A 127,587-nucleotide genomic window follows, 5' to 3' on the forward strand; every position below is an offset into this window, starting at 1 on the left:
TTTAAATTACGCATAATCTTAATATTTAAGTTAGTTCTGTATATCATATTATATACTATGGATATGTACTGTTACGTCAATGGTTGTAAAATAGCCAAGGAATGTAATGATAACCGGTAATATACCGGTAATAAAATACTCACCTTATTTATCATCAGCATATCACCGAAGAGGAAAAAAATCAATAAATAAATAAAATCCAATTTAAATTGATAAAATGATTTAATGAGTCAGCAATTTGGTTCTAAAGTTACAACAATCCAAACAGACTAACACTAATGGCAGTTTTGGTAAACGCTAATTCCAAGTGATTTATTTACAATTACAAATATTAAATTGTTATTAATAAATTGTTTGTATTCTTAGTAATGCCTATTGTATAATTGGACAAGAGGACAAGAAGCTATTTATTAGGTATATGAATGTATTCAATTATTTCTTAATAGGGCTCTTTTAAAAAATCTGTATTTACAACAATTTTAATAATATAAATATTAATATGACCTTTTTCAATGGTTGTTTTGTGCATTTTGAATTAATTAAAGCGATCCTAACTACTTGCAAAAATTGAATATCTCTAAGGTAAGACCCTTGGAAGAAAATGTTAATTCTCTTGGAAGGCACTGGTGATGTCTGGTATAAATATCATTTAATCTCTAAGTGGTCCTATATATAATGGCTTTAAAAAAAATGACAAATATCGATACTGGGGGGCAGTGAAGATGATTTTAAACGCCACAAATTATGTCAAAAACTGGTTTAGGAACCATCAAAAGTTTCTCTTCTCCTCAAAAATGCAAATTCAAGACTTCGAAAGTCGCGCTGTCCATGTCGGAATTGTAAAAGTCTTCCACCTCCTCGTCGAAACTATCGCGGTAATTTGAGGCTTGTTCCCATCTGTTTACGTACGCTCTGTTCGCCAAAACCGGAAGGTATACCGGAGCTCTATGCTGAAAATTAAAAAGAAGCTATTTTACCACAAGCCCTAGGATTAGTTTTGATTTTATTAAAGATACACCCTTTCCGAATGTTATTAGTCATACAGGTGTTTTCGTATAATAATCATATAACAACACAAAAAATAGCTACAGTAAAGTAGCAAACTCATTAAAAGATACCGCCAAATCATCAAAAATACGTTTCTAGTCAGAGCTATCATCTTTATGCTCATTGGCAATAAAATCTTTATTGGAATCTTCTTCTCGATCATATGCTTCCTAATCAATACTCGATGAATACAAAGCCTAAAGCCTGAAAACACTTAACTGTTTCAATATCCGGATGGTTTAGCTACAGTTTTTATTCCTGGCATTGCATATTAATCAACCAAAATAACAATAAAAAAATTTAGCAACAATAAAGGGGTGAAATTGATAGTAGATACTGCCAAATCATCAACACTACGTCCATAGTCTTTATTAGTACATTTTTCAACGTCATATTCTTCCTTATAACCACATACAACAATGGCCACTAGTATTGCTTACCTTTATCTGAAACTTGAATCCACTTACCTGTTTCAACATTTGGATGGTTTAGCTAGAGTTTTTATTCCTAACTTATCCATATTTAAAAAGCCTTTAATAATCAAATATTTAAATCCAGTAGATTTCTAAATAAACTATTGAATTAGAGATATTATCTTTCTCATTAGCAACAGATTCTTTATTGGAATATTTATCTTGGTCATATGCTTCCTGATCAACACTCTCATCATAATAAGAATGATCAGAAGTGTAGCTCATCTGCATCTAAAGCCTAAATTGACTTAACTGTTTTAATATCCAGATAACTGAGCTACATTTTTTATTTCTGAGATACATGAGAATTAAGTCATATAAAAATAAAAAATAGATACAGTAAAGTAGCAAACTTATTAATAGATACTCCCAAACTAATAGTCGGAAATATTATCATCATGTTCATTGGCACCTGCTTCTCCATCATGTGCTTCCTTATCAACACTCATCACTTTAAGATCGCAAATGTGGTTTATCTTCATCTTAAATCTGAATCCACTTAACTGTTTCAATATCTGGATGGTTTAGTAAAGTCTTTATTCCTGACATATCCATATTCAGAGGGCCTTTTACATGTATACAGGCATTTATACATACATAAAGTTTTAGATTTGGGATATGATCACCTTTATTGACAACAGAAACTTCATTGAAACATTCTTCTTGATCATATCAATAGTCTCAATGAACGCTAGCGTGACTCATCTTCATATAAAGCCTGAATTCTCTTAACATCCGGATGGTTTAGCCAAAGTTTTTATTCCTGACATATCCACATTCAGAAGGCCTTTGACATGATCAAATATTTGTATCCGGTGCCAGGCTATACTAGTAGAGTTTAATTTTCCAGTTTTAGAAGTTAAATAACCTCTTTTCTCAGGCTCAACTATCCCAAATATCCATCATTATTGTCTGAATATTAATCTATTTTGTAATAGGTTGGGCATATCAAGCCGTTCAAAAATTTATTAGTCATATAAGGTTCTCTAGGTAGGGTTGAGTAAAAACTTGCAAAGGTTGGATTTTCAACAGTGAAAGTGTAGAGTTAAGTTCAGAGTAGAAAACCACGTTTAATTTTTTTTGCTATTACTCAAAATATAGGAGCTTATTGGCTTAAGAATAAAACATTAAGTAGGAGCAGCTATTCAAAAAAATACCAAATGTTTTTCGTGAGTATAGAAAATGATTTAAAATAAGTTATTCTACAAAATTATATTCCAAAACTGTCCTCAAGAAGTTATAACAAATATCATGGGATGTCGAAGAGTAGCAGAACACATATTAACTTATACTATCTTCTATTGGCAAAATTTAAGCAATATTGCAATATATTATGGTCTTTGTTTAAAAAAAAATACCTACTTTTTTCCTTGGCATTCCTTTTAAAATAAATCAATGTTTCTATTTCTCACACTATGTTTTTCTAAAGCAAAACATCTTTTTTTTGCAAATTTGTAACTACGGATCTAATGTACGATTTAAATTTCCAAAGTACTTCAGCATAAGTAGGTATCAAGGTCCAACAAGTATCATCAGGAGAATCATCAGTAATCAGGAAGTTCTGCGATGAGGCTTTTTTATATCGTTAGTTCTGCTTATCTGCATTAATATTCCTCATTCTCTAATACTACTTTATGAGCATCTTCTTTAAGCAAGCTTCTTGCTTCTCCTAGTGATAGTGCTCTTCCTTATCCTGAAAGCAGAATCACAATTCACTTCACTGATCTTCGATGCTCTTCTTCTCTTAGCCTTTTAGAGAATTTCCCTTGTTTTATTACATAAGTGGGTTTCTGCAAAGGGTCAATATTACTGCTAATATACCAAACAATTTCCCAAAACACTTTTAAAAAAATGTCGATGAAAGTTAAGGATCAAGAAAGTAGATCCCCACCTGACCGCGCACCTTTTATAGACAAAAAGTGTTAATAGCATATTCTTACAGTAAAATCACAAGTCTCTTTTTTGATCGCCGATGTTCTTCTTTTTTTTTTGAAACTTCAGTACATTAGCTTTTCTATTCTTTTGTCCTTGTCATTCTTAACTTTAGACGCAGATTGTGGGCCACACTAAGCTCAGATATACTTTCCCTTGACTAATATAAAAAATATCTCTTTTAGAAGGGATTTTTATATTCTTATGGAAGAATTAAATTTCTCTTTGCTTAACTTCTTCTCCTTACTGTTCGTCATCAACACAAAAGTTTTCAGTGATTTTAGTCCCTTTGAACCCTTACTTGAATATATTCATTTTTCTATCTATCCTTCACTTAGCTGATAAATGGTAAATTTAGAGCTAATAAATAAGACAATTTCTTAAAGTACTTCACACTTATTTTTAATATAGTATAGTATGTATTTGCTGGTCTCTAATAGAAAAGATGCATCTCACGATCTACATCTCTTGAAACTGGGACCTCTTTTTCTATTCTTACCTTATTCTTTTCTACTCTAAGCCATAGAATATGTAGCTAATGAGAAAAATTTCAAAAGATAAGTAAGGAGCTAGTACATGAAAATTCTTAGAGAAAAATAATAACTAACGCTAAAGTCCTTCATATGGCAGACCTCCAAGAAAGATGACTCTTGCCTTATTCTCTTTTGTCGCTTCTGATTTTCTTCTTCTCCTAAGTCTTCTTTGCTCTTTATTTTTTCCCAGCTTCTTCCTATATGTAATAGAACTATAACCAATTATAGTGGCTATTACAGTTTAACATACCATAGCTTCTCTTATTTTCAGAGTATTTGATCATCTCTGTGTTTTCTTTTTGTCTTGTTTTGTTTAATTTCTGTTTCAGAGCTCTTCCTTTGTCTGTCTTTTGAAGCCCGAGATGTTGCTAATATAGAAGCCATAAATGCTATGGTGCAAAAAATGGCAATCAACGTCAAAAATATTAAGGTTTTGTATTTAGTAATTGGATAGAAGATAAAGATGACCTAATCTTTAGAGACTCAGACTTTGCTGGAAATTTTTCTTCTAGATAGGTACTCCCAAAGCTCTATTTATTCTATAGTTTAGCAGTATCTGATATTTGAATGAAGGAGATTGAGAGCTTCAATGAGATCACACTTATACCGAAAGGAGGAAACTATTACTTAGCAGTAGTACCTAGTACCTAGTAGCTGATTTATTTATTCCCTGATCAGCCCGCTTAATTTGATAACTTTCAGGAGCATCCAGGATATTAAAAATCTCATTTTGGTATGAAAACAGATGAGCAAAAAGACTTAAGATTTTTTCTGGATATTCCAAGTATTAATATACCTTTCTGGTTAAAAAAAATTGTTACAAACTTTATCATTAAACCAACTTTTGTAGAAATTAAAAAAAAAAGAACAAAATAAAAAAATTTCTTACCTATTCTTCTGTTAACTGCCATAGCATTAAAGCGGCATCAGTACCACCAACCGTAACAATATTTCTATCATTAAACAGGAACCTGGTACAGGCTACGGTGCCGCTGTAGACTTTTTCTTCATTATATTCTGCTTTGGGGCTCAGGCAAGGATATCTATAAAACATAACCCATGTTTATGTTTACGGTCTTATGCATCGTTCACAACATAATCGATTTACATACTTAGAGTAAAATAATAACTAATAAAATACCTAAAAAGTCTTAGATATCCATCGGTGTCACCTGTGATCAGCAAATCATGAGCTGCTGAGCGACAGACTGTACTTATAAGGGATGTCATAGGATAAAATCGGTTGTTCCATATACCTAAAAGTTAAAAGGCTTTTTTAATACCGCACCCAAATAAGTAAATATTTACCCCTTTAGGGATTTTATTTTGTAACTTTAACCATTTTCTGGCTTCGAATAAACATTAAATAGGATTTATTTGACATTTGACGCGTAATCGAAAATAGATATTCGAGCTATGTTAATGGTATCAATCAAATTTGGAATTATCGACATTCAGAAATGCGCTATTTGGAACAGGAAATTGGTATTGTGTAGTCGTCGCTCATAAATTTGATATTTTGGCCTATATTTAGGTGTGTGTAATTGGATGCTTTTTGAAGGATATATTGGAAATATTATTTTTAGACGTTGACTGTAAAATAATACAATAGATTGACAATAGGTAACTAAAAAATGCTTCCACTTAATTTAGTGGAGGATGACCGAAGCATTTTTAGTTACCCATTGACATATTGAGTTATTCTTCATTGATTATTATTGACAATATTACGAAGTTCATTTAATTAATGTTGTATAGAAGAATAAACAGGTTTAAAAATAACCGAATAAAATCTCATATTATCATTAAAAAATTCCGCAATATTAATATTTTTTGTTTCTGTTTTTGTTTTTAAGTTGGCCTTGCATCTATCCTTTTCTATATTGGTTAGATTTTGTGTTTTTAAGTTCTTATTTTACATTTGTCTAGGCTTGGCTATTTGTTGCTATTCGACCAACTTTTCCGGCTCTTTTTTATTATTTGTCTTCTTATTCTTTCTCTTTGTGTTTCCTATTTATTTTTTCTTAGTACTGTCCAACATTTCATCATTTTTATAGTAATAATCCATATTTAAAAAGAATGTAAAAAATACGATTATACGTACCTGATACCATAAATCCTACGGTAGAATTGTGCGTATACCATTTAACATCTTTCATAGCAATAGGACTTTTCTCCGGAGAAAGAGTTTTTACATCCCCTAAAATTTATATTCCCATAAATTTATTAAATCTGATTCAATAAATTATCAAGCCTTACAGAACGCTAAATCATAGTCCGCAGTCACAGTTTGCAAATAACTGCTATCAGAACTCCAATCCATTTGCATCAAGGGCTGAGACCCCCTGATTTTATTCGATTTTTTGTATGAAAATCCGTCTCTGCTTACTCTAAAGAGGTAGATGCTGCCGTTTTGGGATGCTATAGAAATCAGGTCACCACCTAAAAAAATATGATTTTTTTTTACCTAAAAAAAGGCTATTTATGTGCAACTTTTCCAAAAAAATAAGGGCCAGACAGCTATAAAGTTCGAGACTTATCCCAGTGGATTTCACCCCGAATATAAAAAGGGGATTTTGATTGATTGACGTGTTTTCTCGTTCGCTTTCTTATTCCATTGTCACAAGCAATTTGCTGGAATCTTTGCTGGAGGCAAAGGCAGTCATGAGAGAATTTTAATAAATGGGAAAAAAATATTTTGAATTGCCGTTTCTTGAACTGTCCAATGAGTTAATAGATTAGGCAAAATTAAACTACAGACTTAAATTATCAAAATAATTCCAAATTAATGTTACAGTAGTATTTTAATGGGGTTTATAGTTTGGTGGTCTTGTATAGATAAATTAAAAATATGAGTGTAACTGGATTGAGTCTAACGACTCGCATGACTCAGCATTACAAAAACTGTGCGATTTAGACCTCTTGAAGCTCTGTTGAACCATCTGCCCCTGGACCTTACATTACTATTCGACCATGATAAATGGGGTACACATTAACATATAATCTTTGATGATCCTTGATCTTTAGGCCGTACAAGAAGGTCCTCTTCTTCTGATGGAGAGCTACTATATGGTAATTGTGACAGTTTACTAGTCAAGGGCTTTGTGACCTTAGAAAGGAGTTGCAGGGCACCAATTGGCCTGCATTATTAAGTGAAAGGGCCATTTTGTTCACAGCTTTAAAATGAACGATAAAGTTAGTGCAGGTTTTTGTGGTGGCATCCCAGCAGGGCCTGCTCACTGGGGGAGCATGATAATATCTTCCAAGTTAAGTATTTGCTATACTAAAATGCGGACACTGCAACACAGTCCTCTGAATCTAACAGCTGGAGTGTATAAAGGCTCTGTAAGAACTGGTGAAGAAATGCTGTAGGATTCAGCTTGTTTGGGTAACTATCAACTTATTACAATTATTACATTACAACGGTAATGCTTTTAAAGAAGCTGGCTTTTAATTCCCTAGACTGGGATATTGCGAACCTATCATTGTCATATGTGCCATCACTAAAGAGTCTGTTTCTTCAGAAAGACAATCTCGAAATATGAAACCCACGTAACACTATGTCTAAAGTGCGAAATCCGGGTAGTGACGCATTTTCTAGTAGGGCACTGCCACTTGAGGTTCCTATCCACACGCCAAATAATCCGAACAATCCGTCAAGTAATTTTGGTGTTATAAGGAGGAAGAAGCTGCCAACCACTGTTATTGAAAAATGCTCAGCACTTAGTTAAATTAAGTTCAAATATTTGGGAAATACTGATAGTTTGTCCAACGACACAAAATCTCTCAGACCAGATATTCCCAAGGATATGTTCGTCTGGAAACTCTCATAGGGGCATGATGGATTTATCATGTAAACCTTATACATAACAGCCTTAGCCCTGTCCTCTACATTAAGTTGAATTTTATTCATTCTGCGAAATTAGAAAATAACTGCATTATATAGATCGATTGGGAATGCGAGTGAAACTAAGTGAGAACTAACTTTGCATGTATATCGATTAATTTGGATTAACCGATCAGAATACATTCAATTGCGGATTCAAGAGAAATGCCGGATGTTTTAAAAACTGTTATATACAACACTTAGGGACATTCGTCTAAATTTAAATCTTCATATTTCAAAATATTCGAGACGGCAAGTTTTGAAATTAATAAAGGGTATTAGTTACAGGGTAACCTACAGGATAACAAACGAAAACTTAACATAGCTAAATATTCTGCTATGTCTCTTGATTTCTGTTATCGCTCTTAACCACCTAGCAATGATTATAATAGCATTTGAGGATATTCAACCCTATTAATATCTAGTCTAGAGAAACACTCTATATACAAATGACTTTTCATCAGCGCCTCAGCTGCTTACTTCTACCAACTCAGCTTGTTTAGGTAAATCGAATTTTCTACGAGCAAAGTAACCCATTGAGATAAGAGCTGATTTCGTTATTGGAGCATCTGGCTTCTCAAGTTGCCAGGATTCTGGACCAATTCAGTTTAAAGACAATGTCTCTAAGGTGTGCTTACTCAAAGGGTGAAATATAAGTAAGGCAAAAGTAACACAAAGACTAGCTTCCTTACAAAATCTACAACTGCCATCAATGACTTTTCCATTAAAGATCTCCTCATACCATACAGGACCATAATATTATATGAAAAAAGACAGTCAAGCACATGGCATCTACAATAATAAAAATGATGTTGAAATAAAGGATCCATCCCAAAGGAGATCTCTGTTATCTCCTTTCTACTTTATTTGAAGAGATCATCTTTTGTTTTTATCTCTTTGAAAGAAATCAAACACTTCATTAGTTTTAATACTTAAAAATGCAAATGAGTTTTATATATACTGTTGATGGTTAAACATGGTGTAAGAAATGGTCAAAAATATTATGAGAAATCCCAGGAGATACAAATAGCAGTTTGGCTTCAAATTCTATAGTTTTGGATCTACGCTTACACATTGCAGGATAAAAGCTATTTTACACCTACCACATCTCAGTACTTAGTAATTGTTGAAGATATTCCATTCTAATCTGTAGCTTCAGATTGGGATGGAATCCTATGAAAAAATAGCACTTATCCTGTATAAAACTGATGTTGAATCATGGGATATTAATTAAATCCTTAACTTCAAATTCGGGAAAAGAGATCCTCTGGGAATTCTGGGATCTAACAGTCTATTCGAATCGTAGTGTTCAAAACTGATGGTCCAAAAATGCTCTATGGAGCAAAAGTATTTGGAAATGAAAACTTTTTTCAGCTCATAATACTCATCTTAATGAAGAAAAAGTGATAATAATAAGAATGGTGAAGTGATGATTTATATTACTAGAAAAAAAGAACTGCTTTTAAAATATGATGCTGTTCCAATATTATATGGTGATTATCGTTATGTAATATGCTTACTAGGATTGAACGCCACGCAATTCAAAGGTGATCCACATACACGAATTGTATTGACAATCTGTCCAGTCTCGGAGTTTAATATAAGCAAGTGCCCCTCGGTACTTCCAGCTGCTATTGCAACTCCAAACGGATGGAATGTCAAGGAGACACATTCAAACGACACCTAAAATATTCATAATTGTAAGTTTCATATATTCAAATATTTAAAATAAGATATTACTTGTGTTGTCCATATTAGTTTATTTTTCCTCCACAGGGCGATATTCTTATCATGTCCGGCGGTAGCAAATATTTCATCGTCAGGATGTACTGCAAGTCCCCACAGTTGTCTGCCGTGTCCAAACACGACCTAAAAAAAGATAACTCTATTAAACTACACGTTATTGCAAGGAATTAAATATTTTTTAAGAATATATCCGGTGACGTAGCTGAATGGTGTCGAAGGCTTGCGGCAATTCATGCGGCATATTATTACAACATGAGCCACTGGTGGTAACAAATGGAGGTGATTTGCGGGCACATTGGCAGTGAATCTAACCTGTCTAAAATGAGGTCTTTCGTACTCTTTAACGCGGGATATGAATTTGCTAGTTTCACGGGCTAAGCCGCCCCTTAACACCTCTTGCCTCACGAAAGTTTCACACGGCTAGACCAAAGAGAAAATTTTTATAAATATACACCCGTTTTATTCGAATATATGAAGGAGTTTCTATACCTGGTTAAATCTCCGTTGTAATGAACCTTCTAAGATGTTGTTCTTGGTTGTGCCCACGTAAATATTTCCATCGTTTCTGCCTGGTCTTTGAGGATAAATTGATCGGACACCTCCAAAAAGATCCGGTAACTAAAAACAAGCATTGAGGATCTTTAAAATTTTTATTAAGTCATCTTACTTTTGCATCGGTAATTTTTTTATAGTTCTGCAAAGAATCCCATGCTGCTATTCTTCGGTCTTTCTCACCACCTGAGAGAAGAGTACCTTCAGAGAGCATAACTAATGCACCGACTCCTTTGTTGTGAGCTTCGTATTCTGTTCGTACAAAGTAGGCACCATCGGCATCAACACTAAAAATATTTAGTTATAAAATAATAGTTATTACTAAGTACGTGCCAAAATAGTACAAGGAAAGTCTATAGTTTCTTTTTGTGATTTAGTGTCAGACCAATGACGGATCCACTGAACCTAGTAACAGTAAATCCCTTCATTCAGCCTCTCTAAAAAGCATTATCTGACATTTGAAAATTCTTGGACATCTCAGCATTCAAAAAATTAGCTCAAAAAGACATACAAATTGCATATTTAGACACGTTGAGTGAAGAGATGTGGTAACCATCTGGCTTTGGGAGGTGGTATCCATTAGATCACTATATTAACTTTTACCAACTTCTAGAATCAGTGCAGCAAAGTAGTTATTATAGGTTAATATAAGTAGCTTTTTGGATACTGTAGACTAAGAGTTGATCTCTTCACTAAGATATGCAAGAATGAAAATTTACGTCGGTTTCCAACCTTAAAATGACCACAATATTTTAAGCTTGCTTAACTAAATGGATTTCAGCAAAGGAATCAGCTCATATATCAATGGATTACTTTACTTATAGAAAATCTCCTGTTTCTAATTAGGTTGCTGTGGTACCTCAACTAATTCAGCGACCAGAGCTTTGTTGATTGACAAGCTAAGCTATTGACAAGTACCTCTAGATGCTGGCACACTGATAACAATGTCATTAGTAGATTCGAAGCGTCCAAGGCATCGCCAGTCTTAACAGTGTGAAGTAAACAGCCCTGAATAAGTTGTTAGTAAATGTTATTCTAGATCACTAGAACAACATTTACTAACATCCAGAATTAGAGTTCCAAAGAGTCGGTGTTGTAATAGCTATTTATGTGTGTAGGTTTTTTGGATACTGTGTGAATCAGATGTCTTCATCTAAATGTCTAAGAATGCGACTTTTTGTCGGTTTCCAACCCCAAAATGATCAAAAGACTTTAAATGTTTCAATTCATCAACGAAATGAGCTTTTACATCAATGGGTTATTCTGCTTGTAGAAAATCTCCTGTGCCTAATTAGGTTGCTTGGTATCTCAGCAACAAAACTAAGTTAGGCTAAATTGTTGGTGTGTCATAGGTGAATTCAAAAGATCCAAGATTTCCATCATAGAAGTCTTAAGTGAAGAGGCTAGTGTAGATTGTCGGATACTGAAAGGATCAGATGTTTTGATCATAGGATCAGATAATGTAAAAATTTATATATTTATATATAAATATATAAATATATAGTAGCTGAGGCACTTTCTGTATACTGTGGCGATCAGATGATGGTCAGGAATACAGCTTTTTTTTAGTTTCTACCACTCATATGACCAGAATACTGGAAACTTGCATGGTCAGATTTTCAAGAATAAAATAAGATCCTGTCTTAATGGATTACCTGGATCTGCTCGTTTTCTCTATATTTTTCTTAGACTCCATATAAACCCTACTTTATCCTGTTTTTTTAAATCCAAGCAGGCTAGAGTTTTGCAAACTTATGCAATCGAGCGAAGTATTCTACTCGTAGAAAGTCTCGCGTATAATTCATGCTCAACAAGCAGATATTCTAGTCTGATCAAGTTACTATGATAATACAAGAGAATCTATTCAATTTGTAGTGCCAGATGCACTTTCTGCATACTGCGGGGATCAGACGCTGGTCTCTTCACCAATATGTCTATAGCTGCTAGTTTTTTCTCAGTTGCCAGCCCCTGGGTGACTATAGTACTGGATATTCCTGCAGTCAGAGGATCCAAGAGTGGATGCGTGCATGGTGAATGTGTGATGTGGTTTTTGAGATAATTGAATAAATTATTCTTTCTTCATAAAAGGAATTGATAATTACTGGCCTCAGTGGATTGCATGATAAATAGAACAGAAGTACTGTAGCATTACTGACCTTAATGCCTAATAAAACTGACAAAGTTTAAGAAAACTTTTCAGCTCCTAGTTGCCCAAAAGACTAGTAAATCCTATCACAATAGACCTCTGCTGCAGCAGAGTCCCCACCCCTTGCAGGAGGCAGTTAATTTTCAATTGAGTCAACTATCTGCTTAAATTAGTGGTGATGAGATCACCTCTGACTATTATGTGGTTTATATATTTAAATCATAGATATCATATCGAATTCCTAGTTTATTCCTACCTGTATATAGTAATAAATCCATCACTATCTCCAGTGATCACATCGCCATCTTGTTCAAACTGGAGTGAGGTGACTAAAGTTCTAGATGGCTAAAATAAAAATGAAACTAACTTATATGCAATATAACGAAAATCAATTTACGATACAAGCTCCACCTATAATATTTAAGAATACATATAAAGTGAAATGAATATAGCACAAGCTTCTCTTGCTATAATAAAAATCAATAATGGAAGCGTTTCTTTTTAATTCAATAGATGGCTCTCTTTGTAGCACATTGAGAATTTTTTTAAACAAAATTACACTTACTGGCTTAATAATATCAGTCCTTTCAAAAAATCCATCCTTTCTCCTGTTCCAAAAAGTCAAATGTCCCTTTCCATGGGTAATCATCAAATTATCATCCAAAGGATGAAATGCTGCCCCAGTGAGTTCTTCTTGAAGCGTCTATTATTTCGAGAAATATATTAAATAATAAACCATCCCCTGTTAAGTTCCTTATTACTTACAGCAACTTTTCCCAAAAGATGTCCCCATTGCCATTGCCAAACTGATAAAATACTTTCTCTTCCAGCATCCACACCAAGCACATAACTGCCGCCATTCTAAAAGGAACAATGCTACAATCTGATTGAAATTTTCATTAAGAGAACTTACAAGTTGTGAAAAAGCAACAGCAGCAACCCCAATATCAAACTCCCCCATACCAAAGACATAAAGGGTCTGTAAAGTTTCCGTGCTCCAGATGCGAATGTGTGCCTGAGTTTTCCTGTTTCTTCCAGCTCTTTGTCCTGAGGCAACCATCTCTCTCGATGGATGCAAGTCCATACTAGAATCAGATATTTAGTTAGTTTGAAGATAAATATAAAATACATCTCTTACCATTGAATATCTTCGGTATGTCCAATATAGTGCCTTTGAGTTTCTTCATCTCTGTCAAACATTACTGCTACAGCTGCTACAAAATAAAGAAGCTCCCCTGTGGGTAATACCCATAAGTTCCTTCTGGAATCTGTACCTCTATAGCCATATCTACAGGAATAGTTAAGGAAATTATTAATAATATGACAATAGTGTCTTTAAGTTGATAGATGTGACAAAGGATACACCCATTCAAGCATCATCTTTTTCTCTGGAGGTGAATTATCCATAGGAGCATGATGAATTGGGGGATAAAATGTTCTTCTTAGGCCCTTAATAGTTACCCTAACAGGTTCTTCTTTTAGCACTTCCAATAAGGTATAATCTGAAGTAGAAAGCATGTGCATTGCTAACAAAGAAGTCAGCCAAACGACTGTTAAATTCAAATTTCTCACCGTTAGTTCTAACAATTTCACTCTCAGGGGCGTAAAGGGCTCTGGGTCTACTCTTACTTCTAGCCCTTCGTTGTTTACTGAGATCTTCTACCACCGCAGTCTGAACCACTCTGGAACGACCTCTTCTGACTGGAGACAGCATCACGCCTGGATTTGCTACTGGCCCTACGGACCCTATTCCTAGTAATGTAATATTTTAGTAAATAAAATAGATATTTTAATGTAATATTGCACCCAAATAGAAGGTATCCACATCAGCGAATTCATTTCGCAATTGGGAAAAGCTTCTAACTTCTTGTCCGGAAACGGTGTACATCCTTTTTGCTCCGTTCATTTTTAATACTTGTCCTAAGTCTTCTAGAACCTCTTCGAAAGGTTGTGAGGTACGAAGGTTAAGCAGTACCCTACACTAAAAGAAGAAGTTTTTATTAGACGAGATTTGTTTTGAATAGTTTTATTAGTTAAGAGAGGGTAATGAGTCTTGTATGACCTTAAAAGAACGATGAGATCTTCCAGGATTATTAAAATATATTGGTGGCAATAGAATCAAAGAAGAATAATTTAGGTTTATCTAAGATGATTTGGGATTACTATATTCTATAATTACTTCTTCAGGGGTCACCTGCTTGATTAAGTCCGAATGTGGTTACAGCAGTATAACTTTTGAACTCGCAATTACTCAGGAAGGATAATAAGAATTCAAAAAAACGTCTTACTAGAATCGACCGAGTTACAGTGATCTAGTGTTCAACTAAAAAGTTGCTCTAGATAAAGACAATAAGCCATTGCAATCACTGAACTGATTCAATGAGCTGAGGTGCTGAAAAAGAATTCATTTCTGTAGTTCATAGAATGAGAAGTGAACAATAAAGAAGTTAATGACGATGAGGATATTCATGATAAAATTAAATAATACTCTATGGAGGAAATATTAGCTACAAAATTAGGCCTTATCAAATATAGTATATATAAGTCCTGTTCTACCTGATATCACCCAAATGAAATTCGTATGCATAGGGAGACTCCACGATGTACCATGTAGACTTTTTTCCTCCTGCGATTTGCCATATAATCTTCCTCCAAAATGGAGATCTAATTCCTCTTAGAGCTTAACAGGTTATGAAGAATATATCGAAAATGGAGATTTGAACTTAAAGAGCAAGAACTATGTAAAGAGCAACAATGATCGAATTGCAAAACTTGGAGCATAACTGATGTGATCTTAATCAAAATGTAGATTCAATACTAAAAAGAACTGACTTGGGTAACTCAATGGATCTCACAAATACAACACTAAACATAAAACGTTTGAGAAACGAGGCACATTTTCATATATGTATTAGGTTTGGATTGAAGGTATCGCAGAAGAAAGCAACGAATAGCAGATACACCGCTAAAAAGCTAAATGTTGAAAATAAACGTGATACTTGTCACACAATGTGAGATATTTGTAATGGATTTCTATAACCTTATAGAGGTCACATGTCCTGGGTGGTTCGACTAATGAAAGATACCCACACTATTACCTATTTCATTGAATGTTAGAAGCTATTAATGAGTCAAAACGTTGAGAAAACTGAAATAATGTATCTCGTTCCACATACTTGACAAATTACATTTTTAGAGATAACACTGGCTGATTGGTATCATATTAAAAGTTAAATGAAGTTCTTAAGTGGTACAAAGTAATTGTCTTGCATTTGTCAGGCATAAAATCTATGTCGTTTGTTAAACATTCGCGAACGTGATCTTATATTTTACTCTTTATTTTATATGATTCTTATGGCAGTTTTAGCTTACCCATGAAATTCAAACCCACACACACAATGTAGACAAAGTATCAACGCTTTCGGTAGTATATGGAATTTACCTAATTTATACATTATTTATTCTAACAAAGACAGTTAATAAATCATCGAAGAAACATCATTCGGATCATTCATAACATCCAAGAATTTCGTCCTTTATATAAACTCTCTCAGCTATTACAAGTCATTATTACAGTTATTATCAGTCACTACTACAAGTCAGCTTTTGTGACCTGTTAAAGGCTTTTGACTGTGTCAACCATGAGATATTATTACGGCCGCTTTAGCATCATGGTTTTAGACAAGTTTCATCGGATTGGTTTTGCTCTGGGTTGACATCAACTATAAGTTTGCATAGTATTCTTTACTTAGACAAATTGAAGAATACTATGCAAACGGAATGGAAATTGATGCCAAAAACGCGTAAAGGCCGATTTACATGATGCCAGTCTCACTGGCTCACTGGCAAGCCAGTAGAATTGAACTTTTCAAGAAAAGAACAATAAGAACCGTGATTATGTTACTAAAAGATGAATTGAGTAATATGTTAGATGAAGAATTGAAAAAAAAGAAGCGACTATGGGTGAGAAAATGGATCAGTGAGAGATCAATAACAGGAGGTTCGACTTTGCTGTTAAAACAGCTTAGATTGGAAGATCCCTCTGAGTACAGATTGGCGTTACGACTTTCAGCCGAAAATTTTGACAAGTTACTTTCTCTCATAGAACACTTTATTCAGCGTCAAGACACCATAATGAGAGATGCACTACCCGCAAAAATAAAGTTAGAAATAACGTTGAAATATTTAGCTACAGGAATGTCTTACCGAAGCATAAGTCACTTTTATCGTGTTTCCAATTCTGCTATATCACAGTTAATACCAGAAGTGTGTCGGACAATTTTTAGAGCATTAAAACAATTTATTAAGGTAAAGTATGTTTAATATATTCGGAATAATTTACATTACATATTTCTCAAAGCAGTCGCTATTATATCACTGGCTTGTGTGCTTTCGTCCAGGCTATCATTGTGATATGAAATTGGGGAAAAATCATCGTTGTAGCGAGAAGCCGAAGAAGAACTTGTAGTGCCTGTTGTACTGATTTCTGGTGAGGGACAGTATAATGCTGGCTGGTAGCTTGACTGCTGATATTGGACGCTGGTATACGCTTGAGAGGGCATGTTTGATTGCACCGGTTGCTGAATATTAAAATATGCGGAATTAGGTTTCTTGGCTTTTATATCAGCAAGTCTGCATTGAGTTAATATGCTCTGTATTTTTTCTTGAGTAATTATTGCTTGTTCTTCGGATAATTTCTTTAATTGAGCTGATACACTCTTTCCAAATACGTCATGTTCTATTTCTTCCATGTTTTTTAAATCGTCACTTAATGAAGACATTTTTGAGAGTTTGCTGCGCTTAGATTTTAGAGATGCTGTAGTAAGTGGCCGTTTTTCTGCGCATGATTCATTCTCCGCGGATGATGTTACTGCCGGAGCAACCTGACACCTATTTTCCGAGCTTGGTAAAACTGAACGTTTCATGTCGTTGATAGGGTTTTCTTCGACATTTTCTATGTTATCCTGCAAATAAAAGAACAAAATATATTAACAAAACTGTAATTTCAATAGGTTACAAAAAGAAAAAATATCTAATCATGTTATTTCATTTTTTAGATGCCAAATACAGAAGAGGAATGGAAAACCATTAAGGCGGGCTTTAATACAAAATGGAATTTTCCAACGTGTTATGGCTCAATAGATGGAAAACATGTAGAAATCAGAGCTCCCTCTAATAGTGGAAGTGAATTTTTTAACTATAAAAAGCAAGCAGCATCATATTGTTAGCTATTGTTGATCACAACTACTGTTTTTCATACATAAACGTTGGCGCAAGTGGCAATGCATCAGATGTTGGTGTTTTCAAAAACTGTTCAATTCACGAGCAACAAGAAAATGGCCTGTTACCTGAAGATGGAGTTATTGTTGGAGATGCAGCATTTCCGCTTAAGACATATTTATTAAAACCATATCCAGGCGTTAACCTTAGTGCAGAAGAAAAAATATTTAATTACAGGCTATCACGTGCCAGACGTATAGTCGTCGGTTTCGTATTTTTGAAAAGGCAAAACCAACTAACTTGAATACGGTAGATGCAATCATTTTTACAACTTGCACTACATAACTCGCTAAGAAAAAAATCAAAATACTATATCACTGCAACTTGTATAGATAGGGAAGATCAAGATGAAAATATTATACCAGGCTTATGGAGGCATGAAATAACTCCCTTAAAAAGTATCTCGAATCAAGGAAATAATCATTCAGCAAATATTGCTAGAGAAAAAAGAGATAAATATAAGATTTTTTTTATGGACGACGATAGTGTTCCGTGGCAATTTGGTCACATATAGTATTATAAAAATAGTAAATAATGTTAAACTAAACTTATAAATATATATATTATTTTTCTTACCGTTGTTCTTCGTCTTACTGCCACATTTTTGATAAAGGAATTTAATTCCTCAAACCATGTTACTCTCGGTATATAGACATTTCCCCCAGGGCCAGATCTAGTAGATTTCTCGATTTTATCGACTTCTAAATAGTAAGTATTTCTAATACTTTTTATCTTATTTTTTATGTCCTCAATCGTAATACCTTCGATACCAATTTCGGTCCGAATTTGTTGAAGAGCCGATGTTCAGTTTTGTTTGTTTTTATATTCCTGGCATCGAATATTCCATAGACATTCATGCTCTCTATACAATTGAACAAGCTTTAAAGTTTCATCTGCACTAAACTTACGGGCCATTTTTTCAAAAACACCCAGAAATAATTACAAAAAATAAACTAAATAATTCAACTTTCAAGACAGCCTTCCTAAGTATGCTACTGACTGGTGGCAACGTGTTTAGACGCTGCCTAAGCACTGGCGCGGGTGTTGCGGGACATGGAGGTGAAATCGACTGGCATGAATAATAGGCGAACCCTCTATTCTCGCCAGTGCAGTTGGCCAGCACTGGACTGGCACAGAATAGTGTCTATACGATACCAGCGCTGGCGTGCCAGTGAGACTGGCGCCAGTTACTGGCATCGTGTAAATCACAGTAACACAGTAATGCCAGTTCGAATTTGAGATCACAAACACAAATATATACCAATAATTTGTTTGAGTTAGTATCTTTTCTAGGGAAAACAAAAAGAAACAAACGAAAAGCGTAAGTGGAAATATATGTTAAGTTTATAACGTAAAATGAAAGCCTAAAAACTGACAAAATATACTTTTAAGAACAACAAATAATACTTAAAGTTATACAAATATTTACTTTATTATTTACTTATACAAATTAAGTTCTTTTGACAGATTCCCCACTTGCTGGATGACCCAATGGCCTTTTCTTGCTTCCCCTTGACATGCCAATTTACCTTCGGTTTAATAAACGTTTTAAAAACTAGTTTCGTGTTCACTATATAAAAATAGATATATATGACAGTAAAATAAATTATGCGCGAACTAATATAAAAAAAGCAACTAAACCCTTTCTTTTTTTAAGAAAAAATTGATAATCAAAAAGAAAATATTAATGTTTTGGAAACATCGATGTATTTTGCGCATTGCTACAAGGTAGAACAACAAACAAAAACATAACTAAATACTTACTTGCAAATGTAATAAGTAATGTTCTTTTTGGCACTAACCACTCTCCAGTTAAAATTTGTCAAAAAACGTATTCTTTCATCCACTCTTTTGCATCAGTCTCATTTAATAAATTTGCTCTATATTTTCCTGCTGATATTTTGAAATATTTAAATTGAGATGGCAAATTTATTGTATCATCCATGGCGTCGAGAAATCAGTCACCTCGTGATTACAGGTAATGCACTTACACAATTAATACGATTATTACATTGTGTACGCGGATTTCGCACGTCTCACCTGATTTGCTTAAAATTTAAAATTGACCAATGGCGTGGGCCTAGGTGCCAAATACATGTACGGAATGTTTAAATGCATACAGTTTGAACCAACATCAAAACGACTTAACACAGGGTATAACTTAAAGCGCACTTTTAGCAAAGACAATTTCCAGAATATCTTATTACAATTAGCAAACTTTCCCGGAAACATAAAATGTTGGTAGCATTTCATGAATAAACTCTATCGTGTGATGTATTAAATTTACATTGTATTGGTAAGTAATTAAGTTTGACCTTTTCAAATATTCATTATTTAGAATGAAAATTTTGGCCATAAAATTTCAATAAATCCTTCAGTTTTCAACAGAACAATCCAGACATCACTTTAAACTGGTTAATTATAAACCGATAAGAGGCTCGTTTAAAGTCTTTACGGGCCAAGATATAAAGATAAAGGTAAGTTTAACAACATAATTTCCCTATATTTACCTAGACCTACTTAAGCCCTTCGATTTCGAGGCGAAATCACTTATTTAAGGATATGGAACACCCGGTAAACGTTGCGGCCATACCGGTACGTGTCGGGTTACATTCTTGCATGATGTTAATATGCAAAGGGCCAGGGCATGCGGTCATACTTCGTTACAAAATTGGCTCGATTTTCTGAAAAATAATGCAAATATCCAACGCGTGTGTTGATTTTCGTGTTATTTTAATAGAAGTGGAAGTTTTTTATTTAACAATTGCTTTATGACGTTCAAAATTTGTAGGTCTATTTATATTTTCTCGGTATGATTGTAACGACTTACGTCAAAGTCATTTATATGTATAGTTGCCGTCAAGGTTAATTTATTTTCTTTGATCTGAGCGGCAATTAGTCCGGACGTTTAAGAGTTTTTATGTGTTAAAGGTATACTTAACCGGTACCAATATTTGCAAGTAGCATTATTTTTGATTGAATACGACTCAGGTATCTATTAATCTAAGTATGAAGCACAAAAATTGTCTTTGCTTTAAAAATTTGATTGTAAAATATCCGTCTAATTAGACTAATGTTCAGACTTTATTTAGTTTCAAAACTGTAAACTTCACTGTATACTTCCATTTTGGTTGTGATTATAACCTTCTTTTCCTTGGGAGATTCTTGAGATCTCTTTTTTGGGTGCCATCTCCTATCGGAGGTTGAATATCATTTTTGTTATTTTTACTTTTTTTGCCGCTATTCTAAAGGGGACTATTGAGCTGACGGTAATCCCTTAACTTTCTCAACCATAAAACTCTTCTTCTACCAATGCTTCTTTTCCCTTTATCTTTCCTTGCATAATTAGTTTAAACTCATATCTCCGTCTTCTCATTATATGTCAGAGATATTGTAAATTTCTTGCTTTTATGGTGCTAATTACTTCATATTCTTTCCCAAATTCTATGTCATCCGCAAATCTTATGCGATTTATTACTGTTCCATGTATTATTATTCCTTCATCTTCAGATAGTAGTGTTTCTTCAAAAATTAATTTATTGTGTACATTAAAGATCAGGGATGACATACTACATCCCTATCTTAATGCATGCACTATTTTCCATTATGTCCATTTTGTACGAACTTTGTCCACTTTTATTTGGGCGGGTTGATTCCAGTAAAAATTTGTTATTATTCTTAAGCCTTTGTTAATGTTTTTTTGTTCTACGAATTTTGACTAGTCTTAAGCTTATAGAAGACCTTTTCGAACTCATCGTAACAGACATGCATAACATTCATGTCTGTGCTAATGCATTTAGTGCACACTATGCCTCTTTGATACTTAGTCAGTTTCTGAACCCATCCTGACTCTCATCAGTTCCTTCTTCTAGTTTCTTATTAATGCGTCCATGTATTACTTTTAAAAATACCTTGAGTCTGTGAGTTATTAAGGATATTGTTCTGGAATCTGATCCGGGCCTACTGCTTTCCTATATTAAAACTGTCATATTTTTTCTAATACTTCTCTATCTCTTCAGATAGTTTTTTTAACCGTTTTCCCTTTGGCTGTTTAATTTTATTTTTTATTTGCTTTTATATCTCTATATTTCATATCATTTCTGTTTTTGAACTATCCAAGAAATTCCAAGATTTCCTCTATCATCCATTGTTTTTTTGTTTGTTTTTGGTGTTAACCTTTTGACTTTTACTTATTGTTTTATATATCAGGGTTTCGGAGAATTCTTTCTTTTATATTTTTTAGTTCTTTGTTGATTTCCTCCGTCAAACGTTGTTTTGTTTTTGTGTCTCTTGGTCTGAGTTGAGTATATTCTGATTTTTTTTATTTGTTTTATTCTAATCCTAATTTTAGTTACTGCGCCATTATGGTCTGACTCTTTAGTGGCACTTGGGTATGTGCGTTTTTATATCTTTGTCTAATCAAGATAAAGTCAATTTGGTTTCCTGCGATCTCTCCCTCTTTATCTGCTGGCGATCTCCATGTCTGCGTTTAGGTAATTTGAACAATGTGTTTGGTATTACTAAATCGTTGTTTCGTAGAATTCAGTAGGCTTATCTCTCCTTTCATTCTTAACTTCCAGTTCATAACTACCTGTGCATTCTGTATCCCCCCTGTATATTTGCATTAAAGTCTCCCATTATAGTTGTCATAGTCATAGCAGATCTTGTGTATTAGCAGATTTTAGGGCATTATCTAAATCTTCATAAAAGCTTTCTATGTCCTTATGTGGTTTGTCAGTGGTTGGAGCATAAACTTGTATGATATTCACCTCTTTATTACCTGTGTTTAACTGGTTAATTATTTAAATTCTATATTAATTATTTAAATTCTATTTGAATATGGAGCCAAATTTATTACCGATTGGTTGATATCTTTGTTAAAAAATATGCCCATTCTATATCGGTGTGAATCGTGTTAAATTCCTGAATGGTATATGGTTTTATTGCCTGCCATTATCTTTCCGGCATCGGACCATTGTACGTCGCCAATGCCTGGTATATCTATATTTAGTCGATCCATTTCTTTGATTGCATTATGTATTTTTTCAAATTGATATAAACTCCTAACATTCCAAGTAGCTATATTGCAAGACTTTCGCAGATTTACGACCGAGGAGCCTTGAGAAGGCTGGATCTTAGTATCCTATTTCCATGATCACCAGAGTTTGTATTTAGATTCCTTGTGGCTATGATCATTAAATCTCTAATTAATTTTTGAGATAGAGGGTGACAAATGTTTATTTTTTTAAGTGTAATGTATGTTTGCCCCTTAAAAGTAAAAACAGCAATGCTCATTACTAGCTACTACTAGATATTAGAGCGATCTTAGTAATGCGACGTCTCTGGGCATGCATAAGGCCTTTTTAGTACAATTTTAATAAGTGACAAACAGTATATATTAATGAAAGTATATTTTGCAGCTCTTAAAAATTTGTACTAAAAACGTCTTGTGTGTGGTCAGAGGTTTCTCAACCAATATTCAATTTTCCCCATTATCAGAACTTTTGGAATAAAATTGAAACCTCTTCTTAGTTCTTAGTGATGCGAGACCTATTTATTTACTTATTTATTTTAATATACGGCAGAGCCAATTTACAAAAATAATATTAGAATTGCAAGAAAAGATATATCAAAATAAAATTTCATAAACCTAAATCAGAGCGAATAATCATTTCTAAAGCTACACCCAAATATAACAGAATATAAGGAAAGTAGATTAAAGTATACCATTAACTACGAAATATGTAATAATTACGAAAAATATTATTTAAATCCAATTGAAGTAGCTTAGCATGAAGATATCACCCAATGGGTTTTTACAGTTTAAAGTCACCAATAAACTTTGAATGTACAATTACATCACTTAAATTTCTTATGAACAAGTTATTAAAATGATGCGAACCCTGAAGATACTTCAATACCATTAGGAACTTGATTGTTTATCTCCAACTGGGTACGACCAAAGTCTCACCAAGGCCCATATCCCCAAACTTCCTAATCAGATGATCGTCACCAAACTTATCAAAGGCCTTTAGGAAGTCTGTATACACGCAGTATATCAACCTGTACAGACCCCTCAAAAGCACCAATAAAATCATACTGGTAAGTCAACAAGTTAGTCATCGTAGATCTGAAAAAATCACCCTGAGAAAAACCGTGCTGATGATCACTAAGCAATCGCTTAGAGTGCCATAAAAAATGTGTAGAAAACAACTTGTCAAACAGCTTAGGAATTACAGGTTTAATAACACACACCTCGATAGTTATAAATATCAATTGAATCACTATTTTTCTGAATTACTGTTAAAATATCTGCCTGTTGCCAAGCAAAGATTAAAAAGGTGATCCAAACCCTTACTGGTGGAATACCATCAGGGCCAAAAGAGTTTTGTGTTAGGCCCTAAAATTTCGTCAAATATATTTATCAAACAAAAAAGAATTGCAATTTAAATCTAGTGTAATAAGGGACCCTAAAATTCCATTAAAGGATAAAATGGTAAAAGAACTTTTAATCATTTGATAAATTCTACTGAAAACTTCTGCTACGTAACTCCTCTGATGATACATGAGGTCTTATTATTCAATTTTCATATAGAAATAAACGACACATATTTGGAGAACTTATTTTGTACTTTTTAAAAGTTTCTACTAAGGCCAGAGATCTCGCACCACCATTCAATTTTTTCAATTGAAATTGAAACGTTTTACTAATTCTTAGTGAAGCAAGGCTTTTCAAGGTCATGAATAAGCCGATTTTAGAAATTAAAAAATAAAGAAAAAACGTTTGTTTACCAAAAAAAAGGGTAACGGATATTTGACATAATCTAATTTGATAAAATAGGCAAATAGGAGGGCATCTCGCTTGTAGGAAAACCGTTCCAGAGTAAAACCTTAGCAAGGAATTACGCGTGATGCATTCTTGAAATACGGAATTTTACCTGATTTATTATATTGTACAATACAATAATTCACAGAATAAAAGAAAAAATTATAATTTTGAAAAAAAAATTGAAATATATCAGGGTAAGCAATACAAGCACAGGCTGGCAGCAAAACGTAAGGGGAAGAGGGGAAAAAGTAACAATATTAGAACTGTATAAAAATAGTGCATAAGTTAGTAATAGACATAAGTTTTTTTTAATAGCAAGATTTATTAGGTACTTAATTTGTATATTCCAAATCTTTATACTATAAATTTAAGAAATGACTGTAAAATTATATAAAAGCAGAAAATGATTAAAGAACTCTGAAAACTTCATTTTATGGAAAACTCCTGGTGCATAGCTCTTCTAGCCTAGCACATAACATAAGTTGAATACAATTTTAATAAATAACTGAGTGACAAATAGTACAAAATATTATTTATAGAGCTTATTTTGTACTTTTTAAAAAATATTATTAAATACGTCTTTGTGCGTGGCTAGAGGCCTTACTATACAATAGCACCCATTTTAAGAATTTCTGCATTTAAATTGAAGTCTAGTTAATTTAAGGTCTGTTGTCTTATTTATGCAATTTATTTTTTCAAATATTTCTAGTTTTATTTAAATTAGTTTGGATTCAAAACAAGATTTGTAACGAATATTCTTGAGCATATTTTGATTTTTGTTTGAACGGAATATTGCTATTACTTTTTTATATTTGGGACCTTTAAGTCAATCGACACCATTACTGGTTAATAAAATCCTTAATATAGATTTTTGTATGCATACACCTAAAGATTTTTTTTTGCGGCAGTTTAATAATATTAGGCCTATTTTAAATATTACTTAGCTCGTGAGTAATTATTTTGATTCATTGCTCACGGGTTTGGTTGTAATGGAAATTTTGTATTTTCTAAAAAAGAACAAGCCGAAAAGCCAAAAATTAATATAAATTGAGTAATAAAATTTAAAAAGATTTGTGTGTCCTGGAGTATGTTATGTAAGTGATTTTAGTGTCGGTATAAACGTTGTGGAAAAAGTATAGCAAAGTATAGTAAGCCTCCTGTCGCATCGTTGTGAGCTGTCCTTACAAGCTCATTGAATTATATGTTATTATTTTATATTTATAATTATATAATACCTGAACTGTATGGTCCATATTGTTAATGATTCTAATGACTCGTCCTGAGCTGGGTTTGATCGCGCCGCCTCCTGGTGGAGGCGCGTCGTTTTCAACTATGGAGGCTTTTCGACTGGTAGCTTTGCTCCAGCCCTGTCCCCCTGGAGCTGCGTACCAGATTCCGTTTTTCTTTCCATAACTTGCCGCCTGGAACAATTTTTAAATATTTATTGGATATTACTGAGAAATATGAAAATATTAAATGTTTGTTTTTTTTACGGTCTAGGATTTATAATTTGGTTTGTGGTTGGGTTGGATATGGAGGAAAGTGAAACTAAAATAATTATTAAAATAAGAATTTAATTATCATCTTTGCTCAAACTGATAAGATTGACTTTAATCAAACCTAAAATGTAAAAAAAGTTAAAATTTGTATTTTGAAATTATAATGGTTAATTTCTATAAATTTTTTATAGCATTTCTTGCATTTTTTTTAGTTTGTATTAAATGTTTCTCTTTGACCGGCCTATTATAATTTAGGTCGCAAATTTGTGGTGTTTTGTTTTGCGGAAATATCAAAATTCGTCATCGTTGAGAAATGTGTACAATTTTGAACAAAGTATATTTGAGCTGTCCAGTAGTGACATCTTCTGTAGCTCCCCCTGTACAAATCTTTGCTGGAGAAAAGTGTATTTTTTCATAAGGTCATTTTTATCTATTTCAGGCCGTTAAAGTATTTTTTTTTATGATTTTTTCCGGTACTAAACACAACTAGTTTCTGGTAATTCCCATGCAGTTGCAAGCTAGTTCAGGCACAGATGTAAATAGCTCCGCAGTGCGGATTTGCATCTGTGGTTCAGGTCTAGTCGGGTAGTTAAAATAACTTTTCTTCCCACCTAAGTTAATTTTTATGATTTTCCGGGAACAGAAATTATTGCTAATTTGTTCCAGTTACTTAAATTAATTTTCAGGTGCTCAAAGTCGCTTAAATTATTCCAAACATATAAAATAATTTCTGTGATGTTCCCAAATTTTCCCTTCTATGCTGGAAGAAGATCTGATATGTTCCAGAGACTTGAGTTAATTTTTTTTTTTCGTCATTTCTGATTTATTCCAGGCAGTTTGGTTTGAAACAGGGGCGCAATTTTTTTTTTAAACTTGAAATTATAATTGCAAATAGCTTTAACTACCTGAAAGACATTAACAAATTAATATAACTATTTTAAGAATAGAATAATACGTAAACTTTACTAAACTACCAAAATTCAAATAAAAAATTAATTTGTATTATTTTTAGTGTGATTTATAAATATTTAGTATAATTTATTTTATTTTACAAAAATATTTTTAAAAAATATAATACGTTTATAAACATATGTAGTTGTCCAATAAAAATATCAAAATCTTTTTTAACATATATAAAAGAATATATATTTTTTGATAGGTTTGTCAAAATAAACAAAATAAATAGAAAAAGTAAAGTAAAGTTATTTTTAATATTTTTTGTTCATATTCTATATAATTTAAGAAGATGTAAGTATATACTTTATAATTATTTAAAAGAAAGTAATTATAATTTTTAACCTTTATTATTTATGAAATTACTTATAATTAAGATCCTCAAAATAAACCATTTACTGCTTAAACATTTTCCTATAAATAATTTTATAAATTGAATTTATGAAATTATTTCCAATGTATTTTAGACTCCTTTTTTTTATTGTTTTTTAGACATTTGAAGTATGTAAAAATATATTTTTGTTTTAATTCAAGAATTTGCAATTATTTAATATTTTGTATTTTATGAAAAAAAACGTTCTCGTGTGTTTTTGTGCAACTTGATATTTATGCACAAATTATTATTGAGTTGCTATTGTTCAATTGTGAGGTACTTTATTAAAAAATATACCTAATACCCAAGACGGGTTTTCGCCTTTGTCTCTCTCTTTACACCTTTAGCGACCAAGTTTAGGTCCATAATCCCTAATAACCCAAAAACGGGTCTCTATCTTTACACTCTTAGTGATCTAGTGAAGATCCGTAAATGCTCTTATACTCAGAACCCAATTGAAGCCTATCTTTATGAGTATAAATGTTTCTAGTTATGACTTCGGTCGTCGGGTGTTGATACAATTAAGTTACTGAATCCATTGTGATTAGAATTTAAGTAATTAGCTAGTAAGAAGTGAGTGAAGTTACCTGCTAAGAAGTAAGCATTAGTGTAAATAAGGTTAAGTATACGTAAAGACAGCAAAAGTAATCTATTGTTTACAGCTGTCCTACTGAACAACTGTTCCATTCTCCCATGTTTTGATCTAATAAATGAGCATATTTTATATTATACAAGTTTGTTTCATTTATTGAGTTAAAGGGTTCAGCGCCATATAAGCTATAATCCTTCGATGATAAAAACCAAGTAAATACAATCCACTAGTACTCTCCAGTGAAATGAGAAAATAGCCATAGGGCAGTTTTCTTCCGACTAACAAACTAACTTCAAAATCCGCGTAGAAATCATAAAAAAAGATTTAGAAACAATAAAGAAAAGGTTAGTTTTAGTCACAGTTATAAAAATATCTTCTACAATTGAAGGAAAACAGATAATTTTTGCATATAGTTGAAACAACCTGTAGTTAAATCAAAAGTTTAACTACAGGAGAGGATTAGGACAGAATCTAAACTTTTTTCCTTAAATTCACCTATGGATTCGAACCTTCAACATCGGGCCGACAAATATAATGAGGGCCATGAACTTTCCTGACCATGACCAACATATTAACATGCCTTAGACTGGCGCGCACAATTTTCTAATTTCGAAATTGTACTTTAACACCAAAAACAATTGTTTCAACGGTGCTTTTTGTAGAGTTTTCGTGAATTTATAATACACAGAATTCAGTTTTCAAAGAAATCACTTAGTCTAATATTCTAAGTATTTTACCTATTATTTAAACGTAAAATAAAAATAATTACAATGTATAGAAATAGTAATAAATAAGTCAAAGGATTACACGTGTTTCGCCGATACTAGGCATCATCATATCCACTGTAAAAAGAAACAGAAACAGTAAGCTTCTTATACACTGCTTCTTCTTTAGTTTATTTCATTACTATTTAATGTAAGCCGGTCTCTTTGAGAAAAGATGGACTATTTCTTGGAATGTATAGAAATATTTTTATATTCCTAGATTTTGGGCATGTGCGTTGACGTATTTTGTTAATTGTATTTTCTCTCTTCTTTATTTAATTTTATTCAATTTATGATTTAAAACACATTTAGCAGATTAAAAAAAATACATTAAGCATAATTTCTACTTATTTAAATTATGGCTTATAGCTGTCCTTACTATATTTGGAACTGTCACTTAAAATGTTATAAATTAACGTCAAAGAACTTATTTCATTTCCTGAAAGCAGTAAACATTAAGCTGTTTAGTAAGGTGTCATTTATACCCATTTAAGTTATGCATAATATAACTGACAATTTCTTACCATATTAGGTACTGTCACAACAGCAAAAGGAGTGTCTTCACCAAACTCAAAATCCAACATTTGACTATAAAATGTTTAAATCACAACACTTGGGAATCTATAGAGTATATAGCTATTAGTAGTTAAAAAAATATATTAAATTAAAGCTATAATATCTTTTTAAATTAAATTAAGGCCTAAAAATAAAACTATAGTTCTAAAGAAAATTAAAAGTTAAAAAGAAAATCTTATAGGCAAATTTAAAAACCCTAAATTATAGTATATTATTAAAATAAAAATTGCAAAAAAACATTATAACTAATTATTAGGTTTATTTAAAAATATTATTAATATTGTTTGACACTTAACTAGAAAGTAGCGCGAAAACACTCAAAAATTGTCTTGGAATTCACAACACAGCTACGAAAGCTGACGGGCCGCGTCGTCGCGACCTGTGAAGCTAAGAACAGCTTCGGATTGCGGTTTCCCCCCACGTTGTGATATGGGGTGGGGAGGGGGCCAATAAATGACCCCAAAACGGAAAGTGGGGGGAGGTACAGCCGTCGAAATGATTTGTGCTAATGAGAGGCCGGCTTTGGCGGTGGTTGGGGGGGCAGCGTCAAGGTCAAATATGAAGGGCCGCCGACGGCATGCGGCACGCGCTTCTGCCGGACTTTGATTGCATGATTGTCCGGTTTCTCTAGACGACAGTGGTGTAGTAGGTATAGAGGTATTTTATTTATTAGTTTATTTGGAAAATACAGCATAACTGTACCGTATCCCTACCATATTTATTAAATCTATGTATCTTTTACAAAAAAAATATATTAATCAATTAATCTGGTAAATTTCGGTACATTGGATTTAAAATAAATATAAATAGCAGTGGCTTAATACCTTTGCAAATACCTTGCTGCTGTTTAAATAAAAAGTATTAATTATAAAAATTACCAAATACACTCAACTAATCACCTGATCACCAGAATATGATGCTGTAAAAAAACCTCATATTCTGGTGATCTATATTGTCTACTGAATTCTATATTGTCTACCAATGTGAATGTAAACACCTCATTCTCAGTTTTTAATTATTTTTTAAATATGTATACTAGTTTTCCGTTTTTTCTGTTATTTTAAACCTCGATTTGAAGATGCTCTAACAGACCGAAAGCGCTTAGCAGATTATAATAATTAAAAATTACAAAATAAAAATAGTACAAAATAAATACAGCACATAGATGACTAAATACCCGCATATGCAATAATTAAGGAATTTTTAATAATAATTTTTAACTAATAATGACCTAAATATGGTTTTTCCGCATATAATGCATTCTAAAATTTCAGACCATTATCCTACTATATTATCCATGCAACTTTACAAACTAAATCGACTAAGCGGTATTCAAAAAGAATTTATCTCATACGAAAAATTTTATTAGAAACTATATATTTTCAACCTATATACTGCAATAGATATAAAATGTATAAACGAAATTAATATTCTCGTTAAGAAAGCAAAAGAAAAATATTAATAAGAAAAGGTTACAAAAATTAAAAATAACAGCAAACATTATCATCACCCGCTTTTGACAAGACTGGAAGAAATAGGTATTTGGGGTCCAGTACTGCCTCTCTTGGAGAGTTACCTTTATCAAAGAAAGCAAAAAGTACACATTGATAATAAAACCAGTTCATTATTGTAATTAAATTTGGAGTACCTCAGGGAACAGTGTTTTTTTGTTGTGAAATAGAACAAAAAATTCATTTTAATCTCAGAAAAATTGTACACCGGTTTGATCTGAATCTAGTTACAGTGAATTTAAAAACGACAGTTTACGTTCCATTCGCAAATAATGTTTCCACTTTATCTGAGAATACAACAAGAATTTAAGAATCATTGAAGACAGACAGACACCTACGGTGAAACATATATATTCAAATCTTAATAAAAAATTAAGTTCACTTTTCTACTTTTTTCTTATATATTGTCTAAAATTACAGATGTGCATACTCTAAGATCAGTGTACTTTGCTCTCGTAGAGTCAGATCTTTTATACGGAATGGAGAGGCACTTATCACAACTCCACAAAATCACTTATTATTGCGCAAAAAAGAATAATTAAACTAATTTACCATCTTGATATTCGTTCTGACATATGACCACTCAAATCCTTCAAAAAAGAGATGTCTTACAAGGCCTCATTCTTACAACTTACAAAAAAAAAAGAATTCCTAAATCTACCAAATAATAAAGGAAATACAAGAGCAAATAGTATTAACTAAATTAAAATTCACCATACATACAAAAGAATAGTGTTATAATTACGTAAAAAAACTTTTAAGAGAGTTTAAGTAATCTAGTTTCGAAGTAGTTAAGGGCTAAGAAATTGGATGTACTTGCTCGATTCTTGTTTTTCTATTTACGCAGCTTTTATTTGTTTTGTTTGTCGTCAAAGTTTTAGCGAATAGCTTAGATAGGTTATTTAGTATATATCTATTTTAACGTATTTTTTATGTCTTTTTTTTAATTAGGATTTTTTTTGGATAGATTGTAACTTTTTGTAAATATGTTATGATTGTGTATTAGTTTTATAATAAGTTATAATAAGTCGAATAAAGCATGATATGTATGTAATGTCACACATGGGAGACTAAAACATGAGCCTTTATGCCTTAAATACTTACCTTTACTACCTCACCTTTACTATTGTTGCGCAAAATTATGTTAAAATTAATTACTTTATTTTCTGCCGTATATTCATACAGCAATTTTAAGTATTGTGCTTTATTTATATGTATGTTGAATAAGCGGTTATTGAATTGAATTAAATTGAGTTACATTTTTTTATTGAGCAAGGCATATAGTATTAGTTCTATATACCGATAGTCAAAATATTTCTTAATATATAAAATGTATACACTAATTACCGAATCATTGATGCCAATCTTAGAGCTTGTGACTCAGAATTGATGACAATGACAACACATAAATATCGAAATTGTATAGCTTTTTTGACCATTTTATTTGAATCTTTGACTTGTATGGGATAAAAAGAATGACAATTTGCCATGATAATTAAAAACGCAATATAACTAGCTTTATTAAAATTTACGTAAATGTGTTTAACCATATTTAGATATGATGGAGACCAGCAATAATATGTTGCCTTACTTCATACTCCATGACTACTGAGAAAATTATGCTGGTGTCATCTGTTGAAGATATAATAGTTCAGTTTTCTAGTTTTAAAGTAGCTAAACTATTTATATAAATCAAAAACGATATTGGACCGAAATTATGATGTTTAATGCATTACTTAATGTATCTTATACTTTTGTATATTGTACTTTTCCATGAAAATAGCTTTTAAAGACATCCAACACAGGACCCCTAACCCCATTTCTCTTCAGAATATCCAAAAGTAGGAAGTGGAGCACGCTATTAAATGCCTTCACCAGGTCCAGAGTCCTATACATTTTTCATTATTATCAAATTTATTAATGATTTGCTTTATCAAGCGATGGAGGGCATTTGATGTATTCAATTAAGAATCCATACTGATTTGTTGACAAGACTGAGTTTGATTGTGAAAAGTCCAAAAGTCTGCACGCTAATTTTATTTGAATTGGTAACCTTGGTTCGATCGCTTGACTTATATAAGAGTATAGGGGTAGTTACCGATATTTAAATTAATCTGGAAATGGCCTACATTTAAAAATTAGGATTATTATTTTATGAACCAGACTGTTAACTAACTGTAAGTGTTTATTTTTTGCCATCTTTACAGTAATTCTGTGAATACCAAGGCTGTCTTGCCTTTAAAACTACAAATTTTTTGAAGTATTTCGATATAATGACGTTACCTGATTACTAGCTAGTTTGTGCTTATTATTAGGTTCCGGTATTTGAACTAACATATTTACCCTAACATTGATCAAGAAATTATTGCAAAAATTTGTTAACGATTTTAAGCCTGTAAATGAACTCGATTTACTTACTTAAAATGGGTGCCGATGTGTTATACTTTTCGTGTTGAATGTTGTTTGCGGTGTCTGATATGAGTTTATATATATATTTTGAAGATTGTGCCCCGCTGTGTCAATCTTATTTTTATCATAGTTATTTTTATATTTTTCAATTAGTCTTATAAGATTATTTTTATATGTTTTATACCTTTCGTTGTGTTTCTTAATAAAGTTTTGTAGTAATTTTGCGCTCATTTTATCTCTATTTTTTATACTCAAAATTAAACCATTTGTATGTAATTCAGCGTTGATGCTTTTTGTTTTTCGACACATTATTTACCAGTCAGTGATCAATCACTTTTATAACAGTCTAGTTTTGCAAATAATTTTTTTACTATGACAAACGTCTAATAATTTGAGACATACGGATATTTGCTTCGACTTTAGTCTCTACAAATATACTACGTATAAATTTAATGTTTTGTTAACTGTCTTAATTTTTTTTGTACTTCTATATTGTTTCTTGAATCAATTAATTAATTTTTTCGAAAAAGTTTTATTTTTTCTGAAATTAAATCACTAAAGGATTCCCTTTTAAAAATAGACATTGGCGTGTTTTTTCTTTTGTTTTAACGTCTTTCCTTTTGTATTAAAACACATAATGACTGGCAGATTGTTTTTTAAATAATCTGCAAGACGGTCAGCTTTTATATTATTGATTCACCTTGGCGTTTTGATACTTAATTACTTGAGGGTTCATGGGAAATGAAAATATATGCTTTAATGTCTCATTTGTCCTTTTATTGAAAAATTAGTTTTTATGGGGTGTCTATGCCACAATTCTGGCTCTAATAAAAGATTCTAGAACATTTATATCAATTGCTAAGACAGTCAACCCTGAAATTTTTATTAAAGTGTAATTTATGTTCAATTATGTTATACGTATATAGAATTGTGTAAATAATATTTGCAATAACAAAAATTACAATGACAAAACTATCAACAAGATCACATTGGAGTCCGGCACAGTCTTAAGAGGCAGTAAAAATATATCAGGACATTTTAATGAGTGAAAAATTGGCAAACTTCAACTTCTTTACCTTATAATACATAAGAGTCAAATATTATTCAAAATACTGCGTGTGACGGTATAAGATCCGAAATTTTGCAATTTCGAAAAAATTAAATATCAAAACCTTTTGCGTATATATTAAATATTGGTTTTAAAAGAGAATTTTTTCTAGATTGCCTTAAAATAGCAACAGTTAGACCTAAACATCAAAACGACTTAAAAGAAAATGTAAGTAACTTTATATTTATTGCACTTTTAATTAATATTGTCAAGGTTTTTAGAACAAAGTATTCAGCCTTGTCCAATAAAGATCCACTGCTACTTTAAAATTAACATCTGATTTGCAAGATGCTTTGCACAATTCAAGCCTTCGCTTTATTCATCATTCTCTAGAAGGCATTTGTTGACCATAGGATCTTACTGGAAAAACTTAAAAATTATGGCATTCAAGAACCTGTTTATAGATTAATTACGAGCTACCTAAGTAATAGAAAACACTCGGTTCAGATTAACAATGTACAAAGTTCGTTTTTAACTATTACTTGTGGCTCAGGAAATGGTTTTGAGCGCACTCGTGTTTATTTTATGTGGATGGTCTTCTAAAACTCATCCTACAAAGACAAATTGTTAGCTGTGCTGACGACACTGACATTCTCTACTCGAGCGACTCGTGGGCAACATTAAAACAGTAAGTTTGAAAAGAATAAAATCTCTAAATTCCTCAAAAACCAAATATCTGCCATTTTCTTCCTATACTTCAGGATCACTAAAAATTGGATCTTATATTAATTATGATAACAAAGCTATTGCAGAGACTAAGTCAATACGTATTCCACAGAGATTTAAACTGGAATTTATATACAGCAGAAGTAACTCAAAAACTAAGAACTTTGATTTCAAATATTTAAGAAACTCAAGAAATTTTTAGACTATAAGTACTTGATATATTTAATTTTCCATAACACAGTCTGATTTATTTATCCGATTATGGATTTCGAAAAAATATTTTTTGTCTTTCTGGAATTTATGTGTAGCAGATATAAGAAAAAAATTAAAAAGGCGTCATTTTACGTATTTTTTTGCATTGCAAGGCGTATTTTTTAAGATTATTAATATTTCTGGAGTAATTTGATATTGATTTCAGGAATTTGACACCCTTTTTTCATTCAAACACTGTAAATGTTATTTCTCGATTGATGTAAAAAACCTTCGAATTAATTTTTAATTTTATTTTAGGATTTTTAAGTCTTTTTTCATTAGACTTCATTTCTTAGGTTTTCCAGGTTTCAAGACAAGTGTTTTCACGTTTTCGAAATGATATTTTTTATTTTTACGAATTGGACGTAATTTCTAGAGTAATTTTATATATCTTACAGGAATCAGGGATAATTTTTTTATATATGCCAGGCACTGCAAATATAGTTTTTGCGCTATTTTTTGTTTTAATCGATATTCCTGATATTTGACACACATATAGTTTTTATTTTTTGCAGAGATTTTATTCAATTTTTAAATTTTCCAGGGGTTTGAAGTTGTTCATTCCAAACCATTGTATTTAACGTAACTTTTTATGACTTCAATAGTTTTTGTTGGACAAATTTCTTTATAAGGAAAAGTCCCTATTGTTTAACTCTTCCTTACATCAATTGTCAATAGTTTAAGTTAGATGAAAATAAACGTATAACGACAACTATATATGTAGGACAGAGAGTGATATATGTAATATGTATATTTCTTAAAAGAATCCCAAAATAAGCAGCTGGAATATTTTTTGGTTTATAGGTGAGACTCACTTTTTTTTTAACAAAACAGAGTTAAGTGGCCCTCACACGATCAGTATTACTAACAGTATTTCGAAATACTGACAATAGTACTGATCGTATGAGGGCAAATACTGATGGACTTTCAGTATACTGATAATACTTTCGTGGTCCTAAAAGTATTTAGGCGGAGTCAAAATACTGATGAAAATATTGATCGTCCGAGCGCAGTAAAGTAAAGTAATTCAGTATTTCAAGTGAAGTCATCGAGGCATCATGGAATCGATGCAGTCTCCAGTAGGGTCACCTTCATCCAGCATATCTTCTGAAGAAGAAGAAACAAGAAAATCAACATTAAAGAGGTTTATTGCAGCTTATAAATCAATGCCAGAGTTGTGGTATATCACATTGAAAGAGTATTCCGATCGAGACAAAAAAGACGCGGATACGAAGCTTTGCTTCAAATTTATGTACGTTTAAAGGCACAAGCCACTACTGAAGATGTGAAAAAGCAAATTAATACACTACGTATTAACTACAGGAAGGAATTGAAGAAAATAAAAGACTCTAAGCGCACTGGTAGTAGTGCTGAAAGTGTGTATGAATCCAGTTCGTGGATATTTTTTGAACTCAGTTTTTAGCAGATGTTGAAATTCCGGAGAAAGGAAGAAGCTCAATAAAATAAAATGAGGTAAGTAAATAGTGTTTTATTGGAACAGGAAAGTTACATTTTACATTTTTTAAACAAACCAAAATACCTATTTCGATTAAATTAAATTCAATATTTTTCTTTGCCAATCCACTTGCACCTCTTTATTTAAGTAGTTCCTAAAGCGTTCCCTAACTTGCTTAGCGTTTTTTGATGCATTTCGATATGATCCTAAACAAAGCCCATTCAATGTATGTTCGGATCTGTCTGTGCCAATAACGACGTCCCCTGTTTCCTTGTTTTCTACATTTAATATGTTATTATAATAATTATTTGTATTTGCTGTTTTCATTAAAAAATTGTGTAGATACAGCCAGGCTAAAACAACAACGGTGGCCTTTTCAGGTGATTATAGCTTTAAGGAAATATTTCGTCGGTATTTGGCAGTTTTCAGGCATCAGGAATATTCAACCGATTGTTTTGGAACATTTCCCAAAAATCGGTATTGTAAAGAACTCCTCCATCCGATACCCGTCCATTAGTGCCAACATCAACCATTATAAAATTATAATTAGCATCTACAATCGCCATCAAAACGATGCTGTGGGTGCCCTTGTAATTATAGTTCCTTGATCCGGAATTCACTGGTTTAATAATGTGAACGTGTTTTCCGTCTATTGCCCCAAGGCAGTTCCAAAATTGCCACTTTGCCCCAAAGTCCTTTGCTATTTTCTCCCATTCGTCTTCGGTTAATGGTATCTAAAAAAACAAAGCATTTAATTCATTGATCTGTTTCCTATTGTTTCAGCGTTCTGAAGGCATGCAACAAAAAGAAGGCACTGATTGAACTGAGAAAGCAACAAAAGGAAAGCTACTGGAAACCAGGATAAGCAGCTATTATCCATGGCGCGTGAAGATCTAACTAAAGACGATGAATATCCCATTGGAAAAATTTGGAAAGCAAAGTTGAAAAGTCTCATTGACCCACAACAACGAAGGTTGGCGGAGAAATACATAAATGATATTCTTTTTGAGGCGGAACAGGGCACCTTAACCAAAAGCTCCGTCAAAATAAATTGTGACGAAGCAAATTTTGTTGATGTATATTCAAGAGCACCATCAGTTCAAAGTTTATCATCCGCAAGTTGCAACTATAGTTACACTTCAACGCCCATGTTCTCTCCACCAATGCCATTGGATGAAGCACACAACGTTAGTCAAAATCGACAATATTTAGAGCTTCAAAATGTATCCCAAAATCATCAACAAGCCCTTCAAACAGAACACACACCACAATCACCAACAGACCTTCCTACTATACAGACATATTTAAGTTCATTTAAATAAATTGTAATAACTTCTAATGTAAAATAAAATAATAAAAAAACATATTTGTTTTATGTAAAAATAATGTTTACTTACTTTGATGTAGTCTGCCAATAATTCAATGATGGCGTTGCAAACCTCCATCACAATTTCACTTATGGTTGTAGGAGAAATGATAGTGGAAAATTTTAGATCCTCAAACGATCTCCCAGTAGCTAAAAATCGTAGCGTCCACGCTAGCCTTTCGTTTGCTGATATTGCTTGCCTCATGTTTGTGTCCTGTTTGGTAATAGAAGGCCTTAGGAGATTGAGGAGTTCATTGTACACATCACTACTCATTTGGAAATAGTTTCGATAATCATCTGGATCCGTGTTATTTATAAAATTTAACAAATTTAAATGAGTGTATTTTTGACGCTGACCTATCCATTGTTTTATCCAACGTCTGTTTTGCTTCTTACGTTTAAAACTTGTACAGTACAATATAATGGCAACATAAGCTTTTTGTTTATTGCCCATTTTTTTGAAGAAGAGGAATACGAGAAAGAACGATCACAACAAAACTAAATATTGTATAGGTTACTGATTGTATAGGTTACTTATTATTCATTCTACTAGTATTTGGCCTTTTCAATTTTTATTCAAAACGTGTTTGATTTTTTTAACTATTTCTCCTTTCTCCTATATTTTTTCCTATTTAAAGAATTTACAAAAAAATAGTAAAACAAGAAGAAAAATTAAAAAAAAACAAAATGCAAATGAATAAAAACTTCGGTTAGCTTATAATAAGGAAAATAATAAATAAGAAGAAAAGGATGAACAAGGATAAGGAAAGAAGAGAATGAAAAATAGCTATTTTTATCGTCGAAATAGGCGGCAAGAGAGAAAACGCATAAGTAAAACATAAAGGTGCAGATCTGTGAGAAAAATTAGTTCCTGAGTGCGGGTAAATTACATTCAAACCCTTTTATTTCGGAAAAAGTAGGTTAAGAGTATCTGCAATAGTAAAAAATAAAAATATCATAAATATTCATTACGCATAAACCAGCATATCCTATATACATAAAATTACGCCTATACTCTCGCAACTTTTGCCCTAGATTAAACTTTCGGCTTCGTAAATATATCCTACGATTACAACAAAAATCCATCATAGAAAAATTAACAGAAATTTGCATATACGTCGCTCGATCACCGGGCTATTAGCAAATGGGTCACCCAGTCATCAGAGAAGTCCAAAAATGAAAATTTTAGGTCAGGCCTTGGTGAGGGCGGCCCAGATAAATTTATATTAAGGCGTAATAACAACGAAATTAATATTTTCACTTAATGTATGCAAACACGGGATATAACCGGCCCCAGTAATGGACTCGCATGAGAACATTTTCTGAGAAAAACGGGGCGATAAGAAACACTTTACAGTCACGGAATAAAGTCCAGGGGCGATGGATAAAAATTAGCAAGAAAGAATTATTATTATTACTAATATTACTTTTAATTAACATGTGTACGAATGAATAAATTTATTAGGTGGGAATATTTTAGTGACGTTTTAGGTCACAGACGGGTTATGTATGCAAATTTAAAAAATTCACCGTCAGGATCTCAAACATTTTAGCATAAATTAAAACATGCATATGTTCTTACACGTGTGAAGTTGCCCTAAAACCTATTTCCTTTTACGCTTGTCCTCGTACCCGATGTTCAAGATATACTTAGTCTGCATTTACACGAAGACGTAGATCATGGATCCGTTGTAACCACGTGACTGCTAACAGCCTATCAGAATCCTAAGTGGATATTTTCCATGAAGAAAAGTCATGATATTATTATGCATTTGAATGCAACAGTTTCTAGGACTACCTACAGTACATTATAATATGTAGTTTAATGAGTTCCTAATTAACATCTAGTGAGAAATGAATTATCAAAACAATAATAAAGGAATATGAACCCAATTGGAATCTAGAAGACAAAATTCTGAGGAGAGTCTCCAGCAGTTTGAGGCCGATGTTGCTCGATTATTAAACTAGTAAACTAGTGACTAGGTTTGAGATCCAGAAGTAATGGTTAGTAAACCATGTTCTGAGGATGGAAACTTTGGCCTATAAGCTGGAGTATGAGGCAGCTTTTTCAGAAGTCAAACCCGGACAAGACAAATCGGAACTTTAGAGTGTAACCTTGAAGACTACCTGAAGATGATTGAGTCATTTTTGGCGAGAAAAGCTAAAAGGAAAAGTCTTCTTCCTGTTGGAATTTTAATGAGGAAGAGCACCTTAAACGGCAATGTCCGCCCCAATGTCAGCTTTATGGAACGTAAAAGCTCACTGACGTCCTGGAGAATGCTTGGTAGTACCGGGAAAAATATGCGGCCGTCATTTTTGAAACATCAAATTTCCCTATAGACGCAAGATATACACCGGAATTTTCGTTCTTTTTATAGATATTTCTTCTTAAAATTTAGTCAAATAAACATGTAAACTTTTCAAATTAAATCAAGATGGATGTAATACAAATGTAATAACACCCCCGCCTACTTAAGATTTCTTTATGGTAATAACTGATTTTAACATAATTGTACCATAAATTATGTACATAAATTAGACTAGCAATTCGGAGCATTCTCTAACATTATTATGTTTAATGCAGAGAAAAACATTTGAATATGAGAAAATCCAGACACGAAACCCTTAATGGCATGATACCTGTGTGTTTGTGTTTACTGGGAAACTAAAGACAATTTTATGCAAATATTATGGTTAAGGCTATTGAAAATTAATATTAAAACGATTTGCCCTATAACAATATTTGCAATTTTAATCTATGAACAAGGACAAGCCAAATGACTAAGTTAAATTGGATTCGATACTACCATGAGTAGACATTAGTGACATATTTTAGTAAAACACTTGACAGTTGAAATCTCTTTTTCTTTAATTGATTTTAGGAACCCTTGGTAATGATTGATTTTAAGAGCTGCCAAGCTGCTAACTTGGTTTATATACCCCAGATTATTTAGTTTTTATTAAATATAAAATAAAATTGTATATATAATATTGACAGATGAGTGATGCCTTTTCTTTTGTGAAGATCCGTGCGACGTACTGCTTTTGATTTTAAAATTCAATTTAAGCAAATAATTACATCAATTTAAAGTAATTAATTTATTTAGTTAATCAAATGATTATTTTTACAAATAAAAAGCCAACCCTTCCATAGTTATAAATTAAACTTTAGAACTACGTTCCTCGGAACAGAACATGACCATGGTACTCTTTCAACCCAAACAGTTTTCTAAATTCGAGTATTCCTCAAGCTACCAAAGGTTTACTAACGCAACAAGAAACTGAATATAAAATTTATTCCTCGAAAAGGAAGATCTTCCACGGAGGCAGCCAGAACAAAAAAAGGATCTACAGTTCAGAAGGGTATTGGAAAAGAAGACGAAGCAACTACAAGCAGAAATCTCCCAGACAATATCCACAGTACAGTCGAACATATCAGATGCCATCTGATGGCACCCCTGCCTTCTACAAATTATGGCTTATTTGACAAAGATGATTAAGTTTAGTAAATTAAATTATTATTGACGTTGTGGTCGTACAGAGATTTTATAATATAGACTTTAGAGATTGTATTAAGAATCACTCCTGGCTCCTTTTTTTATAGTATCACATTGCTTAAAGGTCAAAATTTAGATATACCGAACAAAATTTAGATAAGATTATAGAGTAAGATTAAAAATATTACTAAGAGGATTTATTAACATATCATTGCGGCCCTTAATAATTTTACAAATGAATAGTAGCTTGTTAGTAAAACTGAAATTTCTAATTTATTAAAATGGCTGACAGATACAGTTTTGCAGAAATTACAGATATGGTTATCAATTTTTGGGTATTGTAAAGAAATTGGGCGGAAAAATGTTAAGGTATATAATATGATGCAGTGTATACTAAATCATGAAACATTTGCTGCTATTGAGAGACGCCTTCGCGAAACCGGTAGTAATTACGTCTGTAATCGTCAATTATGTACGACACCGTATGATAAGGACTTCTGAGATGGAGAAACAAATTTTGGGAAGAATTCCTGAAGATCCTACATTAAGCACCAAAGGCTTAGGCTAAGAAGTAGGAGCATCTAAGGATGTAGTTCAAAGAACGTTGAAAGAACAGCAGTTTTATCCATACCACATCCAAAAGGTACAATACCTTTTGTCTATGGATTTTGAACAACGTTTGAGCTTCTGTCAATTTGTACAGATGAAGCATGCTTTGCGAGAAGTGGTGTAACTAATTTTCATAATGAACATGTTTACACTGATGCGAATCCCAATGCCATTAAAGTAACTAATTTTGAAGATGAGTTTAGGGTCAATGTGTGGGCGGGAATCATTAACAATTTTATAATCGGTCATGTACTACCAAGGCTAACTGGTGTGAATTATTTAAAACATTTACAAAGTACGCTGTCAGATTTATTAGAAGAATTGCCATTACAACTTCGGCAAGATATGTGGTTCTCACACAACGCTCACCGGACTTGACTCCATTAGATTATTTTTTGTGGGGCGGGTCTTTAAAAATGATAGTGAACTCTAGAGCAATTACAGAAAAAGAGTTATGGGCAAGGATTCAAAATGCACCCAACATACTGAAGAACGATGAGGAGTTGATGCAATGATGTTGCTGGAGTACTTTTTAACTTTTTACGCCGTGGTAATATGTGTATTCATGTTGACGGAGATCACTTTGAACAATTGTTAAGAGTTTATACTAATTAGAATTACTTAAGTAAGTTATTATTTCTCATTAAATTTAAAAAATCTTCCTGCAAACTACGTTAAGAGTAACAACACCGAAAATTTTATTTCAATTTTTTATTATTCCGGTGCGGCATCAAAGACTAAAACACGAAATATCTTTATAACGGTTAATCTTAGCGGGTTCTAATAAGAAAACCTTTTCTACACAAAAGCGTTAGGGAAATTGTTTCCTCTACAAGAAAAAAAATAAAAACCACACTTACAAAAAAGTTATGGCCATTTTACACTATCAACCGTGCAGTATGGAGCGCCCTTTATCAGTCACAGTAAAAAAGGTACCCGTTTTCGAGTTTCTCATATCAAAAAACCCGTAGGTATCAATTTTCAAAGTGGTATGTCACAAAATGTTAAAAAAATTAATTAAAAACGATGTTAATTTTTTAAATTTAAAACTTCATAACTAAAAAACGAAGCAAATTTGGACTAAGGTAAGTTGCTTTAAATCGGCTTATTTTGACCTTAAGAATACGTCCTAGAATTTTGTACAGACCTTTTAAAGGCACCCTGTATAATACATGCTTTAAAGAGTAAAGTAATTAAATGAATTAGTCAATAAGCGTTTTTAAAGTTATAATTTTTTGAATGTAGGCCACAATTTTAAGACTAGAATTCTGAAATTGTCGGCCTCTTATTTGCATACTTTTGGTTACTACTGTTTCGTTTTTGTAAACTTGTATTTTTTTGTGGCAAATTAAGAATATTTATTATTATTATTACTATTATTATTATTCATTTCACTATTTTAACAAACTAGCAATTCCTTCCCAATTTCGGTGCACATAGAGAGGCACTGTATAAAAATATCAATAACAATATTGTTTTAAATAGTTGTTTGGTTTAAATACATAAAATATACACATACCCTACTAATAAAGGGTGTCCCAATAGGAACGCACGTTTTGAATTGCGAGCATTCTTTTTTTATTGCAGTATGTCAAAAAAAAACTAAAAAGAATAATGTAAACAGTTTGCGATTAGTAGCCATGGAACGATATATGGTCGAACAACGAATTATTATTGTTAAAATACACTACAAATATGGAGAATGTTTTGCGGAAACAGTTCGTAAATTGCGGGGCATTTTTGGTCGACACGATGCTTCAAATCACACGACCTTCCAAAGACTAATTGATAAATTTGAACAAAATGGTTCTGTCGTGGATGTAAAAACACCAGTGCGTCACCGTACTAGCCGTTCTGTTGAAAATATTGCCGCAGTGCCTGTGAAAGTGTTGGCACATTTCAAAGAGCACTACCCACCGAATTCTAACAAAAGATCTTCATTTACATGCCTATATAAGATTCAATTGACCCAAGAATTAAAGCCAGTGGACCATGCGACGCGCCGTACATTTTCTTCTTGGGTATTGCAAAAACAACAAATGGATGTCGATTTTTCGAAAAAAATTTTGTTTACCGATGAGGCACACTCAGGGGCGCCTTTAGAGGGGGGGCGAGGGGGGGCAGCGCCCCCCCCAATAATTGGCCGAGTTGGTTTACCTCTGGTAAAAAACGTATATTTTTTAAATAACATATTCGAATATTTTTTAATTTCCACCGGATTAAGTAAACACAATAAAATGTATAATTGCATATACTTACTTAATCATTAATTTCATAGTAGGTACTATTACGAATTTTCATGTTACCTTACCATTAGATACATTTAAACAAATATGCTAGGCAACCAGCAATACAGGGTAGCAGTTTCATTAACGACCTGTAAAAGCAACTGACATTGTTATGATGATTACTCGGGGAATCCCCCGTTCCAAACCTTGACTTACATATTAATGAAACAAAGCAGGAAAACGGCTTATTTTCTTACAGTGTTTTAAAGACAATTTTTGGCTATTTGTATTTGTTTAATTTCTGTATTTGTATTTCGCCTTTTTGTTATACCTACAGTTGGTTTTTATTGAAATTAGCTTTAAATATTAATTGAACAATGGACAAAAAAATACGCCCCGGTCGGGTACAGGTGAAATGTGTGAGATGTGGAGCAACTTTTAACAGGGACTATAAAAAGACCCATGAACAAAAAATTCATAATGGGGATATAGTGCAAATTAAAAATGTCGGAGCGCTGGACAATCCTTTTGTGATTGCAGCAAAAAAAACAAAAACTTGCTTAAGAGAGAAAGACTCGGACAAAGATGTTGGTTTGGAATCGCTCAAAGAAGGTAAAAAAGTATTGTATTGATGTATTGTTTTTATATTTAATTATCTTCTTGACTAAAGGAATTTTAAAATTAAAAATGTTGGCTTATTTAATAATTTTTAGGTTGTTCAGTTAAAGAACCTAATTCGACAACTATTGACGAATGCTGCTAATCAAATGCCAAGTCCATAACTTTAACTCCAACATCCATACAACATCCTGTAAATTTACATATATAATTTTTTGTAGAGGTTCAAGGCGATATGCCAGAAACCAAAGTCACACTTGAAGAAGATGATATTTTAACTGTCAAACTTTCATTGGCTTCTTGGCAGAAAATCTTAACGAAGCAGCAAAAATTTTAGATAAAACCAAAAATAAGGAAATTGTTGAAGAATACTTTTCCGTCATAGAAATGATTGAAGCGGCTGATCAAATACTGGAGGGCACCAAAAACTTAAGAAATCACTGCTAAACATATTTCCAAAATTTTAAAGAATCCAATTCTAGCCTAAAAATTGACGATAAAATAAAAGAAAATGTACGTTTAGAGCATGATCCTGGACTAGTAAAATTTACGGAAGAAAGAAATTACCTTATTCAACTAGGACCACACCAACCGCATTTACATTTTTTCCCTAGTGATGGCCACAACAGATTTAATCCACATTGGTATAGTGATTTTGAATATCTTGAGTATAGTATTGCAAACGATTCGGCTTATTGCTTTATTTGTTCCCTTTTCCCCAATGGTCCTGGACGGGATAAGTCAGAATCTTCATGGGTAAAAGGTGGCGTTCGAAACTGGAGAAAAATTAAAAGTGCTGGAGCAAATAAAGCCGGCAATCTTCAGCAGCATTTTAATTCGATAGCTCACAAGTCGGCTTTATTGGATTATTGTACTTTTTTAAAAACATATCAGCATGTTAATGTTTTGCTTGATCGTAAAAAAAGGAATCTCATTATCAAGGAACAACGCATACTCAACCAGAATTCAAAGGTCATCGAAATTATGCTGGATACTTGCAGGACTATGGCAAAGCAAGGGATAGCTTTCCGCGGACATGATAATAAAAGTGGAAACTTTGTACAAATCATTAAACTTATATCTCGCCATAATCCACTACTTAAAAAGTGGTTAGATAAGTCAAAATTGCGGCTGTTAGGAAAGGAAATTCAAAAACAAATTGTACAGGAAGTTGATAATGCCCCATTTTTTACTGTTATGGCAGATCACACTCCAGGCTCATCTAATAAAGATATATTATCTGTAGTCATAAGGTACGTTGACAATAATGGTAGCCCTCAAGAGCGTTTGCTGTCGATTCTAGAAGCAAAAGATAAAAGTGGTGAAGGTACGGCAAATGATATTTTCAGGTGCTTGAGAAGTTGTAGTATAGATGAATAGAAATTATCTTTTCAATCCTATGATTTTGCGTCTTCGATGTCAGGTAAATTTAAAGGCACTCAGCAGAAACTATCTGATTTAATTGGCTACAATATACCGTATATTCCTTGTCAAGCCCATCGTACCAATCCCGCCCTTGAACACTGTGTTGAAGCTAGTTCCATTATCGCTGAAACTTTTAACGTTTTACAAGAATTGTATGTTTTTTTCTCTTCTAGTACCAATCGATTCCAGCGTCTTAAAGAAGGGCTAGATCAAATTGAAAACTCACTTCTACTAAAAAATTTGTCAAAAACCCGTTGGACAGCTAGAGCGGAAAGCATCAAAGCTGTAATTATCTCATTTGAATCGATTATTAACGTGCTGCAAATTATTAGTATTGACATAACTTTGGATGCTAAAAGTAGGGCAACTGCAATAGGCTTATATAAGCGATTACTCTCTTTTGATTTTATTCTCACTTTACATTTCTTAAAAATAATATTTTACAAAATGAAAATTGTAGCGGTAACTTTAGAAAAAGAGGACTTAACTATTTTGGATGTAGTGGAAACAGTTTCCTCAACTACAGCTGTGCTTAGAAAAATACGAAATGATGATATGGAAATCGACAACCTTATTGAAAGTTCAAAAGTGTTTTCCGAAAAATTAGGTGTATCGCCGTTAGAATATTTCAATCGTCACCATCGACCACGATTGAAACCAAAAAAAATTGACGATAATAGAGACACCGAATGCGTTTTTACTTTAAACAGTTTTTTTAGAAAAGAATTTAATTTAGTCCTGGATACCTTAATCAACTTTCTTCAAAATAATTTGGCAACCGTTCTGAAAAATATTGAAGGGTTTTCTAAATTGTTTTCTTTTTCACTTTCAACAAATAATATTAAAATGTGTAATGTATTGCTAGTTCTTAATCTATTTCCTCCACAACACAGGCCCGATGAATTTGCCTTGTTATCCGAGTTGGAAGTGTTGCTTGGACCTATGCTGCCTATGCATTAAAAACGAGGTAGATACTATGCAAAAAGTAATGGAAATAGCTTAAAAATATAAACCTGCTTTGAAAGTTGCATACCGTTTATGTCAACTAATTTTAACAGCTGGATATTCAGTGGCCACTAAAGAACGAAAATTTAGTCTCTTAAAACCACAGTAAACAGCTTCTCAGAGAAGCTGTTTACTGTGCTTAAAACATATTAAAAGTGTTGGTCGTACAACTATGGGTAACGAGCGTCTTGACTACTTAATGAGTTTGTCTAGTGAGAAAGACATTTGTGACCTAATTAATATTAAAGATCTTGCTGTGCAATGGAGCAAATTAAAAAACAGAAAAATTAAAATAATTAAATCAGAAATAGATAATTTTAGTTTTATTTACTTGTGGGGTTCCTACTTTTTAATTAACTTTTAGTTATAATACCTCGATTATCATTAAATAATTATTTATTATACATCACATATGTATAATTTTTATTCGAGTATTAAAAATTTCCCAATAGAAATAAAGTATCCGCATAAAACAAAATGTTTTTTTAATTTAGTTGGGTTTTTTAACTGAACTGCCCCCCCCAATCACAAGTGCTTAGAGACGCCCCTAGGCACACTTTCACCTTAATGGCTTTGTTAATAAACAAAATTGTCGAATTTGGGGCGAAGAAAATCCTAGAGTCATTCATGAGAAGAAAATGCATCCATTAAGAGTCACTGTTTGGTGCGGACTTTGGACAGGTGGAGTAATTGGACCGTACTTCTTAGAGGACGAGGCTGAAAATACAGTTACCGTGAACAGCGACCGCTATCGTAATAAGCTCACTGAGTTTTTATGGCCTCAATTGGATGGTATGGATATGGGCGGTATGTGGTACCAACAGGATGGTGCGACATGTCACACTACACGTGAAGCAATTTAATTATTGCAAAGAAAGTTTCCCGGTCGTGTCATTTCACGGAATGGAGACCAGAACTGGCCCGCAAGATCATGCGATTTAACGCCTTGTGACTTTTTTCTTTGGGGTTTTTTAAAATCCCTCGTATACGCTAATAACCCAACAACAATTCCACAGTTGAAAACGAAATTAGACGTATTATTAGCGAAATTGGGCCGCAATTATGTGAAAATGTAATTGTCACGAAAGTCGAGGCGGCCATTTGCCAGATATTATTTTTCACATTTAATTGCAGTGTATTAGCTTTACATTAAAATATAAATAACACTCAGTTTAAAATAAATGATGACTTTTTTTTACTAATTAAAACGTGCGCTCTTATTGGGACGCCCTTTATTTTGTTATAAACGCAAACTACGTAAAATATACTGCAAACGTTGGTTGTAAATCCGGCTTCAGGTCGGTGGTATCGCATTAATATTGTCAAAATAGACATATTTGACAAGTGAAATGACGTTAACAGGCGACATTTCTTTCTCTTTTCCCGCGTCAATTTTGGGGAGGCCGGCGTTCTTTTTTTGTTGGCTTATATTTATTTGCAATATAATTGTAATACCAGCAATACAATTTCAATAAAATGCCCCGTAAGAAGGAACCTAAAACGACCGACAATGGAGAAGTAACCACAAGAACGTTAAGACCTAGGCCTGCACCCCAACCGATCGCAGAACCCAAGAAAACTGCAAAATCCAAGGAAATTGAAAAAAAGCCACCGGCACCCAGCAAAGGAAAAAAAAGGGAGACCTCTTCCAACCAAAAAGACGAACCAAAGAAAAAAATTCCCTTGGTTGATAATAATCAGAAACAAGATGAGGAAAATGAAGAAATTGCTCCAGAAGACTCAGAAGCATTCCACAACTTTAAAGCTGATAATATTGAAGGAAAGGAAGTCCCATTAAGCCAATACAAGGGCCATGTATGTCTTGTGGTTAATGTGGCCTCAAAATGTGGGCACACATCATCAAACTATAAAGAACTGGTCGAACTTCATAATAAATATGCTGATAAAAAAGGACTCAGGATCCTCGCTTTCCCTTGTAACCAATTTGGCAAGCAGGAACCTGGGGACAATGAAAAGATCTGTGAGTTTGCCAAGAAGAAAAATGTTGCATTCGACATGTTTGCAAAGATTAATGTGAATGGCAAAAATGCTCATCCGTTGTGGAAATGGTTGACTAGTCAAAAAGATGGACCAAAGGGAAGCAAAATAGACTGGAACTTTACCAAATTCTTAATTGATAAGGAAGGACATGTTGTGGAGAGATTTCAATCTGCGGTTAAGCCTCTGGCATTGGTAGATGAACTTGAGAAGTTGTGGTAATTTATTTATTTATGTAACTATTTGAGTTATGGTATGATTTGTTTTTTATGTCTTACTTTACTTAAAATCTATTACAAGTGTAATACTAGTTTAGTATAAGTGTTTTCTGTTCGTTAAGAGAGTAAATAAAAAAGTTTTTAGTTTCATGTGAAATATTGTTGTTATTTCTCAAAGAACAGAGGGTTTCAATCTGTATATTACAAACTCAAAATTATATTAAACAATGTAAAGAGTATCTCATTTTATAATTGAGATAATAAACTGCTATAAAAAAGGTAGGTTCAAGAATCATAAATAATCTTGTGTTAATTATTTAACTGTTAAAGTAGTTGGCGGGTATATGTTCTATAATTGATCCTGTTTGCTTTTTGTTATTTTTTAAACATATTTATGTAAAATTGGGATCGTGCTCATCATATAATTACTATTTTAAATAATTTTATGAGAGCTAAAGCTCTATAGGAATATTGCTTATAATCTTTCTTTATATATAATATTTTGCCCCTACTAAATTTTGAACTATTCATGTTAAACCATATTTAGAGAGTATTTGGAATATTGTTATATAAAATCATTTGCTACCTTGACTTTGTGTGCTGTTTTCATGTTAATTTGGGCACATGTTACATTGCTCTGTAGAACTTTTAAGTTTTATTACATTAAATTTGTTATAAAACTTATTGAAATAATATTCTCTGTATTATCTTAATGAGTCTTGCATTGTCGGGAGGTTTGTATTAAAAACTATTTTTTTCTAAGTTATTACATGAAAAATGTAGCACACCTATGCACCTTATTGTCACATTGATGGTATAGGACAGTTTATTAAATAAAATCTATTTTATAATTTTGTCAAGATTTGTTGTGAAACTAATCGTTTTAGCCTACCGAAATATTGCAAACTACAATGAGCATTTCAGTTAAAAGATTCACTACATGATATCTTTATAATATTTTTTTAAAACTAAAAACATGCACAAGCAAAAATAAAAAAGGTCCTAGATATTTTGTTCTTAAATACAGGGATATCTAACCCTTGAGATACAATTAAGGGTCTATTATAAATAGCATCATTGGTACTTTTTCTTGGGTGATTAGTGCCACCATCAATACAGTCCAGTATTTTTAATTTTATTTATTTATTTCAACGGCACAACGAGTTTACAAGAAAATAATAAATGGCAAAGAATATAATAATAATCAATATAAAAATGAACATAAATATAACAAAAATGTAAAACATAACCCTATAGACAATTTCAGCACTAGTCTTTTAAGCCTTGGGACATGAATATTTTCGGTTATACCCTTCTTTGTTTAGCTAAATATTATTGTGAAAAGAGATAAAAAATAAAAAAAAGATTGAGGGAGTCTATTAACAGGACCAAAGGTTGCTTAGGCAAACTCAATGATTTAAAGATTTTAAAGGTACCAAATATGAAGTAGAAAGTAGAGCTCCATATTTTCAAAATATAAAATTGATGGATGGTCAAAATAAATAATAAGGCAGCCGAACTGAATTAGAAACAGTTAATCCCACAGAAATAAAAAATAAAATATATAGCCCAGGAAATCTATAGCTGATATATAATCTGAGCAATTAAACCCTAGTAAAAATGGAAGACCACTACTTACAAAAATACAAATATGTATACAAGCTTAAAGGTATTAAATTCAAAATTTCCCAGCACCGACATCTTTGCTGGTTAGAAGATCTGGTGTAAGCTGAGTTAATGATTTGAATTCTGTAAATTTTAACAGTATAATTTATTGCACAGTGTGCGTATAGATATTTCATATTTAAAACATTTCAATTTCTATACAGGTCTTCATAGGGATACCTAAAATATTTTTTTATATATAAGTTTTTAAATTAAATTTTGAGATACTATTTTTTAAATGCTCTATGGTACGCACCGGCATTAGACTCACCCAAGGAACAGTAAAGAATAGTAAACCGTTTCAGGATATTTTTTTATTTAAGAAGGTTACATGCTTATCCCACTTAAAATTTTAATTTAATAAAATTGCCAGATATTTCATTTTATTAACTGAACAATTACATTGAGTTTTATTTAAGGTGTGGCTGTTAAAAGGATGGATTTTTAAATTAGTTTGACTTGGTTGATCTGCCGATGGTGCACTAAAACTCATAAATTCAGTTTTAATGCGGTTTACAACTAGCAAACTGTTACTAAGACAACCATAGCATTCACTGCACTGAGACTAATCTCCGCCTGTTGGTAGTTGGTATACTTCATCTTTATTTCAGGAATCCCCAGAAAGATGAACAGTATCATTAATTAATGATATAATATTGCTCCCCTGAAAAATATTTCCAATACTATTTATATAGGTACATTACAATAAAGAGAACACAAGCACAATGTTTGATCCTTGGAACACTTGCAACACATTGTACCCCATTAAGTGGCATTTGTTAACTCCATAAACACAGCGAAATTTTTATTTTCGTTTTGCAAAATTTAGCTCAATATGATTTTACCAGTTTAAAAATGGCATCTTCAGTGTTTTTGGTTTCAGTAAATCCACATTTTTTAGAGTAAAGTAACGTAAGTTGTTGAATGATAAAAATTTCATAATTTTTACTTTTAACATTTTTTTAAATTGATTTCGCAAAATTTTTTATAATAGATATGTTTATAAAGAATTAATATTTGGGTCAATATTGTCTTGAATGGTTTTCCTGCGTGAATAAAAAAAATATTAAACGCTTCACTCAGTTCATTATCACCAGTAATAAATGAATTGTTTATTTCTAATTAATATATCTGCATTATTTCTTAACAGTATTATCCTTATTATTATCAACGGGGACAAACGTTACAACCTGAAGATCATTCTATAAAAGTTGTATTTTGCCAGTGGCTTTTAGTACGGTTAGGCAAAAATGAAGATTCTACGAAATTAATTTTGTGTACAGCAGCCTGTTTCACATGGTGTCCCACAGGATCAGTGTTGGGTCCCATTTTGTTTCTGATATATATAAATGATATGGCAAACCTTGATATACAAGGTATATTTAGTCAATTTGCAGATGATGCATCGGTACTTTGGCATGATGTTAGTGTTGAAACCCTAAATAATACAGTAAATAGGGATTTAGCCAAAATTAAAAAATGGCGTGACAGCAACAAGCTAACTTTAAATGTTCTTAAAATAAATTTCATGAACTTTAAATGCAGTTTGAGCAGAGTTTGCCTTGTAAATATTCATTTAAATAATTTAAATGAGAATAAGTTCTTTGGAATAAGTCTTGACAACAAATTGGAGTTTGAAAGTCATATCAGATTATTGTGCAACAAGTTGGCGTCTAATTGTTATTCCCTTAAAATCATAACAAGAGAAGTAGAGTTTGGTATGGCCAGGAATGCCTATTTTGCACTGATTGAGTCACATCTGAGGTATGGTTTGTGTTTTTGGGGTGCGTGTACCAATCAATTATTTATGAGTATTTTTATCTTGCAAAAGAGGGCTATCAGATATATTTGCAAAGTAGGTATAAAAGATTCATGTAGAGAACTTTATATTACTCACAAGATCCTTATATTGCCTTCTTTATTTATACTGGAAACGGTGTGCTTAATTCACAAAAAGTACAGAGATCTCAATGTTGGACATAGGCACCATTATAGCAGCAGAAGGGCCAATGATGTGATTTTGCCTGTATTTCTATATATATATATATTTCTTTGTGTTTTTGTTTATTTATTTAGCCTTGTTTATAAAGTTCCAAATTTGTTTATAAGCGGTTTTTGATTCGTTTATTTTCGTCTTATAATAAAAAATAAATCTTTTCACGGGAAGCCCTAAGAAACTTCCACAATAATCATTTTTGAGTCCACGAAAATCCCCATGCCATTGGAGAAACTGGATTCTAACAGCAGTTTTCGTTGAATGTTTGGACAGGAATTCTACTTGGTGATCAACTTATTGGACCGCATTTTCTCCCTCCTCGGCTAAATGGTGACACTTACAGACATTTTTCTAGGTCATCAAACATCAAACAATGATGTCAGAAGAAGCACCACTAGCAACAAGAAATACAATATGGTTTATACACGACGGTGCACCTGCTCAGTTTAGGATTGTCGCTGGAAACAATCTCAATAACACTTTTCCTCAGCAATGGTCGGGGGGAGTCAGCTATGACCATCACGATCTCTAGACCTGAATCCTCTGGACTATTTCATTTGGGGATATCTAGAATCGCTTGTTTATGCGACGCCAGTTGTGGATGAAGTGATATAAAAAACAGAATTGTAGATTCTTCCAATATTCCAATGGGTGTGAAAATCGATGGGAAGAAGACATATTGACAGTCGTGGTTCTCATTTCGAACATTTGTGGGGTATAAATGCAAAACGCGACATGTCCATCAGATTACAATTTGAGAAAACTAAAAAAAACCTTTTTCGAGGTTTTCATTGCTTTATTGAAATAAGTGTTAATTATTGTTTAAAACTGAATTGTTAAATATGTCTACCCTACCATTTTGATGAATGCATAATCATTAGGCTTCTTTTAATTTAGAGCTATATTTTGGACATGTCGCATTCTGAAACTAAGGCTTGGACATGTCTTATTTTGCACACAACAATCGAGCAGAGCAATGATAAACCCAACTTACTAAAATTATTAGCTCCCGTTTTTTATTAGGAAAAAAAACCAAGTCACTTAGAAAAACTTTATTAAAATAAAAAAAACTTTTACAAAAACTTATTTTTAGATATTAATTTCTTCGTCACTTATTATTTCATTTTCATCGGCATCAACCTGCCTTTCAAAATTATTTTCTACATTGCTGTCGAAAATATTTTTGAAATAACCTAATGCTTCGTTTGATTTCCATTCATCCCCGTAGTGAGTCTTTAATAAGTTTGAAATGCTTTTAATTTTATCTTCTTTTATTCTCAGTCCAACTTGGAGTGTTTTAGGCCTTACTGCTTCAATTCGCTTCCCTTTTCTACAAATACCTTTTGCTTGTCCTAAATCACTCCTGTATAATGCTTCGCCTCTGACTAAAACCGTGCCTAATTTATTTTTGGTTAGAACGAATCTTTTTGCTGGTTTAAATTTGAAGTGCCATTGTGTAGTAGGTTTTAAAGTTTTTTTTATTTCAGTTTTCCAGTCGAAAACCTGAAAATCTACACCCATTTTAAAAACTGTTGCCCGATTTTTTATCATGTTCACGAAATGAGAAGGTTCTAGGATCTCCGCAGTTCTTCGGACTACTTTTTCGATATTGCCGAAAACTCTGTCAGGTGCCATAAAAGAATGACCTACTACAGGGAAAAATACTTGTATCTCTTCAATGTTCGGAGGCGCATTGGAATTAAACCAGTTGCAAAGCATTCCGATAAAAATCGAATTCTTATTCTGCCCCCCACAACCATCGCAGAAAAGTCGAATGATTTTGTTAGTAGCTTTAAACTCATACGTACTTAGAGTATGATGAATAGCAGATGCAATCTCATTGGAGCTCTTGGGTCTTTCGACTTCTGTCCATGTATAACACCTTACGTTTTCTTTTGTTAATGGTGATTTTGAACTTCCTATGACAACTCCAAAATTAAAAAAGTTAATTTGCATTGAAAAATAGGCCTGCTGATCGGGTAATTTCGGTAGGGGTAAATTTTTTTGACAGTCAAAAGAAATATTTACTACTTCATCGGAGTTTTGTTTGAGAAAAGCAAAGAAGCTTTTGGCTTGAAGAGTATGGACTCTGTGATTTGTAATAAATGACTGCTTTTCCTTAGGATCCGTGCATCTCCTAATTTTTTCTTTATATTGAAGGCAGGTTGAACAAAGATCTGTTTGAGGTGTTCCGAATCCAACGTTGTATTTCCTATTAAAATATTTTCGAAAGTAGCACTGCTTCACTTTTTGATCAGGCTCAGCTTGTTCGTTGTAGACATTCCATAGTTTTTTTATGTTTAAGTCACAAGGCAAATAAACAGGATGTGGACTATCAGAGCGGCAATAGTGACTTTCGGTGCACCTTAATGATTCAATGAATGTCTTCATGCAAACCTTTTTGTCATCGTTTTTCCCCATAACACGATCACCACCACGATTCTCCTTTGGCGCTTTCTGTGTTTATAAACTTTTTCACCAGGCGCAATATTCTGTCCTTTTTCACTCCTAAGATACCCAGAAATGCCTCCCTACATACTTGAACTGCTTTACCGTCTTGCTGTCGTACCTTATAGGTTAAAGACACTGCTTTTGGCTTACTAGCAGCACGCCCTCTACTTCTTTTTCTTGCAGGCGTGGATCCTGAGCAATAACTTAAAAGAAATGCATCTTGGTCAGCTTTCTTCTTGCTTGAATAAAAACTTCTATGAAACTCCTTCATATCGTTCATGGTAAGATGCCAGCATAGAAATGGTCCATTACTTTCCCTATGTCCACATTTGGGAAATTCTGGTAAAGATTTAGGTGAATATCTGAAACAAAAAAAAAATAAGCTCAGCTTGAAATAGCTTTGCCGATTGCTCGATTTTTTTTATGAATTTGTTTCTATAGGTTGGAATAGTCGTAGAAAATATGCATAACATTATTAATAATTTAAGCAATTTTAATTATTTCTCAAACAATAAAAACTCGGCAAAGAATTAAACAAAAACTTCAGCAACATTTTTAAATATTATTAAAAGGGCAAATATTTATGAGAAAAATATTAATATCACAGTCATTTAACGTATTGTAAACATTTATTACGTTTCTTAGTTAACTATTTATTTATTTTTATACTTGGTCTTAACTTACCTTGCTACTTTAGCTTTTTCCCTTTTCCATTCTTGTGGTTGAAAAGATCTTTTTCGAGCTCTATTTTGGGTATCCGGCAAGAGTTTCTTGTTGTTATCGGCCATTATATTTATAATAATTATGAAAACACACGCACAGAATATCAACAAATTTCACCCTCGTGCTTGCATGCTTGTAAAGAAAAAAATAATAATACGTTTATACCAAAACATACGATTTATCAGGTGTTAGTAAGCTGCTCGCTGATTGGTCGTGTGGACAACGTCGCATTTTGAATCTCAAATGCAGGTTGCGATGTCGCATTTTGCGTTTAACCGAAATTTTTAACGAGCGTTTATAAGCGTAAATGTCGTGGTTTGCAGGCAAATATATTAGTGGCAGATAGAGAAATTTATACACTTTCTGGGTGCACATGAAGGTCATTTTCGTTGAAAAATGGACATGTCGCGTTTTGCGTTTATACCCCACATTTGATTTAATCAAAATTTAAAGATATTTAAAATTCAAGTTTTTATTATTTTTCACAAAAATTAAGCGGCATATAAATAAGCCAAAGGATCCCTTATAAAGTTACTGATAAACTGTAAAAATTTCAACAAATTCGGTAAACATGTTTTCTAGATATTAATGAAAAATCGATTTAACAAAAAAAGTTTAACACCCTGTATCTCGAAAACGAAGCGTCTCCGGACTTATGTTTATATAAAGTTTTTTAACCCCTTAAAATTAAAGTCATCACTTATGTTACACCCGGTATATGGCGAACCTTTTCATTTTGAATATTTGATCGATACTGGGATGATAACAGGCGCCATCTAGAGGCAGCGCGTACATTTCAATCAATTTATCATTATTGAGGCGAGCTAACATATCACCGCGGGTCTCCCGTCGGCGTAACAATAAAAGCCGATATACGAATTGTATTGTTGGAGGTGTGTGTCAGTGATGGCACAGCTGAACATTGATCGCTTTAACGTTCTTAGCTGATCTGCTCAGTACAAGTGCAGTCACGTGGTCGATCCAGCAACCAAAAGACACGCTGACGCCATGTCGCTCTGCGCGCTCGTTTGGTTTCTTGAACGTCCGCCATTTCCAAATTTTGGGGGCTCGGGTGGTTTAAATTTAAGGCACCTCCACATACTGGCACTGCAGTTGTTACGCAGTTCGCCATTTTTTTGCGTATTTCATCAATCTACATATAAAAGGACTTGTCCTGACTGGTAATCAATGTACAGGGTCTTTTCCCATATATTGACCCCCCTACAGGGGTAATGCGAAAAGTAAAAAAAAAAAAAATTATACAAAACTTTTGGGGTTTTGACTTTAAATTTTTGAATCCAATGTCAACATTTTTTTTCGTTTAGAAACGTCAAATTTTGACAGATGATCAGTTTTTTCTTATGGAACACCCTGTATATGACTTCATAGATGAAAAGAGCCGAATTTTCTGATTTCAAATATATATATGTAGTTTAACCATGTTTTATTAAACCGTTTCGGAAATATCGGGCTCCAAACTTTAAAAAAATAATATATTGAAGATCTTGGTAGGCGCTGCATTATTATCAGAAAATTCGGCTCTTTTTAACTATGAAGTCATATACAGGGTGTTCCATAAGAAAAAACTGATAATCTGTCAAAATTTGACGTTTCTAAACGAAAAAAAACAATTTTGACATCGGATTCAAAAATTTAAAGTAAAACCCCAAAAGTTTTGTATTAAATTTTTTTTTTACTTCTCGCATTACCCCTGTAGGGGGGGGGGGTCAATATATGGGGAAAGACCCTGTACAGCCCAAACGCTAAAACCTAGAAATATGACATTTGGGGACAACATTGGGTTATTATGTAGACGACCACAAAAGAAGGGATTTTTTGAAATTCCAGCGGGAAGGGGTTGAAACCACCCCTTATGGATCATAGCTTCAAAACTATGTACTTTTTGAAAAAAAAAACGGTGAAACACGTCATTTTTATTTCATTTTTTTACTCAATTTCCATTTTTTTGTTTTTTTTTTAAAGGGGTTAAAACCACCCTTTAAGATTTTAACATCTTTTTTTATCCTTAAATTGATTGCTTTTCGGAAAAAAAACTGCAAAACACTTCAATTTAATTTCATTTTAATGAAAACAACAGATTCTCGATAATTCCGCCACCCTGAAGGGGTTGAAATGGGGTGAAAATTTCTTCTACGAAAATGCTTTCTTTTTAAACTTATAGCGTTGAAAATTGATATTTTTGCATATTAGTAAGTATACCTAAGTAGAATTGTTATTTAAATTTTGTTTATGCCAGGGGTGTATTAAGGTAAACGGGGTTAAAATATACAATATTATTTAAAAAATAATTAATTTCAAAAACGATTTCTTATTTTAAAAAACGAAGAAATAACACCACTGGTATTTCATAATATTATTTCTATGTTACATACATATTACTTACCATACTTTTTATGTTGGCCAGAAAGAGGCAAGGTGAAAAAAAGGGGGGAGGGGGCAATTATTATTAAGGAAACTTTCTATATTTATTTTTAACTTTGAAAATTGGTATTAAAATATCCTTTTTGCATAAAAGTACTAAAAAATTAAAGAAAATAACACGACGTAGTGTTTCCTCCAAGCGGTCACCCACCGAACGAGAACCGGGTATTCAGTGGGGTCTGTCCGTTGCATGTAAACAATTTTATTCTGCTGCATAGGCACAGTCTAACAATCTATATACTTTGGCATAGGTAACTTTCACGTTTTTTTTCAAACATTCATTTCTTTAATTTACGTTGTAAACTCTTAATGATATTGATGATAAATAAAAAAAAAATATTTGGATTATAATATTTTTTATGATGGCAAGGTACACATTTTATCCTGAGGCTGCGTTCACGAAATAAAAGGTGGCACACGGAAGGAAGCTTCTCATCTCTTCCTTTGAAGAATTTTTTGGTTTGTTTATTACAAGTCGCAGAGCTAGATTCAAAGATAGCAGGGATTGATTTAAGATAGGATTGCTTTAGGCATGGACAATTCTATGTAGCCTGTTCTAGAACAAGATCACCAAAAAAATTAATAATTCTGACACAAAAAGGCAAAACAAAGAATGTTGTTTACAAAGAAGTCCTTCAGTAAAACTTTTCTTTTATTTTCAAATTCCCGCGAGCAACGCCGCGGGCATTCAGCTAGTATATCATAATTAAGATATATTGTTACTAGCAGATAATAATTGCTTAGAAATGGACATATAGGAAGTTTGAAAATTTAACTGAAGGAAGTGAACGGCTGAAGAACTCGGCGGACAAATATATTATCACGATTGGAAAGCCCAAAAGGCTCCCAAAGTTTTTTTTTGATTTTCACCTAAATCTAAGATTCCCACCTGTAAATTTGAACTGTTTTGAAATGTCTTCATTGCATAAGAATTTTCGTAATTCAAAGCTAGCGGTGGCTAATACAGCTACCAACTTGCTTTAAATACTTCAATAACTAACAATTCGTTTTTATCGTTTGTCCCTCTGGAAACATCGTCAATATACAATGCATCCGTAAAGTAGCGGATAAATTCAATATAAATGAAATTTTATGAAAAAAATGCCCGTCGATTTTAATATATGGTTTAGGATTTTTCTGCGTGGAAATTAAATATACAGGATGACTCAAAAAAAGATATGACGTCATCAATATGTTTTTGGAAACCACCATTTTTTAATGCAGATTCAGAAAGAACGCATTTTTTTACAAAGGATATGGTACAGATGAATAGTGGTTACATAAGCAATTTTGAACGAAAAATGATGATAAAATGTAAAATTAAAGAGATACTTATCTGGCTTTTTAGTTGTTGTCGTTGTTGTTATCAGTGTCAAAAAGTGAATGTATTTTGGTGCAACTATTTGAAGTATTTTTACATTTGCAAGTGATGTTTATTCTTTTTGAGAGGCGAAAGCAGTGTCATCCTGCGTTTCATTAGTAAACTACACTTAATTACTTCCTGCTATTGTATGAAATATGATAAAATACAAAAATATCTTCAAAGAAGTATGCAAGTGCGATAGTTCATTGAAATGGCAATTAAAGCGACTATTTAATCCAGTATAATTCAATATGGCACCAATAAAAAAAAGAAATTAGTTGATGAGATACTAAAGCCGAAACGTCGTATCATCAATTTTGTTTTAAATTAACGTTATTATTAACGTAATTGCTTGAAATAACGTTAAAAAACAATAAATGGGTTTTTTGCTTGTTGAATAGTCAAAAAACAGTTAAAATATATATAATCGCACTTTGTGTGGTTCGGGTTGGATTGACCATCATCGAATTTATATTTTCAAAAATACGACCCTGTACATTTTATTTTAAGACACTACATCAAATGTCATTTAAAATAACTTCTGTTTAGTTACTTTTCAAAAATTTTCTACCACAATTTTTAAAAATATCACTTGTCAAGATATTACTCAAGTGTCATTTTTTAAAAAGGTTATATAACAATTAATGGGAAATGCGCACATTGGATTAGAGAAATAGGTAAAGTATCATTAGAGAAGGATAAGAAATATTCTTTGGAAGTAAAAAAATTATAATTATGAGCCCGCCAGCATTTAGACATTCCGCTATAGAATTCAGCACCCGTCTTTGTTCTGATTGATTGATTTGAATAAATCTTGACGCCTACAAGCAATACGCTTCCGAATCATACTTATAGGCTGAATGGTGCTAAATCCTATGGTGGAAAGCCTAATTGCATCCCGGCATGTTGTTTTCTGCATTAAAACTCGGATATTCCTTTCTTGATTTTACACATTGTTATGGACATAGTCTATCTTTCTGCAACTCGAAGTACTGGGCCGAATGGAAAAATTTCAATAAAGGCAAGAAATTTTTTTCTTATAAATTTCTTATTTGAATCACTATTAATGATCCTGAAAAATAGTTTTCTTCATTTAATATAAATTATTTTTAACGTACTATATCCTCTATAATTAATTTTTAATAACACTAGGTAAAACAGAGAAAAGAATATTTGAAATTTTTCCAGAGGCATTCCCAATTTTTTAATTTAAAAAGAATATTTTTAATCCTTCCCCTTCTTCCTAAAAACTACATCGGTTTCAATTATCCGGTCTTCCGCATTTAAAAAATAGGAACAAGTATTCATCTCATTGATAGCTAGGACGTGTTGCGTTAACAAGTGACAGCGTTATTAACAGATGACATTTAACTTATGCGTTGACAAATGACAGCATAAGTATTGACGTTATTAATGAAGCAGACATTGCATATGTATCAGTATGGCTCTGTCCAATTATGTGCACATTCATTAAGAACATTCATGTGTATGGGACTAAATTGTTTAAAGCGCCCGATAAAGTTTCAAAACCCCAGTAATAAAAGGTGAATTATTATCGGAAACGCCAACCGTTTGATGTTCATTCTTAATACCATTAAGGGCCGCACCTTGCCGCTTTACTTTACATTACGGTAATCCTTTTAATGTTCTTAATCATACGAAAATATCGTGTTCAAGCAAATCTAAACCTTCGCCTAGTTCTAAAAATACAATTTAAAATGATGTTTTCGTAAATTAAAAAATGGTTTATTGGAGGATTTTCATATAAGATGATGCAAACTAATTAATTGGCTATGCTGTAGCAAGAGAAGGATAGCAAACTCACAAAAGCGCAATTATCTCCTTTGCATCTAAGTCTGACTTAATAATGGACGTTACTTTTGGTTGGCGATTTATTTTTTCCGTTAATGTTTAATTGTCTTTGACGTCCCTTAGATATCTCTCAAGACTATATAATAGACGTCTTTCCAAGACGTCATTTTTACCTGCACATCAATCAATATCGAAGGAAACGACGTCGTTTTTAGGATACCTTATTACCTGGAATGGACGCAAATTTGTTTCGAAATAAATTATAACTAAGTCGTCTTTCTTTCTAGATTACGCAAATTCTCTAAAATATAACATCATCTTGTCGTTTTCTAATCGTTGAGCCATGACCATGCAGACTTAACAGCCTTGAATTAACATCAATTAGCAAAAAATCCAGGTGGAGTTAACGACCAGGATTAGATTTACTATTTATCTTACTACTTACTAACAACTTACTGATAGTATAAACTCATCTTACGAACTTTTATGCTACATTGTAAAGCTAACTTAAATGGCACTACCTCAAACACATACTTAAACAAGTCTGTCTCGCTCAATTTCAACTTCTCATTTAGTGCAAATCATGTTCTTAACTTGTGTCGCTGTACGTTGATCTGAGATACCTGTAATACAAAATAATCATCCATTACTCTCAAAGAGACTTAAGTATATGAACAAAGGAGGGAGAAAGTAAACTCAAAGTCTAAGTCTCATAAATCAAGCGTCTATTTTAGGTTACGCGTTGCGTATTAGGGCATCATCAGACCTAAATAAAATTATTAAAATTAAATGATACAGGACAACGCCAATTAACAGAAAAGACATACCTTTCTAAATACAAAACCACACACTAATTTAAAATCTTATTGCAGATTATTGAAAATAAGATTAGGTTCGAAATTAAAGATATCATTGACACAATTTAATACTGGGCTTCTCTTAGCTCTTGTAATCTGCAGCTTTTCAAGGAGATCTATTTTTTTACCTTTTCCACACTCATGTAATATCGTCATCCGACACCGAAAAGTTATGACCAGTCGATAAAAGATGATTTGCAAAGGCTAACTTTGTTTCTTTAATATCGGTGTCCTTATAATTGTTGAAAAGACTTATATATTCCTTCACCCTAGTGGAAATTCTTCTACCAGACTGACCAACATACACAGCGGAACATTCACCACAATTCAAAGAATACACCCCAGATTTTAAAGTTTGTTCCATTTTATCCGTTGTGTTTATCAAGTGTTTTTTCAAAGTGTATGCAGTTTTAAAAGTTATTGAAAGATTAAGATTATTTTTAAAAAGTTTTGCAAGTTGAAGAGATATTGAACCAAAAAATGTTAAAGATCTGAATTTGTTAAGATTTAAAGAATTGGAGTGTAAGATGCGGTAGGAGAATTTATATTTATTCATGTATGCGAAAAAAAGTTTATTTATGGTAGAAAGTGGAAATCCGTTATTAACTGCAAGCTGCTTTATTATGTTAAATTCTTTATAAAAATATTCCTTGAATAGAGGAAGGGTGAACATCCTATATAACAAAGAGTTAAATGAAGCAAACTTGTGGGTATGTGGTGAGTTAGAAGTGAATTGTATGATGTTGTCAGTTGTGGATGGTTTCCTGTATATATCGAATTCGATTTTATTATTATTCCTGATTAACAAAAGGTCTAAGAAAGGCAAACTTTTGTTGTGTTCCTTTTCTAAGGTAAATGAAATTCTACTATGTAGACTGTTTGTAGAATTTAAGAAGGTGGCTAATTGATCGTCATTGCCTCCCCAAACAATACAAATGTCATCCACATATCGTTTATACGCTATTATATGATCGGCGAAAGAACTGTTCATAATTTTGCACTCCAAGTTGTGCATAAAAACTTTACTTAAGAAAGGGGAAAGGCATAATCCCATGGCTAAGCCAGCCTTCTGTGTATACATTTTGCCATTGAATTTAAAAAAGTTTTGATCTAAAACAGTTTTTAGTAGCCAAATTAAGTCTGAAGAAATCAGCCTGGGTAGATTAGAATTTGCTAGTAAAGATTCCATTAGTTCAATGCAATCAGTGGGCGGTATACTGGAAAAAAGATTTTTTACATCTAAGGAAATTAACATTGCATTGATAATTGTCAGATAAATTCAAAAATCTTTTGCGAAAATCAAAATATAAATTACCACCCAAGTTTTGTCCAAATTCAGGTAAATTACGTTGTTTTAATTGTGTCAAATTGGACGATTTAAGGTTGGAAATTTTCTTACTTAATCTCCCAAAAATTAAATTTATTTAGGTCTGATGATGCCCTAATACGACGAAACGCGTAACCTAAAATAGACGCTTGATTTATGAAACTTAGACTTTGAGTTTACTTTCTCTCTCCTTTGTTCATACCTGTAATAGTTTTAGACCTTTTATTTAATAATCTTATCTTTAGTAGATCGAAAGCCATTAACCAAATCTTGCTGCACGCATACTCGTATACCTAACTGGTCTTTATAGATAATGTCTCATTTGCTAGCTTTTGTCATGAAACCGTAAACTCTTGATCAACAACCAAAGAATATGTAAGCGATTACTTTTTAATAAGTTTTTTTGAAGAGAAAATAGAACATGTTGTAATATTACACTGATTCTAGATTTTATAAATATAATTTATTACCTATTTTATTATTCTAAATTCATTTTAATCACTAGAAGTTTTCAATAGTCGTATTTCAAAAGCCAATAAAGATAATTATGATAGATCTTTGTAGAAAATACCGTTTCCTCCAATACTGTTCTCTCCCCTGTTAGTGATTTCTCACATATTTTTTCTTTGGTTTTCTGGTTGCTTTCTCCTGAGGAAGTCAATCAGCAGAAACACTTGTCGGCAAGAACCTCATCCACTTTTTCTTCTTCTGTACTTACGAAATAACACAAAGATTCATATTAGTTTATTCGCTATAAAGTGTTGTCTTAGTCTATAGATCATATATACTAAAAACTGCTTCATCTGCAGATGAAGAATAAAAGTCTTATGGTCATATCTTTCAAACAACTAATTAAAAAAAGGTTCTTGCAGATAATAACTTAATAATTTGCTAAGTGATTTTTGAGCTTTGACATCTCTGGAAGTGACATTTTTCAACCCTTCGCAATAGCTGCTTTTTCTAATATACTGATTCCCATGGTTGCAGATGTTGAACTTTGAAGTGACTCGATACCTTGAAGATCATTATCCTTTACCGTAACCTTCAACAACTATTTATTTTTCTTGCAAGCAGTGGTATTACCCTCTAATGTTCTCAGTTCTACTTTTGAAGTCTATTTTAGGGGTCGTAACCACACTAGTATTAAATTTAGAATTTATTAAGTGCTTTAAGAAATTAACTGAATGGGTCAGTTTAGTAAGTAAATAGTCTGGCCTATTTTCCTTGCAAGATATGCTTTTTTGATAAACGAAAAAAGAACGATCAACTGCTTTTTCACATGTTAGCGGAGCGAAGGTAAGGGCGACACGCACTTCTATAACCTCTATTACTTTATGTGAGTCCCTGTTTTAAATAAATCATTTAGCATATTTATTATTAGTTAACCTATTTGCTTTGACACTTGAGTATACTTGAGTAGGTTGAGTAGAAAATTAATAATTAAGAAAAATTGACCAAGTGAACAATGGAAAGTATTTTTAAACTAACAGCTTAGTCAGTACACTCGATCTCTTTTTAAAGTAATATATGTCTACGTAGCATGACGTCGACAACTAAAATAATATCAGAAACCACCGTCGCTACAATACCATTGCAAATATGATTATTGAAATTGTTAGCAACATTGCATGACGTTGCTAAAAAATTGGAATTGAATTTGTCAGTAAAATTTTAAAAGTGGCCATAATTTAAGATATTTGAATATATTGTAACGAAATTCGGGAACACACTTTTATTGTCAACGTCAAAAACACTAACCTAACTCGCCTTGACTGTCGTTTAATTGTTTCCAAGATAAAGAAACTGGCTAAAAAATTAAAACTGAATGAATTGTCACGAAGAGCATCCTTTTTAAAACCCGATGGAACAGTTTCGAAATATTTAGAATTATCTTTATTGTTTTTGCCGAAAGAGACCAATAATTTTAGGAGAATACTGACAGTCAAAGCAAGCAAGTATACAAATTCTAGAAAATTAGAACTACAGGGATTTACAATAATATAACCTAAATAACCTAAATTGGGGCTAAAATGGGGCTCTCGAACAAGATGAACTACTTAAAAACTAAACACTATAGATAAAAATAATAAACTAAATGTAAGTAGAACCCTAAAGAAACCCTACGAATCAACTTTAACTACAGAATACTAATAAAAGTAGTACAAAAACTAGGAGAATAATTAACGTATTTACATTTTCATAATAATATTATCTCAATTCAATAGATTTTGATGGATAATATTTCTATTGCTTACCTTCTAGGTACTAGAATAGCTACTTTGGTCCCATGGTAACTACTAAACTCTAAAGGGTGTCTTCCATATTTAATAATTTTGTTCCAATCGCTCTATAAAGCGTGTTATTCAAAGCGAGCTGAGTACTTGGTTCAGATTTTCATATTATGAAACCCTGATATCCAGTTTTTTTTATCATTAGGACCGCCAGTCTTTCCTGGTCTGACAAGATCCTTAACAGTTCCGTCCTCTCTTCACTTGTAGCCTCAATTCTACTGATTGTAGACTGACTTAGAAGTACTCTGTTTGGACATTTATTTTGTGAAGATTATTCGAACTTCGTTGTTTGTTGTAGTTTTTCCACCACAACATTTATTTGAATATTTGTCAAGACTATGTCAAATATTTATAAACAGAGTGGTAAGTAATTAAAATGACTGGTTATAAATCATATTATTGGCAGCCCCTTCCAACATTTGATTAAATAAATTTTACGAATGTGGAATGTTATCTACCGCCCTTTTTATTGATTTTTTACCGTTAATTAATCACAACTAAATCACCCTCTACAACGCATAAATTTGGCACTCATTATAAAGACACGTCGAACTAAAAAGGTATTTTTTGTTTGCTTAAGTTATATAGAGAGCAGTTACCAGCAACCAGCCACATCTGCAGCTAATTATACAATTTTGGAAATAATACCTTTGCGGTAAAATTCGCCGTTTGTTCTCTAATGCTTTTAGTTAAATTAGGGTTAAATTGACTTCGGTGGGTAAGCTCTAATTAGGGAATGACGATGATATGACCCAAATCTGACGTTAGTAGGATTGGGGTCATTTACTTAAATGCCATACGCTGACATGACGTAGTGGGGATTTGGTATGACTTTCTTTTCGTATTTCTTTTTCGACGGGTTACTTTACTTCAAGATATTAATAACTAACTTAAGAAATAGCGAGTACTGCGTGATTTATTCTATAACGTAAATAATTTCCAACATGAACTGTTCTATCTAAGTTTTAGTTGTATTTGGATTGCCACTAGGTCGTTTTAACCTTATTTCAGTCAAATTTAAGAAATGAATTCGACCTTGCATGCTATTAAGTCAGATATAGTAGGCATAATAATGACATGAAACTGGTACTTCGATATATATTTGTATCTTAAACTGCCTTATTTGTTTGAAATTTTAAACATTTTATATTAAACGGTGGTTTCATTTCATAAGGAATTGTACTAACCAAAATATTCAGGGAGCAGTTAAATTTTATTGCCTCCAGTTAGTTGCCCTTCAGGCCACTAACCTCATTTTAAATAGGCTAATTTAAATGCGCATTATCTATAAACCTTTAGAAAAATATTATAACCCATTCCTTTGAGGATCTGAAAAAAATATATAAAATTGCTAAAAAAGTTAATTTAAATCCCTGCAATTAAATGGCTTTAACTGCCTGGAAGAAAAACAAAGCAGTTATAATAGATAATGCCTGTAAAAGATGTCTTCAATTGCCTGGAAACCTGCTTGAAAAAGGAGAAAATCTGTTGTGTTTAACGTGTTTAAAATGTCTTTAGGGCATTTTTAAGTAAATATTTAGCTCATGAATCATCCACGTTTGGATTGTCCCCAAATTATGTTGTCCTGGTATAAATGTCATTATTACAAGTACGAGAGAAATATTGAGAACAGGTATAAATACAAAAAATAAAACTTCACCCTTTTTTCTAGATCATACCTGGATCTTCTGAAAATTGCATTTTTTTGGATCAGTTTGCATTATTTCGTAAAAAAAACATTACATTAATTTCTTGCCATTTCTTAAAATATTCTAGACCCAGTTGGGGATATAAATATAAAAATTGAATTTGTACCGTATTTTTCATATCACGGTTTTATTTCTGTTTTAATATTTAGATCTGGAAATTGTTGTTTCTATTATATAGGTTGCATAATTATATATGAAAAACATTGATTTATTGCCATTCCGTAAACACTTCAGACTAAGATGGGTATAGACAAATAAAAATTAAATTTTTACACTACATTCTATTTAATCTTTATTGTCTGGATCATCTGAAAATTGAGTTTTAATCCTATAGTTTCTATTATTACGTAAGAAGATTATTTTATTACCATTCCTTAATAAACCTTGGACTAAGCCTATTCTAGAGGAACATACTTACTTCATTAATTGACATTGTATTTAAATATGGTTGGTAAGTTCTATTGAAACGTTCACAGAATAATAATATTTGCAGCTGGCAGATTTTGATTGTACATTCTGGATTTTGTTCAAGCAACTGAAAAATTTAAAACTTTTTACAGATTTTTTCTCGCTATCATATTAGTTGTCCTTATGTTATACTTTTCCTGATTCCTTGAAATATGAAATCTTTTCACTGTTCTTCCAGGCACTCCTCTTCCTCTTTATTTTTTTTATTTCGTTATTTCAATTTATTTTATAACAGAAGTTTGTCAGTTTCTTTAACAGAAGGTCTGACATTGTGATAATTTATTGTCATGTCAAACATTATTTACTTTTTCTAATAATTTGTGTTTGATGAATATCAAACTTATGAAGTAAAGTTATTAGTTGACATATGAGCATTACAGGAAGGTTTTCAATATTTTAAAGTTAATCTTCCTTTATTAATATTCTAGCTATATGGTAAAGGGTTCTGCTGCTAATTTAAAAGAGAAAAATAATGCTAATTTTTTCGCACCACTTTTATTCAGAAAACTAATATAACATTCCTTGTCTATAAAGAGAAAAATTTGTTAGAAACATCCTTCATTAGTACTTCATAATGACATTGGAAACGTCGAGAATACCAGCTCATTTTGACACCGCACGCGACATCTCTGGAGACTCGTAGAAGGTCAGCGAACCTTTCGGAATCATGGTCAGCCGAGTATATAAGGAACCGCGTTGCCGCTGAGAGCCAGTTGTCAATTCAGTGCAGTGATTGGCGCGATATTTAAATCGGACATAAATAATAGTAAATAACTAATAATAATAGTTTTAAGAGGTGTGCCGCAAGGTTCAATATTGGGCCCGCTGCTCTTTGTAATCTATACGATGGACATGCACCGGTGTATAACCAACAAGTGTAAATGAAAGCAATTTGCTGATGATAGTCAGATTCAGTTTTCTTTTGAGGAGGAAGGCTATTTTGAAGCTGAAAGACAAATTAACCAATGCTTAGATCAAATTCATGCTTATTCAAATAAAAATGGTCTAAAATTGAATCCAAAGAAGTCAGTGGTGCTGTTTTTTGGTAACAAGAGGGATTATGTATTGTCCAACGTAAACGTAAAAATGATGGGCGAGGGAGTACCGGTGGTTACTGAGTACAAAAACTTGGGCATCATTCTAGATAGCAATTTGCGATTTAAATCGCATGTTGCTAAAATATGCCAAAAAGCGTACTATGCGCTGAGAAATCTTTATAAAAGCAAACATTTTATCAATTTTGCACTTAAAAAGATACTTTGTGAATCACTGGTGCTCTCTCATACCAATTATGGCAACTATGTTTACGGACCTTTCATTGATTGTGGGACAAAGTTTAAATTGCAAAAGATACAGAATTCTTGTGCACGATTAATTTTCAATTTAAGAATCAGGGATCACATAAGTCACAAAATAAAAGAACTACAGTGGCTTAATATCGAAAAACGACAAAAGTTGCATTTTGCTTCCTTTCTAAATAATCTCATAACAATACAAAAACCTCAGTATTTAATAGACAAACTATCATATAGAACTTCTGTACACAACTTAAATACACGGTACAGAAATCGACTGGAAATACCAAACAAGCCTTTTCAGAGGTTGTTTTAGCTACCAGGCCAGCAAACTTTTAAATGAAATACTATCCAGCTTGATAGGTTTGCAAAGACAAGCTTTTAAAAAAAAGTACAAACAGACTTTATTGGATTAATAACAATGCTTTTTTTTACATGATTTTTTTTTTCCATCTTATTGCTTATTTCTTGTGTCTTTTAATTAGATATTACATTGAACTTCTTGCCCATTACTGTTTTGTATGCATGGATTATTGTTATTTGTTATAATTTATGCTTTAGTTCGTTAAATTCATAATTTAATTTTTTTATGATTTCATTATTTTGGATTTACCTATATATTTTTTTTCTGTTTTTCTTTATAATTATTAAGATTGTGAATTTAGATACAGTGGTAATCTTTTATATTTTTGTATTCCAAACATTATCTATTATGTATACTGATCATTTATGTACTCGGTTAAAAGCAGCATTGCTGAAATTCGCCGAGTCAAAAATAAAGTCCTTTTTATTTATTTATTTATTAAATATCTCTAATAATCGTAATTAATCGCGATTAGTAGTGTAATAAATAAATAAATCAGTTGACTATTTTCATTTATCAATTATTTTAATTCACACTTTATTTGCAGCTACATGGAACAGTTCATTAGACGTCATTAAGAACCATTTCCTAAGGTTTCTCACCCAGAAAGTTCTTTTGTACCCTGAAAACGCCATACAAAAATTTTTCTTCCATTATATTTTCCAGCAATTGATATTTTGAACCTCTAGTAATGTGTGTAAAATATTTGAGTTTCTTTAATGTTGAACTCTTTTAATTGAAATTGTTAAGTTTACGTCTATATTTTATTATTTTGTTATAACCATATACTTTGTTTTCTTCAAGTTCATATCGAGTCCATACCGGTTATAAAAGTCATTTATTCTTTGCAGCAGATTCTGCAGATCTTCAATGATGTTTGTTGTTACTACTGTATTGTTGGCATATTTAAAATTGTTAAAGATTGTTTCACTATAAACGTTAACAAGCAAAGTACTCAAAATATACCCTTGCTGGGCACCACGCTGTATTTCTATAGCTATAGATAAACATTCATCTAATCAGACTTTTGCTTTTTTACCCCCAGTGCAGGTTTGCTATTAGTATTGTATCTCGAGTATCAATATTTTTTCTTTGAAATATTTCTATGAAAGTTTTTGTGTTGAACTCTGTTAAACGCTTGGAACAAGTAGTAATAATGCCTGTCATATATGGAGCGTTAAAGAGATCAATAATAATGTCGATGAAGTCACTATAGGTTTATTTTTGAACTTTAGCAGTTCAATGAGAATTTTCTTGGCTTTTCACTTTTGGTCTGTCGAATGGCTTGAATCACTTTTTCTTTAAGGATTTCTAGTCCTGTGTTATCTCCTTACGATTTCTTTATAACCAACAAGTTTCTTTTTAATTTTTTTTCTGCATGTTCGATTTTAATTTGGATTTGGGAGTTTAATTTCGCATATTTATTATTGTCGTTCTTGTTTTGCCTGCTTTCATACATAAGTTTTAAAATTTCATTATTCATCCCCAGTTGTTTTGCTTTGGGCTTGTTTGGTTGGGGTAAACATGTGTGTTACTTAAACCGGTATGTGTTAAGCTTTTTAATTTTTCATTAATTTCGTCTCTTGTTTTTTTCGCACTCCTGGGTCCTTTAAATAAGAGACATTAATTGACAGTTTTGTAGCTTTAGGTTTTATTTTCTTCAATTCAGTTGACATCTGCCCCCGAATAAGTTTTTACTGAACAATAAAATCGATTTGATTTCTTACAATACCTCTACCTTCTGGAGATGTCCACGTGTAGAGTTTTCGATTGGAGAGTTTGAAAACGGTGTTCGTACTTATCAAATTTTCAGTTTGACAAAATCTTACTAAGGCGATCTCCCCGTTTAATCAACCTATAATATAATTCAATCCAGTTCCGTATAAATAATTATACCTCATTAGCAAAATAACACCACATTAAAACAAACAACTAGCAAAATACGTAGAAAATAAGGAGGTTGATTAATATTTACGATAAGCGTTTTACCGTTAAAATCCTGACCCCTCACAACCCGCTTCGCTGCCGGGCTCATTAGACTCCCATAAATCCCACCCTGTTGTTGAATATTCATAAAATTTTCTCCTTGAGAGAACCGGGGTGGACTATGGTCAGAAAAAATCGATACCCTCTGTACACATTACAGTAGTAGTCGGTAAGCGGTGATTTTGCTTTCACCTGGACGAACTGGTTTAATGGTCTTTCTGGGGTAAAGGGCAACTTAGGGAAAGCGAAAGTGGTGTTAAAAAAATAATTGAGAGTAGTTTCATTGAATGAAGAGAGTATACGGGCTGGTTTTCTGATGTGAATTGAATTAGATGGATTGTAGGGAATTTTGAAATTTCTTGTTGTACCACAAGTACGAGAAGTAATGTTAAAAATGATTAAGAGTAAATTAATTGAATGAAAAGTGTAATGGGTATGACGGTCTTTTGGTAAATTAATTGATTTATTTCGGGGAAATTACAATTAAGAAAAAGATGAAAATATATTAACTTGTCAAGATGGGTGATACATGGACCCAAAATACCAGAAGTAGAGTTAGAAAAAAAATAAAGAGTAATTTTACTGAATGAAGAGTATACATGGGTGTGGTCATTCAAATAACAGATGACTTAAAAGTGATACTTAGCTCATTTTAGAGATACTGTCAATAAACAAAAATCATTTTGTAGGATTTTTTTTAAGATCAGGTAAATGTTTCGAACACTAATCCTGGAACATTCCTGGATTAAGGTTTTGGAGATGGCTTGCAAATTAAGCTATGAATATAGTCCCTTTAAAATTAAAAAAAAAATTAAAGATAAAATTTTTGTAATTTCAGGGATATGTATCAAGTATATCATATTACAAGCACATAAAACATTCTAAGAATATTCATTGAAATTTAAAGAAACTTTGTGTGCAACATTGGAGCACTTATGTCCTTAAAAATCTGTTTAACCCCTGTCTTTACCGACTAATACAAATACCCATATTCTTTGTCGAAAATATCACCTGAAAGTCTGTTTCAGCAAATCATTGTTCTGCTTTTGCCATTGATCTCACAAACCTTAAAACTATAATACGGCATCTACAACATACACTATCGTGTCATCAGCAAAAAGGGGTAGAACTATAAAAATAAGATAAAAAGCTAAATGCTAGTTGAGATGACTATTTATCTGAAGATATAAAAATATAGCATCTCCTTTTCAACATTTATAGTGAGATAATCTTTAAGGAAGCTTTTGCAGAAAGAGACGAAGTAACATGAAGAAACGGTCAGCAATTTAACAATTTTAGATATCGCACATCCCGAACAAAATTGAGTTATTTCGAAATTTTTCAAATTTCGTTTTTTTACGGAAATAACAAGAAAAATACCTGTTCTATTATCCAGCAAAACCGCAACATTGATATTTTAAAATTCGGTCACCAGGGGCGCGAAAGAGATAAAATAGCCTGAGGCCATACCGTCAGAATTTCCGTGTAAGACAGTATCATTTTTTAATTAACACCTGGCGGGTATGTTGTTCCGAATAAAAGTGTATTATCTCAAAAGATTCACTGAATTTGCAAGCGATTTTAATACAAAAGCGCATTATTTTCAAATAACCCATAAAATTATCACTCCTTTTCCGTTAAAAAGAGTATTATTTCGAGATATTACACTTTTGAACGGAAATTTGGGCTATGTATGTATTAAAATTGTTAGTCCAAAAGTGAATCATTTGAAATATTCCAGTTTTGTACGGAAAAAATTATTATAGTACACACAGATTATTAGCAGTATAGTGCATTTTTTTGAAATACGACAGTTTTGACCGGAAGAAAGTTTTTATTTTTATTTTTGATACATTAAAATTTGATATTTTTTTTTATTAAAGGCTTCTTATAACAGATAATAAATAAGAAAACTTGACTTTGGCCTACAAGAGAAAAGATTTTAATCAAAAAACTATTTTATGCGTAATTTTACATTTTTTATAAAGCTTGAAGGAAATCTATTTGCATGTTTTTATTGTGTTTACACCTAATCTATGAAATTTATAATTATACTTTTTTAATTTAATTTATTTGCTGTTAAATCAAAGACCTTTTTTTAGGAATTACCTTTTCTAGATAATGTGGTTAAAAAAAAATTGTTTTTTCTTTTTTTTTTGTTTTAATTAATAATTAAAATAAATGTTTAATCTTTATTGTTTCAGGTACTTTTAAAATGGATTCTAGCTAGAGTCTAAGCATTGGCAATAGAACTAAAAAAATGCTTAGCGCTGTATTGAAACCAATAAATAATCAGACAGATAATAATGATGAAGTAGATAATGATTTTGATCCTAATATTTTTGTTCAAAATTCAGTGGGTAAAAACTATTCACAACTTGAAAATGTCAATTTAGAGAGTGACTTATTGGCAAAAAATACTAGCGATTTTTGTAATAATTAGAAAAGCGATAGTCAAGCTTTGGAATCACTAATTTCAATTGAACCATTTAACATTGAGACCTACAGTAATAAAGAAAATGAAATTGAATTCGATCTTAACATTTTGCATGAAAATTCAGAAAGTACAAACTCTTACGTGCTGAATAATGTATCTGATGGTGACTGGGTCAATGAAAATAATATTTTCTGTGAAGATACTTAAAATGCGATTAACACCTCGGTTAATACGACAGACTTTAAAAGTAACCATCAAAATTCAATGAACTTTGAAGAGCACACAGAATTAGATTTATCTGTGGATGACGATGACAGCGTAAAAGATCGCAACTATGAAGCTGATAGCAGTGATAGTTCTAGCACATCATCTTACTCTAGCTCATCATCCTCATCCGAGTCCTCAACTTTTTCTCCGTTACCTTCTTCTAGTGCTGTAGTTGAGGAAGTACAAATTATAGGAAATGAAGTTAAAGAAAAGGTACTGACGCGAAAGAGATTTCGAAATGAAAGCGAATAGATACAAAAAAAAACAAAACGGTTCAGAAATGCTGGAAAAGAATATGTTTCAATGGGCAAACAAAAAAACTTATTTCTGCAAAAACTGTTAAGCCTCAGTGTGGGGAAAAATGCAAATATGAATGCAGCAAAAAAATAACAGCAGATCAGCGACTGATATTATTTAATGAATTTTATAGTATAAACGAAATAAATGGAAAACGAGAGTTTATTATTTGCCATTCGGATAAAATTCAATCAGAATATAGAAAAGAGACAGTTAAAAGAAGTTTTAATTACTCGTATTATTTTAAAAAAGCAAAATGAGAGTTTGCAAGAAATTTTTTAAGTGGACTTTGGATATTAACGATAGAATGATTGATACTGCTCAAAAAAAAAGAACATCCTATGGAACTGTAGAACCTGATGCTAAAGGCAAACACCGTAATCATTCTAAAGTTGACAATGGGTTAAAAGAAGAATGCATATTAACTCAATCCCACGTGTTGAAAGCCACTACCTCAGAGCGCAAACTAGCAAAGAATTTATCGACGGAGGTAAATCAATTGCAGATTTGCACAGAGATTATGCATCATTATGTAAAATGAAAACAAGCCTTTTGCAAACTATCACATGTACTCCGATATATTTAACAGGGAATTTAATATCTCATTTTTTGTACCGCGAAAAGACCAATGTAATTTATGTTACGTATATCAAAATGCAAATGAAGAAGAAAAGGAAAAAATAAACAAAGAGTGAATGAAGAACATCAAAATGAAAAAGCTCTTAGTCGAAATGAATTGGATATAGATAGGGCAAAAATAAATGACATTTATTCCGTAGCTTGCTTTGATATGCAAGCATTACTTCAAATTCCCAAGGGACAAGTTTCGGTTTTTTACTATAAGTCAAAATTAAATACCTTGAACTTTACAATAGCAGAGATGTCCAATGATGCAACAAATTGTTATGTCTGGCATGAAGGTGAGGGAGGAAAAGGGGCGACAGAAGTAGGATCATGTATGCTGTCATACCTACAAGAAAAATCTATAAGATGTGACTCAGAAGAATTGGAAATAGTATTGTACAGTGATAACTGCGGAGCTCAACAAAAAAATAGGTAAACAATTTATAAATATTGTGAACATGTGAATTTTTATTTGATTATTTTTTTTTTCATTTTAGATTTTTGATTGCAGTTTTTATGTATGCCGTAATGAACTTCAAAATAAAAAGCATTACCCATAAATATTATCTTGTGGTCGGCCATATACTTAAAATCCTGGAGATTCAGTCCACTCGACCATTGAAAAGCAGGTAAACTCTAGGCTGCCTTGTTTTACGTTTAATTAATTGTACCTGATCTATTTGTTACTACGATCAGAATGGCCAAAAAAAAGGAACTCCATACCACGTCAAATATATACCTAACATCAATTTGTGTGTCAAAAATAACATTAACACAACTTACTGAACATGTTGCGCGCTGACACCGGGAGATATGGTCACATGGTCATATATGGAGACATGGTCATAAGCTACAAAGTCAAAGAGTATCTTCAATTTGAGTTTGAAAACGTTGGTAGCAAAGCCCAATTTGAGAATGATCCTCCTTAGACGTAAGCATTATTCTTTTTTTTGTGTCGCATATTATCAGAAATAGTTCCATGTTTTATATATCTAAATATGGCTATTATATAAATATTTAAATAATTTTATAAAGTTTACCCCAAATACTCAAGTTCCGCCCCAAAATCAAATAAACTTCCCTAGCGACCAATAAAGGGCGAGAGAAGGCGCATCCCCTTGTTTGTCTGCGGCGAGACACGACGTTGTCACAACATTGTGACAAATCGAAAGCGAGTCGCGTCCCTTTTTATCGATATCGGGGGTGTTTCCGGTTTAGGGAAACACTTGTATCGTAAGAGGGACATTTTATATTTTACTTTAAGATGAACAATTCACTGGATGTTTTAAAGCTGCTTACCTTAAATGCTTTGTACGAAGAAACCACGTAAGAAGCACCATCTTCCAGTTCATCCAGGCGATACTTCCTATCACCATCCATAGAAAATATATACCTGAAAGATGTTGAATGTGCTTACAATCAATTTAACGATTTAAGGAACATCCTTACCTAGCTCCTCTCGGCAAGTCCATACGCAAAGAAAGTTTATCCAGAAGCGATTCCAAACTGACAATATCTCTTCCTGGTTTAAAACGAAACTCAATGCCTGGGAAGAACGGATCTCCATTTTTGTAGAATAAGACTCTCCGGGCTTTCCAGTAACCCAGATTCGAATACCTGAAAGAAATATTATATGTACAGGAGTAGGACAGGCCTCAGGATATGTTCAACTGGCAATAATGAGCAATTTTAAACACATTGTTACCAGATCAACATGTCTTAAGATACAGCCACTTAGGGGCTCAGTCTGTACGTTCCAAGAATTTTTTAGTAAATTGATTACCTGCTAGTGGTTCCTTCAGCTCGACTTTTAGGGCGTGGTGGTGGCGGTTGCATGGATGACGCCTCGCTGGCATTATCCGCCATCAAGGGGCTGGGGGGCCTCGAGGTAGCCCCCTGCCTCCAGTACCCCCCTCCGTTGGCCACGGGGGGTTCGTCGTACTCTTCGTCTGTTAATTCTTCTGGAGAAAACAAAATTAATTAACTGGTCTTATTGATTTAAAGTTGAAGAAGTAGTCCATACTTGCAGTGGAGTTAATAAGTCAAAGGGTAACTAAAATTGTTTCTGTCATCCTCCACTAAATTTATTTAAAAATCATCTATCCTACATGTTTCGGAAATATAAGATGTCCATCTTCAGGGATATACAATGAGGGTTTTCGTCACAACATATAAGTATAACCAGCTATCGTGCTACTGGCAAGGTCAAAAGTTAAAATGTCAACAATACATGGTGTCAACAACCAAGGTAGAGAACACTCTGGAAAGCAAAGAACTGATGGTTTCTGTGTATAGGGGGTAAGTTTGATAGCACATCATTGGAATTTCTAACAAGAGCCTCGACAGTTGTATAGCTTACAACCCAAAATGCATCTGCACTGTTATCAACCATTACATATAATTATATGCAGCTCTGACTCTATACCATATACAATTACAGGCAAATTACAGTTATTTGACGAAAGTTGTAAAAACCATGCCCACATCATCCATGGGGCTCTACTGGACGAGTCTTCACTTCATTTGATTGTTAGGCGAAGCCTGACTAGAAGTACAGTGGATCAAATATATAAACCATCAGTTCAGACTATCCGTGACGATAACATTGGAAACGATGTCGGATTACATGATTTCTAAATATAACTTTAATGGACTTTTATCGAAATGAATCGAGTTTCATAAATGCGTCCTCAAAATTCTTCGATGCATTTTTTTTTTAAAAATTTTAAATAGTTAAAAGTCCAATCCAGTCAATTGCTTTAAAGACACTCGAGAAACTGCTAGATAGCTCTCTGTTTCAATAAGCTTACACAGCAGGAATAGACAACATCAGAGACAACCCTACATAGTATCTAAGATAGAAAAGACTCTGGAAAACAAACTAATGTTTTCTGGATATAGAGGGTGTGTTTGACGGCACATCATTTGAATCTATAATAATCCTGGACATTTATGGGGCTTACAACCACTCAGAGCACTGGTTAATCAAAATTAAATAGTATTAACCAGTGCTATGACTGGTTCTTTAGACATGCGACAAGACCCATATAACTGTCATCAGTCAATATTATATTTTACATCGTGAAAAGTATCAGTGATACAATCTCACCAATATTACAAGGGCAGTAGGGTAAATTAAAGGTAATAACATACTTATTGGAAGAACCAAAACCAATACGTGGCAATGTAGGGAAGAGACAACAAGTTAATCACTGGTTGGCTCTAGAACTTACCAATAAAGCGTTAACGAGGATGAACTCGTTAAGAATTATTCGATTCTTCTTCTCGAATTAATGAAATCTCATCAATAGCAATTTTTTGCTTGTAGTTTTGAGAGAAAGCTCCCACAAGCTGCTGAAGTATTAAAAATTATTTAAACTTCCTGAAAAGGCTTCTAAAAATTTCATCTTTTTATGCGAGACATCTTTTTATTTAAGTTTTTATGCGAAATCACCTAAGGTATAACCATACACATTAGTGAGACAAGCCTTAATTTTAAGCTTTCAGAAAGACCACCAGCTCAAAATTATGCTATTGATTATGGTTTTTTATTTAATGAGATAAGATTCCAATTTGCCAGGAGTATTTCCAAAAGAATAAAGAATCTTCTTTTTTATATCAAGAGGATATGCCAAAATCTACGAGAGAAAGAACAAAGTAATTACATAATGTCCAGCCAGTGACCACATTTACCATTGAATAAATTTTCAGATCAGATATGAGAATAACTAGCTTAATTCTCCAAAGTAGTGTGTCATTGTGATGCATAGGATGAAAGATTCAATAAAAACTCCAAGAGAAACTGCACTCCTAACACTCATGAAAATGATGGAAAGGTCGAAAATGCAAAAACTCCAAAGGGCGACTTGGATTTACAGCAAAGCAAGCAACCACTGTACTGTTTATTCAACATTGGATCAAAGAGATTTACAATTATGCTATAGTACTAAATTCATAATACGAATAATATTCATAAGAAAATTAAAGCATTTCAATATTATTTCATTACATCTTTTTTTAAGTTATCTCCTTAGTCTAGAGAGTTTTCTCCTTAAATAAATGAAATTGAATCCAGACCACACTAACTCACTAACGATGTGGTTTGCAACTTGTGTTGAGATTTGCTAGATAGCCTCCGGTTCGGATCTCTGGATGGAGGCTGATCATCAGGTGTGAAACATTTAAGAGTGGATCTATATAATATAAGAGGTCTGAACAGGAACATAAACGTCGAGCGCTAACATTTGCAAATAAACAGAAGTCATATTTTAGCTCTAGAAGATCCGAAAGTGAACTCGGAAACAACCAAGGTTCATATGTTGTATTCTGAATACGACATGTACACCGGATTTAGCTACAACTTCGGACTTGCCGTCTTTATTAGAAGCGTCACATCTTGCCAGCGGGAAGAAGCTCTGGAAAGGTGCGTGGTTGAAAATAACGACAGGAAGATCGACAAAGTATCTCTGCTTCCTCTATATATATACACACTACTGAAGGCTTTTCACCGACCTTGATAAAATCGGCGAAATTGTTATTGCGGGAGAACTTAACATCTATAATGTCAACTGGTCGACATACTCTAATAGGACTGATGATGAGGGGCACCAAGCAGAGGACTTTGCAATTAGTCACTACCTAATGCAGCTTATACGGATGCCAACCATAATTCCTGATAGACAGGGAGTCTTTGCTAGCCTCTTGGATCTGTTTCTCGCAATGGATCCTGACTTCTACAATATTACTGCACACGCACCACTAGGAACATCAAATAGTACCCGCAACATGTGAACTAGAAATAAAAAGCCAGGATCCACCCACGTCTCGTAGAGTTTGGTATTATAAATCAGCCAACTAGAGACCTTTAAAACAGTTCTCTTTGTTTTCTTGGATGATGTATATTTCAGAACCAATGATCCTTCAACGTGTGCTAACAGAATTTCAGAGATGATTTTGGCAGGGATGGAGGCTTATACTTTGAAGATCTTAAAAAACTCATCAGACAGCAAACCGTGATTTGATAAAAGTTGCAGCAAAACAATCAACAAAAAAAAATGCTGCTTATACTGCGCCAAGACCTAACCCTGCAAATCATGTCAACTTTGTTGCGTTGAGAAATGCGTGCAATCGGATTATTGATACCTGTAAAGAAAAATATAATGAAAGAGTGAAGAAAAGAGTTCTCAATTGCCCAAATGGATCAAAGTAGTTCTGGTCTGTAGCAAAAGCAGTTGGTCAAGGTCTCTAGAGGCTAGGGATGATTTCTACCGTAGACTTATAAGGCAAGACACCACCGACTTTGCCAAGAAACGTTTCTTCGACGCCATCGAAAGTCTTCCCTCCGAGAGATTGCTTTATTGCCAGAAAGTCTTCCATCCAATTGCTTTAGTGCCCGCAATCGCCAAGGTAGTGAAGAAACTTGTCAACCACGATTTTGAAATACCTGTATTACCTGTCCACCAACATCATTAGCCATCGTCATGTCAGTATGGTTTCTGACAACACATAGGTCAACTGGCGATCTGTTAGCCTATGTCACGTATGTTTGACTGAGGCTATCGAGGAATGTGATGATATAGATATTTCAAAGGTATTAGATAAGGTCTGGCCTGAAAACCTCCTAACCAACTCTCGTTGTTTGGCTTGGAAGTTTTCTCGAGAACTCTATCCATCCAGGTTATCGTCAATGGATACACCTTACAACTTTGCTAATCACAAAACATTAGTGTCTTCCTTCAAGTCGCCTAACCAGATGATTGAGCCAACATCCAGTGCCATAGGCGTCGCCAGGTAATAACTATTAATGCCGATCTTAACACCATCTTGGAGTGGAGTAAGTGTAATCTGATTGAGCTAATCAGACCCAGCTATGAATAAGGCTTCTGTATTTACAAAGAATGCTGTCTCTGCCGCCATACATTGCTGGTGTCTTCGTCAATTTGTTTGTTAGGGGTGGAGGTTCGAAATAATAGGTGTTGACATAAGCATGTAGTGGAAATAGCTTAAGCTGCTTCTCATAAACTTGACCTTTTAATAAATAGAAAAAAAACTTTTAAAACGAAAACATCCAGAAGAGAACTATATGTCTTAGAAATACAGAGATAACTAGAAGTTTGAAGCATTTTGGCGTATAGACCATGGAACAAAGCGCGTGGCGGACCTAACTCTGTTTTATCGATACCATCACGATAAATTCTCTGCCGAACTGGCCCATATCAGTCCACTTGGAGCATAAGTCTGCGAAATCACCTCCCAAAGCACGTCTTTCTCGAACATTACAACTTGCAGAACTTCACTGGTGCTACTCCTAATACTACTCAACTGCCACGGGGTTTGCCCTTTTGTTGCAGTGTATTCCATTAAAAATATTATTCTAGACATCCACTAGGCTTACACGCTTTAGGATGTGTCTTCACTCAGAGTTCTTTGAACCACTTGCGACGGACTTTCCAATTTGCACTTGATAGTAGCCCAAAAGTTTTCTTAAGCAGTGGTTCTAATTTAGATGGGATAAGTGAATGGCTAGGATAATGATGGTACTTATTTTACTAGATCAAAATGATGGCATCTAGTAAGTGGTAATGATGAATAATAAATTCAAACTTAGAACAATATGTGATATAATGAAATTAAGAAAGTTTTATTGTTTAAGCGACACACAATTTTTATAAAAGTCTTTTAAAAAGTTTACCCTAGTTTTAATTTTTCATTTATCAAGGTCATCTTATATATTTACAATATTCGCATAATATATTGCAAAATGTGTTTTCATACAAAAACATCCACACTAAAGTATTTAAAATCAAACTTTGAATCAAACATTGACTAATGCTACATTTTACCTCAAAAAACCCGCCTAAAACCACGCAAAACGCAACGTAAACATTGAAAAGCGTATTTTTTGAGGAACAACTCACCCCTTTTGTCATGCACGCCATTAGCAGCAGAGACCGGCACTAAACTAAGCGCGTTCGCAGGAGGTTTGTCGACGCCGACGACGGAGGCGCCTTCCTGGTCGCCTCCTGGAGCGACGCCTTCCGCTCCTCCTTGGGAGTTCTGGACTCCGCCGGTTTCTTCGTCTTGGGTTGCGTCCATGTATTGTTGCATGCGACTGCCGGCGCGAGATGGAGCTACCGACTGAAATTGATTTGAGATCTTTGTGGAACAATTTGCAATCAATTTTAGTAAGAGTGAGTTTGATCAACGTTTGAAAAAGATCGTTAAAAGTAACAACGAGTTAGTTGGGAGTTTGCCTGAACTTTTACGATTGTATGGAATTTTAAGACTCTTCAATAATAAAGTATATGTTATTTAATATATATTTATTTGTTTACTGCTATTTATATCGATTTTAAAAGTCGCGCCAATATTCTTAAAGAATAGACGCGCCAATAGATTTAAAGTGGGCTCTCGGCGGAGCAGGCTCCTTTTATACTAGCTGACCATGGTTCCAAAAGATTCCTTCTACGTGTTTCCGAACATATCATGCATTGTGTTCGCTTGCGTCACCGCAATGATTTCGGAATGACGAAGAATAGCTGATATTCGCAGCGCTGTATAGTCACACCCCTCTTCCCTTAGCTCATTTCGTCCCAGAATAATCCAAAAGATGGATCTCTCGTAGAAGTAACAATCCACGCTTTTTCTTCGAGAACGACGTTGAGGAATATAACAGCAAGCCAGAATTTAGAAGCCTGTAAACCTGAAGACCACCTCTTACATGCGAATCGGTTTCGAGTCGGCATTCGAGTTTAGGAATTGCTAGGCTTCTCAAATCTTCGACAAGCAACTCCTCTTTTAGAGAACACAAAGCTTCCCAAACGTTATTTGATAGGCTTCTGATGGGGCGCCTCTTTCGTAACCAGCTAAGAAATCTCAATAAAAAGTCTCTTTATCAGTTGTCTTGACTCCAGGTTAAACCGACGCAGCTTTTAAAGTTTTTGCGGAATTTAAATTTGGCACCATAATCAAATTTTAAAGTACCCCTATTATGACATCACAAACCCATTTTCACCTCCATACGGCGCAACAGTCAATCGACGTTCAGTATTGGTTCTTATGGGAGTTTTTTATTTAAGAAGTATTAATATATGCTAAGAAGTATTAATTTATTATCTTTAGCCATACAGTGTACTAGAGCATACTCAGCTGGAGCAGTAAATAGGCCTTACTGCACTTAACTGGTCACGCCGTACCGACTCTTTCAGCCATTAGAATGATAAACCATGAATTCATCGAATGTCAAATGCGATTCTGATTGAATTTGCCGCAGCTCAGCGTCTTCATGGTTTTCATAATAAGGACTAAATCAAGTAACTGTGATTGTAGTTCTGGTTTTTGACATTGATATCATGTGCGTCTTTCATCCGATCGCTAGTATCTTGAAAGGAAATGCGCACTTGACTATGAATGACATCCATTCTTCTATGCCGCCACTGACGGAGTCCTCACCGACAACATCAATTCCTCGCGGGCAATCAAACTTTTAAAGCTCGCACAAGAGTCGGATTTCTCTCCTTATCACTAATTGACCCAGAGAAATGAAAAAAAAATATCTTAATCTCTTTGATGGCTAAAGACGATTTTGGCCAAATATTGATTAATAGTTCTATTCATTCGTTCCACCATGCCATCTGACTATGGATGTAATGCAGTAGTCCTCATTTTCTTAACATCAAGCGACTTACAGCTGGATTTAAAATTTCTTGTTTGGTCTGAATGTAGCTCCGAAGGTATTATTATGGCGTCAACGATAGTAGACTATTCTTGGTTTCGTAGAGTGTACGCCTCAACCCATTTGCTCAAGTAGTCTAGCATGACCAGGATGTACCTGTTCCCTGCTTCTGATTCAGGAAACCGACCGGCAACAATAATAACAGTCCTCTCAAAGGGCTTCACACGTTGTACTGACGCATCAAAGCTTTGCCTTCTCTGCGGCTCATTACTTGCCGTACATAACGTATTTCCTGCACCAGACTCTTACGTCTCTGCCTTGCTATTGACCCAGTAACATCTTTCCCTCGTTTATTTATCGTTTGTCTAGCGTTATGGTCCTGGTACACCGGCATAGATTTCCTCTAGTAACTGAAATCCGATATTGCCTTCTTTCATATTTGCCGTCGTGGTCAGCTATTTTCCGTTGCAAGACTCCATCTTCCAAGATTAGGCAATTTTACTGTGATCAATATGGCTTGACATCGGAAGAATAGTTGGTAACTTCTTCCAAAGTTGGCATCTTCCTATTCTTTATCCAAAATCTCTATCTGGATATCGAAATCTTCCTCTTGGTCTCTTATAAAATTCCCATTTTGAGTAAGTATCATCGTCGATGTTGGTTCTTAATAACTGAGCACTTTTTTCCTCTACCCACTGGCAATGTTCGCAGTCCTCTAGACAGGATCTTTTTGATAGAGCATCTACATTTCCATAGATTCTTCTTGCTCATTGTTCAGTGTCAAAGTCAAACTCCTCTAACCTCTCTATCCATCTTGCCACTTGAACCTCCTGATTTCTGAAGTGAAAGAGTCATTTAAAAGCTGCATGGTCAGTTCGCAGCAGGAACTTCCTTCCATATACATACGTATAAAAGTTCTCTATCGCCTTGACAATAGCTAGTAACTCTCAATGGATGACGCAATAGTTACGCTTAGGCTTGGACAGCCTTACTAAAATAATCAATGACTTTTTGGCCAATCCGTAATGGGGAAAGCAGGGCTCCTGTGCCCACATTGCTATAGAATCGGTGAGAGGTAGTTTAGGATAGATGCGCTTATCAGACCCTCTTTTAGGTAATCAAAAGCTTCTTGACAGTCTTGGGACTATTGGAATTTTCGTTTTCCTTCTGTCACCCTGGTTCATGATCTGTCAGCGATGTTAGCAAATCCCTCCACATCTCGTCCCATTTGTCCAAAATCCGCATTGTCCCATTGTCCCACATTGTCCAAAATCTCGTAGCCTTGGAAACACTTCAGACAGTTCTCAAAAAATCTTTTTCATCAGTCGTTAAAAAGTGGCAAGAGCAGTGCACAGTGCCAACTCAACTCAACTTGCCAGTATCCACTTTCTAGGTATATCGTGGAAAAAATCCTCGATGCATTCAGGGTATCCAGAGTGTCATCAATGCGAGAAAAAAGATAGTTGACTTTTTAGTCGCGTTATTCTTATTATTAATACCGCGCTGCCAGTATTCTAAGCAGAATCCGGTCAACCAGTACTACCGGTAAAGATCATGAACTACTAGATGGTTCTATGATGCCTTCCTTGGCTATACTCTTCAACAATGTTATCAGCGTCCTCTCTGTTGGCCAGTGATAGTTTATCTGCCGGATGGAACGAGCCTATATTGATGTTGTTCTCGATTATGTTGTAGAACCAACATAATCCAGCACAAAAAGACCTTGATGGTCCAGGGAGGACCAACATAATAGGAAGGTGTAGCTTTTCTTATGGCAAACGAGACGTTTGTTTCATCATGGATATTTCCTAGATTTCCCGCCAGTGTTCGTATATGCCATTTTAATGCCAAACCTTGGCGAAAGGTTCCATTCACACATGCGTTAGTGTGCTACAGCGAGAAGTCCCTGAGGCTAAAATAGCTTAAATTTATACACTGTAATATTGCATTAAAGAAAAGAAAAATTAAAAAAAAATCTGAAAATACATTTATACATTATAAATACATTTAATTAGCGAAAGCAGTAATATTCACAGAAATTCATACAAAATATCGATAATTAAGATAAAAATACATAAACTTTTTTTAATTTTTATATTAATTTTTCAAGTAATTTTTATTTAAATAATGACAATTAGTTTGAAAATTTCCTATTTTCCTGTTTTCTTATTAAATATTTGACTTAAATGCACTCATTAATAAAAAGTTTTAAAAGATTGATAAAAAATATATTTTAGTATAGATAACAAAAATATAGAATAGAAAAATAAAAAATTAAAGTAAATTGATTAAATTGGGTGATCCACATCAGCACAATACTCGTGGTAAAAACAACTTACTTCTCACTAAGCATACACACCAATTTTATAAAAATCTCCTTTTGTATTCTCATCTTTTTTTTAATTTGTTACCTACGGAAGTAAAATTGACAAAATCACTAAAAATTTTAAAACTAAAGTTAAAACACTGCTCTTCAGCGATGTTTTTTATACGGTTGGCGAGTTTGAAACCTTGTTAAATTATTATAAATGTTAGAGTATAGGTATGTGTTAACTTTTGTAATTTTATTTATTACATGTATGTTCATATATTTTGACAAATTCCTGAATAAGGAATACCTATATATTTACCATATGTATTGCTTTGTATAGCAATCGTGACGTGTCTATGCTATGTTTCTAGTATCTAAGAAAATAAATGATTTTTGACTTTTGACTCTTTTTAATTATTACATTTATAGATTTTCTACTTACTTGAATTACTTCTTTTTCATTGGTATTATTTATTTTATATTCATTTAAGTCGATATTTTTTTAGTTTTTACAAAATATTTTTTCTTACGTTTGTAACGTCTAAAAAACTTGTCCATAATTTTTTTTAAGTTAATTATTTTACTTTCAAATGGAAAAAAAATTAATGAAATGTTAAAAGGAATTTGTAAAACAAAAATCAATAGGAAATTTATATAAAAACATTATATATAAAAACAAATTATTTTAAAATAACACTACTTAAATAAACAATAAGTTTAAAAAATATTCATTGTAGTTGTAATTTTCATAATAGTAGGGTGAAGTGGGGTAAATGTAATCATGGGACAAATGTAATCAAGCCCTATGATTTTTTTTATAACGTTTTGAAACATATTTTCGTCGAAATTCGAAAATATGACCCTTTTTATACCCATATTACTTTTTATTCACCTCTTAGTTCCAGTTTCAAAGATTTCCCTTTTTCTTTTTTGTACTTTGACATTTATAATAATTTTGTGAGTGCCTTTTAGGAATTTTAATTCCCTATTACTACTGCTAATATTAGTATTTAGTTGTAATATTTTGCTCCCTTAGGTAATTTTCGACAAGGATGTTGATTCTGCTATCAGATTTGATTTTCGATACTTAACAAAAAATATATGCCAGCGATTACATTTACCCCACCGAAATACGCATATGGGGTAAGTGTAATCACTGAGACTGGGGTAAATGTAATCACTGACTACATTTGCCCCAGCCTCCTCCTTCTTGAGTTTTTAGGCTATAACCTATCATTTTCTCTATTGTTACAGGCTAAGACTAATATCGAAGAAATAGTGTAAATACTTACCAAAGACTTTAATTAATTGTAAAGACAGTGTGGAAATCTTTAAAATAGGACCGATCTAAGACTATAATAGTTTATATAATAGACTATTATAGTTTATACAGTTCCTAGTGAGTTCCTTCAAAATGGTGAGAGTGTATAAAAAAAAGAAACAAGACCCTTCTTACAGTGCTGAACTTTTAAAAGATGCGATCAGAAACATCTAAGAAAATCGTATCAGTATTCGTGGTGCTGCCCAGAGGTATCAAATCCCATTTTCCACTCTTCAAAAACACCTACGAGGAACCCGAGGATCAAAAAGCACGTCCGAAGGAAGACTCACCGCAATACCTTCAGCTGATGAAGAAAAATTAGTGAATGCCATAAGAATCATGGAGAAGTGGGGTTGGGGGCTCAGCAGAAAGGAAATCTTAGAGTTGGTGGGAAAGTATGTCGCGAAAAATAATATAAAAACGCCGTTTAAAGATGGAATACCTGCGAGGATTGGTTCTTATCCTTTAAAAAAAGGCACAGGCTATCTTTAAAAAAATCACAAGGACTGGAGTATGCCAGAAAAAAAGCCAATGATCCATTTGTGATTGAACAATATTTTGACATGTTAAAAGCAACCTTAGAAAATAACGACCTGCAAAATAAGCCTTCTCAGATTTATAACATCGACGAAACTAGTTTTACGCTCGATCCAAGTAAAACTAAAATTCTGGGTCAGAAAAATGCCCCTGCTTCAAGAATAACCACCGGGCCTGGAAGAGAGAGTACGGTAGTTCTCATGGGTGGCAGCGCCAATGGGGATAAACTGCCTCCATTAATTGTTTTTAAGGGAAAAAATCTATGGAGTACCTGGCTGGCCAAGAAATCTACCTTTACAGGTACTTCTTATGCTGCATCACCAAATAGTTGGATGGAAACCGAAATCTTTGTAAACTATTTTACAAAAACTTTTATTCGGATGTATGCATATAAAACCTTTATTCGCATGTCTTGCAGGTACATTTGATTGTACCTGAAAGACCAATCCTGCCTTTGTATGATGGACATTCAACGCACTTAGACCCAAAACTTATCGAGGCGGCTGTCGAAAATTATATAATTGTACTTAAATTACCTCCACACTCCAGCCACTTAGTGCAACCCATGGACCTAGCGGTCTTTAAGAGCCTTAAGTCACGGTGGGATTCCAAATTAGCGGAGTACCAAAGAAAACATGTGGGTGTTAAAACACCAAAGAAAGATTTTTCGGTACTTGTGAGCACAATTTGCAAAGAGACAGATCCAGCTTTACTGACATCGGACTTTCGTAGAGGAGGAATATGCCCATTTAATAGATCTGTCATCGACCGCTCTAAATATGATCCAGATGCTCTACGAAGATATGAAGAACGTTTGAGAAATCCCCAACCTGCCACAGAACAACCTCTTAATGAACCCAGCACAAGCAGCCATGAAGAGCCATCGAGAGAGAAACCAACCACGCAGCACCTAGCATCAGAACCGCGACCAGAACCAATAGCAGGGCCAAGTAGACCAATACCAATAGCAGCACCAAGTAGCGGTTCTGTATCATTTGAAGAATTGTTGCTGGAAACAGTGAGGCAATCGCCCCGCCCTAACAAAAAAGAAAGAAGAAAAAGTGTAGCTCCGGGAGCTGAAATTATAACAGCAAAAGAAAACATAGAAAAAAAGAAAAAGGCTGAGCAAGAAAAAGAAGATGAAAGAAGTAGCGAAAGAATTAGCAAGGAAAGCGAAAGAATTAGCAAAGAAAACAAAGAAGGAATAAAAAAAAATAACAGCAAAACATATTAATGAGAGCTCTTCAGATTAAGACGAACCGCAAATTTTAAGTGACAGTGAATCCGACGACGTCACCTTTGAGACTTATGCAAAAAGGTTAGAGGAAGATGAAGAAGGGGTTGGGGTAGGAATTGTTTCTCAAAGGGGTAGAAAACCTTAACATTGGAAACTGGGTTTTGGTCTCATTTAAAGGAAAGAAAAGTATACTTTTCTATGCTGGTCAAATAACAACGCTTGATGAAGAATCGCAACCTACCATTAAGTTTTAAAAAAAATCAAACCGAAAGGCGCATAGTTCAGTATTTCACTGGCCTGAACAAGAGGACCATCACTTAGTGGCTGCATCGGATATAGAGCGAGTTTTACCAGAACCCACTTTAGGGCGAAGAGGAGAACTAACTTTTCCAGTATCCTTTACCTCATATAACGTTAAATAAATTAAAAAAAAAAACATATCACAGCCTGTTTTGCTCAACTTACCTACGTAATATACTTTTCAGAAAATCTTTGAGTTTTATTCCCTATCATTGCTCCACGAAAAAAGTTCATAACTTCCTTATAAATTAAGATATAAATTAGATATTTTTTTAACCCAGAATTTTTCATACTATAGTACATTTGCCCAGATCCATCGGCAGAGTAAGCATATGGCAGTTAGGAGCCGTGAGTACACTTGTCCCATTCTCTGGGGCAAGTGTAATCAGCTAACATGTTTTTTTTTTATTTTGGTTTATAAAAAAAACAAAAGCGGACAAAAAACAAATAAATATGACATTGATTTAACAAAGAAATAAGCTCTGTGTCTACTAAAAATGAACCCGATTTCTCTTTTGGTTTTTTTGTTATGAAATTTTAAAGTGCCACTATCATTTTTTTGATTACACTTACCCCACTTCACCCTAATTATAATTTGTTCTTATTAATTTAAAAAAATAATAAAATTTGACGAATTCTGTAAGATTTTGCGTATCTTGAGCATGAAAAGTCCAGAAAAACTATTTTTGCTCTACGTTTTTTCTAATTAATTTAATTTTTTATTATTTATTCACTTTTTATCGTGTTTAAACAATATTTTCTCTTACAGGAGTTGCAGGTCTTTTTACTCTCTTAGGCAATTAAATGAAGTAAAAAGTGACTTCGACTACTGGAAGCTATCTGAACAGACCATGCAAAGGCTCCAGTTTCCTGGAAAGAACAAGAGATTTCCTTAATTTCTAGTAAAAATTTAAAAAATAACAATTACGACCTAGAAGAACCATGAAAAGATTTCAATCAGAATAATAATTATAATTTATTCCTATTAATTTGAAAATTGAATAAAATTTGTCGAATTCTGGCAAATTTTGCGTATTTTGAGCATAAAAAGTGCAGAAAAATGATTTTGGAATAAACTGTTGTTTTTTTAAATAAGTTGAATGTTTTTTTAATTTTTAGAAAATATTCCATCAATTGGAAATTATTAATATTATTATTATTATTACTATATATTAATTTATATAAAAACACTGACGTAATTATAATTAAAATTACTATATTTAAATAAAAGTTTAACTTAAATTAAAAACATAAAGATTTTTTACTTAAATGTGTTGAAGCCAAGTTTAAGTTGAAAATTAAACTTTTTTCCTTCAAGCTTTTTAAAATAACCTAAAACTATATACCGTAACATGTCGAAACTACAAAGTTGACCCAAATATGATAAAACCTAATTAAGTCCTTACTATACGTGCCACACGCTCCAACATTTCCGCGTATTGTTTAAAGTTAAGAAGAAATCTAGTTTAGTCACCCTACAAATGAAAATTTCGTTCGCCTCTAAAACTGACTCACAAAATGACTGCAATTTACCACTTTTTTGACCCCAATAAGTCATTTTTTACATGCAAATTTATTTTTCGCGAACCCCTTAATGCCCGGTATCGGGTCAGGTTTTAAATTACACGTTTTTCCGCGATCATTTTCATATTTTCTGGCCTTTTCGAAAATGACCTTTGGATTCCGCGTCGGATTTTAATCACCGCCCTTGTAAATATGAGGAACGTGTGTTTTGGCACCGGTTTTGAATATATTTTGACGGAATATTATTTTTAGGGGGTGTAAGTTATCGTTTGCCTTTTTGCTTTCCGTGGAACATGCTCGGACAAGGTCTCTTACGTGTTGAAAAATTAATAGCCTTAAATGGATTAACAATGCACGTTTGAAAACCATAATATCATTCTCATCCTTGAGAATAATTTTACTTACATTTAACATGTATCCAGTTAATATTTTTTCATGTAAATATAATGGCCTTGTATATACTCATGTCTCATACAGCATTAGAAAATGTACTGCCCGAAGGCAAGACCACAAATACTTTTTTTATGTCTTTGATACTAAACCAGCACTTCGAACATTGAAAAGATCGCGGCTCAGCCCAACATTCATTTCTTCATTATCATCATCATTGTCAGCTAGTAGTCCATTGTCGAACATACGCCTCTCCTAATCGATGTTTATCATCGATGTCAATATCGGTAGCCAACATCGATGCCATCAAAATATCGGTAGTAATACATCAATGTTTTCTAAATCTAATTCTGCAGTGTTATATAAATGTAAATCAGTATGATTTTCTCCTTCCAATAAAATTTGTCATAGATCCCAGTATTTTCTATCTATGGATTGAAGAAACAGAAATTGAGAAATTCGATTGCCCTTTAGCAAGTTGCGCTTTTGAGTTATAGTTTCTCCGACTTTGGAAAAAAGACGTTTTTCTGGTACGGACGTAGCGAGTACCGCTATATATATACCGCTATATTACTTTTTAAATAGAGGGTCATTTCCGATGTATCGTTTTCATTAATTTCTACACTTCTGTTGTGTTTTTACGCCAGTTTTTGCTCAATGATGGATGGGAGATTGACCTCCAACTTCTCTGTTATTTCTGTCTGTGAAAAGTTTTAAGGGTAATATAACAATATGTTTATTATTCCCCACTAAACATTTACACCCATTTACTCTTTCTAATCTAAATAAAAACATCTAGATTAATAAAAATGCTAATCAACAATAACCTGAGAACAAAATGATCAACTTAAGTGTTTCTGAATCGATGGAATGGAACTGAACAATCTCAACTTCTTAACTGAGATTCCCTAATAGCAGAATAGCACAGATGTAACAAGGGAATCCCCCGTTACATATGTGACAATAGTAATGGGACTATACTCAAATACAGGAATCAAGTGGTATTAACACACTAATTGATTCTTATATATAATTTCCTAAAGTATTTATTTTGCCCATAACTATTTGATAATTATATGTATATTAAATGAAAACATCGATAGCGTTCAATATTCCAAACCAATACATTTCCAATAAATTTAATTGGTAATTTTTGTTTAATGATCAAAATATCGATCCTTTGACATCGATGTCAAAATATCGACCATCGATAGGAAAACTTCGATGATTTAAAAACTTCGTCACATCAACACTAGTTTCTCTCACTAGTCCACGGTCACCACTCTAAGACACTACGTATTCAACGAGAGTCCTCCATCGCAACTTATGGAATGGTTCAACTATATCCGTCATTTTAGATCTACGTTGAATTTTTTCGTTGGTTTTTAGGTCTAGGAGAGTTACACCTATCATTAGATGTAACTCTCATTTCATACACAGGACGCGATTAAGCGATAACCTTTGCTTCGAGATACGATGCTATGCGATGCTATGCTTTTGATTACTTGCTATATTTTGGTTGTGTTTTAATAGAAGGCGATAAACAAAAGCGTAGTAACTTTCAAACCTTTGCCTGCGTCAATTCCAGCTACCATGGAATTATTATTATTAGAAAATTCATTTTTACGATATATGTATATAAAAAAAAATAAAAAAAATAAATGGGTACATGAAATTTATCGTGAACGATTAACCTACGGAGAATTTCATAATTTGTTCTCCGAATTAACCCTATATCCTAACAAATTTCGAGAATATTTCCGAATGTCTTTGGAAACATTCATACTTATTCAAAATGGTATAACACCATTAGTGGAAAAAGTGACAACAAACTGGAGGGTTCCAATCAGCGTTAAAGAACGCCTTGCCGTAACGTTAAGGTAAGAAAAAAATGCTTAGATATATGTGTGTACTTAAATATTTTATTTCAAATTCGTTTCAGTTATTTTAGAAAAATAAACAAATAGAAATGTAAACGTATAAAATATGTCTTTTTTCTTCAGGGGAGAATTGTGTAAGAACTATTTGTTTCTGTGGAATAAGCGGGTGAAGCCAATGGTGTTGCCACAAAAGTGTGTGTCATTTGAGGCTGATGAGTTGGCATATTATTGGCAAAACTTATATTTTCAACATGGTGCTCGTTTACTATGGCTTGGTAAAGCAGTTCCTGCATCTTGAGACGACACCACATGTTTGTTTCAAAACGCATTTTTTTTAGCGGTGTATGGAAACTCATAAGAAAGTAATAGTCATCATCCTAAGTAATCTGAGATTGTGTCAATAAAACGGAATTATTTGCTTTAAGAGTGTCAATTTTTTGTTGCTCTAATTTCAAAAATTCTTCAATACCAAAGTCTTCTTTTCTTTTAGCTGCTCTTTTTGCAGAACGTTTTGGCGGATGCCCACAGTCAGTTGACTCTTGACGTACATTTTTATCTGAGCTAGTAGTTGCAATAGTTTGGTTGTTGTGATCAGATAATAGTTGTTCTGATTCAATTCTTTCATCCGAAGTAACAGATGTCTCATCGTCGATGTCATCAGGAAATAAATGATCATTGGATACATCTTCGTTTAGTTGGCTTGCGTTATCGTCATTGGATAAGTTGCCAGTAAGCTGTCTCGGAGTCATTTGATCCTTAAGGAACCATAAAATCTTAAAGTAAGTCCACTTTGAACTAAAGTTTGAAGGAGTTTCGTCTCCAGATTTAGGTTTCGGCAACTTCTTCAGCTCATTTCTGAAGACATGATCGTAAAGATTTCCATCTTTTTTTAGCAGCTTCTTTTAAAAAAAAAAGAATAAAATTGTATGTTTTCAAAAAGTAATCTTGTTTTTTTGAATCAATTATTAGTTAAAAATTAACAGTAGAATGTTGACATATCTCTTAACATATCACTACAGATAATTCACTAAGGGCCAGTTCTACGACTACAAACATGGTATAACTTTTTTCCTGGAGTAATTACTCTGACAACGATTGTTGAGACAATTGTAATTTTAGCAATTATTCTAAAAATAAACTTATATCATGATTGTAGAACTGGCCCTTAGTGATAATAACACACTAATTGATTCTCCTTTCCCAAGTTTCTGGCGACAGGTGCCTCTTATGGAAGCCTACCATTCTCTTTTCGCCTTGGCGTTTCAACTGTGGCAAAGATAGTTAAACACACATGCGAAGCAATATGGAAAGTTTATGTTGCTACATATTTGCCGGTCCCGACGAAAGAAATTTTTAGTCGTTCCTCCTCTGAATATTGGAATAAATGGAATTTAGGCCTCATTGCCTAGACGCAATGAGGCTTGCGTCGGCTCAATTGATGGTAAACATGTACGAATTAAATGTCCGGCGAATTCAGGAACGATGTTTTACAATTATAAACAATATTTTTGCATCGTTTTACAAGCTGTGGCTGACGCCAACTACAAATTTCTGACCACAGAAGTGGGTGCATATGGAAAACAAAGCGATGGAGAAATCTTTCAGTCGTCACAAACCTATGATTTGTTAAAAAATTAAAAGTTTAATTTACCCAAGACAACAACATTACCTGATTCAGACATAGAATTCCCGTTCTATTTGATTGGAGATGAAGCATATCCGTTGACACATTTCCTAATACGACCATTTCCTCGAAGGCAACTCACAGATAAAAATGAGAATTTCAACCGTAGGCTATGCAGAGCTCGGAGGTGTGTGGAATGTGCATTTGGTATTCTAGTGGCTAGGTGGAGAATATTAACGAAAGCAATAGAGACCGACCCTTCGATAGCAGAAATGATAATTAAATGCGCTTTTTTGTTACACAATATTATAATATACCGAGAAGGAATCCATGATTATGATATAAACAATCACGAACAAACTCGCAGTGACATGATCAGCGTCAAAACAAACATATGAATTAAGAGATATTTTGAAATCGTATTTAGTAAACCACTAATATAATTGTTATTATATTTCTCGTAAATTAAAAAAAAGTTTTTATTTTAAATATAAAATAAACTAGTATGTAAACACCATGTTTAACTTACTTGAAACGTTTAGTTCTGCAGCTACCTCCTGCCATAATTTCTCAACTTTGTCCCGATCTCGATAGCCTTTGTTTTGTTGATCCCATAGTGGAAGACGCACTCGGACTGCATTTATTAATTTTTCTGCATCCATACCACACGAAATACGGACAAATATAACTAGACAATAACTAGCAGCGCAAGGACCCAAGCGATTAAAATCAAACTTGCTTGAAAATTAAACAGACGCGCGAGATCGCGTTGCATCGCATCGTTTTCAGGTTTGTATTAATCGCACCGCATCGCATAGCATCGCTTATCGCTTAATCGCGTCCTGTGTGCACGTACACTTATTCTTTCCATTGCTCGTTGTGCAGTTTATAATCTATAAATAATCTCTTTGTTGATAGTCAATTTCTCTGTACTCTATGTTGAAGTTGGGAGAATATATTGATACTGATAGCATCTCCAAAAGTTTGACCAACGATATCCTTTGAGATCCACTTTTAAAATACCTTTCGATTATTCCATTCTTTGACCTCAGCAGATATATAAGTTTGTTTGTTCTAGCTTCGTATTATTAATTTTGATATTTATATTCTGTGTATTATTTTCGTTTATCATTTATTTAGTTTTCTCGGTGTTTATTTTAAGAACTACGTTCATTGAATTCCGATGTAGCTCCGTATTATGTTCTGAAGATCTTGTTGATTTTGTGCGAACAGAACGCTATCGTCCGCGAAACGAAGGTGACTTAAGAATTCTCTATTTAGCTCTATTCCGTTGGTTTTCCAATAAATTTTCATAAACATATCCTCTAACGCAAGTGTAGACAATTTTGGTGATATAGATTCGCCCCTTCTGACTTCTTTGCGAAGTTTAATTTTGTTTATACAGTCTTTTAATTCAAATCGAAAAGTTGGTTTATCTAAAGAGAAAAATTATATTCATTTGCCTTTTAAGTGATTGTTCTTATAAGTTGCAGATGACCCAAAGTGCTAAATCTTCTTATGAAACCAGCTTGCTCCTTGGGCTGATAGCTGTCAAGTTTTTTGGTTAGTCTTCTAATATTATCTTTATTTCTTCTATTCTTACTTCGAACGAGAAACGAGAACAATATTGAAGTCACGATATTACTCTCGTTTAGAACTTTTATAATCTGAGCTCGGCTGCAAAATTCTCCTTCTAGAATTGCCATCTTATAACGTCTCTTTAATTTGTTGATTTTTATATTTTCTTGTTCATTTTCTTATTTTATTTATCTCAGGAAAGTTTTCTATAGTTTCTTTCGAACGTATATATTTTTCTTTTTAATTTTTTTCTTTACATGGCACTTTTTGTGCTGTTTCTGGAATTTCGAGAACTGAACTATTCAAGATGTCATTAGATTGAAGCTGTAATATGTTTTTATTTATGTTTATTATAAATCTATCTATCGCATATCTGCTTATTTCATTTGGGTATATTTAAGCTCAACTTGAAGTTTCTTGAAGTAGATAGTTTAGCAGTATAAGTGTCTTGTTCCTAAGCCAAGAGTTCCAGAGGACGTTATATCGCAATTTAGAGCTTTATTGATTTCTTCATTAAATTCCTCGGCTTCCTGATCCTCGCAATCTGGGGCGTATACCCGTATTATTGCAAACATACCTGTTGTAAACTCAGAGAAGCTTCTATATTGTAAGACGTTGTTTGTTGATTTTGCTCTTGTAGTTTCCTCTATAGTATAGCGTATAGTGATTTTACAATATGATGCAAGCCTCTCGTCCTAACTTCCGAATATCTGACTATATGACTAATTAGATTGATTTCTTACGTTCGTTAAATTATAAAATTTACTAATTTTGTCTCAGTCAGATGTCTCAACTGGTGTAACAAAAATAATGTAAGATATTGGATGTCAAGCCGTTATTGTACGAAATTGTCTTATTATTATAAATGTTTTATTACTGAGTTCCAAAATATTTTTTTTAACTCTTCCAGGCAAATGAATGAAATAAATGACTTCAACTGCCTGGACGAAAGAGAAATGATCTTAAGTTGCCTCACTATGCAAAAAATTATAATTTTCTTCTAAGTACTTGCAAGAATTTAAAAACTCTTCCAGGCAGTTAAACGAAATAGAAAGAGGCTAAGACGTCCTGAACATACAATAAAAAGATTCCAAATGCCTGGCAGAGAAGAGAAATGGTAACATCTAAAATCCGGCTAATGATTCTTCTACCTAGTTGCAAAATATTTTTTTTGACTCTATCGCAGTAGTAGTAGAATGAATTTTAACTTTTTTAGGCAATTAAATAAAATATGACTACTTTTGCATAGAAGTAGAAAAATTAAAATAATAGAGGTAGACTCTTGATTCTATCATTATATGCCTGGGAATCAATATTAAAAATGTAGGTCTTTTTCTTAGTAGACATGCATAGACAATAGTTGCACGAGAGAAGAAGTACGCAGTTGACTTTAGTTGCTCGTAAAAATATTTAAATGATTCCAGTTGCTTCAAGGAGCAAAGAAGAGGAAAAAATTACCTCAACTTCCTGCAGAAATAGTCAAGGTAGTATAAGTTGCCATTTTATCAGAAATAAATGGGCCAGCAGCGGTAAAATACAATTTGTAATAATTGGATAGTAGGTCAACACAATGCGGAAAAATATTTATAATTTTAAAATGTCAGAAGAAATAAAAAATTAATGCCTGGAAGAACTAAGAAACAATTTCAGTTGCCTGGAATAAATAGGAAATGATTCATTCAAATTTGCACTTCTAGTACGTACTAGTAGAATCATTGTTTTAAGTAATTAAATTAAATAAAGTAAGACTATTATTGTTAATCATGGAAAGATTACTTATGCATGGAAGAAACAAGAAATTTTCCTCACTAAAAACAAGATATGATGGAATTAAAATCTAATCTAAGAAAAAGTTCTAAAGATTCTAAAGGGAAGAAGGTTTGCAGGTCTTTAAACAGTACTTACATTTAGAAATGTCAGAGATTTTTGGAGAAATATTGAAAATTATTAGAGGAACTATTTAAAAAGATTCCAGTTGCCTGAAAGAGATAAAAAATCACCTTAACCTCCAGAATTGATAGATAATAGAAACAAAATGCCTGGGACATGCATTACTGACTAGATAGACATTCTAAGTAGACAAACTTAGATAATAATTGTATGAGAAGTAAAGGGAAAAACCTAATATAATTTCAGTTGCCTAAAAGAGCAACGAAAAGAAAAGAATTACTCCAACCTCCTGGAAGAAGGTCAAGGTAACATAAGTCCTAAAAATTAAAATGCAATAATTGGATAGTAAGTCAACACAATGCTGAAAAATATTTCTAATTTTGGAATATTGGAGGAAATCAAAATTACTCCCTGTAAGAACCACTGAAAGAACCTAATTGCCTGAAAGAGATAAGAACTGACTTTATGGGAAAACGACGTGTGCATCATGTGCAAGAAAGTTCTGGATCCATTTCCCAACAAGGCCATAGTTTGCTGACTTTCAAGGACAGTAATTGCATTGAGCAAGACGTGAAAACCATTGGCTTGGCAGGACAGGATCGTTTAAAACCTATTAAAGAATTGGTCTCTTTAGACAGTCAAAAATTTAAAAAAAAACTATAATTACCTAAAGAAAACATAAAAAGATTCCAATTGTCTGAAAGTGATAAAAATTGGTCTTAACTTATTGGAAGAAGAGGAGTGTAGCCACAATTTACTAGCCATAAACATTCTGGAAGAATGAAAAAAATAAGATTTAATGTTAAAGAAAGTTCTGGGTCATTATCCAGAATATTTTACACAAAACTTCATATATGAATTACGGAAATGTTACGCAAATGTCAAATAAATTAATAAAGTATGACTATTATTGTTAATCATGGAAAGATTACTTATGCCTGGAAGAAACAAAAAATTTTCCTCACTAAAAAAAAGATATGATGGAGTTAAAATCTAATCTAAGGAAAAGTCCCAGATTCTAAAAGAAAGAAGGTTTGCAGGTCTTTAAACAGTAATCACATTTAGAAATTACAGAGATTTTTGGAGAAATATTGAAAATTATTAGATGAACTATTTAAAAAGATTCCAGTTGCCTGGAAAAGACAAAAAATTACCTTAACCTCCAGAATTGATAGATAATAGAAACAAAATGTCTGGGACATGCATTACTGACTAGATAGACATTCTAAGTAGACAAACTTCGTAATAGTAAGTCAACACAATGCTGAAAAATATTTCTAATTTTGGAATATTGGAGGAAATCAAAATTACTCCCTATAAGAACCACTGAAAGAACCTAATTGCCTGAAAGAGATAAGAATTGACTTTATGGGAAAACGACGTGTGCATCATGTGCAAGAAAGTTCTGGATCCATTTCCCAACAAGGCCATAGTTTGCTGACTTGCAAGGACAATAATTGCATTGAGCAAGACGTGAAAAACATTGGCTTGGCAGGACAGGATTGTTTAAAACCTTTAAGAATTGGTCAACTCTTCCAGACAGTTAAATTAAAAAAAAAACTATAATTATCTAAAGAAATCATGAAAAGATTTCAATTGTCTGAAAGAGATAAAAAATTGTGTTAACTTATTGGAAGAAGAGGAGTGTAGACACAATTTACTAGCCATAAACATTCTGGAAAAATTTTAAAAATAATTTATTTTGTTAAAGAAAGTTCTGGGCCATTATCCAGAATGTTTTACACAGAATTACGTATATGAATTACGGAAATATTACCCAAATGTCAAATAAATGTAGTGAAGAACTATTGAGCCTTTCTTTAATATTATTATAGTGCAAATAAGTTTTAAATTGGTGGCTAAAATTGAGTCATTTCTGGACATTTTCCCTGCAATATTAACCGGCCATTTAATGCAATTACTGGAAAGACTGTAAAAAAATGTCTGGAAACCATTAAAATAATCTAATTGCCTGAAAGAGACAAGAAAACACGAATGAGTTTTTGGAAAAACGAAAACATAAACATCGACACAAAGTGCAAAAATGTTCTGGGTCATGGTTTGCTGGCTTTAATGGATACACAAGATCTGACAGGACAGAATTGTTTAAAATTTTATAAAGAATCGGTTAACTTTTGTAGAGAGTTAAAAGCAATAGAAATCATTACCTGGAGAACTGATGAAAGATGAAAAAATAATAATATAATGTTCACAAAAGGTCTGGGCTATCCGAAATATTACACAAAACTACAAGTGTGAATCATGCAAATATTACACTAATGTCAAATAAATGCTGGTAAATAATTATTGTGTCTTTCTTCCAGGTAGTTACCATGTTTTTATTTGTTAATGAAATTTCTTGATCCAGGCAGCTGAATTCTTTTATGGCTATAGCCATTGCAAATTAAGTTTAAAAATAATGGCTGATTCCCTGTCAATTTTCCAGCCATCAACCATCTTTGCCATTTGCAGCGTTTACTAGAAAGACTGGAAAGAAATATCTGTAAGACCAATAAGAAAACTTAGACAAATGCTTCTTCCCTCTTGATTTTTTGTTTATTCCTTTTAAAGGTGTAATATTTTTTTTGTGAAAGAGAATAGAGAAAGGCTATTAATTCTATCATTGCACACTTAGGCATCAATATCAATATTAAAAATTAAATTTTTCCGACATTTTGCATGCAACTTAATGACCAATATAAGTCTTAACTTACCATCTTAATTGCCCACTAACTATTCTTCTAAGTCACCATGCAAACTTCTCCATACAACTCCCTCTATAAAACCTAATTTGCATAAAGTCTCGGGTCACTAACCGCTAAAGTTTTCGCATTAAATTAGACCACTTTTCGATTTTTTTTGATCAAAAAAAAACTTCGGTTCTTTATTTAAAAACAAAGTGAGGAAAAATTCGGTTTGCCTGCAGAAAAGTGAAAAATGCGTTATTTCAATTCCGAGCCGCAGAGGGGCAACTAAGTGTAACTTTAACTGGATACGGGCACAAAATAAAACTTGTTGATCCAGAAGAAGTTGGAGTATTGACTCCGGCGGGCGGCCAATTCGTAACCGCCCGATTGGTCTCCAATACCGTGGCCTCGGCCAATCAGGTTCAGGGTAAGTTGCCCTCTTTATGGTTTTGTTTGTAACTCAGTGCCGGCCATGGATTTTCTTCGCTTTTTTTTTAAGATTGTCTGGATTTTGCCAGACTTATTATTGCAATTAATTAAGATATCATATTCTTTTTGGAAAAATATTTTTTAAGAGATCATTCAACTCCTTCTTTGTTCAAGAAAGTGGAGAAGACTTTGAGCCATTCTAAGAAAGAATTGATGTATAAAGGAACGGTTGCAGATGGAAGAGACCTAGTAATAGTAGAATTTCTCTCGATGAGACAGAAATGAACCTCATTTGAAGTGGGAGCTAACGGCAGGTCTTCTTTGCTTGCTTGAGTCACATCTGGTACTCCTAATAATAGTAAACTAGACGTCTGACACCGAGAAATGTCATGAGGCACAGGCAGTTATACCACGAATTACACAAAAAAGATTAAATTCACTGATTATTTTTTAAATGTCTTTTAACCAGACATTTTTTTAAGGAAAATCTCTATTTTTCTTGGTTTATTTTTCTGGGATATAACTTTGTCATAAGTGCAAAGTTTATTTAGTAGACAGACTAATTTCATAAGCAAGAAGAGGATAGGGATTGTTTAATTTTCTTCTATCAAGTTGAATGTTAAAATAATATGTTACCATAGGATGTTGGCAATTCGTTGGATAGCTCACAGAACAAATAAATTAATTTATTACAATACTCTTGTCTCTTCTAAATATTACTAGATTAAAAATACCTAAACAGCAAATCATTTCATTCAATTGACGAAATTATTTGGAAATTACGCAAATATGAATGAATAAATATCTAAATTGAGCTCAGGCTCTTTAGATGCTTATTAAAAAAGGAAATCTCGTTTGTCAAGGAGATTATGGATTAATTTTTTTTAAAGCCATAAAGTTTTATTAAACTTCGTTTTTTGATTTTTACCCAAGTTTATTCACTTGCCATTACATTAAAATCGAATCTACCGACGCTTTTGCTGTCGATATTGGAAACGCCAAGAAACCAGGCCCATTCTTCGGCATTCTGAAATGACGCAAGTGGTACACCGCACGACGTCTCGAAAGTCAGCGAATTTTCCGGAAGTATGGTCAGCCGCCAAAAAGTGGAGAGACTAAAAAATAGTCTGGTTGTTTGACATCTGTTGAGGGGTCGGTCTTACCAGGTCAAAAAGGCTTTTGTGTGAGGTTAGGTATAAGTTAAGTTAGAAGACATAAGAAATAGGTTATAAAAAAAAGAAATAAGTTATGGAAATTACATGTATTTGACATAACCTATACATTCAACACTTCTTTAGGTCTTGCTTCATGTTTTGTTACTGTGAACTAAGATTGCTTTTTTCCCATATACAATAATTTTGAATACCATGAAGCCAGTTGAAATCACCCATAATATGTAGGTTATTTAACGAGCGAGTAAGTCCAAAGCAATGTAAGATTGTGTCACGAATTGAGTATGGTATATACAGCTCCTAAGATAACATTCAAGTTAATAGTTCCAACTGAACCAAAGACGTGTTCAATATTATTAGTAACTTGAAGACCTTTACTAGGTATACATTTGTATATGGAAATTGTGACCTCTCCTCCCTCTTGAAGATACTGGTATTTGCTTGAACAGTCCCGGCGGTAGATATTAAAGTCAGTGAGACCGTTCTGCATCATATATGCCGCCATACAACCAAGTTTCTGTAAACACAATTATGTCATATTGGCAGGCTGGCGAGCTATTTCGTAGCACATCCAATTTAGTTCTTAAGCCTTAAGTATTCATTCTGGTAATATACCAAAAAACTTTTAGTGGAATTTGGCCTACGCCTACTCCTTGAAGATATTGATTTTTGACATTTTTTTATCTTTCAATAGAAATTATTTGTTTAAAAAGCTTAATTTTCTCAGATAGTAGCTTTATCAGCCATTTCATTAATCTCAAATTTGACCAACATAATCACAAATTCTTAGGAAGGGGAGATAGATGAAAATTTTGGTGCAGGATGCAGTGAATGTTCAAATGTCACAGTTCATTCATCAGAATAAAGTTCTTTGTAAATGTTGTGCTACTAGAGGTACTTTAATGGTATAAATGTTTTAAGTTTAATTCGCCAATAACAGATGAGACTCAGACGGAAGAACAAACGTATTCAGATTAAAACCACCGTGTAGAGGTTGCAAAATGACTTAGCTCATGTAATATAATTTCTTTAACACCCTATACATATCAGGAACCTAAAAATGCTTTTAAACTACATTGATAAAACTCTAGGTACGCCTCTGTCCGTTCTCTGACCCGTATTAGTTCTTCCGGAATGGCCAGCCGCAACGTATTTTAGATTATTATCGAGACCCCTTATGCGGTGATTTGAAATAATTTTGATATACATACTAAACTGCCCTGTGAAAAATTTGAAGTGTTTTTCCGACTTTCCCGTTATTGCCTCAACGAATGCTAATCGCTATTCACGTTTTAAAAGTGTCGAGGGTGCCAGATTTTTTGAAGGTCCGTAATTTTTTTTTTAGGGCGATTTATGTAAATTAAGCCTTATTGACTTGGTGATTAGAGGGAATATCGGGGGGACAACTTGCATTGATCATTGATCAACAATGCCTTGTCACAACAATATTGAAGAATTGTTGAACCAAAGCTATTCCTGTTTCTAATGTCATTATCAAGGAAAAAATTCGTAAAACAATCAAGAATTAATATCTTGAAAAGGAGAAGTCGCATGTAAAAAAAGTGTCAGATAAAAGTTACTTATTTTTTAACGCTAAATCAGATGCTATTAAAAAAATAGACGTTTCTATACAAAAAAGTGAAGTTGACCTTCATTTGACATTGAAGACGTCCACTCAAGGTCAAACCAATGACGTCATTTTATGGCCCTGGTTGGAAATGGTTGGAAATGGTTTAGTTTTCGAGATAGTGCGATGTCTCAAGTTAAATGGACCACACATTAAATCCTCTGACTTCTAGTCTCCTCTTTTTCTCTTGTTTTCTTCTTCTGTCGTCTTCCTACTGAAGTCGGAAAGGAGGATTTTCCATATTTGGACATTTCCGTTGCAATTTCAACACTTTCTGGATATTTATTTTTTGAACAGCGTTGGTAAAAAACAGTATCCCTATTTAAGTGCCTTATTTGGAACAAATTCCGATGTCTGATTATAATTTTGTAGTTTTTATATAGGCTTCTTTACTGCTTCCACAATAATTATATTCAAGTTTGTTATTACTAGTAGATCTTCCCACAACTTCACCAGTCGCACGTTGGTGACAAATACTAAGCGTACTTCTTTGTTGACTGCCGACAGCTTATCTAATAATTGTGTTACACAAAACAGATAGATTGGTGTCAGATACAACAGTTTCCATTCTTCCGGTATTTGGCCAGTATTAATGCAGTCTTAAAACAATACCCTTAGGCGGTCTAAGGGTTTATTTGAACCATACTTGGAAAAGTTTCCTGGTCATGGCGCTTTTCTTGAACGTCCTCTGCCATATCATATCTCATATTATTATTTTGCATTCTCTATCTTTTTATCAATATCCTTATCACACCAGTAACGCTTCATGGATCTATTTTCTTTAACGCATTCTATTGCCTCCTCCGCTACCTCTTTCAAGCGTCTTTTAATATAGTTATAATCAGCATAAGTGTATCCAATAGACATCAGTTGAATTTCTTTAAAAAAGCAAATTATTGACATTATACAAATATCAATACAACTTTGCCGGCTATAGAACCATAGAACTATTAAATAAAATTGTCCAATGGATAGTAACTTTTCTTCATTTATAATATTTTAAATTTTGAACAGAATTTGCATTAATACAATTGAACTTTCTATTAAAACCTATTTTTTTTTGGAATGTTGATAAACTTAACATAGTAAAAAAATATGTTTCTCTCTTTTTTGTTATTTATAGACTTCTGCTATTTCTAATTAGCATTTAAGTGCAATTGTGTGTTTTGTTGTACGTTTGTTTCCTGCGTTGGGTTTAAGTTCAAGTTACTGTTTACTTGCAGTTCCTGTGTTTACCATTAATATTTATTTCAATTTAATAATATTTTCTTATAATCTAAAATGAACCGCAGTTTCAAATGTTGTCAAAAAAGGAATTTTTCAAATTATTGCTGCATCTCTTGTATTTCAGTGTTCCACCCAAGTTGTCTGGAAAGAAATTCTGATGCCATAAAACTGGGAGGCTACAAGATTTTATGCTCACAAAAATGTCAAGATGATTTTAATGAAAGAAATCAGGAAGGAAAAATTAATGAGCAAAAGATTTATGATTTGTTGACAGAATTGAAAGAGAAGGATAGACATATAGAGAGAATAAGAAGAAACAGCATGGTTTTTGAAGATGAAGTGTCGGAGGCCGAAAAGAAGTTTTCCTCATCCCTGGAAAATCTGCATAAACGGAATGAAGAACTTTAAGTTGAATTGGAAAACTTAAAAATTAAAGAAGGTGAATTGTTGGTATTACTGAAAGTGAGTGAAAGGGCAAGTCTTAAGTTCAATTCACAAATTAGCGAGCTAAATATCCTAAATAAAAATTTAATTGTAATGATAAAAACATTAGAAAATGAGTCTTCAACCTATAAGACTGAAATAAACTTGCTACAAAAAGACGTAAACGACTTAACTAACTTAAATAAGAAGATGTTAAACTCCGTAAAGGTGTTGGAAGTTGAAAAAGATACCTGTTATTCCGACATTTCTGCATTGAAGGAACAGTTACAGATATCTAAATCTGTTGTTATTAATTCTCCAACACAGCTACCATCTAGGCCAAATACACCTGACGATAGTCGACCTCGGCTTCTCTTTGTTGGTGGAAATTGTAGCAGAGTATTCCTAAAACATTTACATTTAAAGTTTGAAGCTTACTACAAGGTCCAGTGTTTCCTGAAGCCGGGCAGTTCAAGCAGTGAAGTAATTAGGACAGCATCAAATTTAGTTAAGGACTTTACGAAAGAAGATTTTTTAATAGTAATGTTAAATGGAATTTGTTCTTCATCTGATGTTTTAAAAAATTTAATTCAAAATCATGTTGATACAAACACTTTAGTGATGACAAGCCCTTATACCTATTTAAACCATAATGTTATCTATAACAGTAATAAGGCCCTTTATCGTACTTTTTATGCAAATAATATTAATCTGTATGGGATTTTAGAGTCTAATCACGCCAGTAACCTTGGTTCAGACTTGGCATCATTATTACATGCACATATTTTCAAATATTTTAATATTAATATTTTATCAAATAAATTGTCTTTGAATCATCAAATTAATGAGTCTGAACTGATTACTGATCGTGAATTGAATTCTTCTTTTTTATAGACATGTCCACGAAGGTTGAATCTCATTCATGTTTATATTCTACTAGTAAGATTGAAATCAGCTCTTCCAAAAGCTTAAGTATCTTTATTCTTAATATACAATCCCCAAGAAACAAGATGGATGAGCTTCATCTTTTGCTGGACACATGTAATTTTCCTGATATTGTACTTCTGACTGAGCACTGGTTGAGGTCTAGTGAATGTTTTTTAATATCTGATTATGTTCCTATATCAAATTTTTGTTGTCAACAATCTATACATGGAGGAACCATGATCTTGGCTAGGCAAACAATTGAAACGATTTTTTGTAATATTGATAAGTATGATAATCTTCTGTTAGAGAATATTTTTGAATTCTCTCTTTCTTTTTGTAGGCGTTTTAATTTATATATTCTTTGTGTTTATAGGCCACCTACAGGAGATATTGCTATGTTTCTGGACAAACTTGATTCTCTTTTATCCCAGTTGTCTCTACACTCTAAGGTTATATTGTCTGGTGACTTTAATATCTACTACACTGATGAAACCTTGCCACGTACTTCTCTTTTAAGTATTTTAAATTCTTATGACTTGAAAATGCACGTTCTTTTTCCCACACGAATAACTTTTTCATCTGCAACTACAATTGACTATTTCTAAATTTTGATGACGTTTTATGCACAGTACTCCCATCTAGTATTTCCGACCATGAAGCTATTCTTGCTAAAATGCCATATAATACTGTATTATCTTCATCTCATTATATTTTCAGCAGGAGAAATTTCAATGCTTTTTCTGCTGCTACAGCATCGGTAAATTGGAATGCACTTGAAACGGCTTCTGACCCACTTACTTTATTTTTTCAAGTTCTGTGTGATAAGATCAATCAGTGCTTTCCTAAAATGAGGCTTAAAACTAAGAAACGAAAACCATGGGTTACAAGCGGCCTAAGAATTTCAGCTAAAAACCTCCGTTTTTTGACTAAATTGTGCAAATATACCACAAATGAAAATATCCTTGTATATCATCAGAAATACCGTAGTCTGTACAGAAAGACAATTAAAGCAGCAAAATCTAATTATTATAGGGATCGCTTAAATATGTCATCAAATACGCAAAGAGAGTGTTGGTCGATTAATAATGATTTTAGACATTGCCATAGAAAAGTATCTGAATCGGAGTTAAGACCTGACATTTTAAACGACTATTATTGTGATATTCCTAATATCACAATAGGGCATTCGTAGTAACATTGATCCCTTACACTATCTTCAACAAGTGTCGGTTGAGCATTCATTTTTCTTTCATCCTGTTGATCTTACCGAAGTAAAAAATGAAATCAAACACCTAAAAAACCATAAATCATCTGGAGCTGATGGGATATCTTCGAGGTTGTTACTCTTTTTGCCTGATTCAGCCTTAAATGCTTTAGTTTCTGCCATAAACAATTCTTTATATTGGCATTTTTCCTTCATGTTTAAAAGAGGCAGTGGTTATCCCTCTTCATAAGGGTGGAGATTTGGATCAGCCTTGTAATTTCCGTCCCATTTCTTTTTTGTCTACCCTCTCGTACCCATGCGGCGTTCAGTGTTGGGACCACTGTTATTTTTACTGTATGTGGATGACTTGAGTTCATTGAAACTGCAGGGCAAGGTGGTTCAGTTTGCTGATGATACCACCATACTATGGAGCCATAAAAATTCTGATTATATTAAGACTTGTATCCTTGAAGACCTTCAGATTTTATCAGGGTGGTGTGCTTCCAACAGGCTCGTGTTTAATGTAAGAAAGACGTCTATTATGGGGTTTAAGTGCGATGTTCAGGGTCTGATGTTTGACGAAAATTCCCTCTTGCAGAATAAAGAGTGCTGCAAGTTCCTAGGAATTACCATTGATGGTCGCCTTCGGTTTGAAGATCATATTTTACATTTAGCTGGGAAATTATCTTCTGGATGTTTTGCAGTAAGAATGGCAAAACAAGAGCTGGGAGGGGTGGTTGCACGTTCACTGTACTTTTCACTTATTGAATCTCATATTCGGTATGGCTTGCCTTTTTGGGTTTTAACCAATAAGGGGCTACTTAACATTGTCTTTGTTATTAAAAAAAAGCAGTTAGATACCAGTGTTCTGCTAAGTTAAGAGATTCTTGCAAACCCCTCTTCATTTCTGAAAAAATCCTAACTTTTTTTTCACTCTTTATCTTAGAAACGGCTGCTCTTATTCACAAAATTCCCAAACTACCCTCTGACACTGGCCATTTGACTCGTCGTGTAAATGATGTTCCCCTACCTATTCCTACGTCTTTCCTTACCAAAAACTCATTAATTTACATAAGTAAAAAAATATACAATCATGTTCCTCTATGTGTTAGACATATATCGGATGTTTAGAAATTTAAAAGATAATTAAAAACGTTTTTATTGGCTAAGGCATATTATAACCTGGGTGACTTTTTTAATGATAGGTTTTAACCTTGGACATGTTGAAAAGTTTTTTTTCCTTTTTTCTTCTCTAGTTTTGTCAACAAGTTTACCTTTATTTAGTAATTGATTGTTTTATTTAGTTAACTTTAATTCAAGTATGTTCAAAAAGTTTTGTCTTCTTGTGTTTAATTTTGTTCATTGTTTTGTCAATTTTTGAAATTGTATTTTTGTTTTGTTTTTTTTTAGCTTGTAGGATGCTTGTACACAAGATTATTCTTACGTAATATAGCACATTTTTTTCTTTCTTACTTATTTGTTGCTAATTAATTTATCTATAAATTTGACTAGAATTAAGGCAAATATAATATTTTTTGGAAACACATATTGAAGAAACATACTTGAAGAGAAATACTCAGAAAAGCGACTTCAGAAACGAAAAATCAGGAATCAAATTGACCAAATTAGCCATCAACTTCCTACAAAAGGGAAGGTATAATGATGTTATTCCTGTGGGGTTTCGATTGAAATCCAGAATATCAGAAACAAGATTAGTGCTCATTCTAGAATGTACTTGTAGAGAACTGCTGCGATCCCAGCTTAAATTGCAGGAAGACACAACTAGTAAATGACTGTGAACAACGATACCAGGAAATCAGAGAATTTACTGTGGGTAAAGATTTTACCAAAGTTGCCTATACCTGCCAAAAGTTGAGGGGAATTTCAAAACTCAAACACCAATCAAAGTTTCAAAAACTGAATACTACACGCACAAGCGAGACGTATCCAGATACCCCGAACGAAAAACTCGTAATCAACGTATATTCTAGAGAACCCGGTCGAATACTGAGAAAAGTTGCTTACTTTTACAATCCCATCGAATCCGTCGATCCTGAATAGTATCACTTCTGTGGAATCTATCAGCTTACCTCGGGTAGAAGCGGACGAATTTTGCTATAAGAAGTGCTCTGGACCAACTTGTAAAAAACCATCAAATACAAAGATCTCCAGACAGGAACAGACGACACTTAAGAATCTAAAAAGGGATACCAATATCAATATCCTACCAGCGGAAAAGGGCAACGCAATGTAGTAGACAACAACAAGATTAAAGAAGTGCTGAACAACTACCCAAAAATCCTACATTAACTGTAGAGCAAAAGCTTACAAGAGCTGGGGCACGGCGCAATCAATCAGTAGCGTACTAAACTTACTGTTACCAAAGAGTACACTCTGTGTTCTACTGGAAAGGTAGGACCGAAACCAGTTAAGTCCAAATCCCCTAAAATTCTAGATCTCGAGTTTCTGCAGCAGAATTCGGGGACTCACACAATTGAAATCTTGAATAAGTCATAGAAAAACCGTCGATGCACATTTACCAAACTTACTTAAAGAAAAGGATTTCCAAAAAATTAAAAATAGCGTCACCTTGGATGACTTTTTCTCGAAAACTAAACTGATGGATATTGAGAAATAAATTCCTTTCAAGAAAGTCCATCACACATGTTTTAACCAGTCCCTCAATCAGTTTGGAAAGACTTAGAAGCAGAGTTGTTGGCCTAAAATTTAATGAACTGTTGTGGTCACTTCCTTTGTACAATGGAATCACCAAGGCTTTAAAGGCTCTTCAAGGCTTTTTAAGAGAGTGAGACATCTATATGAACAAAAAACATTACACAGCTCAATACAAGCCCAAGGTATGGCTTCGATATATCGATGACACATTTATTATTTGACAAAAGCAATACAGGCATAGCAAACTTTCTGGAGCAAATAAATAAGACGATGGAGCTGGAAACTGAGTCAGCACTGTCCTCCTTAGATAAGGATATAAGCTTATCACAAACCAATACACCGAAGACAATATTTAGACTACAACTCCAATTATCCTGGTGCAACAAACGTGGGAGTCATTAAATTGAGTACATGAATTATTACAATTTGATTACATTCAAATGACTGTATAGGACGACATCCACAGAAATGTTGACCTCAGCAGAAAAGTCGAAGACATCACCAAAAACTTACAGTGTAATGAAAAGAACTCTTAAGAAAGCAGAAAAATACTAAGGAAATAGAGGAGCATCTAGAGGATCCTACAGGACATTTAATGGTTTTCGGTGAGACAAAGCGACCACTGGAAGTCAGAATAAGACAACATCAAAAATGTATTCAAACGGTTTTTAGATCAGGAATAGCAGAACACACTTGGTTCAATGTGCATTTGGCCAAAAAGCAACATAGGAAGAAAAGAAGATTCCTGGAAGCAACTTATATCACGCAAAACCAAGGAATCTTGAGCCAGCCCAGTGTTGATATTCACAAAACAAGGCTGATGAAGTGCATTAGATGTTGCAGTATCTAATGCACTTCATCATTATAAAAATCATCATTAACATAGGAATACTAGAAGTTTTTTTCAATATTCAGTACTCGATACTCAATAATTTATTTATCCTATTACATACAATTAATCAAAAAAGAATTACAAGAGTTTCTTAAAGCAATTACAGTTTACAATTCAGTATTTTACCCATAAAACACATACTAAAACTGTAATCCGATGTAATACTTCTGTAATTAGAAAGAAATTTTGATATCTCGCTGATCTTACTCATCTCAATAAGATAAAAGCATTACCACTGAATTTATGCCTAACCTGCAACAGGTCTTGTTTTTGAATCTTGAGGAGTACATAGTAGAACATCCCTTTAATGTCATGCATTTACTTAGTTTCAATAATGTAAAAACGTTTAATTAAACTACAATTACACAAACTTACCTATAAATCGATTCGTGGTCTACTCCCTTGTCTTGATTATTAAAAATGCCCGAGAGCAAAAATATGAAAGAATCTCTGTTTTCAATTTTAATTCCCTTACAGAGGTGATAAAATGGCTTCAACTGCCTGGAAGAAATAATAAATTACCTTGATCTGCTAGTTCAACTATGTTTCTGAAGAAATCTACTTCAACCGCTGCCTGAGAGAAGAGAACCTGGAAGAAATTTATGATGCTGGTAGATGGAATACTTTTAAACGAATAATGTTCTCTCTCTCCTCATTGATCCTACTGACGTGAAAAAAAAACCAACTCCCTAGTAACTCTTTTGGAATATTTTCCCAATTCACAAGATTTTTCTAAATAATAAGGAAAATTCATGGGACCATAAACTAAACTTGCTTTTTTTCCATAGAGCTTTAATTAATGGATTATAATTATACATACCTCCTATCAAAAAAACACTACTCTCAAATAAACACAAATTTAATGATGAAAAAGATTCTGCCTCCTAAGTATTCCGAACATTTTGACATTCCGTCATTGAATTCGGCACCGAGGAAAGATTTTAAGTAATTCAGTTTAGTTTTTATTAAAAAATATGCTTTATACAAATTGATATGAGGTGATAAAATAAGGATTATAAAATATATATTAATTCAAATTCAAATTCAAATTCAAATATATTACGTAAAGTTATATACAAAAGTGTTATTGTTACATAGGTAAATAGGTACAAATAAAAATAGATAACATATATATAAGCAAATATAAGCCTGTAGTTGGAGAAACGTCGTACTAAGTTCGAAAGTTAGACTTTACACTTGAAGAAGTTAAAATAAATTGTAATTATGAGTTTTTCTTGCATAACATTAATATTCTAAATCTGCTGGAAGTAATATTTTTCTTACCAATTTAGACTATTTCCAGACTGTAGTACTCAATTTATCGCCTGGAGAAATATGGATCTCCTGGAATTGTTATTTTTCTGATATATTTACGCTACCTACAAACGGATATCTGAATCTCACGTGGACATTCATGAAAATTTAGGGGTCAAACGTCCACATTTTCATTTGAAATTTAGCTATTTTACTAACCAAATCCATCATTTTATAGCCAATAATTTCTGAACATTTATGTCAATTCTAGGAGCATTGTTACCTGATTTGATTTATTGATGGAATGATAGACTATTGCTATAAAAGACGAAGGAATATAATCTACTTCAAAATTAAATAATTTGGGTTGTCTTTGTCGCAGAAAAAAGAATAAAAGACTGACCCAATTACAAAATATTTCCATTAACAATTTATCACGATTTATACCCCTAATTATTACAAGGCATAAAAATGCGCCAAAACAATTCATGCAAACTACAAATATAAAGACCTCATTCTAGGTTAAGAGGGATTTAATTACAGCTTATCAAAACGAAAAAAAAAACACTAACCACTTGTACAACTTTTCCTCGCGAAATTCAAATGAGACTTCTACTGCTTGGAAACGAAAACGTCACCTTTCGAATAACAAAATTAATAACCCCCCTTAAACTGTTGTCTTTATGTGCTGATAGTTTAAACACACACCCCGGAGGGAAATGAGAAAGAAAATCTGGCGATAATGTATGAATAATACATGGGAAAGAAAATAATTACTTTGTGCATTTTATTGCGTTACGGTAAAAAAAGGCGTTTTGCAAACTCGTAAAAAGAGGTTGAAGGACTTATCCGAGCTTCCATCTAGGGTTAATATTTTTTGCGTAATAAGACGTTTTTCACTATGACATTCTTATTTTAGAAACATTTAAGACTAATATTTTTTACTGAATATTGTGCAATGCATAAATTTAAGAAATACGATGTATACCCTTATTTTACTACTTTATAGCAGTTATTTCCTTCCTGCAATAAATTTGATGGAATTTAATTTGCAATAAACTTTATGTTTGTGTTATGTGTTCTGTGTTATTAACCGTAACTTATTTAGTTAAAAGTTGCACCAAGAAATTACTTTCGAAGTATATTGACGTCATTCACGTGACAAATCATTTTAACGTTTAGAATATTAAAAACTGAAGCATGTGTACTTGTCATCTTTTTTTAAAGTGGTAAGTCTAATCTTTAAGGTGAGTACTAACTCTAAAGTTCTAAATAAAGAAACTGATTGAACAATCATTACCAAACAAAAAATATCATATACACAAAGAGTTTTCTTTATAAATCTTATTTAAAATTTAAATTCTTCCAATTACAATGTATTGGATTGACAAGAATTTTCTATATAAATGCCATCTAATGTTTAAACCCTTTCAAGCAAAAATTATAGAAATAATGGTCTTTTTAAATAATGTTGTATAAAGCCAATATTTCATCTTTAAGGTGACCACTTATTTTAAACTCCAAAATAAAGAAAACCAATTGGTCAATCATTACCAAACAAAAAGTGTGAAATTCACAACAGTTTTCTGTAGTAATGTTATCAAAGGTTCAGGCCTTTCCAAAGAAAAGTTTCAGATATATTGGCTCTTTTAAGTATAGGCTCTCATGTCAAGGACAATGTTTGTTCTTTAAGGTGACTGCTCACTGCAAAGTCCAAAATAAAAAAAATAAATTTATCAATCATTACTAAATAAAAGATCTGAGATTTACAAGAATACTGTATAAAACTTATTAAGGGTTCAAACTCATCTATGTAAACATTTCCGAAATATCGGTAGTGATTTCTAAGGAGAATGACTCTTTTGAGTCTTGATCTTCAAGGTGATCACTCAATGCAAAGTCCAAAATATATAAAACTAATTTATAAATTAGCACAAAAAGGGTGAAATTTTCACGGGTATTCTGTACTAATGTTGCTAAAACCTTTAAACTGTTCCGATTGAAAATTTACAAAAAGTATGAGATTCACAAGAGTTGTACGAGTAAACAGCGAAAAACTAAGTGTCGAGAACCGAAACATTTGTGAACTAGCTTAGTGGGCCCTCATCAACAACCATATTATACTAGCAATGATACAATAAATTTGATTTAATAATGTAAGCGTTTTAACCGTCCTTTTAGGGTGTTAATTCAAACACTTCACCCAAAAAACTGATTTATTACACACTACAAACATTTATTTACATTGCATTTATTTCATACTATTGAATTCGATTTAAAATCGCGCCAATATTCGTACTGGCCTCCTACCGGCAAGGGCTCCTTATATACTAGATAGACTATCATTGGTCCGTCAGAATTGCTAACTTTCCACGTGGCTCCAGAGATGTCGCGTGAAATGACGGAGAATAGCTGGTATATTCGCGGCGGTTAAAGTCGTAGCAATAGATTAACATCAGTAACTGCTTCAAAGAAATGTGCATTTTTATTACAAAGTTAATGATATTCCTGCTTACTTTTTACTATATGATATTTATGTCATTTTAATTAAGCCTTTATGTAAATTACGATAATAAAGCAACATGCTTACTCTAAAAAATTTCCTCAAAGAACGAAGGTTGTGTGTAAAAGTAGTGGTGTAAAGATAATGTATGATTTTCAGACTTTTTATGATATTTAAAAAGTTTGAGAAGAAACAAAAAAAACCAAGAAAGAATTTCAGAAATAATAACTCTCCAAATAGTAGAGTTGATAATATTCAAAGTTAATCGGAGAAATGTCATGAAATAAAACTATATGAAGAAAACTAATCCCTAATTTGCAGGTGATTTGGTCTTTGGATATAACATTTCGTTGAGTGAACGTGCTGTCAAAGTTTTACGAATGTAAAAACACTCAGTACCTTAAGAGAATATCTCTGAAACCTACCCAGACGGGGACACAAAATCCATGGAGTATCCGAGACAAAACGTAATTGTCAGGGCACAACAAAGTATGAAAACCTTACAGTAGAAAACCGAAACAAGATTATAGACCCCATGGTATGCAATCAACCAAGGGAATCTTTTGAAGAAAACCGCTTACTGTTTAAGCGTTACTTACCAGGTTACATTCTCATGTTAGTTTCTACAAAAAATTAAGTAAGTATTGTAAATACTGACCCTTCCTTATTATATTTTTTGGGAGTGATCTTAGACTCTCCGTGAATTTCTTCTCTGTCTGTTGATTATTAACAAAATGGATTTTTGAGTAAAATATTTAGTAGAGATTGTTTTACATTGATTTGAAATATTGATTTATAATACAATCATTCAGTTTCTACATTTTACATATGGCAGTTCTTTACTTTTACCTTTTAATAAAGAAGACATTTATTAGCTAGAAATTTTGCAAAACCAACTAATAAAACTTGTGTTAATTATGCAGGAATTTACATGTATCCATTGCATTAATTAAATATTAACGACAGTATTAAATAATAAAATATATTTAAAAATGGAATGCCTGAATATTTCAAGAATTATTTAAAAAAGCCCTTTGAATTTCATAGTGGAAATAAACTAGGAGAAAGGAAAATTATAGAGTACATGTCGGCTCGGACTACAAAAAACTGTATTTTATTATCATTATTTATGGTGGACTTTGTTTATTTAATTATTTGCTTGAAAATGTAAAAACAGGCCTCTAATTCATCTAGTTTTAGTTAAAAGATCTGCATTAAGTTATAAGAACCAAGTGCTAAATAAAAAATTATTTCACATTATAATTGTATGTCTCACAATGCGCGAGTAGATCCAGTGGAGGATCTTAGGAGACAGACCCCAGGTATTGCCGAAAGCCCGCCTGCAGGCCCATAGCGCGCAGGTGGCCTTCTTCATTCTGGTGTCTGCATGATCGTGCTAGGAGAATTTGGGATCCAACTTGATTCCCAGAAATCGAACTGTCCTGGAGTAATGCAGCTGCACGCCACCTAGAGATATAACAAGGGGCATGCCAAAGTTATGTCTCCTCGTGAATAGTAGGAGCTCTGCTTTTTTCGGGTTAATCCTGAGACCCCCCGAGAGGCACCATATGTCACTCCTCACTGCGGGCAGCACTTAGCCGCCAACGTTTCGACTATCTCGTTGTTGAGCTGGGCAGATACATGATGTTTCAAAAGCATAGCAGGGTTCTGAGCCGCGGCTCTCGAGTACTTGGCAGATGAATGCAAAAGGGATGTTGTCGAACGCCCCTTTAATGTCTAGAAACGCACCCAGACAGGCCTTGCCACTACCCAGAGCACCCTCAGCCTTCCTAACGAGGTGGTGCACATGCAGTGGTTTGTTGACCAGGTTGCTTTCCTTAAGGTATCGATCAATCAGACTCTCCATCGCATTCAGCATAAAGCTGGTAAGGCTGATAAGTCGGTAGGATTTGGGATCTGTAAAATCGCTTTTTCCGGATTTCGGAATGAAGACTACTTTCACTTGACGCCATAACTTTGGGACGTAGCCCTGAGCAAGGGACGACCTGAATAGTCTGACTATGTGTGGGGTTAGTACTTCTAACCCGTTTTGCAAAAGGCATGGATATGCCCGTTTTGCAAAAGGATGGATATAATCCATCCATGCCCGGAGATTTGAAGGGGGGGAATGTCTTGATTGCCCATTTCACCCTCTCGTAAGTAATTATGCTTCTAGCAGTGTCGAACTCTAAGCGAATCGGAGCCCGAGAACAGCTAGGAGGATCGCGAGATGAGTTGGAGTCTGGGAAGTGGGTGCGCAGCATGACCTCCAGTGACTCCCGCTCATTGGTAGTAAAGCCGCCATCTGGAAGTGACAGCAATTTAGTTCCAGGTTCCTTGGACAGTACTTTGCACAGTCGTGCTGCGGGTGGTGTGTTTTCAACGTCATCGCAGAACCGCCTCCAGCACTGTCTTTTGGAGTCCCTGAGTGTCTTTTTATATTGCCTTTGAGCTGCGTGGAACGCATCCGTAGTATCACGGTGCATTTGTCTTTAATTACTATATATGACCAGGTCTGCAAAATTTTTCTTAATTTTTACTAGAAAATCGTCAATTAGCTCTGCTCAATTTTAAATTGATTAGATGAATTACTAATAAGAATGAAAAATCAAAAGATGTATTGTTAGGGTTTCGCAGACGACGCGACCGAATGCATGAACCAAGTTCCAAAAGAAAACAGAATGCTCTGCACATATTTGACAAGTGGTGATGAAGGCTTGTCGGTAAATCCGTTTGAAACCACAATAATTCATTTTATTAAAACAGTCCTGGAAGGAGTTTAAGGACCAAAATTAATAAAATAACCTGGGAGCGACATTTCAACAAGGTCCAAACATGGGCAAAATGATACTAAGACTGATGTTGTTATACGTGGGGAATCAGCAATTATAAGAAGTGCAAATTAATGCTACTATATTTGTGTATCACCGAAGCCATGAGAACCTTTATCCATGCATTAACCAGGGAGAGCTGCTATATCTAATACCAAGATAATTCTTCAATTATATTTCAACAGGACCGTTTCTGTCAAAATCAAAGACAAGTAGGAATTGTAGGATGGCTCTTCAATAAAAAAAGACTTAGTGTGGTACACAGGACCCTATGACCAACCAAGGTTTAGGGAAGGGCCAAAAACAAATATTGTTTGAGTAATGATGCACAGTATTCTAGGCAGAATTTGCCACTATTCAACACTGGGGCATGCATTTCCGGAACGAGGAGGCTACTCGGGAGTCAATATTCTTGTACACGAAAGGTAGACTGACTAAATAAAAAACGTTGATAAAAAGCGACAGAATGTTGAAAGTACTTTCCCCAAAGGCTTACTGCAGCTTGTAAGTAGGTATTTACGCTCCGGATATGTCAAAACCAAGAGAGGAATCAGAAGTCAGAGGACACCATTGACCAAATAAACAAACATGGGAAAGTAATCCCAGTCGGAGAGTTCAATGCTAGAATCGGCTCAGACGAAATACCCGGACTTAAGCAAAGATTTAACAAACACATATTTTAAACATACAAATATGCTTTATTGTCACAAAAATAAAATATTCCATAGACTAAGCTACATTTTTACAAATCGACCAAACTACTTTTAAATTGTCAAATATGGATAAAATCAAGATAATAAAAATTTCCATAGGAAAATTGTATATGATATAATATTGAACAAATAACAATATAACAAATTTGCTGGTACAAACATTAAAGACATAATAGAATAAATATATAAACAAATCATATCACGGAGAGATAAAAAGATAAGCAGCAAGTCTGCAATAAGTTAAAAAGAGAAAACAAACATACGATATTCATTAGAATGCTATAGTCTACCTCACAGAGCATCTTTTAAGGAATTCTGAACATCATAATAAGCTTTCCCCAAAAAGCAATACTTTTACTCCTTGTATGTATTCGTAGATCTCATGCCCAAGCGAAGATTATTAAAGGCTTTCTTAGCAAAGTAAACAAAAGACTTTTTTACCAAACTGCTCCTCGGAATCATTAATCGAATATTATTCACCTGCCTTGTGACATATAATTAAGTAAGGATTTCTTATCGAAAGTAAGTCAGTATCAATCATTTGTTCAAGTACTTCAGCACTACTTCAATGCTAAACGATCGAAGTATCATCAGCAAAAAGCCTAATAACTCCTCCGATCTGAATAAAGGCAAAATCGTTAATACAGATTAAAAACTGGAGGATGGCCAAGGATGGAGCCGTAAGGCACTTCCCAAATATTCTGCAATGATACAGAGGTTCCTCCTACAGTTTCCTCTTAGAGATACTGATTGCCTACGATCACAAAAGACATGAACCAATTAAAAGCTACACCTCTAAAACCATAAACCTCAAGCTTTTGGAGCAACACAAAATGATCGACACAGTCGATCACGATTACGATAAGTCATAGAAAATCACTGCTGGAAGGAGGTTTTCATATCAGATGTTGATTTTCACTGTGAAAACCAAATTGAGAACGGGAAAGGATTTCATTTGCATTGATAAATATAAAAAACCTCTTTCTAATAAATCGCTCTATTAGCTTACATAGCTAAGGAAAAAGAGAAATTGTACGAAAGTTTGCTGGACTATTAGAGCCACCCCCTAAATAAAGAGACAGCATCAGATCATGCTTAAGAATGCTGAGAAATTCACCCCTTTCAAAGGAGATATTTATGGCGCATGTAAGTTCTTCAAGCCCAGCATAAAGGGCAAGAAGGATCCTGATCGAGATGTTATCATAGCCAGAAGAATTTTAATTTTTGAAGAGATTAAGGGTTTCTTTAATTTCAGGAAAGTTTACTGACTTCAAAGAATGAATTGGGGACTCTCTAACTTTCCAGATAACCGAGAGGTTAGCACTTCAGCAATAGAGCAATTAAACTCATTTAAGTTATTCGGAGACAACTTAGATGCAGAAACTTGCGGACGGTGACTCTTTTTTTCTCTGGTCTCATTGATAATGGACCATAATTCCTTCTAGGTTTTTGGAATTAGCATTTTTGTTATTACAGAAAATCTTCTTGACGTGTTTAATGACTTTTTTATAGATATATCATACAATATTGATAGCAATAGTGGGAAGATCTGATTAACCAGCCTTTTGTTGTTTACTTATTGTTTGTAACAAGTAAACAACAAAAGGCTGTTCCCATTGTAAACAACTTATTGTTGTTTACTTATGTTTACAATGGGAAAAGCTAACTTAAAGTTCACACTAGAAGTACACTCTAGAAGGATTCCAGTGGATTCCTCAGCAATTTATATTATATGATATTAAATGAAAACGGAAAGCAACTGACTAACTTCTACGCAGGAAACGAACTGCGGATAAACAACACCTCTTTTCCTCGCCCAAAGAACAACATAAACAAACTTTCGGCAACGCCAAAGGCTAAAAATCAACCATCGAGTACTAATTTCTGCTAACACCGGCACAGATCACAGTTTAGTTCTCATCGAAGAATAAAGCAAAAATCAATAATAATTGAAAAAAAAACATAGAATCATTATATGACGATTGCACCAAATATCTAAATAAAAGCAGACTGAGTGGAAAACTTACATCAGGCAACATAACAGACAAGAATGTAGACATCTGGATTATATTTTAGAGATGCATATAAGAGGCAGGTAACGAATTAATAGGAAAAAGAACCACACACCTAAAAAACACCTTGCAAAAAAAACCTTGGTTTACACAGGAGGTAAAAAAGCTAGTCGAAAAAAAGAAAAACTATTTAAAATGCAAAAGTAGTGCAATACAGAAACACTGCAATAACTATGATGAAACAAAAAATAGAGTCAACGCTACCGAAATAATAAAATAAGAATACTGGAAGAAGTTCTCCTTAGACATGCAACACGATCTTTATAGAGCCCAAAGGAAAGTGTGGAAGATGCCCAAAAACAGAAAGAAACGACTAAACGGACTAAACACCAACCCGCAGAAGTACACAGGTATAGCCCTCCTTTGAACCGCTATGAAGCTGCTCACCAGCATCGTCAAAAGCATCCTAGAACACACCGTCAAAAACAAAGATGAACAAGAAGGATTTCGGAAGATAAGATCGACAATTGTTAATCTTGCTTATGTGTGCTTTATTGACCTAACAAAAGCGCTGGACAAAGTACAGCTGCCAGATACATTGGACATATTAAGAAATAAACAAATCTCATCATCAACCAGAAACCTAAACACAGACAACACTACAAGTATAAAAGTGAACGATCCAACAACAAAAGACATATCGCCACTAACAGGAATAAGACAGGATGATAGTATCAGCCCTTTCCTTTTTAACCTCCTCAAGGATGAGGTTATACACAGTGTGATAACAATGGACAAGGGATAAAGACTTGACAACAAACCAATCAGCATGGCGTTCTATGCGGATGATGTGTTAATCCTGACAGCAAGAAAAATGATCGGCAAAGGCGTCATAAGTTTTATCAGAATAGTGAAAAATACAACATGACAATCTCCGCTGATAAAACAAAATGGAGGACCTTCTCCAAAGAAACAGTACGTTGTAAAGTTGTAATAGACAATAACCCAATAGACCAGGTAATGAGCTGCCGATACTTAGGAGACGACACATGAAGCACTAACAGTATCAAGCAGGAATAGAGGAAGAAATGGCGTGACTTCATTAAAAGAGACTAGCATACATTGCTACAAACAGAAAACCAAAATTGCTGAAAAACTGAAATTCTGTCTTACAAGATAACCAACTGGGTTGTGCCTTTGTAATTAACAGATCTTAAGGTCCTTTTTAAGTATAAGAAGAAGAAAAAAGAAAGAGTAATGAAATCACGTATTGCCTGGATGGAAAGTGACGTGTCAAAGTCTCGATTTTGTATTGTCACCCAGCAAACAAGTGGTTGTTCCTCGTTCTTTCCTTTTTTCCAAACCCATTCCTGAACACCTTAACCTCACTTTACAGTGTGGTTGCAAATTATCTAGCAATAAAGATATACCACTTCCTATTCAAATGACAGCAGAAAATCTTCACCTTAGGCAGAGGCCTGGTACATTCACTATTTTTGAGAATAATTTTACAGAATATTTGAAGAAAGTTTCCGTTGATAAGTGTTTTCGTTTTTAGATTATCCTTAAAAAGAAGTGCAAAAAAAATACAGACATTCATTAAAAAATCAAATGTTTCATATTTGTCAATAGTTATGTTACATTTTATAAAGCAAACCCAGTAAAAACACAATAATCATTATTTTCCATTCTTTCCGGAAATAAACTTGCTAATAACTTCAGGTTTTCTGCTTTTTCCGTTCTTAACCGAAGAGGTTAAACGTTAATTGTTTATCGCTTAACAAATTGCGTCATATCTGCAATACTTTTTTCTAAAGCTATCCAAAGTTTACGGGGTTATAAGGGCAGTTTATTTTATAAAACATGGCAGGTCATTATTTAAGAATTCGAGGCCTAACTCTTTTGATTAGATGCTATCGCTAAAAGGGCTACGCTTAACTACACTAATTTATGTAAATAAATTAATAATAAACAAACATTCGAAGGTAGTAATATATTACAGTTTAGGGTCAGTGGTGTATTAGACCTACATAATAAAAATCCCTAAATAGGTTATTAAATATATTTTTTAGATATATTAAATGCCCTCAGTTCGTTTGCGGTGACTATAAGGGCTTATAAGTAATTCAGGTCAATCGTGTTTTACTTATGGCGTGATCAAAGTTTTTATATGGAAGTTAAGGCGTTATGGTTCAAAAAATTAACTTTATAAATGTTACTCTCGCTAGAATGATTGCGTATGTGTTGTCGTGAAAATGCTCATTTAATAATAATGTGGGGTGTGAGCATGCTTATTACCCTCCTTTTGTAGTTAGGTATCAGGGCCAATTTTTTTATTTTAAAGCTCATTAACCCTCATAGGACAATTTTTTTGGGAACCTTTATACAGAGTAAGGATTCGTGATACAAAACAAAATGAATACCATAGCCCCTCCTTGTACCAAACAGTTTTTTTACGACAGATTTTAAATGTAGTCAATATAAGAAATCCAAGACACAGGGGCAAATCCAAGGTCAGGCATTGAAAACATTCCTTGAAACTTGTGCTTATTTAAGATTGCTGACAATTTTTATGTCATTTTTGAATGATTAAAATTACATTTTATAAGTTGCTTAAAGAGCTGCTTCTGCGGACATGACTCCTAAAGCTTGAGGATCAAGAAATAACTTTAATTGTATGAAAAAGCTGATTTTAGCTGCCTGAAGAAATAAGTTTTAATACTATTAGCGTTATATCCAGTGATATTTGATTTTCTTTAATATTGAGACATTGTTTATAGTGAAACCAACTTTTGCAAATGTGAATTCGATGTAGGGATCTGTGGTTTTACGCCTACAGACTAGACACATTTTTTGTAATGCGATTAAAAGTATATTTTGAATCATAATTCAAAAAGTTTCTGGATTGAGAATATTTTATTAAGAAAATAGAACTGCATGAATTCATTGATAATTATAAATTACGTTAATTCCACAGCTGTAAAAGTATGTTTGTTGGGGGAATAGTTTATAAGAGACATTGACCATTTCCTAACATTTAATTTTTTTTTTGATCTCTGGTAATAAAGACGTTTTTTCAGGGGTTGAATGGGTGTCTTTCTCTGAAAAAACGTGTGTTTTAAAAATATATGGTGTATTTTATAATCTTTCTACTTCTATTTTATAATCTACCATAATTCTTTGATGTTAGGTACAATGTCTTAAGTTACTTTTTGACGAAATCCCGAAAAATGTTGATCTTAAGTCAAGATTTTTTGCTTGTTCTGGTGATATTAGAGACTTAAGTCGTACCGTTTTTATTTAAGCCCCATAAATTGGTACAAAAGAGAAAAAAAAAATTCTGGTCTGGTAATAGAGTCTTAAGTTTACCTAAGACCTTCGTACCAAAACATTGTAAAAGGAAAGTAGTGTCATAATAACTTAAGTTAATTTAAGTCCTTTATATCAAAACATGAGTGCAAGAAGTAAACTTATTTTGCAATTGGCAAGAAAATGTGAAGAAACAGGTAAATATCATTGTTATAATTTTTTAAATTGTCTTATGTTTATTATTAGTAAAGTATTTTAATACGACATAACATAACCTCATTATAAATTTACAAAAATATAAATTATTAATTCCAGTTATTTTACACCCCCATACACCGGATAATGATCACGAAGAAATGCCTAATACTGATCACCCAAGTTACAAAATTTTAATGCCTTCTCCAATTGTTAATTCGGATTTTTCAAATATTTTGGAAATTTTTGGGTGAAAATTATATACAGTTGGATACAGCAAGGTAATAAAGGTGAATGCTTTTAAAACGGTATAGTAAAAGAACCATTTTTGCCTGTAATTTTATCGTGTATGCTACTGATTTGACAGCTATCTTAAATTCAGATGACAGTTATGCAGATAAGGACTATTTACCTGGACAATCTGAAAGTGAAAGCAGTGACGACAACATTGATTATTGTCCATTCAGAGAAAAATAAGTCGTTCAAAGGCTAATATTGCCTCTACTAATATTCAAAGTAAGTACCTACTAATAAGGTACTTGAGGGGAATAAGGACTAGCTAAGAAAAAAATTGAATAAAGTGAAAGACTGTAATGTAATATTTAGTTTAATATATCAAAAAGGTTATATAAATTTTAACAAACTTAAAAAAATAATCTCTAAAAACAAAAAATAAATATTAAGAAAAATAACGCAAATCGGCCTTATTATCCGATGGAGGTTTAATAAAGCCTATACATAAAAATGGCACAACTCGTTAATTGGGCGAAGTTTAGCAGCCATCGGGACACTCAAAATCATCCATGTCATTGACTGCTAAGCCAAAACATTCCTCATGGTACTATTTAAGACATTTTCTGCACTGCCTCATATCGGCCTGTCTGTCTTCCTCACATCCATGGCAATACCATTCGGTACTTAACTTTTCCCTGGAGCTTTCAATATCTTTATTCAATTTGGCACGACTTTTGTTCTCCTCGGTAAAAAGATCTCTAGTAACTGGAGTTCCTTTGTAGTTTAGAGCTTTTTTTCGATTTTTTTTAGGTTTTTCATTAGTTTTTACTAGTGTGGGCAAAAGCTCATTAAAAGAAGTGACTTTTGTTGTTCGTCTCTTTAATTCAGCAAGAGGGATATGGTCATTAGTCGAATCCGAGTCAGAAGAGTAAACATTGGAATAGGAAAATTTGCCAGACTTGTTGGATGCCATTCCAGACGGACCAGGTTGAGGAGATTCAGGTGGACGCCTATTTTCTTTGTTGGTATAATCCGGTGGCGGTACGTCTGAGAGAATTGAAGAAGCAAATGCTGTTTCTGGAATTGCCTCGGGATTTAATGGAAACAGACCAGAAGCCTTAAAATCGTTTATAATGTTACTATGTGTCATGCATTTAGACCAAACATTTGAAAGGAGCAAATGCTGTTTCTGGAATTGCCTCGGGATTTAATGGAAACAGACCAATAGCCTTAAAACCATTTATAATGTTACTATGTGTCATGCATTTAGACCAAACATTTGAAAGTATGATGTTAAAACGTAATTTGGTCAGCTTTTTGTTAGGATTCTGATCCAAGAATAATAATACCTCATTATCCCAATGATGCTCAAATGAACGATATACAGATTTATCGAGGGGTTGAAGCTCATGTGTTGTATTCGATGGCAAACAGTAGAGATCTATATCAAGTGAGTGTCCAACATCAACAATTGACAAATCAAGATGACAAGCTGCACCATCAAAAACTAAGAGGCAGCTTCCTGGACTTTTGTATCGGGCTAAGTGCTTGAGGAATTCTTTAAAAAGTTCGTTAGTCATGTAGCCTTTACTTGGTTTTTCCACTAGAGTTCCGGGTGGCAAATTATCATGTAATTCTGGCTTTAGCCTCTTTTCTTTAAAAATAATCATAGGAGGTATTGGTATTCCAAGGGCATTGACACATCCTGCAATTGTCACACTCTCTGCATGTTCTGAAGATTGAAAGTGAACACGGTTTACCCCTTTCTTAGCTAAAACGGTTGGCTGGTGGTGAATAGTCAAGCGGCATCCGCTTTCATCCATATTATAAAGTCTTTCAGGGTGATTAATTATATCAAGATCATCATACATTTTCCCTATTTTTGAAAAATGATCATCAACTATAAATTTATTAAGTTTTTGAGCCCTAGCTGGATTCATAAACTGTGCTTTTCTTTTAGAAATTACAGGATTTCTCTTCATAAAAGCCTTTAGCCAGTCTTTACCAGCAAGTTTTGAAGTTGTATTAAATTGATGAGCAATTTTATTATCTTCGCAGAAACTGAATACCAATCGACGAAGGAT

At 33.2% G+C, this 127,587-nt stretch overlaps 2 protein-coding genes and 1 long non-coding RNA gene across 9 annotated transcripts; 1 reads left to right on the plus strand and 2 right to left on the minus strand.

Annotated features, from left to right (window-relative positions):
- Positions 1 to 203: 203 nt before the first annotated feature.
- LOC126742074 (echinoderm microtubule-associated protein-like CG42247) lies at positions 204 to 102,169 on the minus strand. 7 transcript variants are annotated; one of them, XM_050448607.1, is made up of 24 exons: positions 101,903 to 102,169; positions 82,840 to 83,059; positions 77,706 to 77,883; positions 77,372 to 77,539; positions 77,222 to 77,315; positions 25,660 to 25,845; positions 14,122 to 14,296; positions 13,888 to 14,061; positions 13,679 to 13,841; positions 13,454 to 13,603; positions 13,229 to 13,400; positions 13,081 to 13,176; positions 12,881 to 13,018; positions 12,572 to 12,660; positions 10,285 to 10,456; positions 10,107 to 10,235; positions 9,930 to 10,037; positions 9,612 to 9,740; positions 9,392 to 9,554; positions 6,245 to 6,427; positions 6,090 to 6,185; positions 5,127 to 5,241; positions 4,875 to 5,028; positions 204 to 950 (listed from the first exon to the last, which is right to left on the minus strand). In XM_050448607.1, the coding sequence occupies exons 1-23, from the start codon at positions 101,903 to 101,905 to the stop codon at positions 4,875 to 4,877; spliced, it is 3,255 nt and encodes a 1,084-aa protein (XP_050304564.1). In that variant the 5' UTR covers positions 101,906 to 102,169; the 3' UTR covers positions 204 to 950. The 7 variants fall into 7 exon arrangements, with proteins under 7 accessions (XP_050304564.1, XP_050304565.1, XP_050304563.1 ...); XM_050448608.1 differs by having other exon boundaries at positions 13,679 to 13,817; positions 13,888 to 14,067; XM_050448606.1 differs by having other exon boundaries at positions 13,888 to 14,067.
- On the plus strand, positions 48,694 to 49,705 carry LOC126742075 (uncharacterized). The gene has a single exon (XM_050448614.1). It carries the CDS (start codon positions 48,809 to 48,811, stop codon positions 49,550 to 49,552), a length of 744 nt encoding a protein of 247 aa, XP_050304571.1. The 5' UTR covers positions 48,694 to 48,808; the 3' UTR covers positions 49,553 to 49,705.
- On the minus strand, positions 62,490 to 66,605 carry LOC126742076 (uncharacterized). The gene is made up of 3 exons (XR_007662477.1): positions 66,440 to 66,605; positions 64,756 to 64,892; positions 62,490 to 62,623 (listed from the first exon to the last, which is right to left on the minus strand). It is a non-coding gene; the product is annotated as an uncharacterized LOC126742076 (long non-coding RNA).
- Positions 102,170 to 127,587: the final 25,418 nt, after the last annotated feature.

This window comes from Anthonomus grandis, chromosome 11, assembly GCF_022605725.1.
Source record: "Anthonomus grandis grandis chromosome 11, icAntGran1.3, whole genome shotgun sequence".
Classification (NCBI taxonomy): Eukaryota; Metazoa; Arthropoda; class Insecta; order Coleoptera; family Curculionidae; genus Anthonomus; species Anthonomus grandis.

Coding starts and splice junctions, on each gene's coding strand:
- LOC126742074 (XM_050448606.1), bottom strand. Junction 10,236..10,284: donor AAAAAATTACCGATGCAAAA/GTAAGATGACTT, acceptor GCTTGTTTTTAG/TTACCGGATCTTTTTGGAGG. Junction 10,038..10,106: donor TACAACGGAGATTTAACCAG/GTATAGAAACTC, acceptor TCTTTGGTCTAG/CCGTGTGAAACTTTCGTGAG.
- LOC126742075 (XM_050448614.1), top strand. CDS start 48,809: ATGCCCCGTAAGAAGGAACCTAAAACGACCGACAATGGAGAAGTAACC.